The 123365-nt window shown below is 39.9% G+C and overlaps 1 protein-coding gene across 3 annotated transcripts; it reads right to left on the reverse strand.

Annotated features, from left to right (window-relative positions):
* Positions 1–259: 259 nt before the first annotated feature.
* lin9 (lin-9 DREAM MuvB core complex component) lies at positions 260–81719 on the reverse strand. Of its 3 annotated transcripts, none has more exons than XM_041252764.1 (15): positions 81673–81719; positions 80230–80262; positions 61509–61600; positions 56077–56181; positions 27504–27634; positions 26852–26977; positions 26044–26201; positions 16482–16615; positions 16151–16276; positions 4465–4566; positions 4293–4373; positions 3184–3309; positions 1838–2020; positions 1433–1530; positions 260–1065 (listed from the first exon to the last, which is right to left on the reverse strand). In XM_041252764.1, the coding sequence occupies exons 3-15, from the start codon at positions 61515–61517 to the stop codon at positions 960–962; spliced, it is 1485 nt and encodes a 494-aa protein (XP_041108698.1). In that variant the 5' UTR covers positions 61518–61600; positions 80230–80262; positions 81673–81719; the 3' UTR covers positions 260–959. The 3 variants fall into 3 exon arrangements, with proteins under 3 accessions (XP_041108698.1, XP_041108697.1, XP_041108696.1); XM_041252763.1 differs by lacking the exon at positions 81673–81719 and adding an exon at positions 81279–81365; XM_041252762.1 differs by lacking the exons at positions 80230–80262; positions 81673–81719 and adding an exon at positions 62787–62927.
* Between the last annotated feature and the right edge of the window lie 41646 nt (positions 81720–123365).

Here is a 123365-nt window from a genome sequence, read left to right on the forward strand (position 1 = left end):
ATGTAGATCTGTATCCAGCTCATCTGTGATATGTCTGCAGTTTCCTAGTAGCTGGAATCGTAGGAGAATCACAATCATGTGAATACAGTTTCTCATATGAAGCTACTGCTTTTAAAGAAATGTGTGGTTTCATAAAAATGTAGTTTAACAAATTAAGAATAAGACAAGGATAGCCAATGCATTTAAGAGAAGATTTTTTTTTTTTTTTTAGCTTCAAGTGTCTGCAGTGGGTACACAATATAATATAACATCAGCTGTCTGTTTTGATGTGTTTTTGTGTAACCGAGTGCCCCCCCCCCCCCCAAAAAAAAAAAAAAAAAAAAAAACACACAATAGGATATTTATATCAGGGACAGTGAGGATTGAACCAGATTCCTGTTCAATCTTACAAACTGATGGAGGGGGAGGGGAAGGCAAAACAAAAAACCATCAACCCCGGCCAGCATGGGGCCTAGAACCTGTGTGAAGACAGACGTCTTAAGAATTTCATATCCAGGATTTCCATTTTACTTCCACAGTAAAAGAAAGGATTAAAAAAAACAAAAAACATTGTAGTGGATTGCAGGAGAACATAAATACACCATAAGTTCACACACTTGCCTATACTGAATGTTTGCAACAGCCACTTTTACGCAATCAGATGCATCAATCATTACTATACAAGAGGACAGGCTCATTGACCCTAAACCTCCAAAACAAAAACAAACATCCATCAGAACAAAAACCCTGACTGAAGCTTTTAAAACATAAAAAACACAAAAAATAGACTCTTGCACAGTGTGCAAGACACATAAAATACCCCACATCTATGTATTAATGTCAAAGTACTTTGAATAACAGTCTAAACTATTAATGTTATAACAAAGTCCATTTGTGGATACATGGGTACTTGTAAGAGATATTTACAGTGTAGATAGTTTCAAGGTTGTTTCTACTGAAATACATTGTTAAAAAAAAAATCAATCCCTGTTGGTGTTATTGGCAGCAAAAGCATGAAGATTCCCCATCTGGCTCAAACCACTCTGAATATGCGCAACATGGATCTCTACATTATTCTGGAAGCAACTAGAAAAACAAACACATATTAAGTACCAGCAATCAAAGTGCTTTACATTAGAGGAGAGATAGCATTCAAATTCTGATGTACAAACTTAATTGTTTAATTAAACACATTAAAAAGCCAGCAGGAAATTGCCCAAATCAACACACATTTCTTGTAATATTAAAAGTTTTCGTTTTCATGTATGTTTAGGTTTCACTGATGTTATAATTTTTAGTGCTGTACTTATTCTCTAAATATGGTACACTAGCATGCATTTCTATCATGTGTTTACCTTGATATTGCACTTAGGCATTCATTACTATGGTTACTGTCTATATGGGGCTACACATGGGCATTTAAAAGCTAGAAGAAAACAAGATATGTTCCCACCTGATATTTGAAACATCAATTGAACTCTTGATGTCATTCAATGAATCCGTCAGTGACTTAAATTCAAATGAGTTCAAGTCTCCCCCTTCTGCTAAGCACTGCAGAGAAAATGTCACTACATGTAGGAATGGCAGGGTTCTTAATGATACTTTAATGAAAAGACCATACTGTATAACTATTTTACAGCTGCTTTACACTATCCTGACCATCTGTTGTGTTTGGCGACAGACAATATTATGACACGCTTGACCTTGCTAACACATTTGCTTCAATTTTACAATTGCCTTTATTTTATAAAATCACCTGGTATATCCTCTGCCCAGTCAACTGAACATACTACTTCTTGTTTTATTATTTAGAATAAAGTACCCTCAAAACGTTCCCATAAAGTCATATTTCACTTGCCTTTATCTGTAGCAACACAGCTGAAAGCCCAGAAATAAGATCCGTGAGGCTTTCATTCTGGACACAGTGTTGCCCACTTGGTAAGGTGTTTGCCTGTCTGACCATTTCTTGGGCTTCCTCTTCACATTTTCTCCGCAAATCTGTTGGCTGGTCTGCAGGTTGCATACCCTGCTCTGGAGCGATCTATTAAGACAACACAGATTTAAGAATTATTCTGCACCCTGATTTTAGAAAATGTAGAACCTATGCTCCAGATTGGAATGCTGCACTTTATATATAATTTTTTTTAAAAAGAACACATTTGTTCACTTAGACTAAAGAAACAATAGACAGTACTATAGGTATGAATTAAAATACAACAAAGTGCACTACTAAAAAAAAAAATGTAACAGGCAATAATGGTTACATGCATGGACATAACTGTAAAATTATCGTTCATAGCCTATTAACATTTGACCTGAAGCAAAGAGCTAGTGTATCTATCTGGTCCTATTGCTCGCAGTGTATGAAGGGACCTCCCCCCCCACTTAAGGAGGTGGGCTGGCTTTCACCCACTCCCCAGATGGACAAATGAACCAGGACAGCCTACATGCAATGTAATATTTTAGACAGTTCTTCCATTATTGTTTTATTTTCTGTAGAAATCAGGCTAGCATTTTTACTTCCGTTAGCTTTAAACTTTTAATCCCTAGAATTTCTATTCAGGTATACAAGTCCCAAAATCAACCCCTACCACAGCCTGCACCAGGTAAAACAAAGTTACTTTCCCTCCCCCACTCTTGCTTTGACGACAGATGCTCCAGGGTCGAGATGTAGGTACATATTTATTCCATTTAGATTTAGTTATTTAATTTCTAAGCATAAATAAAATAACCAATATTTGCATACATTTTATGTGCACCAACATTAAAAGTGATTTAGATTTTGGTCAATAATAAACATAAACAGTTGTGTATTAAATCATTACCACAATATTATTTATTTTGTTAAATCAGGTTAGATCTGCGTGCATGAATATCGCGTACAAGTCCGTTCTTAAGTGTTACTAAATATTTGAATTAAATTTCAGCAGCAGAATTGTAAAAATCAATAAGTTATAAGCACTTGCTTCTTCAACCGCCACAGCCGCAGTTTATGCGGCTTATTGAAATCAGAAATGTGGACTTTGTAATGTCGAAATGCGTGTTTTCTGCATAGACTGTACTAGGAAAGCTGTAACAGAACTCTGAACAGACAAACAGAGCCTTTGAACTGTTTCACTTAAAGCACTTTCACGTTGGACAAGTAATAATACCACCAAAAAGCTTAAAACTATTTCAGATTTCCATACTTCTGTACAATCTCACCTCATAGCAATACTGCTGAACTTCGTGCAAAACTTTGTTCAGGTCTTTGTTGAGCTGCTCCAAATCCAGGACAATGGTGGCATACCTCTTCTGAAACTCAATACCAATTGGCATTGAATAGGATTTCTGTCAAGCAGTAAAGTATGTAAGAATGTCAAAAGAATAACCCCCAGGAGTACTGGGTATGTGAAAACTTTCTGCTTTATTATACTGTGGCACAAATTATGCATTCCAGAGATTGGAAATTGCAAATATCATAGGATATTGTAATACCTTGCTTCTCTTGTATGACAAACAGTAACCATCTTTATTCTTTAATGGGAATCTTTTATTCTTTTACTTGGTTCCTGTGTTTCAATGAGAAAACCAATGCTGGGGAGCTCCCGAGTGGCGCATCCGGTAAAGGCACTCTGCGTGGAGTACAAGATGCGCCCTATAGCCTCGAGTCCAGGTTACTCCACTGCTGACCATGGATGGGAGTTTCCAGGTGACAGCGCACAATTGGCTGAGCACTGACTGGGTGGGGAGGGCTTAGGTCGGCCAATGTGTCCTCAGCTTACTGCTCACTGCGCACTAGCGACCCCTATAGACTGGCCGGGCACCAGCGGGCCTGCCTGCAAGTTGCCCAAAGCTACGTTATCCTCCAATACTGTAGCTCTGAGGTGGATGAATGGCTGCATAGAGTGAAAAGAGACTGACTGACTGCACACGTTTCAGAGTATACGTTTCCGTCGATCTCTCCTGAGTCAGCACGGGGGTAGCCTCGGTGAGCCGAAAATAAATAAATAAATAATTGGGCTTTCCAAAATTGGGAGAAAACAAGAAAATTGCAGATTCCAAATTTTTTTATACAGACACAACATACAACGCCAGCTAGTATCATTGATGTATCCTATAGCAGTTAGAAGAAAATGATCAGTTTTATAAATAAATATTGATCTGCACAGGATAAAATTAAAAAAACATGGATTATCATAACCAACCTCGAGGAGTCTAATTCTGAAGTGACAGAATCTAAAAATATTACAGCTTGCACCCATACAATACGCCCACAATGTATAAAACCAAAATGCACGTTTGCCCCTGGCTCTAAAGAGAAAAATACTAACCAGTTTTTCAGCTTCCGTGTTCATTTCTTTTAACTGCTTGATATGGTCCTTCTTGCTCATAAGGATTTTGGATAATCTTGTCTGGGAAAGAAAAGGGGGGGGGAAGAGTAACTTCAGTTTGTTATAGGAAACCAAAACTAAAAAAAAAACTAAAAAACAAATAAATACTTACGACTTGCACAAGAAATTTTACTGGAAAGCCACCCAAGGTGTCTCCTTCAGAACCACTTAGCTTACTTTTCCAAGGTGACTGTCCCAGGTAGGGATCATTATCCTAGAGAAGAAAAAAAAATTATGGTACTACATTTAGTTGTGTTTTAGCAGGGTTTCAGATTGCAACTAAAATAGTCGCAAATGTAACTCACGGATGGCCAATTTCTAAACAAAACTTGTCCAAGGGACAAAATGCTAGAAAAATCTACTTGTCCTCCTTAAACAATTACCCCCTCCCCGTTGCACAAAACACACACAAAAAAAGTAGACTAGTAGGATTTTGGTTTTATTTAACAGTGAACACAATCAATCGATTAGTGATTAACAGGGACGGGTCTAGCCTTGTAGCTTGACTGGTTCACTAAATTCACAAACGGTTTCCTGTGGTCCGACTTCACCTCAACAAATTTATAATATACTTCAAGGAAATGTTCCTTTCAGTGCAGTTTGGAACACATTTGCTAGTACATTTAAGTAACAACTAAGAGTACAACTACAATAAGCAAAAGTTGGAAGTTATTCAAATATAAAAATAGCTTCTGCCTGTTTTTTCCACTCTTTATAGGCTGCATTCAACTTCTGATGTACAGGTGTTTCAGTTTGTTGCATCACAGACACACATTCATTGCCAATTACTGCTGCTTTGTGATATTCTGATTTTCTTGACGTTCTTTCAGTTTAACTGCTGAACCCCAGATTTACAAAGAGTGTGTGTTTTTCTACCAAAATGCAAGCAATATCAGAGCTCCCCAAGCCTTTCCTCCTGATCTGCCCATCTTGCAGATGCTACTGTGCCTTTAACAATAAGGACTGATTGCGCTTCTAGCAGACTAGATCAGTTGCGCGTTGCTGGGTGAAAAATCTTGGTACCATATGATAGCTGTGCTATGTCTTGACACAACATTTAACCTATCTGAGAATTGAAGGGGTGGGTTTTCTGTGTTAAGCACTTCTAAAGGCAAAATTATTTTCAAAGCAAAAATAGTGACAATGAATGCAGAGGGTCAAAATAAGCTGGCGATCGGCTCAATCCACAGCCTAATATTATATTTGTGCCCGGCTACTTTATTAAAAATACTATGATTATTTCTGGGTATTATTCAGTCCATTTTTGTCATATTGTAACTCTAAGGTGATAGGTACATAATAGCTATACATATGTATCAACAAAAGGGCGTATTCCTTTTATCGTGATATCGTAACTATGTACCCAGGTGTTTGTGAGAGATATTGGGGGTTCATTTATAGAGGCTGTACACCTTTTAGAAGAAAGGCGTGATGGGATATCAGCTGTTGTCAGTGGACATACAAATGCTTAAGTGCAGAGGTGCTGGATTATTGCACTGCGGTTTCATGCAAGTTGGTGACCAAATGTATGCGAGTACTGTGTAAAAGAAAAAAAAAGTTAAAATAAACAATTGCATTCAAAAAATTTAGTACAGTGAAAAACTAAAATAGTTAATTAACAAAATGCCCTGAAAACTTACAGAAAACAATTAAGCAATAAGCTCAATAGTTAAGCTAAAAAGGAAGTGAAAAGGTTACTGTTTGTTAACACCAATAACTCCATGTTATCTTTCCCCAGTTAAATTGTTGATAAATAAGCACAGTAATCTACCATAATAAAAAGTAATGAAAAAGAAAATGCAGAACGTAAAGCACAACAGATACAGTCAACGAAAGACAATGCATTAAAATATAAACAACAATTTATATAATATCTATATATATATATATATCTATATATAATATATAATATATCTATATATATATATTAATAATATATATAGGATTATATCCGTTCAAATCAAAAAGACTATTTCACCAGCGGTACTGAGAATACTGTTCTGCTGCCCGGCTGTACAGAATCCCTGGGGAGAACCCTGAATATTTACAGTAGGCTCCATCAAATACGGTAGACAAACTTTTTTTTCTTTTGTTTATTTCTACAATATTTAACTTAATAGTGCTATAGATAATAGTACAGATTGTTATGCTGCATGCCGATTGATCCAGTGTTCCAAGCCGTTACAGTATCAAGCACGTCACGATTAGGAACTACTTGGAAACAAAGGCAAATCGCTGCACCTGTGCTAACCACGTATCACTGCGCCACCAAAAAAGAAAAAACCCGTCAAAATACCTACTGTCATGAAAGATACTGAAGACATCAAGGTGTCTTGTCATATCTTTCAGTTTATATTAATTTGCATTATGAATCAGTTTTCTATTTTAACCAAGACGCTGTTTTGACATTATTTGTAGTACATACTCGTCATTTTCTGTAACTTCGGTCGGATCCAGTTGTCAGATATTCATTTTTAATTTACTCCTTTTAGTTGATATCAGCTGTCATTTTGTGAAACTGATTTAACTGTGGATATTTTAATATTTTGACAGTATTTATATTACTACATGCGATGTCTTAACCACCCGACTCACGCCTTTCTTCACTCTCTTACTACCGCGCACTCACTCTTTACAGGTACAAAAAAACCCTCTAAATGAAATTAATACCACACAAATTGGGCTGTTAAATGCTGAAATGACTGGCTTTAAAAAAAAAAAAAAAAAAATACAATTTGACTTTAAATTAAATAATTAATAATCTTCATCCCAACAAAGCATCTTAAACTCTTGCACTGTTTGAGCCAATAGGAGTGAATTACCCAGCAACGTTACCTATAATATGCAGGAAGGCAGCACCTCACAGATATACAAATAAGCAAGGTTTTTAATTATTTAAAGTCTCTCTCTCTCATGCCTTATTGCTCAAGCATATCATTTCTATTATACATACTGGTCATGCTTAATGTTTTAATAGTTTCACAAATCGTGCATGTCCAATAAATAACTAATAGTCATATCTTTATTTAATATTATGTTTAAATATAAAAATATATATATGTAAATATGGTAAATGCAAACTAGGTTGGCAACACTAAAACCGAAAGAATTTTTTTTTTAATTTTTTGCCACGGAAAGTTAGTCTTGAAAATGCTTCTAAATCAGTAAACTAAAATTTTATTTAAATATATTCAACAAGTACACGCTTGACCATGAAGTGATATAAAATTACACAACAGAATTTTTTCAAATCCACCAATACCTTAGTGACTATGGTGTTTTTTTGTAACTAGATTGCTGCATTTAAAATGTCAGGTTCATGTATTAAGAAAGCAGTACAAATTATTTGCTCAGTTAGAAAAAAATGTAAACAATACCACTCAAGCAGCCATTTCTGAGTTTCTCTGTAACCAACAGAGGATCAGCTTCTTCCACAGCTAGCCAAATCAGAATAGGGGTGGGACCTAAACACTTTAAATGTTTGTGTATGTGCTAGAATGCAGTTTTCTGAAACTTTCAGAAACTCTCTACAAATATACCCAAAGTGCCTTTCTAGCATCATAACGAACATAGGGAAAATAAATAAACAACAACTACTTGTCCGACGGGCAAAGTATAACGACAAAACTTGCTGTCCGTCCTACAAATGTTGTTTTCCTGGGCGTCAGGAGATACGAACTGCCCACCCCTGTAACCAACATTTTTGGGGTTAGGCGCCATACCTAAAAAAAAAAAAAAAGCATGTGCCAATATTTACGAATGCACCATGACATCTCTAAAATAAAATTTTAAAAAAAGCCGATCGAATACAAAATGTCTGGAAGTTCAGGAGGTGCTGTATCAACACCAGCAGAAAATGAAATACAGTAATTCAAATTTCATGCAACAAGAGGGATGGCAACCAAACGTTTGAGAATACTGCAGTGTAAAAATGTACAGTTGCATTCAATTAATTTAGAACAAAACTAAATAAAAATGCACTAAGGGTAAAGAAAATTGAGAAATTTGAAAAAAAAAAAGATGATAGCAACCAACTTGCTCCAAAAAGTGGGACCAACAATTGGATTTGGGGACCAATTTGTCTGGCCGAGGAGCCGTTGGCTCCCAAGGCAAAATGCTTGTCTGGAGCGCTGTTCAGTTTACATGATACTTAATAGGGGTTTGTATCTTTGGGTTCATAACAGTATGCTATACCTCAACACATGGGTTGCGAAACATTTATTTATTTATTATGATATTATTATTTTAAAAAGTAGTTGCGACAGAGGAGAGCTTCTTGAACTTAGTGCATGCATTGAAATAGTGTTTAGCATATGACTTGGTCTCTAGACCGATCACAGAATGTAGGTTTGGTCGGCATCAGCTCTCAGTTGATGCAGTACTCCATATTTGTGTCGAGGTACCTTGCTCATGAGTCTGTTTACATGCGAGCTGCAGGTTTGATGCGGGTGGATCATTAATATTAGTAGTAGTAGTAGTAAAATGTGACTGATAACCTGCTTGGAACAGTGTGTTATATTAAGTTTAGTGTTGTTATAATATAAGCTTACGCGCAAGCTGCATCGATTACGTGTAAATAAACAATGTGTATTTTTATTTAACTTATAAAAACATCACTATGTTCTATATAATATAATTTTAAAACTACACATGAATGTTTTATTCCATTTATAGGGCCTACCTGTAAAATAGGATTTTCAAAATAGGATATGGTGACGACACCAGTAAATTATGCAAAATTAGTACCACTGCAGGTTCGAACCTTCAAAGGTCAAAATGTACCCCTCATTGCAGCCCTACTTCCAATATATAAATGCTTCCAATAGTCTCATACGAAATTCATCCGACCGCTAGAGGGAGTAAGTAGCTGACATTACCGATATTGATGCGGACCTGAAAACATCCATGCAAACTGGCTTGTGTGTTCACCGCAAACTAGGAAATACAATAAAATGATCATTTAAAGGCTGGTCTCTTTCGGGGACACTGAATGCAGTTAAGGAAATCCGCAATACCAACACAAGTGATATTCCTGTGTAAAAAAATTAAAAACTAAGTTTTGGCCACAAATTTCTGGATTTATAGTATATCTGAAATATGTAATTAGCATTTCTGATTCGATTTACACCTTTTATAGTCTACAATACACCTTTGGTCCTTGTGAAAGATGGCTGTAGGGTGACGTCAGATCATAAATAAATGCAACACATAGCAACTGCGCTTCGGCGCTCAACTTTTATCTATATTTATTAAATATAAACAAAACAAAACGGTTTAAGAGACTGGTGTAGACCCAGCACGTTTTAGCAACTGTTTTATATTCACTTAAGTTTTCCTTTCCTTCACCACTGACTTTTTCAGCCTCTCGAACAAACTCATCACTGTGCAGCCAAACTGCAGGTCTTTTTATATATTTGACTGAGGGACTAACTAGCTATTAATTATTATATTATCCCTTGGTCACATTCTGCACAGATTTACTATGTCTGCTTGACTGTCAGTTAGTTAAACAGTCTCACGAGGTGTTTAAAAAAAAAACAAACACAAAATACCATGGCAGACAGCAACTCGTTCATCCGACCAAACAATACATAAAAATACATACATAAAATATTGGCTTTTCGACTTCATAAGTATTATATAAATCATAATAATAACTTTTGTTTATCCTATAAAACAGCTTCATTAATGTTGGTGATGTTTTAAGAATTAGATTACACATGTGAATTTGGTTTAAGAAATATTATCCAATTTTCTGCAATTCAGCCTCAGTATTTAGTATAGTGTGTAAATGCATATCCGTAAATAATTTTCTAAAGTTAAAAATATGTAAATTAGGATGTTCGATTTCTTAAATAAAAAAAATAAACAAAAAATAACACTTAATATAAAATTAGCCAGAACCAAAAAGCACTCAGATTTAAATATCTACGAAACATAGGTATCAAGTTCCTGTAGATAAACTAAAATGCCATTTTTAAAACATGATTAGTTTGGTTGTTTCGTAATTGTTATTCTAATTATAAGGGCATTAAAAATGGCTCATTCACAAATCCAATAGGTACACTATTATTGGGTTAAACACATTTCTAAATGTAGCTGGTCACATCAGCCTGTACTAAGTTTTACTCCAGCACCAGTAATTGAGCCTATAAGAACAAATAAATTGAAAAAAAAGGTTAACAGTTAATAGCTGTGGTGCGCCTCTACTTACAGCTTTAAAATGTTTCTCATTCAGAGCTTTCTAAAAACAAATAATTAAGTAAAAATAAATTGTTGAAATAACTAAGACAACAGGCATGCATTCAATAGGCAGTGTTAGGTGGAGCTTTCTATTGAACAACCTGCACGCCGAGAGCGCTTCGTAACATTAGCTAACACTGAGGAGCATACTCTGTGACCATTTCAAAACGGCAGGTACAATACCAGTGCAGCAAATGTAGTGTAATTGCCCCACATATTGGATTTCTTGATTAACCTATCTGCGCAAAATTCCATTAGTTTATTTAAATTAACAGTGTAATTGTTTAACTATTTTTCCTTTTAAACAAAGTAAATCTGAAGCATCGCATGCAACATTCGAAGAGCTCAGCTGCTTGTTTGGTCGGCCTTACTTAAGCAATATTTTCTTATTTAAAAAAAGAAAAATAATGGCCATATATTATTGTGATTTTTTATTTTTTAAAAAAAGCAAAAAAACACCAAATTGGAAAATCGGCAATTATTTCTCATTTTTTTCCCGCCAATTTGGAAAGCCCAATTTTTTAATTTTCATCCAGCTCACCGCTGCCACCCCGCGATGAATCAGGAGAGACAAAAGTTGGACACACGCGTTTGCTTCTTTTCACGCTGCAGGCCTGCCATGCAGCCACCTGAGCTACAGCGTTGGAGGACCACACAGCTCTAAACAAGTTACAGGCAAGCCCGCAGGTGTCCGGCCATTCTACAGGGTTCGCTGGTGTGCGGTGAGCCAAGGTCACCCTGAACGACTTAAGCCCCACCCAGGTAGCACTCAACCAACTGTGCACTGCCCCCTGGGAACTCCTGTCCACGGTCAACAGTGGAATAGCCTGGACTAGAACCAGCGACCTTCAGGCTACAGGGTACATCCTGCACTCCAAGCAGAGTGCCTTTACCAGATACGTCACTCAGAAGCCCCCCCAAATAGCTCTGTGTTAAAGGTGAGCAACATGTACACTTATTTTTGTTATTTCTACGAGATTAGGCTTCAGTGTATCTCGGCAGAAACCTTTTTTTTTTTTCCATGGCAGAACAGGGACATTAGTTCGGTACTTTTGCAGTGTTACACTTCTATCTAACAAGAGCACATTAAAAATAAAATTATATATTTAATATAAGACTTTAGTAGTACTTCAATTGTAAGACTTTGAGGAACAGGAGCTCATGGAAATGCAGAAAGTTGCAAAACACAAACTGCTAAAGTCATTCACTAATGTATTAAGGCATTGTTGAATAAATTATTTGGAAGGTTATATATTTGATTTGCTGAATAAAAATGCTACTGGGTTGAATAATTGTTAAAAAATAAAATTACACACAATAGTAACACCTTAATTGCAAGCATAAACTGCACTGTAGCCACCTGTAAATAAAACATGCAATCACAGTAACAAGGAACAATGATCTCAATGTAGTTTTCAAAACTTACAGGACTCTTGCATGTGTTTGAATTCACTGCCGCTAAAGAGATTTTGTGCACAGTCTTCCATAAATTCATCCAAAGACAGCGCTGGTGCTGTGTTTTCTGAGTTCTCTCTTCATAACACACCGTTCAATAAGAGCTAACTTATGTTACGTAGCGCTATGGCAGAGCGCTCTGCCTACTGAACGCAGCCCAGATTTTAGGACCACAACAATGGCGCAGAGAGTCAGAACCCAAGGATTTTTAAAATGCAAACTGTTACTGATTTACTGCTGACCTGTACATCAACAAAATGTTGAACGTTAAAGCAATATTTAGTTGAAAATCATTATAGAACAGCCACAAGGATATAGTGTGCGCGGAGCATTTAGGGAGTAGCCAAATATATTGATGTTTGTTAGAGTACACACCAAACTCACTATATACTTGTGTCCATTTTAGTGTTAGAATGTTTGTCCTCCTTAAGCTATGTAGCTAAACATATAAAATAAAAAATATATATATATATACAGAGTGCCATGAAAAAGTATTTGCCCCGTCTGATTTTCTGCATTTTTGCATATTTCTGACACAATGTTATCAGATCTTCAACCAAAATCTAATATTAGATAAAAGGGACCCTGAGTGAACAAAAAACACAAAATTGATACTTATTTTAGTTATTTATTAAAGAAAGTTATGCAACACCCAATGCCCCCGTGTGAAAAAGTAATCGCCCCCTTACACTCTAAATGGTTAACGCCACCTTTAGCAGCAATAACTGCAACCAAACGCTTCCTGTAGTTATTGATCAGTCTCTCACAGTGCAGTGGAGGAATATCGGCCCACTCCTTCACGCAGAACTGCTTCAACTCAGTGACATTTGTGGGTTTGAAGCATAAACTTCTTGTTTCAGGTCCTGCGACAATATCTCAATGGGGTTTAGGTCTGGACTTTGACTAGGCCACTCCAAAAATTAATTTTTTTGTTTTTCAACCATTCTGATGTAGACTTGCTTGTTTGCTTCTGATCGTTATCTTGCTGTATGACCCAGCTGCGCTTCAGCTCACGGACGGATGGCCTGACATTCTCCTGTAGAATTCTCTGATGGCAAGTCGTCCAGGTCCTGATGCAGCAAAGCATCCCCAAATCACGACACTACCACCACCATGCTTGACCGTTGGTATGAGGTTCTTACTGTGGAATGCAGTGTTTGGTTTTCGCCAGACATAACAGGGCCCATGTTGGCCCAAAAGTTCCATTTTTGACTCATCTGTCTATAGAACATTGTTCCAGAACTCTTGAGGATCATCCAGGTGCTTTTTGGCAAAAGTGAGATGAGTATTCATGTTCTTAGTGAGCTGTGGTTTCCTCCTTGCTACTCTGCCATGAAAACCATTTTTGCCCAGTGTCTTTCTGATGGTGGAGTCATGAACACTGACCTTCGCCGAGGCAAGAGACGCCTGCAGATTCCCTGTATGTTTTTCTAGGGTTCTTCCTGGACAATTTTACACCTTGCTCTTTTTGGCAGGACGGCCACTCCTGGGAAGATTCACTACTGTCCCAAACTTTCTCCATTTGGACAATATGTGTCTGACTGTGCTTTGGTGGAGCCCAAGAGCCTTAGAAATGGCTTTTTAATCATTTCCAGACTGATAGGCATCAACAACTTTTTTTTCTGGATGTCTTCAGGAATTTTTTTTGATCATGGCACAATATGCCAAGATTTACATTGGGCAGGGCTGGCCCAAATCAGGCCTGACTGTTAACCAAAGTATTCAAACAGCTGACCATTGGGTTGAGTTAACTAGGGGGGCAATAACTTTCACACCTGAAGATTGCATGTTTGATTACCTTGCACACCAATACAAATGAAAGAAGCACCAAACTTGTGTCATTTTTTGTCTCAGACTTCCTCTATATACTACTACAACCCACAAAAAGAGAAGACCATTCAATGTGAAAAACTTTCATAGTAATTATATATATATTATATATATATATATATATATATATATATATATATATATATATATATATATATATATATATCATATATATAATATATATAATATATATATATATATAGTAAAAACAAGGAATGAAAAATTACACATCCCAAAATACCAGCTATCCAAGCTCTCCCACCGGGAAAGGGACAACTTCGAACAAACATGCAAGTACCATCCTGTTTAAACCCATCCTTTGTTGTCAACAGTGGTTTATCCACCAGTGTTTTAAGATCCCAAAACTGTGTTTAAAGTAATACTGTAAATAACACGTTTGGCCTTTTGAACACTTGTGTACTGTACCTGCTAGGGTTGGACGATAATGACATTTTCAGATGGATTACCTTCTGTAAATTATCACGATAAATAGTGATTATCAGCCGAAATAAAATATTAAATTCATGTGATTATCAAATTTATACTTGAGCAGCATGACAACCGCCAGTCTAAATCACTGGTTGTGTGCAGACGGTTTAATAAAATAAACGCCTATCTTTCCATTAAAAGTTAACTTATTTATGCAACTTTCCTATTTTTACAATATCAACGCCATGGTAACAGATATATACAAGCGAATGCTCAGCACCCTTATTTTTCTCCCTCATGCAGTTCATAGGCTGCAGTACAGTAGTCATGTCTAGTTTAAAATACAGAAGCAACAAATGCAACATGTTTAGGCTATATTACACATTTGCCATATAGTTTGTTTTTTGGTTTTCTTTTTGCAATTCCATTCAATGCATGTACAAAAATAAATTCTGTGTCAAAATGTTTAAGTCAAAAGTTCCACTTTTCTACAGTAATTTTACAGTGAGCTAGCATTTTATTTCACAATTATTGTGTTTTTATGTTAGAAAACCAGTCATGGTTTTGCCAGGGCACAACTTAATATCAAATGTGCTAAAGTTAAAAGCCTAAGCATATTGTTTAAAATCAGTACTTATCTTCTCACACAGATCATGTTTTACACCTCATGCAGACCATTCAATGCCGCTTACTGCTCAAAGCAGAACAGTTTCCTGCTTCATTGGGTCACGGACGATAATTATGATTATCGATAATTTTTCAATGTGATAATTATTGCGATTATCGATTATTGTTCCAACCCTAGTACCTGCTGTACTGAACACTCTTTCTGATGGCACACCTAGTGATAGATTTGCAATCTGCATGAACATCCTGGCGTCTTCTCAAGTGAGGGGAAAGATTGTTTTCGTTTCCAGTAATTTCCTTGCAAAACATTTTACAAATTGCATGCAATATCAACCTTGTTGCTTTTTTCATTCAGATAAAAACCGAAATGATGCCAAACTTGATTTTAAGTTTTTTGTTTATCTTTATTTTGGTCTGACACTTGTTCTTTCGAGACCTCCGCCTTTCAGTGTGAATTTAAAATGAGTATTTCTGTATGGTTTACAAGTGTTTGGCAAATACCTCTAATAAAATAGTGTATTTCTGACGCTTTGCTGTGTCAGGTCCATGAGCAAAGCGAGTAGAAGAGAACATACACAACTTAATGGTAGCAACCGTGATCTTAAATATATCATGTACATACTGGACATCATTAAATCTAAAAAAACAGAACACATATTAATGTACTTAATCTGCTTTTATAGAAGATGTTGTGGTTTAAACGTTTAACATGCTTTGTCATGGACAGTGAGTGTATTCATATCATGTAGCAGTATAGCTGATAGTGTATTGACTGATCCACACTACGCACATACTGGTGAATCATTCCCTAATAGTTAAAAGCACATTTCGATTAGTTGCGACATTAATAAGAAACAGAATTTTTTTTTTTTTAAAGCAATAAAAGTCTATGTCCCAATTGTTAATCGTGCATTATGTAGGTAAAGGTAGAAAATAGAAACCATGATGTCAATTTATAGTATTTTATTAGTTGAAGGCCAAAAAACTGCAGTCTAGGTATTGTAACAATTGAGAAGTATTACATATTGCAATGGGAGTAATCAAAGACTCCCTCAATTCCACTTTTATAAAGCGAACACAAGCAATACTTATGTCTTTACCATGGTATACAGACAGTTCTGCAAACATTAAAGGAACACAATTAAGACGCTCAAAGATTAAAGTTTCACACCAAATATATATTTTTTCCTAATACCGAAGCAAAGCAAACCTACCGTGATAGGAGACTGGGCAGACGGTGTGTAAGGCATGTGGGGTGGGGTCATGAAGGTCTGGAATCTGGAAGGTCGCTGTTTTTGTGCAAAGGCAGAGATGGGCATTGTTTCATGAGGTTCATTGCTCTGTGGAAAAGTAATACAATTATTAAAAGAAAAAAAAAAAATGAACACCTTAGCAATATTTTAAAAGTCCAATGGACAAAGCACATTTAGAGAATGTTTAAAATTTAGCTGGTCTCAAACCTTCATTCCAAAAACTTAGTAAACTACTTACCTATCCAAAGAAGAAATAAATAAATAAAATGAAAGTGAAAGTCAAGGCACTTACAAGTACTTCGTAGTCAGGAACAGTGTGTGTTCCCAGGCCATTCCTGTCAAATGTGACTCTGTAGGTAGCAGCAATGGTATCAACAGCATCTATCTGTCCAGTAAACAACCCATCATGTACACCTCTCAGTCGAGCTACAGTGGACATGAAGAATAGTTTAGTATAGTCAATACGGAAGACAATTTAGTTTTGATAGTTAAGTGTTTCACACAGCCATCTATTATTTCCTACCCTCGGCAAATTACAAGTTAATAGGGTTCTTTTTAATTCGGCCAGCTTTTCTTGCCTTTGCTTTCCTTTAAACTCTCCATACTTTGTTTCGTTTCATAGTGGCGTCTTAAATTAAAATATTTAAATCACTGCAGTACTTCTTACATACCAAGCAAATGTGGCTTTCTTGCTGCTCTACAAATAAATATTCAAACTCCTACTTTTCCTGAAACAATCTGGCTTCCTTATCGATCTTTTTTATCTTGGACATTTTGAGATTTATATTATCGTTTGAAAGGCCAGTAGGCAACAGTGTCCAACAGAAAATACGCCTTAAGCACCAAGTACGAGATAGCTCTGAGCTTCCCGCTACTTTTCTGATGGCTGATGGGATTTGGAGTTCTTACCTGTAATAACTCAACAGACTCAAGCTGGGCCGGGCCAAATTATACTGTAATGAATGAACTTTGCGGGGGGCCGGATAAAGTACCTCCAAAGGGCTGTATTCCGCCTGGAGGCCTTGAGTTTGACACCTCTGCTCTAATTTATGCAGTATTATCATGGTCAGCGCTAAACGCTTAAGGACAATCTGTACATTATTGCAGAAACCTTAAAGGGATGAAAGCAGTCAGAATTAAATTGTCAAGTTTAAAAAGCAGCAGACGCTGAGGCAATCATCCAAGGCCCTGTCCACATTAGAGCAAAAAAATTGACAACCGAGTTCAAAACTGATTTACCTGAACCCTAGCCCATCAGTGTTACACCGTCCAGATTGCCATACTAAAACCGGGTTAGTTTAATGATTAAGTTTTGTGTACTACAGGACATTAGCACATGTGACTGTACCAATGGAATATGACAAGAATAAATCCTCCCGAATTTTAATTCGGGCTTGTCATCTTTATGCTCGTCTCATACAAAACAGGGGGATTATGACAACATACTACCACAAAGCACTAAGGGATATCGGAGGATACTGTGTAACCAGACTCTAACATGGTTCACTTCCAGATTAAAGTTAAACCAGTTTACCCAACCCAGTTATGCCGACAACAGAGTTTGAGACTACCTCCTGACTAGGTTTCAAACTTGGTTGTTGAACTCAGTAATGGACTGTGTTTAGTGTGGATGCAAATCGATTTAAGCACTTTTAAAAGGTTTTGAACCTTTAACTCTATTCTAAAACGCTATTTTGGCCAGGGCCTAAATACTTCTTAAAATAGCGTATAGGCAATGATTAATGTACTGTACCTGAACTGACAGTTGGTATGGTTATGTTTATTGATTTGTATATTACTACTATAATTTATTATTACTGTACTGTATTTTATTTTGCTTATTTCACTAATTACAGTACAGTATTAGTACGTTAATTACATGTTTGTTATTTTTTATAATTCATTTAGCTGACCATCTTTATCCAAGGCAACATAGAATTACTGTATTAAATAATTAAAATACAGAATGTTATACTGTATAGTAATGTACAGTACTAGTTATTTATTTAGTTATATTGTTTCTTCTGTAATAAACCTTTAAACTACATACATTGTATATGTACATTAATCAATAAGTACTATACTAGGTTTTGATTTTTATGCTGATTTGGCGGGCATGTGCAGGTACCTGGTTATTAATACCTCTGTTATAGCATACTGTTTTTACGGTCCCAAGGCAGTATGTTGTATCAGAGTTTCACTATATATACAGTACCAGTCAAAAGTTTGAGTACACCTGCTTGAAACCAGGTTTTTCATGATTATCTATGCTTTTAACTGTATAAACTTGTCTATAAACACTTAATACTTCATTATGTGATACATGTACATATAAGCTGATAATCATATGTGAATTGAATTCAAAACATTTTTTAAATGAAAATGTAAATCTTGTCAATTTCAATGAAATGGTTACCCAAAGCAATGGGATTTCAGTCTGAAGCCCAAGTCAGTTGAAAGTCTGAAATGTGTATAACATGGTGTTAGAACACTGGCCTAAGTATAAAAGTGTCTTTCTTAGATGTTCTCCGAGTTAACTAGCATGTTACCTAATTAAGCTTTTCTCAACAATTACTGTTAACAGGTGAGGGTCCATGATTACTATAAAAATATAGGTAACATAGGCACAAGTTTGTCATTCCCGAATGTAAGGGAGCAGAAAATGGCAAAATGCGCTCAGTTAAGCAAAAAAAAAAAAAAAAGAGTAAAAAAGTCTGCAATTACTTTAAGAAATGAAGGTCAATCTTTAAGACAAATTGCAAGAACTTTGCAAGTGTCTGTAACTGCTGTGGCCAAGACCATCAAATGATTTGAAGGAACTAGCACTCATGAGGACCGAACAAGGTCAGGCAGGTCAAGGGTGACCTCAGAATCAGAGAACAAGTTCATTCGAGTCACAAGTCTGCGAAACTGGCGATTAACTGCCCCTGAAATACAAGCGCAGCTAAATGCTACTAGAAGTACAGATGTTTCAACATCAACTGTTCAGAGGCGATTGCGTGAAGCTGGCCTAACTGGAAGAATTGCTGCAAAGAAACCATTGTTAAGAGTGCAGAATAAGAGGAAGAGACTTGCCTGGGCCAAAAAACACAGAAACTGGACGTTTGAGGAGTGGAAGTAGGTCTTTGAAATATTTGGGTCCAACCGCCGAGTATTTGTAAGACACAGAGAGGGTGAGCGCACAAGTTCTGCATGTGTGGTTCCCACTGTCAAGCATAGAGGAGGCAGTGTCATGGTCTGGGGTTGCTTTGCTGGTGACAGAGCTGGTGATCTTTACCAAGTCCATGGCAAGCTCAAACAGCATGGCTACTATAGCATACTTCAGAGGCAATCCATTCCGTCAGGATTACAGCTAGTTGGGCAGTCCTTCATTCTTCAGCAAGATAATGACCCGAAACACACATCAAAGTGAAGGAAAGTGAAGGACAACTCAGTCTAATGACCTGGCCTGCCCAGTCTCCAGACCTCAATCCTATAGAACTTGTATGGGACGAACTGGACATCAGAGTCAAAGCAAAGCTACCCACAAGTGCCCTAAATCTCTGGGAAATGTTGTAGAAGAGCTGGGAAGACATGTCAGATGATTTCCTGCTGAAACTTGTTAATCGAATGCCTCGTGTTTGTGAGGCTGTTATTAAGGCAAAGGGTGGCTATTTTGAGGAATCCTAGATTTAGAGACAATTTTCAATTTTCTTGAACATTGCTTTGATACTCCTTATGTTTTGTACATTGTAACATGTGTTTTCATTTTCAAGTATTTACAGAAACATATACGACGTAAAACAGTCAATTATGAAAAAAAACCTAGTTTCCAGCACGTGTATGCAAACGTTCGACTGGTACTGTGTGTGCGTGCCACGCACGTGGTCTCAACAGTATTCACCCCCTTGGACTTTTCCATATTTTATTGTTTCTCGACATGAAATCAAAATTGATTTAAAATTAGGAGTTTTTGCCACTGATCAACACAAAAAAGTCCATAATGTCAAAGTGAAAAATAAAATTTACAAATTGTTCTAAATCAATTACAAATACAACAGAAAATAAATTATTGTATTATTATGAATTATAGTATTCACCCCCTTGAGTCAATATTTGGTAATACCTTTGGCAGCAATTACAGCCATGCATGAGTCTATTTGGTTAAGTCTCTACTGCAATTTTTGCCCATTCTTTGAAAATTGCTCAAGCTCAAGGTCAAGGCTTTGAGTATGCCACTCCAAGACATTGACCTTTTTGTTTTCAAGTCACTCCAGTGTGGCTTTGGCTTTATGTGTGGCATCATTGTCCTGCTGGAAGATGGATCTTCTCCCAAGTCCCAGGTCTCTTGCAGACTTCAGCAGGTTTTCCTCCAGGATTTTTCTGTACTTTGCTGCATTCATTTTGCCCTCTATCTTCACAAGCTTTCCAGGCCCTGACGCAGAGAAGCATCCCCATAGCATGATGCTGCCACTACAATGCTTCACGGTCAGGATGATGTGCGGTGTTAGGCTTGTGCCAAACAGTTCTTAGCGTTGAGGCCAAAATGTTCCATTTTGGTCTCACCAGACCATATAATCTTTTTCCACTTTCCCACTCAGAGTCTCCCACATGCCTTCTGGCAAACTCTAGCCGAGATTTGATGCGAGTTTTTTTCAACAATGGCTTTCTCCCATAAAGGCCAGTTTTGTGACACACCCGTGCTATTGTTGCCGTATGCACAGTGTCTCCCAGCTCAGCCATGGAAGACTAACTCCTTTAGAGTTACCATAGGATTCTTGGTGGTCTCCCTGTCTAGTGCCCTTTTCGCCGGACAGAGGACTGCCTGTTCTAGACAGATTCACAGTTGTGCCATATTCTCTCCATTTCTTAATAATGGACTTTACTGTGCTCCGGGGGGGATATTCAATGCCTTGGAAATGTTCTTATATCCTACCCCTGATTGGTGCTTTTGAAGAACCTTATTCCGGATTTGCTTTAAATGTTCCTTCGTCTTCATGATGTAGTTTTTGGTAGGAAATGTACTAACCAACTGTGGGACCTCCCAGAGACAGGGGTATTTAACCTGAAATCAAGTGAAACACCTTAACTGCACACATGTGGACTCCATTCAACTAATTATGTGACTTGTAAAGGCAATTGGTTGCACCAGAGCTTATTTAGGTGTGTCATAGCAAAGGGGGGTGAATACTTATGCAATCAATTATTTTCTGTTTTGTATTTGTAATTAATTCAGAACAATTTGTAGAGTTTATTTTTCACTTTGACATTATGGACTGTTTTTGTGTTGATCAGTGGCAAAAAACCCTAATTAAATCCATTTTGATTCCATGTTGTACAATAAAATGTGGAAAAGTCCAAGGGGGGTGAATACTTTTGAGACCCACTGTTTGTGTGTATGTATGTGTGTATATATCTATATCAATAATATTTTTTTTTTTTTTACGGCCAGCTCCATTAAAGAAATCAGTACAGTTACAGGAAATAATGTTTTCAGAAAAGTAATGTCTTCAGAAAACAAGCAGAAAATGTTCGGTTATTATCATAATCCTAGTTTTCTCTGAAATAGAAATATCAACCATCACGAATGGGTTATTCCCCTTTAAGAACTGAAGCATGTATGCCAACAAAGATTGCATGACAAAGCGAGATTGCATGACACAGCCATTTGCAAATTCTCTTACTTTTGAGTCTCGTGGCTCTACAGAGACCGCGAAGACTGATGGTTAATATTTCTATTTCTGAGAATCAGGGTTATGATAACCTAACATTCTCTTACAAATATGAAATATAAACCATCACTAATGGGCAAGTATACCCAATTTGTCATTAGGACAGGCGCAAGACTCTTCTGAGCTAATGGTGCTAGCTGTCCTAAGGCAACTAGGTTACCCACCGATCAATCCGTGGTTCAAGGAACCGCTGTCCCGAACCACTCCCTTATGAGGCTCACTACGCCAGGATGGAATCTCCAATCTGTACCATCCGGAACCTGCCTCGAAAGGAGGTCCGCGGCGGTGTTTACCACTCCTGGTAGAGGAATCACTCTGAGTGAGAGGAGGTGGGTGTGTGCCCAGAGCAGAAGTCTGGTGACCACCCTGTTGAGACTGGGCGACCTCATACCACCTTGGTGGTTGATGTAAGCCACCACTGTCGTGTTGTCCGTCCAGACAAGCACCTGTCTCCCCTTGATCTCCTCCAGAAAGAACTGAAGGGTTAGAAACACCGCTTGTAGTTCCAGAAGATTTGTGTTGGCCCCGCCAAGGGGGACGCCACACCCATTGTACACCACCGGCTGTCCACACTCTGCCCCAACCATGGTTGGAGGTGTTGGTGATCACTTCTCTCGTGACTGCTCCCAGCCTAGGTGGATTGGTTGTTTCAACCAAGAGAGAGCCAGGAGACAGTATCTGGACACCGTCACTAAGCAGCTGCAGTTCAGCACTGGGTGAGGGACCATCCTGTTGAACTGAACCTGTAGGGGCCTGTGACAGAAATACAATGAGTTATGGTTATAAATCTCCCTCTAGACCTGTGAGGGTGCTAAATAGCGAAAAGTATCTGGATGGGCTCGTCTGACAGTTCGTTTCCAAGGTCTGGAAGTCGGTCAGCCTGGATGGAAGCGAGACTGTTGCAGGAACATATTGACCCGGAAGGTAAACGAAGTAGCAGCTGCAAGCTATAGACGCAGCTGAAATCGCTTACCAAGGGATCATGCAGGGTAGCATAAAAGGGGCCAGAGAAACGCTAATCTTTTCCTTCGCTAGGGGTTTGCACTTTAAAACCGGAAGGACGAGAGAGCTGCAGTAGAGATAAAAAGAGAATATTCGTGAGTGTTGTGTTTGTTTGTCTTGTCTGTTAGTAACTGTCTATGTTTATTGAACCACCAGACAGCTAACACATATCCAGAGCGGTTGCCTTAGGCCAGCACAAGCCAGATCATCACTGCACCAATAGAGTCACAAAATAACATTGTTTACCACCCACCACTAGCATGACCACACGCACCCAGGACTGGTGACCGTGTGCCGTATTACTGTGGGGCAGAGACGTCTGTGATTGTTTGGGATTGTAACCCTGTTGTTTTCTCTGTGCAATACACATCGTTGTGTATTGCCGGGATTTATTATTTGGTCGCCAGACCCGGATTACAATTAAAACCACTTTCCTACCGGATTACAATTGTTTGTGATTCCTTTTGCACCGCATCACCTTTACACCTGTTCACAATCACCGGTCAAATTGCCACAAGGCCGCATACATAGAAGGCTCAGGGAAAGGGATTGAGAAGCTGCTGCCATCAAGCCCAGATGTTTCTAGAATGTCACCACTGGTAAAGCTCTGCCTAGCCGGAATAGGTCTAGACACGCATTTCTCATGGCTATCATCTTAGCTCAGATGCTTTCAATCTTTGTGAAAATGGAAAAGAGAATTTGCGAATGGCCGCAATGTGCTTTTGTCAGGGCAACTCGCGCTGCCTCATGCACTCTTGTGAGAGTTTGTTGGCATACATGCCTCAGTTCTTGGATTCTTAAAGGGGAATAACCCATTACTGATGGTTCATATTTCGTATATTTTTGTATTTTTGTAAAAGAATTAGTTTTCTGAAAAATGACACTTGTGTTTACATGACTTAGAATAGATAATCCAATTACAATTACGAAAATTCAACTTCAATTTCAGAAAAAGTAAAGCATTTGTGCATTACAGTTGCAAGTAGAATGGGAACAGATAAGGCTTGGTTCATTCTGCAGTACTAAAACTGGGGCAAAAATGATCAGGTATTTTAAATATAGCAATGTTTCAAATTCTTAGTGTATTCAACATATTATTCTGTACATCTCTCTTGTTCCAATTCGCCAGCGTGTCAAACTGCCCCATCCTTGCAACAGCTCATCCTTTTCTTCATATAAGCTACTGTACCTTACACACATTACTGTGCAAATTAGAGTTTCTCCGTCCCAGTCTTAGGTCTTTTGCAGACTGAAGCAGATTTTCCTCAAGGATTTGCCTGCATTTAGCTCCATCCATTTTGCCCTCTACCCTGACAAGCTTCCCAGTCCCTGCTGATGAAAAGCATCCCCATAGCATGATGCTGCCACCACCATGCTTCACAGTAGGGATGGTGTTACCTGGGTGATGTTCTGGCGCAAACACAGCTACAATACTTTGCATTTGGACCAAATAGTTCAGTTTTTGTTTCACTGGACAACAGAATGTTTTGCCACATCTTTGCAGTCTCTCCCACATGCCTTTTTGCAAGTTCCAAGCAGGATTTTACATGGGCTTTTTTCAGAAATGGCTTCATTCTTGCCACTCTTCCATGCAGGCCAGATTTGTGGAGTACCTCATCTATTGTTAACACATGGACAGTTTCTCCCATCTCAGCCATGGAACACTGTAGGTCTCTCAGAATTGTCATTGTCCTCTTGGTGGCTTCTCTGACTAATGCCCTTTTTACCCAGCTGCTCAGTTTGGGAGGACGGCCTGCTCTAAGCAGATTCTGGGTGGGGCCGTATACCTTCCACTTCTTAATGATTGACTTCACTGTGCTCCAAAGTATATTCAATGCCTTTGAAATCTTTTTATACCTATCCACTGATCTGTGCCTTTCCACAACTTTATCCCGGAGTTGTTTTTTTCATGGTAGTATCTTTGCTTTGAAAGTACTACCAAACTGTGGGACCTTACAGAGACAGGTGTATTTAATTCGAAATCATGTGAACCACTTACTGCACAAAGATGGACTCCATTTAAGTTATTGTGTGAATTCTGAAGGCAATTGATTGCACCTGAGCTTATTTAGGAGTGTCATAGCAAAGCGGGTGAATACTTATCTAATGAAGACTTTTCATGGTTTTTATTTTCAATTTATTTGTTTTTTCACCCCTCCCCCATTTTTTTCACACATTGAAGATGTTGAGTAGGTTGTATAAATCAAAGGAAAAAAAATCCCATTTAAATGCATCAAGATTTTAGGTTGTAAACAAACTGTGAAAACATCCAAGGGTGGGGGTGAATACTTCCTATAGGCAATGAATAAGTCCCCAGCATTCTGATCTGTTGAGATACACTGAAAAGCGAACGTGACATAACAAAACTGTTGTTCTCCCAACTCCCATGGTTCAGGTAGCAAGTCCCTGTGTGTTCACTGCTGTGATTATTTTCTGGCTGGAAATATTGATATAGTAGTTTTAATAATCACATGCGCAGGAATGATGTCAAAGTTTTCTCATGTGCAGTACACGGTTGGAGTAAGTTTTCAGAAAACTGTGTTTACAACACTTGATAGCAGAATTACTTTTTGGAAAACTATATTCCGAAAATCAGAATATTTTTGCAGAGGATTAGGCCAGTTTCAGGCGGATTCTCTAAAGGCTGGCCAAACTCAATTCAAGCACAAAATTTTGACTGTCCAATTAAGTACACGAGTACAGCGCCGTCTGAAACAATTAAGTTCACCTCGATGCTCTTTTGACACTAGCGGCTCTGGTGCACCTTGGTTTCATTAGGAGCTATTAAAAATTCAGGATTATTATAATTTTTGTTACAATAAAGGCAACAGATGGTTAAATGTGATTAAAACTTGTTCAGCTGTGTATTTGTTTGACATGAGCATTTGTTTGTTTGCTGTGTAGGCTTACTGTATTCAAATAACAGTTTTTCATTAAAACAACCACGTCATCATTTCAATACGATGCAATTTTATTTAAGAGCTCTTTGGAATAAGCGCAATACGCTTTTGGTTCGCCAGTATGAAACCAATTGGTTTAATAAACTGCAACTCTAACATGTACTTAATTTCAATTGAGTTCTGCACTCTGGCATCCGTCTGAAACTGGCCTTAGTTTCAAAACAGTAAAGTATTAATTCACCTGTCACTTTCGTCCCTATTACTAAAGGCAGTGGGATTTCTTCTGGAAGATCTTTGAAGTGTGACACATCTGTGACCTTTCTCTGCTGCAGTACTCTGATTTTCTGTCGTTTCTGCTTTAATGCCGATCTCTCCTCTGCAAAGAACGCTGCTGAACACCTACATGGCAGCAGAAAACACTCATAAAAAAGGAGGCAGGTTATAGATGCAGTAACATTAAGAGCTGCATAAACAGATTTTTCTAATTGAGCTCACCACAGAAATCAGCTGCTGACAATCAGGTGGTCTTTGGTGTTGATTTGGCTAATTTACTATACAACATGAAATAAGTGAACAAAACTGTTTGGTTTTGTGATGACTGATGCTTTTCTTAGACTGTGTAGACTAGCAAAGCACACAAATCCAAGCAGTTGTTTTACTCAATTTACAATTTTGGTTAAACAATTCAGACAATTTTGAGGCAAAGGAAATGCAGATGAATTTTCATCTAATGTAATATGCTCCAATGTTAACTGAATATATCAATTACTACAAAAATGTAACAAAGCACCAGGGTTCTGACCTTATTTATTTCAGCCAATTGCAAGCCTGCACACTAATGCACAGGATTACACAGTGCTCAAGTGATTTCTTGATTTAAAAAAAAAAAAAAAAAAAAAAAAACAGATTCATCACTGTTTAAGGACTCTTCACTAATTCACTGACCTAATTTGTTTTATATGAACATTATTTGTTGTATTGTAGCATATTCAGGAACTAAATAGTCAACTTGTATTACACAGTACTCTTAATACAAACAAGTCCCTTACCGTCTTGGTTTTCCCATCAACCTTCTGATTTTCCCCCATTCTACTCGGGTCAACTTTCTGGTTTTTAGGTTTGGAAATGACTCTTTCAAACAAACACAGAAGTCATTGTCCCCTTCAAATAATGGCCTGTCAACAAAACAGATTTGAATCAATAAATACACTAAGACTTTAAAACATGTACTCAGCATCTTAAAATGGACTGAATAACTTAATACTACAAAGGTGCTTAATTATATTAAGGTCCAATGCAGAAAGTTTTTTACCTTGCAAAACTAACTACTATCAAACCATTGTGGAATGAGGAAGTGTTACAAATGCAACACTGAGTTATAATTAAATGTGCATGCACATTTCTTACTGTCCAACAATTTACCAAGTCCCATGGTTGTAAAAATAAAAGATTATGCAAAATGCCTTTTTTCAATTTATACACAACACTGACTGCTTTATTCCTTAAGCATTACACAAATTTTAGTTCTTTACCTTGTCCTAGAAGACAAAATGTTCTTAACTGTATAATCAAGTTGGCTTTACCATCATTATTCATCAAGTTACACATAATTATACAAGTATTTTACATTAGTCTCCCAGAAACATGGTAGTGACCATGTAATCACCCATAAATCATTATCATATCAAGGACAACTCTTACCTGTCTATATTAGAATAAAACCACTCATAGATGCACCACTTGTGCGCTTTTGGAAGTTTGAGGAGATTCCGCAACCTAAGCCCAATCTTCTGTGATACTTTTTTATCTGGTGTAGCAGCAGTTGCAAGTTTCTAATTAAAGAAAACAAAAATAAAATTAAAAAAAAAAAGTACACAGCAAAAAAACAGGTAACCAAAAAGCATGTGGTGCCCATGAATCGACTTCTTACAGGATAGTCTACTATAGATTGTGAATATTTCAAAGTCTTAATCGTTAACATTTTGGTTTACTTAGCAGTGTTTGTGTGTGTCTAATATTTTTTATATTGTTATATATATATATACACACACACACACACACACACACACACACACACACACACACACACACCCCCTATAGGAAGTACTCACCCCCCTTGGACGTTTTCAGTTTGTTGTGTGAACCTGAAAATCCTGATGCATTAAAATGAATTTTTTTCCTTTGATTTACACAACCTACTCAACACTTTCAATGTGTAAAAAATGGGGGGAAACAAATCAGTTACAAATAAAAACCTGAAAAAAAGTCTTCATTAGATAAGTATTCACCCCCTTTGCTATGACACTCCTAAAAAAGCTCAGTTGCAACCAATTGCCTTCAGAATTCACATAGTAAGTTAAATGGAGTCCATCTGTGTGTAATTTCAGATTAAATACATCTGTCTCTAAGGTCCCACAGTTGAGTAGTGCATTCAAAGCAAAGATACTACCATGAAGACCGAGGAGCTTTCAAAACAACTCCAGGATTAAGTTGTGGAAAGGCACAGATCAGGGAACTGGTATAAAAATATTTCAAAAGTCGATCATTAAGAAGTGGAAGGCACACGGCAACACCCAGCAAGCCGTCCTCCCAAACTGAGCAGCTAGGTAAGGTGGTCATTGGTCAGAGAAGCCACCAAGAGTCCAATGACAACTCTGAAACACCTAAAGCATTCCATGGCTGAGATGGAAGAAAGTGTCTGCCAACAATAGAGGAGGTACTCCTCAAATCTGGCCTGTATGAAAGAGTGTCAACGAGGAAGCCATTTCTGAAAAAGCCCATGTAAAGTCCTGCTTGGAATTTGCAAAAAGGCAAGTGGGAGACTCTGCAAAGATGTGGCAAAAGATTCTGTGGTCCGATGAAACAAAAGTTGAACTATTTGGCTTAAATGCAAAGCATTAAGTCTGACGCAAACCCAACACAGCACATCACCCAGGTAACACCATCCCTACTGTGAAGCATGGTGGCGGCAGCATCATGCTATGGGGATGCTTTTATCAGCAGGGACTGGAAAGCTTGTCAGGGTAGAAGGCAAAATGGATTGAGCCAAATACAGGCAAATCCTTGAGGAAAACCTGCTTCAGTCTGCAAAAGACTGACGACTGGGACGCAGATTCACCTTTCAGCAGGACAATGATCCCAAGCACACAGCCAAAGTGACACTGGAGTGGCTTAAACAAGAAAGTGAATGTCCATGAGTGGCCCAGTCAAAGCCTGGACTTGAATCCGATTGAGAATCTATGAAATCTATGCTGTCCACCAACAATCCCCATCCAACTTGACAGAGCTTGAACAATTTTGCCAAGAAGAATGGGCCAATACTGCACGATCCTGGATTTGCAAACCTAGTAGAGACTAACCCCAAAAGACTCACAGCTATAACTGCTGCCAAAGGTGGTTCGACCAAAGTACTGACTCAATACTTACCTAACCAAGACGTGCAAGTTTTTTTTATTTTTCATTACCTGTCTTACAATATCTTTCCCCTTCAAAGTGTTGAGTAGGTTGTGTAAATCAAAAGGAAAAAAAAAATCCCATTAAATGCATTAAGATTTCAGGTTGTAACACAAACTGTGAAAACGGCCAAAGGGGCGAATGCTTAATATAGACACTGTGTGTGTGTATGTGTGTATATATATATATATATATATATATATATATATATATATATATATATATATATATATATATATATATATATATATATATATATATATATTACACACACACATGTATGTGTGTAATTATATATATATATATATATATGAGCATCTCTATAATTAAAAGGTAAAGTAGTAGATACAAGGTTCTACATTAATGGTGAGGCAATACCAACAGTTCCGAGAAGCCAGTGAAAAGTCTAGGGAAATGGTACAACGGTGATCTAAAGAACAGCTAAAGGACAGAGTTCGTGTGGGACAAGTTAGACAACAAGCAGTAGAAGGGTTGAAGAGCATAGACAGCACTTTACCGGGAAACAATCTCTGGTGCTTTCTGTTTGGTCTACTGCCAAGACTGCTATGGCCACTGACTCGCTACGCGGTTTCCTTGACGACAGTTGAGAAGCTGGAAGCTTTAATCAGTTCATACGTCAAGAAATGGTTGGGAGTTCCACACTGCCTCAGCAGAGTGGGACTTTATGGTAAAGGAATACTGCAGCTACCAATTTCTGCTCCAAAGTCCGACTGGAAATGACATTAGTAGATTCACGTGACAAATGCGTAAGGGAGGCAGCACCTGTGTTGAAAACTGGAAGAAAATGGATGGCAAAGAAAGCTGTGGAAGATGCTAAGGCTGCCCTTCAAAATTGGAGATATTATGGGGCAAGTTCAGCATGGAAAAGGAGGTCTTGGTCTCAGTTCAGCTCCTCCTACATGGCACAAGGCAACCCCTGCTCAATGGAGGGAGCTGGTAGTCAACGAGGTGCAAAAGCAGGAGGAGAGGGTCAGGAGTGTAAAGACCATTTCCCAGGCCAAGCAGGGAGAATGGATGAGATGGGAGAGTGTGGAACAACGCAAGATCGGCTGGCAAGACCTATGGAAAATGGAACAGAGCAGGATCAGTTTCCTCATCAGATCAGCATATGATGATGATGTTCTCCCATCATCACAGAACCTAAACCTCCGGGTGGGTGAGGAACCCTCATGTCCTTTGTGTTCATCACCTGCAACATTAAGGCACATTTTGACAGGATGTAAAGGTGGGTCTTAGCCAAGGAAGGTTTACCTGGCGCCATGACTAAGTGCTGCGACGTTTGGCCTTAGCATTGGAAAATAAGCATAACCTGACCAATAAGTTCCACCAGTTCCATCAAAGCATTACACACACGCAAGACAATATTCCTCTGTCCAGGAGAGCAACCACCAAGAAAAGGTGTTAAAACCAAGCCTCGCCCAGGACAACTGGAAGCTGCTAGAGACTGGAAGCTGCTGGCAGATGTCGGCTTATTTTTCCACCTGAGATTGCCACCACTAACCTTCAACCAGACACTGTCTTGTTTGTGGTCTGGATCAGCACGCCTTGTTCATCTGGTACAGTTAATAGTGCCATGGGAGGATGCTGTGGATGAGGCGTATGAGAGGACGAAATTTTGGTATGCTCAATTAGCTGCTGAAGCAGAACAGAGAGGATGGAGAGTCCGAGTTTATCCAGTGGAGGAGGGTTGTCGAGGGTTTGTGGCACACTGTACAGCTCGGTTTCTCGGAGATGTCGGGTTCAGTGGCCAAGAGTTGCATTGCACAGTGAATAACTTATCTGAAGCAGCAGAAAGGAGCATCAACTGGCTGTGGTTGAGACGGAAAGATTCTGGATGAGGATCTCAAGCACAATAGAAAGAAAGCAACGTTGATGTACAGGTAAGTAAGCTGGGCTGAGCTGAGTGGGGGATGGAGGGGGGGTGATGCTGGGACGCCAGAATCACTGTTGAGCACTCGAGGTGTTGCGGGCTAGTCGACGAAACACCAAGGACGGAAGGTGCCCACTTGAAGACCCCAGAGATGTACCCTACTTAGCTCACTCCAGACGGTTGTCATGCTGATGCACTGGGGAGACCGCACTGGGTTGATCCCCGGAGCCAGCATCACAGCTGTTGTGTGTGCTGATGCGCTGGGGAGGCAAAATTACCTGAGCACCTGGAGCCAGCATTACACTTCAGCAATCAACACCAGACAGAAGGATATCTACATCAGATGGAAAGCAACGCAAATAGATGGGGATCGCATTAGTTTACTGTAAAGCTATGTCTTAGTTGGTGCTTATCTTGGCGACAGCAGAGTTCAAATCAGCAAGAAGTTTAACATCTACTCATGCAATGGAAATCATTATAAACAAAAACACTGTCAATGTAAAAAAACAAGTTAGAAAAATGCAACAGCCATTTAAAGTGCTGATATCAAAACACAAAAGCCCAAGTTAGGAGAAACAATTGGGGCAACCTTGTCAAAGCATCAAGCAAATAGGCACAATTGGAAAGGTACTGGGGATTCTAACTTGGCTTCTTTATCTGATCGCTCCACTTCACATTTAAATGCTCATTCCCTTATCAGCTGGGTTTAACCAGAATAAAGATGCTAAGACATAACCAAGAACACAGACTGAAGTGTTCTTGGTTATCCATACAAGCACTACTACAGACAGAAAGACAGATGCGTCATCACAGGCGCAGATAAGTATGCTTTGGGAAGACACACTGACAACATGCAGGTAAGGCATACGTAGATCAGGGCACACATGGATAGACATTTAGCCCGTACATACAACAATACATGAAAGAGCATGAAGCAATATTTTTTATATTAAATATATATATTTTATATATACACACATATACACACATTAATCCCTCGTTATACAAGTGTAATTTGTTCCTTGAAAACTGCTCGTCAGTTGAAATCTCATATAACAAATGAAATCCATTGGTTCTCATGTTATAATCTTCAATTGGTTCCAGAGACCAAAAAAAGTCCTCAAGACCCAAAATTCCCCCTTAATAAAAGACAGAACAGTATCTAAAATTGTTAAGTAAATGTCAAATAAACAAACAATCTCTTGCGGTATTGCATGAGTCCCCCACAAACAAAGACCGGGGCTTACAGTTTTCTTTCATGCATTTATAGTGTTAGAAAACGTATGTTATAGTAAATATTAATGAAGTTGTAAAAACGCTAACAATGAATAACGGACAGTTATGAAAATGAAAATTGAGAATATTAAATATAAAACAGAAATAAAAAAAGCACTTAAGAGATAACAGAATTCAACTGACAACCGCTACACACGTGAAACAACACGAGAACGGTATAAAGGCTGCTCACAGTGCATGCTGGGAATGCTGTGACTTGCAGATGCAACATACGATCAGCCACTTTGCGAGCTCCCTTCTCTTAAGAGCAAAAATATGCCCGTTTAATGGAAAAAAGGTATTCATTTCTGTGTCTCGTATAATTGAAATCTCATAACAGTAGTTCCTATAGCGAGGGATTTATAATATATATATTTATATAGATATATATATATATATATATATATATATATATATATATATATATATATATATATATATATACACACACACACACACCCACAAACACACACGCGCACGTGAAAAATCTAACCAAAATCTAACATTAGATAAAAGGGACTGAGTGAACAAATTACATAACATTGATACTTTTTTTATTTATTAATGCCCAATGCCCCAGTGTGAAAAAGTAAATCGCCCCCTTAGACTCAATAACTGGTTACACCACCTTTAACAGCAATCTCTGCAACCAAACACTTCCTGTAGTTATTGATCTCTCACAGCACCCTGGAAGATTTTTGGCCCACTCCTTCAACTCAGTGACATTTGGTGGGTTTTCAAGCATAAACTGCTCGTTTCAGGTCCTGCCACAAAATCTCAATGGGGTTTAGGTCTGGATTTTGACTAGGCCATTGCAAAATTAAAATTTCTTGTTCTTCAACCATTCTGATGTAGACTTGCTTGTGTGTTTCGGATCATTGTCTTGCTGCATGACCCAGCTGTGCTTCAGCTTACAGATGGATGGTCTGATATTATACAGTAGAATTCTCGAATAGAGCAAAATTCATGGGGCCCGATATTAGTTTGCGCACCGCGCAGAGGGGTTTGCGTGTCGCAAATGGCCGTTGTGCCAAAATTGTGCCAAGTTGCCATTTGTGCGTCACAATCCATTCTGCGCTGTGCAAAAAGTAAAAATGTATGCATTACGCAATTTGGGGGGGAGTGGCCGACAACATGCGTGATCCTGGTATATTCGAAGGTATGCGCCAAGCACAAAACCAGGTTTGTGACGCGCAGAATAAGGATTGTAAAAGGACTGCGTTATTTAGCACTGACTACAAATAGGTAACAATGGGAAAAGTGGGTAGCATGCAGGGTGTCCGTCGTCATGTGGATGTGAATAATGCAAGGCACACCCTACAACAGCAACCCCGACATAGGTGAAGATATGCTGAAAGGGTGCACCGGACTCAGCACACATGAGGAGCTCAGCAATGAGCAAATCTATCCAGGTATTGTCTCGACTAATCTGTCCCACATGCTGTATGATGACCTGGCCAGAACAAACCTGCCTTGTCTGAGTAATTAATTGGTAGTGTCTATCTGTATGTGTATCCTGGCTACCGGGACCTTCCAGAAGGTAGCAGGTGATACAGTGGGGATAACCCAGTCAGCCGTGTCCACCACCTCGACCAGTTCATAACCACATTGCTGTGCCGTGCTGAGGAACATATTAAATTCCCCAGTACCAGAGCAAATAGTGAGGAGATAATGCAGGGTTTATATGAGGTCGCGCACCTGCCGCGTATGGTTGATGCAATTGACTGCACCCATATTGCTATCCGGGTACCTGTTCCAGTTGTCCTGTTCTATCAGGATTCCAGATGTACTCGGAATAGTGGGAAATTTTAATAGCTATTCCATGCCATCTAAACAGGGTATTCCGAATGAATCCGTCCGTTTTCTGGATACCAGTATTCCAAAAACGTGACACTGAATACCCACTTAGTATTAGGATACTATCGAAATACTAGCCCTTCTAAACACCTTATTCAGAGGGCTTTTTTTTTTTTTTCTAGACATGAGTCATCGTTTTATAAATCTATAGCATATAAGACAATGGCTTGTGTGCAAAACAAAGCCTTTTAAAAAACTGTGCACAAATGTATTAGTATTTGTATGACCCTAAACTGGTTGCCAACTATGCAATATCTTCCTTTTATTTTATTTTTTTTAAGTTTTTTAGTAGCTATAAGTCAATACCTGTGTGTGTCTGTGTGTGATTGATAGATTTTTTATATATATATAAAATGTGTGTATTTATTACATCGTGTAACAAGACGGAATATTTTTCCATCCAAATTAACATGTATTTATATTAAAGTAATACAAAAATGACTGTATTTACAGTATAATCGTAAATCTCGAAAAACTACTCACTTCTAAATCTTTTGTAGTCATTTTTGTATTACTTTAGTACAAATACATGTTAATTTGGATTCATATGTTGTTTTTTTTGACTATGTGAATGAAAAGACACAAAAGCTCCCATTTTCCCATTGGAAATAGTGATATTTTGAAATATCACTGTCCTGGTCACAAAAGCAAAGTTTGTGGGGAATAATAGCCATTTTCTATACTTTTGAGGCACAAGCAATTAGGAAATAACACTTACTACCCAGGAACAAAAATTGTGTTACATAGTGTTATCATTGTAGATTAAAACCTCAAGAGTAAGACCTAGCCAAGCAGGTAGCAGCAAGTCAATTGGACAACAAGAACAATACACAATAAAATACAATTAAAAGACACAGGCAAATCACGTTTAAAACAATAATCAAAATACACAAAAGTGTATCAACTATTTAAAGCAATTACAACTCTGTCACGAAATCATGCAGTTACTCTTAAATTGCAATAAAGATATCTGGGTCTGCAGCTTTAGTTTGGACTAGAACTCATTCCAGGACCATGGGGCATAATAAGCAAAGGATCCTTTACCAGCCTGAGTACGCACATTTGGGAATTTAAAATGCAAAAAAGAATGAGATCTGAGGCTATGGTTACTATGGGAAGCTATAAGGTATTCATTTAAATAAGTATATTCATATAATTTACATTAAATAGCCTTATATACCAGAATATACCAGTGCTTCAACTTGCGTAAAGCCAAAGTCGTCCGGCCTACCACATCGTATAATATACAATGAGGAGTATTAAATCTTGTATTTGTATTGTACCTCAATGCTGCATGAGTCCAGTTTACCTAAAGTTGATAGTGATGCAAACCTATATACTGCATCACCATAGTCAATTTGCGGCAAAAACGTACAAGCAATATGCCTCTTTTGTTTCCATAACATACAACATGTGCATGTCATAGTTTATAGCGTATTCCCATGCCCAACAGATGTGTGGAAACATGCACTCACCTCTGTTCAGCACACTACCTTCCTTCTGTTCCTTTAATACGGTCCTATTAGCATATGGTAATCCATCAGTAAATAGAAACATGAGATGCAAATGTATTCTAGGTGGACATTCAATATGCACATAACTCAATCAAATTTGAAATGGGCAAAAGTCCTAATTCGTCTGAATATGCCAATATCTGTGCGATAATTGAAATGCGCTAGTTCCAATAATTGCGCACCGCTGGCTCAAATCGTGTCAGGGTAACAGTCCACTCTCTAGTTGGGTACAATAGTACAGAACACCCCCCCCCACACACACCGGATGGGTGGATCAGTTATGTGCTTTATCACTGTATTGATATGATGGACAGCGGCAGTGTGTTTACATACACAGTTATATGTGTTCTTCACTGCTCCACAGGCATATCGGCATCCAACGTGTGCCATCAAAGTATGGAAATGTAGATTGAGAGAACGATAAAGAGGGGAGGGGGGTCCTGCCTGTTATCTTTGCTGTGTGTTGCCACACATCTATAAATTAATTGTATAAATACATCATACACCCATCTTGTGGCCCATTGCTGTATTTGGCTATTCCATAGGTTGCTGTGCATTACGGGTGAGGGGTGGGCAGCTGCAGTTAACGTTTTCCTAAAATCAGACCAGTGATATGATCAACCAATCAAAGACCTGCATTTTCTCTGCAGCAGTCCAATCATAAGTTAGCTGAGGCGGGACAAACAGTTCTGTTAACTGCAATTTCCCGCCCCGACTCCAAGTCAACCACAAGACAAAAAATATCTATATAATCGGCTTATTTTTTAACCTTATACACCTACACCTAGCCCCAAAGGGAAAAAAAAGCACTTTACAATCCAGCACAAAGGCAACCACATTAACAAATAATTTGTCAATAAGCAATGAGCAATCTGCAATGTTGTTGTCAAACCTTAAGTCCCGGTTAACTTCAGACATCGCTTCACAGTTTAGATCCCTTGCTGATTTGCGTCCGTTGCCGAAATAGGACCCGCAGACTCCAAAGAGACCGTGAAATCTTCAACTTCCATAGGTGTTTTAAATAGCCAGTGCTCCTCTCCCATGAAACACCTTAACCAGAGCTGGATAAATCAGGAAAGACTTGATCCCCTTCTGAATTAGACGTTTCCTGGCTTGTGCCATGTCCAGTTTCTGAGCTGTGACATTGCTGTAATCCGGGAAAAAGCGAAGTGAACAGCCACTGTGCTGCATGGTGGAGCTGGTGCAAGCTCCAGCGAGAATGGCCTGGTGGTCATTGTAATGCAGCCGCTTGAAAATCAAGGTGTGCGGCCTATTTCCACGGCCTTCCTTTCTGTTGTAGATGCGGTGGGCTCTTTCGATCTCAATAGTTCTGCCCTCCAAAGCCAGAACGCAGAAAATCAGATAGGGGGCAAATACTTTCACGGCACTGTGCGATTTTTTTTATATATATATTAGTAAAAAGATCCTAGCCACACTCACTGTTCGTTGCCCATTTAAAAGCAGACCCAGGAAACCAGAAATTGATTTTTACGGCACTTGGGCGCACTTTTAATAAACACCAATCAAATAAACAAAAACAGAAACAAAACCTAACTCCATTTTGAAGCTCTAACTATACATCAACAGATCCCTGACTAACACGCAGGACGGCTAAGCCGTTTACCTGTTACCAAAAACAAAACTCTTGCAGGTTTCACCAAGCACTTCATCCTGACTGCTCGGAAGCAGACCACACCTTCTGCCTCCCTCCACTCAGCAGCCCTGAACAGACTGGCTGTATCCTTTAAATACCCTGCACCTTGCTCCAATTTACAATTACCACCAGGTACAGGGGATTAACTAAATCAATGAATAATAAAACCATTAGCCCATTCACCCAAATGTGCATTCTCACGTGTGTGTGTGTATGTGTATATAGATAGATAGATAGATAGATAGATAGATAGATAGATAGATAGATAGATAGATAGATAGATACACACACAATGAAGATGATGAACAAGACCAATAATGGCAACGAGTGCAAGAGATAATGAATTGAAGGCATTGTAGATCCAGGGCTGGGATGGAGCTTTTTTTAGGTTGTGCATTCTAAATATTTTTTGTTGCAGATGTGACTTTTGAGGTGATAAGGGAACAGTCACAATCACCTTGATGTTGTACAAAGAGCATTTCAATGTAAAGTGGAGCAATGAAAAAAGTCAAGTTAGAAGCAACAATTGTGTGACTACTGTGCCCCAGCACCTTTCCAATTGTGCCCATTTGCTTGATGCTTGACAAGGTTTCCCCAACTGCTTCTCCTAACTTGGACTTTTTGTGTTTGATATCACCACTTTAAAACAACTGTTGCATTTTTCTAACTTGTTTTTTTACATGGACAATGCTTTTGTTAGCTATAACTTATTTTTTTACTTAATCAAATAATGTATAAAGCGGAAAGATATCCGAGAATGTGTGCGGTAAATAGACAGACGAGTAATAAGTAGATTAATAAGAGAAATGACAAAAGATTTAAAAAGTAAAATAACGGTAGAAGGGATTTTTGGAATATATTGAAAGTGTAAATATTGTATTTTTAGTTGCAAATGTACATCCATCAGTGGTGAAAAGAGTCTATTTTGGTAGGTAATGATATATTGATAGTTATGTAGGTACAAAACAATGTTATGAACAGTTAAAAAGGTACATATGCATGTCACTGCTAAAGGGTAGAAAGGGTAGTTATTCTCCTTGTTCTAGAGGTGTTATGAACTTTGGCCAATGTAATGCATAAGGTAAGTTCTTTGTCTTTCTTGGCCATGGTTTATCTTCAATTAGTGCATCATTTGCATGCACCCATTTTCCAGTAGCACCCACAGTAAGAAGAGACAAACACAAAAAACAAGCTGTCCAGTGGCCACGCCCCCCCTGCTCGCGCCACAGTTCTGACCAAAGTCTCAGCTGTCAGTCTCATGCACAGGAACACCCAGAGTGTAAGTGTAGCGAGCCAATTATATATGGAGCGGAGCGTTGTATTTCCTTGAGCAGATGTTTCCGGCACGCTCCTTTACAGCACCGAGAAGAACTGAGTATGGTTTTATTTTTCTTAAACATGTTTGGCCAAGGACCTCCAGTGGGCGGATCTAGGAGACGAAAGTAAACTAAGTGAGCTCCTGTTGAGACTGAGCTAATTCCTGCTTTTTCGTGGTAATTTTTTAATTATAACAACGCACAACGTATCTCAACGAAAAAGAAATGAATAAGAACAAACCCACGAAAGACAAAATAAATTCAACACAAAGTTCGCCTTCCAGGTGGCAAAGTTTGAACAGGAGCCTGTCACCCTCACCATGAGGCCACCATCATAGCAGCTCGTCACAATCAAGAGAAGACAGTGCACTGGTTCTTACAGAGCTAACAATAATTAGGTGAGAAATGTCATCATTTGATAAAATGGAAAGCTCAATAAATGCTATTAAAAGCACAGCGGCAAAAAATGACAAAAGGATGAGCAAGGTGGAACACAGACTAAGAACACGAGGAGAACTTCATCCTGCATGACAAAGCCACGACTTATTTAATGATACAAAATAAGGCTATGCATGATAAAATTGAGGATCTTGATAACCGAGGCCATAGAAACAACATACATATATTTGGGGTGCCAGACAATGCCAAAGGGAAAGAGACTATGCTCTTTATTGAACAAACGCTGAGAGAACTCTTGGAAATGGAAGAAGTAACTCCAATTGAAATCGAAAGAGCACACAGAACACTAGCATCCAAGCCAAACTGCCCTAATGCACCTCCTTGTGCTCTCGTACTGCACCTGCTGAACTTTCAAACCAAGCAACTTATTCTTCGCCGGGCTCATGAGAGGAGAACTGAACTTCATGGATAAACATATCTCAAATCTACCCAGATATTTCAGCCAAACTACTACAAAAAAGAAAACGGCGGTATTAAGAAAGCACTCGTAGCTAAAGGGATACGATACTCTTCTATACCTGGCACGGCTGCGAGTAACACACAACGGGCAGACAAAAAACTTCAACACCCCAGCAGAGGACGAAACTTTCCTTGGAACCCTAGGAATCACCCCACCTGACAGATCAGATGGCAGACAGAGTGAGAGAGACATGGCAGCAATGTGGGAAACTGTAATGCCAAGGAGGAGCGAGATGCAGAGCGGTCTACTGTAAGAAAATACTAATCACACTATGTGGACAATATTCCAGGATGACATTTATTATTTTTTATTCTTATTATTAAACAAGAATAATAACTAAAAAAAATATCACCACAAACACTGTGGCACAACAAACTCGCATTGACTCAGTGATTGATGTGAATATTCTTAGGTAAGTACAGACTTTAACCCTCTACTTTTGGTTGTGGAGATAACGCTGGCATGCATCTCTCTTCAATGCAAATATTATAACTAGGTGCACTTATAGTATTATTTTCATTCTGTTTTTGTTTAAAAGTCTCTGTGTGTATACATGTCTATGTATATGTGTGTATATATGAATATACAGTACCTATAAAGTCTACAACCCCTTGAACTTTTTTCACATTTTGTTGTATCAGTGCATCAGTTGCATGCATTTAAATGAGGATTTTTTTCCCCATTTATCTACACATACTCCACACAGTTAAGGAGAAAAAAGTTTTTATTGAAATTCTACATTAATACAAAACTGAAAAGATCATAATTGGATAAGTCTCTACCCCGAGTTAATACTTGGTGGAAGCACCTTTGGTAGCAATTACAGCTCCGAGTCTGTTGGGACAGGTCTCCACCAATTTTGCACACCTAGATTTAGCAATATTTGACCATTCTTCTTTACAAAACTGTTCAAGCTCTGTCAAGTTCCTCGGGGAGCGCTGATGGACAGCAATCTTCAAAGTTATGCCACAAATTTTCGATTGGATTTAGGTCGGGGCTCTGACTGGGCCACTCAAGGACATTTACCTTTTTGTTCCTTAGCCACTCCAGTGTAGCTTTGGCTTTGTGCTTTTGGTCGTTGTCATGCTGAAAGGTGAACTTCCGTCCCAGTTTTCTTGCAGAGGACAGCAGGTTTTCCTCAAGGACTTCTCTACTTTGCTCCATTCTTTTTCCATTCTATCCTGACAAGAGAAACATCCCCATAACATGATGCTGCCACAACCATTCTTCACAGTAGGGATGGTTTTCTGGGTGATGCACTGTGTTGTGTTTGCGCCAAACATGACGCTTTGCATTTAGACCAAAACGTTCCATTTTCTTTGCCACATGGCTACAGAATCTCCTGCGTGCATCATTCGCATGCACCCATTTTCCAGTAGCATCCACAGCAAAAAGAGACACGCACAAAAAACACACTTTGAGTACTGGCTTCCTTCTTGCCACCCTACCATACAGGCCAGATTTGTGGAGTGCTTTGGATATTGCAAAGTACACCTATCCCCTGATCTGTGCATTTCAACAACTTTCTTTTGAAGCTCCTTGGTGCTCATAGTTGAGTTGTTGCTTTGAAATGCACTACCCAGCAGAAGGAACCTACGGGAACTGCTGAATTTATCCTGACATCATGTGAATCACCACAATGTAACACAGGTGGAGGCCACTTAACTTGGTGTGTGATTTTGAAGGCAAATTGGTTACACCCGAGCTAATTTAGGATTGCTATTACAAGAGGGGTGGGCACTTATCCAACCAAACTATTTCAGTTTTTATTTTTAATTAATTTTCTACAAATTTCTACAATATTTTTTTCACTTGGAAGTTGTGGGTAGGATGTGTACATAAATTTAAAAATGTATATTTTAATGCATTTTAATTCCAGGCTATAAGGCAACAAAAAGGTGAAAAACTTGAAAGGGGGTGTAGACTATTATATATATATGTGTGTGTGTGTGTGTGTGTGTGTGTGTGTGTGTGTGTGTAATCATCCTATTTAAAACACAAAAAAAGAAGAAGAGATTAGTAAAACAAAAAGAATTGGAAAAATTGCCAAGATAGAATCAAAACACAAAGCTAAAAGAGATGAAAACATATATATTCAACTGCAGCAAAAGGGAAACTTAACTCACTCCTTACTTAAAGCTAAGGGCTCTGCAAGATTCACACGCAATAAATACTATACTGTGGGCAATAGACAGAGTAGACTGCTTGCCCTGCAGCTCAAAAAGGATACAGTAGAACGATGCATACCAAAGTTTAAAAATTCCAAAGGCAAAACTATCTCAGACCCACAGAAGATAAATAGATTCTGTATTTTATGAAAAACTGAGAAACCCAAAAAATGTACTCCAAACAATTCTGATCAAATTAACCTCCCAACACTAACAGAACAAGATATTTTAGATTCACCTATTACATCTATAGAAATACAAAATGCCACTAAAAAAAAAAGAAAAATAGGAAAACCCCAGGTCCAGATGGATTTCCGAATGCGTTTGATAAAGCTTTTAGCCAAGAAATAACTTCATTATTAAAAGGAGTCATAGATTACACTATACATACTAACAAAATCCCCAGACACATGGAATGATGCTACTATAACTAATTAAAAAACCTGGCAAAAATGTGCTGGACTGTGCGTCATATAGACCGATTTCCCTAATTAATCGATTAAAAAATTAACAATTTCTGGTAAAAGCATTGAAATGATAATTACAAAGCTCACCAAACCAGACCAAACAGGTTTTATTACAGGTAGACACTCAACACCAAGCGATTATTAAATATATTGAATTATTCCAAAATTCACCTGACTTCGCCTTTGTATCCCTTGATGCTGAAAAAGCATTCGACAGAGTTGACTGGAACTTAACATCTGCACTTCACAAATTTGGGTTTGGGGACCAGTTTATAAAATGGATACAAATCATATGCAAGTCCTAGAACTTTGATACACAACAATAACACGTCTCGCTCATTTCCACTCCAAAGGGGCACGTGGCAGGGCTGTCCTCTTTCCCCTTATTTGCCCTTAGTATAGAACCCCTGGCAGAGGCAATAATATCTTCTAAAAACATTCAAGGTTTACAGATCGGCACAACAGATCTGATGATATAATTCTCTATATAACGGTAGCCTTGATCTCCACTCCAAATATTTTAAAAATAACTGAGGAATATGGCACGACATGGGGTTACCGGATATATATGAACAAAACAGTAGCTACGATGGCTTTCGGGTCTATACCTACTAGCATTAGAGAGAACTTTCCTTTTCAATAGACTTCCAGTATTCGATATCTAGGTGTCAATATAACACCTAATTATGATCAATTGTATACAACTAACTTTCTTGCAATAGGTAAAATTCGTGAAGACATAGACCGATTGATACCACTGGCTCTCATTAGCTGGTCGCATAGTTTCAGTGAAAATTAACATCCTTCCACGTCTTTTATATTTATTCTCAATGCTCCCAGTTAAAATTCCAGTTAAAGTCCCAACTCAGCTTGATCGAATAACCACCAAATTTCTGGCAAAACAAAAGCCCCTATCAGTTTTCAAACAATTACAGTTAACAAATCTGGAGGACTTGGACTTCCTAACTTAAAACTTTAATTGGGCTGCACAACTCTATTATATGGCTGCCTGGATTAGACACCCTGAGGAAGTTTTATGGCAAGAAATTGAAAACATATACTGTCAGTCAACACCACTAAATTACCATTTATAAACAACCCACAATCAGTAGGTAGATTTAAAGATAACCCCATCATAATGCACCCACTTAGAATCTGGCGTGTAAAACGTCAATATAAAATTTTGTGGAATTCTCTCCATTCACCTATATTCCACAATCCAGGCTTTCTCCCAGCCTCAACATCTCAGGGATTTAAGGAATGGGAAGATAGAGGAATCTGCAGAATCTCTTAATTATTTAGAGGTCCAACCCTAAAATAATTTGAGGAAATACAGGCAGAATTTAACACTGTTAAAGTTAACTTTTTTGGATATATTTGCAGGTTAGACAATTTATAACTAAGAATGGGTTGATCCAGAAAATGCAGGAGCCCATGACTCCTATCGATGAGCTACTTTATCGAACAAAAAAGTACAAAGGAATTACTTCTAATCTTTATTACACCATATTAAAATGCAACCTGTGAATACGTGTAACCGCAGGACTGACTGGGTGGCTGATCTGCACAGGCCAATATCATAAGAAACCAGGGAGAATATGGAAAACAGCCAACTCAGTCACTACCTGTAATAGAACTAGGAGTTTCAATTTAAATTAAATTGCTTTTTGTTTGTTTGTTTTTTTAACTCTTCATAAACTTAATAAAATAAACAAAGAAATCTCCTCTATGTTGGAGACAATGTGGGCAGGCAGGCACACTGTCTCATATTTTGAGACTGCCCAAAGATACAGCCATTCTGGATTCAAACACAGCAAATACAGAAAATTACTCAAATTACTATCCCTCTGGACCCCTTGTACTTTCTTATTTGACTTGTCCCTCCTAATACTTTCAGTTTAGGCACTAATAAACTGATTAGTTACCTACTGGCTGCAGCTAGAAAACACATAACAAAACGCTGGAAATCTGACCTGGTGCCCTCAACAGCCATGTGGTTAGGGTTAAGTGGTGAATTAGCCGACATGGAGATAATTACAGCTATACTACAAAATAGACAAGAAAAATATCTGGCTACGTGGTCACAATTTTTACAATATTGCACCGAAATGATGAAACAACCTTATGGCTGAAATGACCGTAAACTAATAACCTGGTTACATGTTTCCTGATTACACCGTGTAACAATTATTATTATTATTTTTTTGTTCCTGGGTCATAAGTGTTATTTCCTAATTGCTTATGCCTCAAAAGTATAGAAAATGGCTATTATTCCCCACAAACTTTGCTTTTGTGACCAGGAATCAAAATATCACTATTTCCAATGGGAAAACGGGCAAATGTGTGTCTCTTCGTTCACATAAAGTCAGAAAAAAACAACATATGGATCCAAATTAACATGTATTTATACTAAAGCAATACAAAAATGACTACAAAAGATTTAGAAGACAGTAGTATACTGTATTTACAGTATAATCTTTAATCTCAAAAAACTACTTGCTTCTAAATCTTTTGTAGTCATTTTTGTATTACTTTAGTATAAATACATGTTAATTTGGATTTATATGTTGTTTTTTTCTGACTATGTGAACGAAGAGACACACATTTTCCCATTGGAAATAGTGATATTTTGAAATATCACTGTCCTGGTCACAAAAGCAAAGCTTGTGGGGAATAATAGCCATTTTCTATACTTTTGAGGCATAAGCAATTAGGAAATAACACTTACTACCCAGGAACAAAAATTGTGTTACATAGTGTTATATATTGCCTGCTTGGTTAAGTTTTAGAATGGCTAAGAACATACTTTGAATAACTTGGTATTTACCAAGATATAATGTATACTGGATCGCTATATATATGCTTTGTCATAACTTTAGAACTGTACTCATGTAAAATAATCAACGTTAAAACTTCTGTACTGATGTGTTGTGTTGCTTGTCAATAAAAACAAAGTTTAAAAAAAAAAAAAAAATATATATATATATATATATATATATATATATATATATATATATATATATATATATATATACATACACACACACACACACACACACACACATACACACACACTAAAAAAAAAAAAAAAAAATTAAATATTAAAAAAAATATTAAAAAAGTGACAAATACAGATGCAGTCACTTTACAGTATTTTCCATCATGCCTGTGCATGGTAACAACTCATTTTCCAGTTTCAAACCACAATTAGGCACTTTTATGTTTTGCAGTCTTGAGAATTGCATTTTTTAAAAAGCTTTTTTTTTTTTTTTTTTTTTATATATTTAATATGATTGACGATTCACTTTATTAATTATGATTGATATACGACTGATGTATCTACTATAGATACTAAGGAGAGCAAAACAAATACAAAACAAGGGAACCACACTAATTTGACATAATAGGAGATTTATTTTGCCATTGGTGCTTGAGCCCCAGAGTACTCACGAAATCCAACTGATTATCGTTCACCAATACTACATTAGTATAAGTGTGTTTTTAAAAAAAGTAATTTCAGCTTTCAATCACTTAAAATATGTGGACGATAATGTAAACACCAATCCACAGACAGCAAATCTAGCTTTAAAACATGTTACTTCAAAACACGTTACTGTTTATAGAGAAAAAATCAACTTTACTATGAATATTGTGTTATGTTTTAAGCAACATACAATGACAGTGTTCATTATGGTAATTGTTCATTACTTTTAGTAACTCGTGACCTATTCTTTGACCTCGTTAGTACAACCGGCCCCCTTTGCCAATGATATCTTTAGTCAGGGGCGTGACCAAGTAAAATCTCCACATTTTTGTAAAATGACTTTATATTTCCTTCTAAAGATGCAATGTGTTTCAGTAAATTAAAATTATGCACTTCGCATCCCATGCAGAGGGAGAACACAAACGTAGAACACCATTAAGTGGGGTTGGCATTGCAAGGGAGATGACGGGAGGTTTTCCAGTTCCAATCGAGTGACAGTTTTCTAAGCATTATTTGCGAATGCTTATTCTCCATTGCTACACCCCATTAGAAAATTGACTGTTGCTTTTTTTTTATTCATCATTTAAATTATAAAATCACAATTTACAAGATTAAATACGCTACTATATCTCCTGGGCGCTGCCAATAGGGTCACACGACCGCGATACTCTATGCCGATTGGCCTAGTGTATATGTCGGATTTTGCTAAATTAGAAGCCTGGTGTATATATATAATTATATAATAAAATGAAGAGTTTAGATTAAATATATATTCCCAAATGTGGAGCTGCATTTGTGCCACGTAAAAATGTGAGAAACGTCAGTGTGCAGTTATTGTTCTTATACAGTTCTACGGTTATGCACCATACAGCGCTGTGAACATGGTTTATATTCTGCACTCTTAAATTAAGGCTTGTTCATACACTAGTACAGGTTGATCTGTCAGCCCCATCAACTCATACGTGTTCGTGGGTTGCTTTGAGCTCCCTATGAGATATCTGGATACAAATGTGCTCTGTATAAAGCTAATTTGATACAAATCATATGCAAAGTTTGAAATGTACCATTTTTTTCAGTACCAAACAATAACAACAAGAAAGCGTCTTCAAATTCAATTAGATAACTTCTCGAGCACTTTGTCTGCATTTCTCTTTATGGTCATAGGTGGGGGATTTTTTTTTTTTTTTTATTTGGGTCAAGGTATGAGATTAGTAAGGACAATTAAATGTTATTCCTTTCTGAATGTACATTGCATCTTTTCATCTGCAATTGGCAACACAATGGGGGGAAAAACAGCTAGTTATACATATTTTTTTAAACCATTTTGTCTGGAGCGGGGGAATGGAATGAAAGAGAGCCGAGTGGAGCAAAGAAAGAGTGGAGGAGAGCAGAGGATATTATGAGCGGTATTGTCACCGATTCGCTCACATTCCCTGAACACAACACAGATGCTTGCCATTAAAACATTGTCTAACACAGGATTTGCACATCACAGGAGAGTAGAAGTGAGTAAAACTCTGTATCGCTTACATGAGAAGTAGGTAAACGATATTGCCCAAATTAAAAGTGGGTAAATGGCATTTACCTGTATAGACCCTCGACTGCACCTTTGAGTAAAATTCCAAAGAAAAGTTTAAAAAAAGTACCTGGTACTGCAAGGCAGATCTCCCACCGTATACCAACCAGGCCTGAAAAATTATTTTATTTCTTAGCAGACACTGTGTCACAAAGACGGCTGTAGTGGGTGACGTCAGACCAGAAACAGGGACCAACACAGAACAGACACAGGCAGGGAGTTTGGTGAAGCTGAGCGCTTGGTTGCGCTCAGCATTTAATAATTAAAACAGACAGAAAATAAAAGGTTTCAAAGACAAACAAAACACAGGACACAGCACTGGCAGCCAAAACAAAGAGACAAACAAAAATGGACTACACAGACAAACACAGTGAGCTGTTATTATGCTTACTATTATTACCTCTGCCTCCAATCCCGTTCTCCACTAACCGAACACAAAACATATAAAACAGAAATACACACAGGGGCGGGGGGCAACATTTCCACATATCTCCTCCCGTTGTGCATAGCACACATGGCCTCAATGGCCACCTCCCCCCTTAATCCCATAAATCTCGCACCGAGCCAAGAACAGGGACTTTAAGGGGTTCATGGGCGGCAATGTTGCCAGTAGCCAGGCTGCTCCTCTCTCCTCCTGCTGTAACACTGGCAGCGGAAATGCTGCCAATGGTGAGCCTGTCAGCAGAAGTGGTGACAGCTCCCAGGCCAACTCCTTCAGCTGGGGCAATTCCAGCAGTGGAAAGGCTGCTGGGGTTGGGGGTCTCCAGAACTCCCCCAAGATCTCCAGCAGGGAAACTGCTGCTGGGGTTGGTGGTCTCCAGACCTCCTCCTCCATGTTCACAACCAGCAGCTCCCTAGCTGACAGCGGAAAGGCTGTCAGCTTACCAATTGGTAGCAAAGCCATTAAAGGCTTCCGGGCTGGCTCCTCCAGCCCCAGCACATTCCCAGAGCTGGTGGCAAAGCTGTTCCAGCGACCACAGGCGAAGCGGAGCAGCAGGAAACCTTGGGCGGAGAGAGGCAGGCATCACCGAGCGATGACGTGAAGGGAGTCATGACAAGCTGGGGTACGGGTTTGGGCCGTATTCGCGGCCACTGCGGCCGGGCGGTTGATGGACAGCAATTTTCAAGTTATGGCACAAATTTTCGATTGTATTTAGGTCGGGTCTCTGACTGGGCCACTCAAGGACATTTACCTTTTTGTTCCTTAGCCACTCCAGTGTAGCTATGGCTGTGTGCTTTGGGTCATTGTCATGCTGAAAGATTAACTGTCCCAGTTTCAGCTTTCTTACAGAGGGCAGCAGATTTTCCTCAAGGACTTCTCTGCTCCATTCATTTTCCCTTCTATCCTGACAAGTACCCCAATATCTGCCGATGAGAAACATTCCCATAACATGATGCTGCCATCACCATGCTTCACAGCTGGGTGATGCGCTGTGTTGGGTTTGTGCCAAACATAACGTTTTGCATTTAGGCCAAAAAGTTCCATTTTAGTTTTGTCCATTTTAGTTTTGTCAGACCACAAAACTTTTTACCACATGGGATGTTTTTCTGAATGAATCTGAATGTTTTTCTTTTGCATACTTCAAGGTGGGCTTTCTTGAGTAATGGCTTCTATCCTGCCATCCTACCATACAAGCCATATTTGTGGAGTGCTTGGTATATTGTTGTCACATGCATAATTTAACCAGTCTTGGCCAGAAAAGCCTGTCTTGCCAGCCTCTCTGTTCAGTCTCCTCCTTGCTCGGTCAACCAGTTTGGAGGGAAGGCCTGATCTAGGCAGGGTCTTGGTGGTGCCATACACCTTCCACTTGTAAATAATCGTCTTGACTGTTCTCCAAGGGATATTGAAGGCCTTTGATATTGATGGAGGCCTCTTAACTTGGTGTGTGATTTTGAAGGCGATTGGTTACACCTGAGCTTATTTAGGATTGCTATTACAAGGGGGTGGACACTTATCCAACCAAGCCATTTCAGTTTTTATTTAATTAATTTTCTACAAATTTCTAGGAATTTTTTCACTTGGAAGTTGTGGGGTAGGATGTGTAGATAAATGGAAATTATATGTATTTTATACAGGCTGGAAGGCAACAAAAGGTACATTCTGAAAGGGGGTGTAGACTTTCTATAGGCATTGTATATAGCAGTGGCCAACCTATGTTCCTGGAGAGCCTCAATCCTGCACGTTTTATAGGTAGTTCTAAATCAACCGCTAAATACCTGGAACAGTGATTCTTTTAACAATTAAGCCCAATCATTAAGTCAATTCCATAATTAACAGGCTGGAGTAAAACAAAAACCAGGACACCCCGAGGCTCTCCAGGACCAGGTTTGGACACCTGTCAAACTAACTTACACACATAGCTATCTAACATCACTGTTTAATAATATGAACGCAGAGGTTTTTTTGTTTGTTTTTTAAATCTTGGTTGATATCGCTTATTCTGCTATTACATCTTAGTTAAATTTCTTCGATATTGTACAGCATCTAAAAAAAATGAAGTGGAAAGGCAGTGTTCGAGCATGCATAGTTATGAACAAAACAGTTAATACAACACGTTGCAAGAACCTTTTAAATGTAGCGGTACCGTGCTGGAATTAGCTTTCATTTTCAAAATAGCTTGATTGTGGTTGTAACCATATCATTTTTTTAATCATTCTTTATAGGTGTGTATAATTTGTTAGTTAGTGAAATCGCACTCAACAACTGAAGACAGATAAAAGTATAATTTTGGAACCACTTAATATGCCCTGTTGAAACATAACCTGGTTAACCATACTGATGGCGTATCAAATGCTTTGATGACATGTATGGTTGCATTCTTGTAGAACTAAGAATAAAACAAAATACATTTTACAAGGAATTACCTTAGTTCCAGTACTTGAGCACAAGGTGGCTTCAATAAATACTTTCCAATTTAAATATAGGCCTACTATGTGACAGTATTTAAAAAAAAAAGTAGGTACATGTTTGTTTAAATGATATATTAAAAATTTAGTTAAATAAACCGCTGCATAAGACCATTTTGCGACCTACTTTCCAGGCAGGTAGCAAATCCTCATTGAGTAGGCTACATTTCTTTTTTACTACGATACAGGTCAAAGTTATAATAAGCAGTGTTCAACAGCAAGTGGCGATAAAGGTTAACGCTACATTATATACTTCTTTGTACAGAAGTGTTTATACTAGTGTAAATGCAAATGTTAACTGTAGTGACACTTGTAAAACAAAATGTATAAATTGCTGTCAAGCACACAATATTATGGTAGTCTTTGTATTCATTTTCTTAAGTAAATGCAACAAGTAAACAACTTCATTTTTGTCATATACACAGAGTGTACAAAACATTAGGAACACCTTTCTAATATTGAGTTGCATCTTGAGTTTTGCCCTCAGAACAGCCTCAGTTCGTCGGGACATAGACTCTACAAGGTGTCGAAAGCGTTCCACAGGGATGCTGGTCCATGTTGACTCCAATGCGTCCCACAGTTGTGTCAAGTTGGCTGGTAGTGGATCTCTACCCCGAATAGCTCGTTCCGTCTCATCCCACAGATGCTCAATTGGACTGAGATCTGGCGACTGGGCAGGCCACTGCAGTAAGTTGAATTCACTGTCATGTTCGTGGAACCATTTCTGGGCAAGCCTAGCCTTATGGCATGGGGCATTATTCTGCTGAAAAAATCCATTAGCAGATGGATACTCTGCTGATGAAGGGATGCACCTGATTGGCAATGATGTTCGGATATCCAGTGGCATGCAAACGTTGCTCCACTTATCAAATCAAGGGACCTAATGTGTGCCATGAAAACACACCTCCACCAGCCTACAATGTTGGCACGAGGCATGATGGATGCATGTACTCATGTGGTTTTCTTCAGGGGTGGTACTGGTGAGTCTAAATACAATTAGACATTCCAAATTGAGAAAAAACAGGGTAAAATGAATTGGCGACTACTAAATTAAATTCAAATGTAGTTTAAAAATGCATTATATAGAACAGTAAATGTTTTTATCATTTCAATAAAAATACATGTTTATTTACACGTAATTGGTGCTGCTGGGGAGTAAGCTTGCATTGCAGCAGCACGAACTGCGGCAGACTTAGGCAAAGCACTTCTAGTCCAACTGGAAGATGACGAAGAAGTTATGATTGTAAAATGACCCCAGAGATTGGATGTGCCTCCATGATTCAGCAACAGTCGTTTGCATTCAACTTTTTTTTTTTTTTTTTGAGGGGTTTCCAAGACATTTCTTTCAATACAGCTTATGCTATACAACGCTTTGCTGTCGAGATGGTGAAATGAAGAAATTTGCCTCTGGTTAATGCAAGCTAGAGGGGAGGTGGGACAGACTGTACTCAGTTTTTCTAAACTGAAAATGATTAGTGTTAACGTATATTTGGTATGTTTCAAACATTTCATTGTTTCTTACACTGTCTTGTACACTAGGTATTCAGTACATATTTTATACATATTTTACTGAAGCACTACTTCCCATGCTCCATGCTTTGGCATACCCTGTTTCATACATAACAGCGGCACCATATCGAGTTGCTACGTATAATGATTTGGTAGTGGATTTTAATTAGGGCTTCTGTTCTGTTTTTAATTATTTTGAGTTACATAAATCTTTCAGGGTTTTCATTTTTGATATACTGTATGAAATTAGGGTTTTCGGTTACTTTCCAAAATGCTTCAGCATTTTTCTTTCCTTGTCAAAATATGTATAATTAGTAACTCGACAGTACTTGCCCACTTAAGTTGTACCTTCTTTCCTTTGCCGTCTTCCACAATGAAATCCCTATGATCAAGGGCACATTCTTCTGGGGTTTTTGTGTGTAGGCATTCTTATACGTCTCGCCACAATTCTGTTTTAAATCCTCTGTACTTTAACTGTAATACAGCTTTAAATCCCGCTAACAAGCCTCCATTCCCGATTGTAATCTTGCTTTAAATCTCGCAAGCGGAGTCTCCAATAGAAATGAAGGAATGTGCTGTCACTCAGTAGTTAGGCCGGGTTTAAAATATTCAGAATGAATCAATGATAAACACAAGTCAGGAAGGCAGGACATTAATCCGCAGCACTGGGAAATGTATTTGTTTTTGTATAGGTATTTTTATTTATTTTTTTTATTTTTTTTAAATGGGAAAAGTCAAAGTGAATTAATAATTTCCAGTTTTTCCCTAGTAGGGAGTTCTAAAATGCACTGCCGGTCATACAAGAGTTTTTTTTTTTTTTTTTCGGTCTTCTGCATGCACTTGATTTATTATGAGCACAGTGTACAAACAAGCTGAAAGATGTATGCCTGTACCGGATATATGCATGTAATGAATGCTAACTAAAAACAAATAATTACCGTAAATATATAAAACAAATACATATTTCTTTAGTCATAGGGAAAGGTTTTGAATAAAAAAATAACAGGGAGAAACAACCACAACAACATATCATAAAAAAGGGCGAGAGACAGATTAATAAATAATGTCCAGGTAAATAGGTTGTAGGGTTGGAAGGAGTGAGTGTGTGTAATGCTTCAGTGTATGACACTCCTTGAAGCATGGAGCAACACACAAGCTTGGCGGCACCTGTTCGCTGTCACTTGATGTTGATGGTAAACATTCTTCACTTGTGTCTTCACTGACACACTCACCGACATCCGAATCAGTGGAAGAATTGTATGCATTTGAATTTAAATCGGAATCTGAATTCAGTATTATTACTAATACTTCTATTTAGCTATTTAGTCACGTTGATAGTTATGTGTTTGGAGAAAGTCTGGTGAGGCATTCAAAGAAAAGAACACAACACCTACTGTCAAGCATGGAGGTGGTAATATCCTTCTATGGGGCTGTTTTTCCTCTAATTGAACAGGAAATTTTGTTCCAATACATGGTAAAACTGATTCACTAGCATACCAGAAGACACTGCCCAATTGTCTGAAACCCTCTGCTACAAAAGCGGAAATGGTTTAAATATAGGCCTACTATGTTTAAAGCGGAAATGGACATTCCAAAGCACACATCAAAATCTACTCCGAACGCAGGGCTTGAACTTCATTTGTGTGTGCTGGGAGGGGGTGATTTCCCCCCCAGTGGGGGGGACAACGAATATATAGAGAGGATATGTGTTCAAAAAATAAATAAATAAATACAAATTCTTAGCTTTCAAACAATCACACCCCTTTCAGTCTAGCTGCTACAATAGACTCAAAACGAAACCTAAGCTGCAAACTCTGTCACAGGAGAGGCTTAACTTTAGCCGATCGTAGTTCCGGCTAGAAGTACCACATACACACACTGAATACGGCTTGGAAAAACCCAGAGTCTGTACTAGATGTGCATAAACATTGGTGCGCTTGCGCCCCAAAATTAATGGGGCGGAGTTAAGAGTTAAAGCAAAAGTCACCACTTACAAAACACCTAGGCAGACTTAATATCGTTTCTTTTTTTTCAAAACTGTTTACTTTCAGCTCAGACAAATACCCTAATCGTCTAAAAGGGCATATTGCTAAAGGTCCCTCAACTAGCTATTCAACTATTCATTTAATTTTCCTTGTCAGGGTATAAACACTTGAGATGGAATTTTTGGAGTTTTGCACAAAAAAAAAAAAAAAAAAAAGTTTTATAACTTTTTCCTCAACAAAAGTAAAACCTTTGCTACAAAAGATTGACAACAACTGTGTGTGTATATGAATAGCAATTGATTAGCCAGGGTTAGAAACCAACAAAATTATGGTATTAGTCCTAAGGACTAGTACCTTTTGAAACATGCTAGTCCTTCTGTGAAGTTTCTCAGTTGAAACCCACAGCAAAAGAAACGTCACTATTACAAACACATTAAATAAAAAAAAGTATTAAGTGGACATTGAGTAAATGTTTTTGGTTTCTTTTAAACCACTCGATCATTCATCCTTGACCATGACACGATTGAGTGACTGACAGAAGCATATGCACTTAATTACCAAATTAGTGAGAGGTGATTGGACACTGGACATGTAGTGTTTTCAGTTGTTGAATTGCAAGCTTGAATAAAACCAATAAAGAAAAAAAAAAACAACTATATGACATGTCTGTCAAGAGAGCAGCGCCTTTGTGCAATAGGTATGTTGGTGGCTGGACTAGGGCAGTGTATGGTGGCTCGCCGTCTTGGGTGCTCACAGCCAACAATATCAAATCTGGTGACGAACGTGGAGACCAAGTGTCAGACAGATCATTTTGCAGCATCTTCGTGATGTCAACTGTTAATCGGCACAATAAAGTCACTGCACCTGCTCAAACAGTGTGTCATTTTTTGATCACATCTAATGAATTTTATCCAAATATAAAAAGTGATAAGTTTTTTCTGATGCTGAAATATAAAAAAAAAGTACAGTTTTGGTATGGCACCATCAAGACCCTACCTAGATCAGGCCGTCCCCCCAAACCGGATAACCGAGCAAGAAGGAGACTGAACAGAGGCTACCAATAGGCCAATGGCAACTTTGCAAGAGCTACAGGCTTTTATGGCCAAGACTGATCAAAGTGTGCACGTGACAACAATATCCCCAAGCACTCCACAAATCTGGCCTGATAGGGTGGCAAGAAGGAAGCCATTACTCAAAGCCCACTTTGTGTCCCATTTGAAATATGCAAAAACACTCAGGAGATTCTGTAGCCATGTGGCAAAAAGTTTTGTGGTCTGACGAAACTAAAATTGAACTTTTTGGCCTAAATGCAAAGCGCTGGGTTTGGCGCAAACCAAACAGCACATCACCCAAAGAACACCATCCCTACTGTGAAGCATGGTGGTGGCACCATCATATTATAGGGATGTTTCTCATAGGCAGGGACTGGGGCACTTGTCAGTATAAAAGAGAAAATGAATGGAGCAAAGTACAGAGAAGTCCTTGAGGAAAGCCTGCTGCCCTACGCAAGAAAGCTGAAACTGGGATGGAAGTTCACCTATCAGCATGACAACAACACAAAGCTCACAGCCAATCTACACTGGAGAAACAAAAAGGTAAATGTTCTTGAGTGGCATAGTCAGAGGCCTGACCTAAATCCAATTAATTTGTGGCATGACTTGAAGCTTGCTGTCCATCAACACACCTCAAGGAACATGACAGAGCTTGAACAGTTTTGTAAAGAATGGTCAAATACTGCCAAAGGTGTGCAAATCCCAATAGACTCACAGCTGTAATTGCTGCAAAAGGTGCTTCCACCAAGTATTAACTCAGGGGGGTGGAGACTTATCCAATTATGATGTTTTGTATTTAATATATAATTAATATATAATTTTTCTCTCTATAAAAACTTTTTTGCCCTTAAGTGTGGAGTATGGTGTGTAGATAAGTGGGAAAAAATCCTCATTTAAATGCATGAAACTGAGGCAGTGACGCAAAAAATGTGAAAATAGTTCAAGGGGAGGGGGGGTGGGGGCGACCTTCTATAGATGCACTGTGTAATTTATTTATTTATTTTATATATACAATCTTGTGAACGCACTCGCCCACAGGACTACTGAGACACAGACGAGCTAGTCCTCAGTTTTAATTCGGGTGAACGGGAAAGTGTTATTTTAATTACCCGGAGTGGACCACAAGGTACTGGGTAATAAAAGAAGTAGGCCCTATTTAGCTTGTAATAAATTTAAATATATATTGTATATATATGTTTTGCATAAACCACATCCCTAAAACCAAAAGCAAGTTCAGCAACTCAGACCTGGGGCACCATTGTAACTCTCTGACTTCTTCTTGGAGATCTTGAATTTATCGGTTTGTCATCCTCCTCATAAAACAAGCGACTTCTTTTGGAGCTTCTGGTTGGCTGGAAAACAAGATAACAGAGTCAGTAACATAAGCTTTTTCAATATTTTTGAACTGCTACAACTATAAAGTTTTTTACTCAATCCCTTGGTGTCTGTAATATAGCAAGTCCTGGTGGTCGTTCACATTCCAAGATTAATTCTCAAACTGAACGCAGTAGGGATTCAAGAAAACACATGTACATGGATTAGGGAGTGGTTAACATGTAGAGAACAAAGTAATGATTAGAGGAGAAACCTCAGAATGGAGTGTGGTAACCAGTGGAGTACCACAGGGATCAGTATTAGGTCCTCTGCTATTCCTAATCTACATTAATGATTTAGATTCTGGTATAGTAAGCAAACTTGTTAAATTTGCAGACGACACAAAAGTAGGAGGAGTGGCAAACACTGCTGCAGCAGCAAAGGTCATTCAAAATGATCTGGACAAGATTCAGAACTGGGCAGACACATGGCAAATTACATTTAATAGAGAAAAGTGTAAGGTACTGCATGCAGGAAATAAAAATGTGCATTATAAATATCATATGGGAGATACTGAAATTGGAGAAGGTATTTATGAAAAAGACCTAGGAGTTTTTGTTGACTCAGAAATGTCTTCATCTAGACAATGTGGGGAAGCTATAAAAAAGGCCAACAAGATGCTCGGATACATTGTGAAAAGTGTTGAATTTAAATCAAGGGAAGTAATGTTAAAACTGTACAATGCATTAGTAAGACCTCATCTTGAATATTGTGTGCAGTTCTGGTCACCTCGCTATAAAAAAAGATATTGCTGCTCTAGAAAGAGTGCAAAGAAGAGCGACCAGAATTATTCCGGGCTTAAAAGGCATGTCCTATGCAGACAGGCTAAAAGAATTGAATCTGTTCAGTCTTGAACAAAGAAGACTACGTGGCGACCTAATTCAAGCATTCAAAATTCTAAAAGGCACTGATAATGTCGACCCAAGGGACTTTTTTGACCTGAAAAAAGAAACAAGGACCAGGGGTCACAAATGGAGATTAGACAAAGGGGCATTCAGAACAGAAAATAGAATGCACTTTTTTTACACAGAGAATCGGGAGGGTCTGGAATCAACTCCCCAGTAATGTTGTTGAAGCTGACACCCTGGGATCCTTCAAGAAGCTGCTTGATGAGATTTTGGGATCAATAAGCTACTAACAACCAAACGAGCAACATGGGCAGAATGGCCTCTTCTTGTTTTAAACTTTATGTTCTTAACATGGTCCATGGTACAAAAAAGTCCATCATGTCAATGTGAAAAAAAATCTACAAATTGTTCTAAATGAATTACAAATACAAAACAGAAAATAATTAATTGCACAAGTATTCACCCCCTTTAGTCCATATTTGGTAGAGGCACCTTTGGCAGCAATTACAGTCATGAGTCAATTTGGATAAGTCTCTACCAGCTCTGCACATCTGGACAGTGCAATTTTTGCCCATTCTTCTCTGCAAAATTGCTCAAGCTCCATTAAGATGAACGGGGACCTTTGGTGAACAGCAATTTTCAATTCTTTCCACATATTCTCAATTGGACTGAGGTCCAGGCTTTGACTGGGCCACTCCAGGACAGTGACCTTTTTGTTTTTAAGCCACTCCAGTGTGGCTTTGGCTGTATGTTTGGGGTCATTGTCCTGCTGGAAGATGAACTTCTCCTAAGTCCCAGGTTTCCTACTGACTTCAGCAGGTTTTCCTCCAGGATTTCTCTATTTTGCTTCACCCATTTTGCCCTTTATCTTCACAAGCTTTCCAGACCTACACAGAGAAGCCTCTCCATAGCATGATGCTGCCAACACCATGCTTCACAGTAGGGATGGTGTTCTCAGGATGAAGTGCAGCGTTAGGCTTGCGCCAAACATAGCGCTTAGCTTTGAGGCCAAAAGCTCTATTTTGGTCTCATCAGACCATAGACTCTTCTTCCACTTGGTCTCAGAGGCTCCCACATGCCTTCTGGCAAACTCCAGCCGAGAGTTGATGTGGGTTTTGATAAAGGCCATTTTTGTGAAGCACCCGAGCTATTGTTGCCGTAGAAGACTAACTCCTTTAGAGTTGCCATAGGCCTCTTGGTGGCCTCCCTGACTAGTGTCCTTCTCGCCCAGTTTTTGAGGACGGCCTGTTCTAGACAGACTCACAGTTGTGCCATATTCTCGTCATTTCTTAATAATGGACTTTACTGTGCTCCGAGGGACATTCAATGCCTTGGAAATGAGCTTATACCCTACCAGATTGGTGCTTTTGAAGAACCTTATTCCGGATTTGCTTTGAATGTTCCTTCGTCTTCGCGATGTAGTTTTTGTTAGGAAATGTACTAACCAACTGTGGGACCTCCCAGAGACAGGGGTATTTAACCTGAAATCATGTGAAACACCTTAACTGCACACAGGTGGACTCCATTCAACTAATTATGTGTCTTCTAAAGACAATTGGTTGCACCAGAGCTTATTTAGGTGTGTCATAGCAAAGGGGGTGAATACTTATGCAATCAATTATTTTCTGTTTTATATTTGTAATTAATTTAGAACAATTTGTACAGTTTATTTTTCACTTTGACACTATGGACTTTTTTTGTGTTAAAATCAGTGGCAAAAACTGATTCCATGTTGTAACACAACAAAATGTGGAAAAGTCCAATGGTGGGGTGAATACTTTTCAGAGACACTGTAGATACATACAGATTGGTCAAAGTATTAACAATTGCCTAGTACACTTAATTTTAAGCTGGGACGGATTACTATTTTTTTTTTTGTAGTGTAAAACGCAGCTGTCCTAAAGTCCAGCCATCCTAAAAGAGGCCTGCTCCAGAAAGGTGCCCTGCGACGGCTCTGGTCTGTTTTTTGCTCTACCGTGAGCACATTGGGAATATAACGTGCTTTTAGAGCTGAACATAGCGCTTTTTATATGTTTCACGGCACTACCAATTATACAATTTGAATTATAAACCTTCATGCTTGTGGAAGCTTAATTTAAACAGTATAGGCTTTATTTTTCAAAGTAAACAAATAAAAATATCACCTGGCTGTCTGTACCAATTTTTAGGGGGTGAACAACATCACAAGTGTTGTGATGCGAATATAAGCATTAGGCTTCAGGTCCAAAGCAATTTACTTTTAAATAAAAAAGACTTGTTACTAGAAGGAATTTTATTTATTTTTTTATTATTATATCAATATATGCAGAATAAACTTGAGTTCTGGGTCGAACGCACACAACTGAAAGTCACATGTTTATTTTTAAACTAAACGAATGAGGTTTGATTTTGTTGAACAGCAAAATTAAGTTTTTTCATGGGCAAGTAAACACATATGGCTAACACTGTTATACAAAGTCGTCAGACCGATGTGTAGATGTGTATAATAAAACACCAATTTCTTTAAATCCCCTGGAGAGATTGTGGAAGTGGAAATTTAAAGAAACAGTTAGGAGTCTAAGTTTTAGATGCTTTGCTCCATTTCTGAAATGTCTTCACGCAAGGGGCGGTCAATATGACCTCATCGGGCATGCATTACAGTTCAGTGGCTATGCACGCACATATGGGGACAAAGCCAGTTTAGGTCTGTGCTCAATGTAAACTGGTGACTCAAATGACAATTTTAAATCTTATAGACTAAGCCAGCTTGGGTCCAAGCTGCAGGTGTAAACAAGTATCAAGCATTCAGTTTAAGTAATTGTGGTTGCCCTGTACATTCCCAACAATCTTCACTAACTTATCTGTTACTTGTCTGTTTAAACATTGCGTTATCTAACAGCATATTTTGTATGTGGATAATCATGCAAAATTACTACAGGCACAAATTACGTGGGTCTGTTAAGGTTATTTTTTAATCTTGGTCATAAAGGACCATCAACACTTAAGAATGTAAATATATTGCAGCTTTTGTTTTATCTGCACCACAAAGCAAGACAGATGAGTGCAGTGGTTCCCAACCCCAGTCCCGGGGACCCCATGTGTATGCGGATTTTCATCCCAACTTAGCTCTCCATTACTTAACTAGACCCTTTGCTTAATTACTCCTTTAAAAGACCAAATAAAAAAAATAAATAAATAGTGTGGTTCGGATTACCCGACTGACAAGGTACACGCCGTCCGTGTGTATTGTATTATTTAAAATCTACGGTTAAAATGTCTTACTTAATCTTGAATACTAGCATATTTTATTTCTCACCAATACTTGAATCGTTTTATGTTCCTGACACATTTTTTTCCTTGTACTGCATCTGCGTGTGCTCTCTGACTAAAAACAGTAGCCTATTGAAACTGACGTGGCAACTGGTTTAAAAGGGACATTGCATTTTATTTTATTTTTAAAGAATGTTATCATATAACACGTCGATTCAGTTATGACATTTCTAAAATAAACTAAGAATAAGTACAATAGCTGACCTTGTTTTTTTCCTTTCAAAACTGACAAACTAAACACTATCCAACAATGAAAAACGGCACACAACAGGCACCGCCTCCCTCAGATTTGCTGAAAATATTTGTGAAAGCTTATACTACAAAGTGAAAGTTATTTATATCAGTGTTTACAAATACACCGCACACCTGTTTTTACTAGGCTATAAAAAGCCTTCCATTCTTTATTTTATTTCATACCTTTTGTCAAGTTAATTTTTTATTTGTGACCTGCTATTTTGTCTGATTTTAAGGTCTTATTTCTGTGATGTCTGTATAGTCTTCATATTTTTATTGTAAATAAAAAAAAAAACTTTGGGATACTAGATTGTGTGTAAAAAGGGCACAAGTGTAAGGCTAACTATCTATTTTTGCTTTTGTTTTTATTTGCACCCTGCAGTTTCATTTATTTATTTGATTTTTTTATGGTTTCAGCAATCATTTATTCGACTGGACGTATTCTATTAGTGCGTAGGCTATATTGTGGTCATTTTGAGGACTTATTTAAAAAGAACTGAAGAGTTACGTTGTTATATTGTACTGTGACTGACTGCCGTGTCGAATGACAGTGTGCAGTGGCACTGGAGAAATCTTTAATGTGGGGGTGCTGAAAGTCTTTGAACAAAACTGTAACCCCTGTATATGATGGAAGCCATGCAAAGCCAGGGGGTGCTACCACAATTGCAGGTCAAATTAAGCAAAGTATCAGTTCAATGGAGGGTCTAGTTAAGTAACTGAGAGCTTGGTTGGATTGAAAACCAGCAGACAGTGGACACCTTTAGCACATCCAACAATGCAGATGGAGGTTTCAACCAGGAACTAAATAGGTTGTAAAAACTACTTGTTTTCCAGTGCACATAAGGCAGCACAGACATCCTGTGAAACAAACATAAAAAAGTGTAGCTACAGTGAGGGAAAATTAGATTTCTTACTGTTTCCATAGACGAAAAGGAATTCCTTCCCTTTGTGTTTGGGGTCTTTGGCAAGTTGTGTTTTTCATTCCATGTACTTGTTAAACTTCCCTCTGTAACAAATACAAAATCAGTTTGGAGACCTATAAAGCATGTTCATCAATCACACAAAAAATACCACTACATACTATCACTACCCTATTTTGTAAATGCAGGGTTTTCAATTAGTTTTAAGCAGTGTCACTTATAAAAGCTAGTAAGGGGCACCGATCCCACGGTGGTGCATAACGCCAAGGGGTGGGACAGCGTGTCCCATTGGGAAATTATGGAAATAAGGGTGCATTCTGGAACATTTGTTGCACGATTTAAGCTTGTGCTAGACTAGTAGTGGTCTGCTTGTAGTGGCCGACAAAGTACTCCATTAGTGCAATAAGGAGCTTTATTTCAGCACTGCTCACAGAGAGGCAAGCTCAAGAATTTATTTTGGATCACCAAGGCCCATGCAATACAAGACTGTCTGAAAATGTGTGTGGAATTGGTGACTGCACCTTTAGCTGGAATATGGGAAAAAGCAGGCTGCAGCATCAATGCTCAGCGTTAGTCAAGTCCTAATCTGACAGCATTTAACAGCTCATGTATTTCAGTAAAAACAAGTTTAAAATTTCAGCATGTTTCTTCTGCTATTTGATATAAAATAACACAGCATGCACATTATGCTTACGACAATCTGAGCGCCAAATTGAGTTAATGGAAGTTTTGTTTAATGCAGTCAAGCTGCAGTACATTTAATTCCCCATTTTTTTGGTCAGCAGTACACTTTCCAATTACAGTTGCAATTATTTCTATGCATTCTGTTTTCACTTTTCTGGCGAGTTTGAAAAAAACTGTTCTCCTGCAAAATCTGACCCTGCTTTAGTACAAAACTCACACTACATTATTGTTTCACTACGGTAACATCTTAAATGATCAGCTCATCATCTAATTATGGAATCGGCTGCGCAATTAAATAATCCTTAAGGCAGCAGGCATGATGGGAGATCAACTGAACTATCAGCTGATATACAGATACTTAAGTGCAGAGGTGCTGGATTATTACACTCAGGTTTTATGAGTTATGGTGACCAAACATGAGTACTTTTGTGTAAAAATAATGGTCAAAGTAAACAGCTGCACTCAAAAAATGTATAACAGAAAACAGAAATAGACATGCATTACCAAAATGCCCTAAAAACTTGAGAATAATTTAAAATGAAGCAATAAAGCTCAATAATTAAGCTAAAAATTAAGTAAAAAGATTACCTTTGTGAACTCCTGATACAAGTTATCTTTCCCCAGTCAAATCATAGAGCGCCTGAATAAGCACAGCAATTTATCATAACAAAAAACAGTAATGAAAAAGAAAATAGAATATAAAAAGTGCAACCAGATAGTCAACGAAAGCAACACTATTCAAATTTTGTCTTATTATATATTTAAAAGGTAAGAAGCAAGTTTATTTATTCTGTTAAACGTGCTCCCGGCTATAATGTTCTGCCACCCGGCTGTACAGAATTCCTCGGAAGAACCCTGTATTCCATAATGCCTTTCTTAGGTGTAAAGCCTCTACAGCAGGGGTGTCAAACTAATTTCGTTTGGCGGGCCTAATCAGATACCCTGGCGCAGGCCGGGTGACAGTTATAAAATATAAAGACGAACCCAAAACCTTTGCATGAGCAACACAAAATGGTCATGTTGCTGCGATTGCTGTCAATCGCAGAACACGTGGGCGAGACAGCAGTATGTCAGCTGGTTCGAGTAGATGGCACCAGTGATACCAGAACAAGGTTCAGTAGTGACAAGTGTCATCGTGTCTTTATCTGTGAAGAGAAAGGTGGAACAAGAGTGCCGCGTGTTTCAAGAGAAATGGGGAATTTCGTATTTGAGGGCATGAATGGAAAGCCAATGTGCTTAATTTGTAATCAACACGTGTCTGTTGTGAACAACATTAAAAGACACTATGAAGCAAACTATGGCAAGAAATATGACATACAGGAACGGTACGTGAAAATAAATACTCTGAATTAGCATAGTCATTGAAAAAGCAGCAGTTGATGTTTACTAATGCGTGTAGCATAAAGTGATGCTACTGTTAAGGCAAGCCATATGATTGCTCACAAAATAGCTGTTTCTTCAGAACCATTTTCTAATGGAGTTTTTGATGAAATGCTGCTGAAATGTCTTGAGAAGCAGGAAGCTTTCTCCGTCATGTGTATCAACAAATCAAAATGTTATTCTCAACTTAACTCGATACTCAAGATACTGATGCACTGGTTCAAGCAAAGGTTCCAGGTACCAGGAGCAGCAGTAGCAGTCACTAATGTTCTTTGTCTATCTTTTTGCTGAATGCTGATTAGTATTTATATTTAGCTTTTTTATGTGCTGGGACAAACATGAATTTTCATTTTTGGATATTCGTTCAAGATTTACATATTTGTTTGGATATTCGTTTTAAAAACGTTAATCAAAGTCATTATATGTAGCACTGTATTAAAAGTAGAAAAATATTCCAGAAGAATGGCCTTACTTTACCGTGGAGAATTAACTACAAAACAAAGAAAGCAATACAGTAGTTAAATAGTGTGTGTATTTCAAGTAAACACACTTAATAATCACTGCCCTTGTTGGGTCTTGGCAATAAAAGTAGTCAGATACGTTTTTATATAGTAATAACATTGTTTTTTAACTTGAATAAACATTTCAAATAAAACACATGTTAAAAAGACAGCATTGTATAAACAATACTTACTCACCTGTATCATAATACTGCAGACAGAAAGAGACCTCATTGTAGCGGCAGTAAGAGCACCCACCCCCCACCCCGACAGCAACAGCAGTGAGGGACAGCGAGCAGTGGCTCCAGCAGAGTAAATCTTGCTGCTGGCTTCTGCAACATTATAAAACCTCAGAGAAAATAATTTGACAGACAGACATTTGTTGTTTGCCTTTGAATACATGTGAAAAAACGTTACTTTTTATATTTGTTCCAGCACTAATGTGTTTTTTTGTTTTGTTTTTTTAACCTGTATTCTAGTGAATAAAAAAAAAAAATAATTTAAAAAAAAAAAAAAAAAAAAAAAAACAATATTATTCCGTGGGCCGGATGAAATCGCTCTGGGGGCCAGATCCAGCAGTGGGCCGTATGTTTGAAACCCCTGCTCTACAGGGTTCTCCCCAGGAATTCTGTACAGCCGGACGGCAGAACACTGCCTTTTATCTTAAATATATAATACAACAAAGAATTTGAATAACATGTGGTCTTTCATTGACTATCTTGTTGCCCTTTTTATATTCTACATTTTCTTGTTCAATACTGTTCATTATGATAAATTATCATGCTTATTTAGGAACTATGATTTGACTGTGGAAAGAACGTAGGGTTACTGGAGTTGACAAAGAAACATTTTCACTTTCTTTTTAGCTTAATTGTGCTTATTGCTTCATTTAAGTTGGTTTTCCTTATGTTAAGTTTTCATGCATTATCAAAATGCCCTTTATTTTTATTTTTCGCTGTTCTGCATTTTTTTTTTAATACAACTGTTTATTTCAACCATTTGTTTTACACAACAGTACATGCACAAGTTTGGTCACCATCATAACTGTTGCATGAAACCGGAGAATAATAATCCAGCACCTCCATATTTCGGCTGACCAGTTCAGTTCATATCCCAGCAAACCTTCTTAAAGGCGTACAGCCTCTATACATGAACCCACAATATCTCAAGCACCTGCGTACACATTTTTACAATATCATGATAGGCATATTTTTTTGGTGCATGTGTAGCTGTAATGTACTATATATCACCTTACAGTACAAGAATGACAAAATGGACTGAATGATAATACCTGAATATAAATCGTAATATTTTTTTCATAAAGAAGTAGCCAGCGCATACAAGATAAGGCAGTGAACTGGTATATTTTGAAAACCCTGGAAATGTATTTAACTTTAACAGATGAAAGTGAGGAGTGTAAAAAAAAAATAAATAAATAAAAAAAAAGCTGAAGTGGCAGAAAGATGGGCTCCACTGCCATGTTGGATTTTTCACTCAGGAAAACAAATTGAATGAATTCAAGAATCAGACTACACCTGAAATTAGAATGTATACCCGTGACAGAAATACACTGAACCTTAGTTGTAAATCTCCCTCCTGACCTGTGAGGGTACTAAGCGAGGACAGAGTTTTGACGGGCTGGCTTGACAGTTCTTTCCCCAGGTCGAGAAATCAGTCTGAAAAAAGGTGAGACTCAGTTGCAAGAACATATTGACCTGGAAAGGAAACAATGTAACAGCCGCAGATTGTAAATGTAGCTGCATTCATTTTCCAACAGGTCATGCCCGACAGCATACAAGGAGGACGGAAAATCTTAATCTCTCCCTTTGCATTGGTTTGTAGTGAGTTAAAACAAGGACAATAAAATTGCTATTGAAAACCGTGGATAGTAACTTTTGTCTTGTACGTTACCAGACAATTAACACAGCTCCGGAGCTGTCGCCATGTGTTGTGTGGGTGGGATTATAAACTTAAGTAATACATGCTGCTGTATTACTTACCGCCATTATTATTTACAGTTTGTTTTGCCATGAGGCATTGGACTTAAATAAAAACAAACCTTTTCAACTGGACTACAACTGTCTGTCTGTTTTTTAAATCATCTGTACCGGCACACAATCAACCAATTTGCCACAATACCACATAAGTGAACTTTAACTGCTGGTTTCACAAACACAGAGATGCCAATAGCAGAGTGAACAAAAACACCCCTGCGAAGCAAAATTTGGTAAATGTCAAAAAACAAACAAAAAAACAAACAAACGGTAAAATAGGGTCTGTGAAACTTGATGCAAGTACCCAGTCAAATAAAGTTGAGGTAATATATTTAGGTTTCAAGGGCAAAGTATTTTTTCTTAGCTATGCACAATGGCTGAAAAACATTGCACAGCATATCTTATTCTAACGTTCTTGTTCATTTGGATCTCAAATGCAACTTTTTTACAGTCACTCCCTTGCAATTGTTAAAAAAGGTCAAAAAAGAAGCATGTACACTTTCAATTGTTCATTTCCATTTGTGTGGCACCTTCCTTTCCCTCCTGTTTTTGAGCTTTATTATTATAACCTACAAAAGCCACACAATCTCAGTGCGGGCACACACGCAAAGCAAGAGCTCTTGAACTTGAGTTAATCATCCACTAGTTTGTGCTTATTTGCAATGCTAAGCATTTAATATTTGTTTATTCTAAGCACAAAGTTGACATTTTCTGCTTCACTTTATATTACCATGGAAATCAATGCAATGGTAACAATCAATGCAAACACTAATTGCCTGTCACGTAAATTTAATTTAAAAAAAAGTTTAAAATAAGGGTCTGTTTACAACTATCTAAAAAAAAAGTTTAAAATGACCTTGTTTTTTCACCATCTGCAAGAATCAAATGTCTTGCAACTGCTTGTTTTTCAAAAGATGCTTGTTTAAATAAAGGGTGTACTTTATAACTCGCTGGATCACCATGTTTGTCTTCAACATCATCTCACAAAGAAAATGTATACGACAGACTGTAGTTACTGCAACAAATATTTATTACGTGTAAATGTTTTCTGCAGAGAATATGGCTTTCCAAGGCCTCGATCCATGCTCACATACTGGTAAGCAGGTACTCATGCGCACCAATAAAAAAACATATGGACTTTATTGTTGTACAAGACGCAAGAATACAGGAAAGCATTTATAATAAAAGGCAGAGACAATGCTCGCTGCACATAATACATATACACACACGTGCAGCGAGCATCGTCTTTCCCTTTTAATATAAATGCTTTTTATAATTCAATTTTTTAAAATATTTTATATATATCTATCTATCTCGGTTCCCGCAGGCAGGTGCATCACACAGGTAGAGGCAAGGCACACAGACAGAGGGCAGACGCGAACCCGGGACCTCTCACACTAAAGCATAGCGTCGACACCGCTGTACAAGAGCCCTGCTGCTGCCTTCCCCAGTGCACACTACACACAAAAATATAAAATATATTTATATATATATAATATATATAAAATTGATACAAATTATAATATTATATATATAATATACTATATATATATAATATATATATTATATATTATATATATATATATTATTAATAATATATATATAATATATTATATATATATATATATATATATATATTTACACACACATACACAGTGCCTTGCAAAAGTATTCAGACCCCTGACCAATTCTCTCATATTACTGAATTACAAATGGTACATTGAAATTTCATTCAGTTCGATATTTTATTTTAAAACACTGAAACTCAAAATCAATTATTGTAAGGTGACATTGGTTTGATGTTGGGAAATATCTTGCTTGCATAAGTATTCAACCCCTGTGCTGCGGAAGCTCCCAGTTTGCACCAATGAAAGAAATTGCCCTAACGAGGACACAATTACCTTACCATTGGCCTCCACCTGTGAACCATTAAAGTTGCTGTCACATTTTATGGATAAAAACCCCACTGTTGAAGGATCATTGGTAAGGCTGTGAATCAGAAGGAAAATGAAGACCAAAGAGCATTCTATAGAAGTTAGAGATAAATTAATACAAATGCATAGATTAGGGAAAGAGTACAAAATAATATCCAAGTGTTTGGATATCCCAGTGAGCACAGTTGGATCAATAATCAGGAAGTGGAAGCTGCATCACACCACCCAGGGCACTGCCAAGAAAAGGCCGTCCCTCAAAACTCAAACAAGAAGGAGACTTATGAGAGAAGCCACAGAGAGGCCAACAATCACTTTGAAGGAGCTACAGAGTTCAGGGGCTGGGAGTGGAGTAATGGTGCACCAGTCAACCATATCAAGAGCTCTGCATAACACTGGCCTGTATGGGAGGATGGCAAGAAAGAAGCAGTTACTCAAAAAGTACCATCTGAAAGTGCGTCTGGAGTTTGCCAGAAAGCATGAGAGTGACCCAGCTGCGATGTGGGAAAAGGTTTTGTGGTCAGATGAGACCAAGATAGAGCTTTTTGGCCAAAACTCAAAGCGCTATGTGTGGCACAAACCTAACACTGCCCATGCCTCAAGACACACCATCCCTACAGTGAAGTATGGTGGTGGCAGCATCATGCTGTGGGGATGCTTCTCATCAGCAGGGACTGGGCATCTTGTTACAATTGAAGGAAGAATGGATGGAGCAAAATACAGGAAAATACTGCAAGAGAATCTGCTTCAGTCCGCTAAAAAACTGAAGCTTGGGAGGAAATTCACCTTTCAGCAGGACAATGATCCCAAGCACAAGGCCAAAGCGACATTGGAGTGGCTCAAGAACAAAAAGGTGAATGTCCTACAGTGGCCCAGTCAAAGTCCTGATCTCAATCCCATTGAGAATCTGTGGCACTATTTGAAAATTGCGGTCCACAAGCGTCATCCAACCAACCTGAACAACCTGGAGAAAATCTGCCAAGAAGAATGGGCCAAAATCACTCCAACACTGTGTGCAAAGCTGGTACATACTTACCCCAAAAGATTTAAAGCTGTTATTGCAGCGAAAGGTGGCTCTACCAAATATTAATGTGGTGTGGGGGTTGAATACTTATGCAAGCAAGATATTTCAGTTTTTTATTTTTCTTAAATATTTCCCGACATAAAACCAATGTCACCTTACAATAATTGATTCTGAGTTTGTGTTTAAAAATAATATCAAACAGAACAAAATTTCAAATGTACCATTTGTAATTCATTAATATGAGAGAATTGGTCAGGGGGCTGAATACTTTTGCAAGGCACTATATATATCTATATATAGACACACACTACCAGTCAAAAGTTTGAGTACACTTACTGAAAACTAGGTTTTTTCATAACTGACAATGTTTTGCGTCGTATACGTTTCTGTAAATACTTAAACATGTTACAATATACAAAACAAAATATAAGGAGTATCAAAAACAATATTCAAGAATTTAAAAACATCTTTAAATCCTGTATTTCTCAATATAGCCACCCTTTGCCTTAATAACAGCCTCACAAACACAAGGCATTCGGTTAACAAGTTTCAGCAGGAAATCACCCGACATGTATTCCCAGCTCTTCTGCAGCAATTCCCAGAGATGTAGGGCACTTGTGGGTAGCTTTGCTTTGACTCTTCTGTCCAGTTCGTCCCATACAAGTTCTATGGGATTGAGGTCTGGAGACTAGGCAGGCAAGGTCATTAGATTGAGTTGTCCTTCACTTTCCTCCTTCGCCAGATAGTTCTTGCACAACTTTGAAGTGCGTTTCAGGTTGTTATCTTGCTGAAGAATGAAGGACTGCCCAACTAGTCATAATCCTGACGGAATGACATGCCTCTGAAGTATACTATGATAGCCATGCTGGTTGAGCTTGACATGGACTTGGTAAAGATCACCAACTCTGTCACCAGCAAAGCAACCCCAGACCATGACACTGCCTCCTCCATGCTTGACAGTGGGAACCACATATGCAGAACGCGCTCACCCTCTCTGCCTACAAATACTCGGCGGATGGACCCAAATATTTCAAATTTGACTCATCCGTCCATAAAACCGATTTCCACTCCTCAAACATCCAGTTTCTGTGTTTTTTGGCCCAGGCAAGTCTCTTCCTCTTATTCTGCACTCTTAACAATGGTTTCTTTGCAGCAATTCTTCCAGTTAGGCCAGCTTCACACAATCTCCTCTGAACAGTTGATGTTGAAACATCTGTACTTCTAGTAGCATTTAGCTGTGCTTGTATTTCAGGGAGAGTTAATTGCCGGTTTCGCAGACTTGTGACTCGAATGAACTTGTTCTCTGATTCTGAGGTCACCCTTGACCTGCCTGACCTTGTTCAGTCCTCATGAGTGCCAGTTTCTTCAAATCGTTTGATGGTCTTGGCCACAGCAGTTACAGACACTTGCAAAGTTCTTGTGATTTGTCTTAAAGATTGACCTTCATTTCTTAAATTACAGACTGTCTTTTTTCTTTGCTTAACTGAGCGCATTTTGCCATTTTCTGCTCCCTTACATTCAGGAATGACACACTTGTGCCTATGCTACCTATATTTATAGTAATCATGGACCCTCACCCGTTAACAATAACTAGTGACAAAAGGTTAATTAGGTAACATGCTAGTTAACTCAGAGAACATCTAACAAAGACACTTTTATACTTAGGTCATTGAACACATTTCAGACTTAACTGACTTGGGCTTCAGATCACCTTGCTTTGGGTGACCATTTCATTGAAATTGACAAGATTTACATTTTCATATGCAATTCACTTATGATTATCAGCTTATATGAGTACACAACATATAATGACGTATTAAGTGTTTATAGTCAAGTTTATACAGTTAAAAGCATATATAATCATGAAACACCTGGTTTCAAGCAAGTGTACCTCAAACTTTTAACTGGTACTGTATATATAATACATGCGCCTCTACACAGTTATCCCCAATAGTGACGGTTTACAAGCACTAAGGGGGAATTCACACTTAGCCGATATTCCGTTTCCCGGTACGGTTTGTTCGAGTTCGGAATGTTTGCCCTTAAGTGTGAAAGCTCCAAACGATTAAAACGAACCGTCCCGAGACCACATGAAGGTCAGTGGTCTCAGTACGGTTGCATCCATTCTGGAGATAGTTTACTTATTTTTGCTTCAGTGTGAAAGAAAAATGGTCCAGGCTTTGACTGGGCCACTCAAGGACATTAACCTTTTTGGTTTTTAAGCCACTCCGTGGGGCTTTGGCTGTATGTTTGGGGTCATTGTCCTGCTGGAAGATGAATCTTCTAAGACCCAGCTCTCTTGCAGACTTCAGCAGGTTTTCCTCCAGGATTTCTCTGCTGCATCCATTTTTCAGAAAAGCATCCTCACAGCACAATGCTGCCACCACCATGCTTCACGGTAGGGATGGTGCTCGCAGGATGATGTGCGGCGTTAGGTTTGCGTCAAACAGAGCGCTTAGCATTGAGGCCAAAAGGCTATTTTGCTCTCATCAGACCATAGAATCTTCTTCCACTTGGTCTCAGTGTCTCCCATATGCCTTCTGGCAAACTCTAGCCAAGATCTGACATGGGTTTCTATTTTTCAACAATGGCTTTCTTTTTGCCACTCTCCCATAAAAGGCCAGTTTTTGAAGCACCCGGGCTATTGTTGCCATAAGCAGTGTCTCCCACCTCAGCCATGGAAGACTGTAACTCCTTTAGAGTTGCCATAGGCCTCTTGGTGGCCTCCCTGACAGTGCCCTTCTCTCCCGGATACTCAGTTTTTGAGGACGGCCTGTTCTAGACAGTTTCACAGTTGTGCCATATTCTCTCCATTTCTTAATTGACTTTACTGTGCTCCGGGGGATAGTCAATGCCTTGGAAATGTTCTTATATCCTACCCCCGATTGGTGCTTTTGAAGAACCTTATTCAAGATTTGCTTTAAATGTTCCTTCATCTTCATGATGTAGTTTTTGTTAGGAAATGTACTAACCAACTGTGGGACCTCCCAGAGACAGGGGTATTTAACCTGAAATCAAGTGAAACACCTTAACTGCACACAGGTGGACTCCATTCAACTAATTATGTGACTTGTAAAGACAATTGGTTGCACCAGAGCTTATTTAGGTGTGTCATAGCAAAGGGGGGTGAATACTTATGCAATCAATTATTTTCTGTTTTATATCTGTAATTAATTTAGAACAGTTTGTAGATTTTATTTTTCACTTTGACGTCATGGACTGATGTTGATCAGTGGCAAAAACTCCTATTAAATCCATTCTGATTCCATGTTGTAACAATAAAAGTCCAAGGGGGGTGAACACTTTTGAAAGCCACTGTAACAATCATAATACATTTCAGGTGGCAGGGCATAAAATAAGCACCCGCTAACCTGCCAATTGCAGGTAAATTCCGTCTGTGGCGGGTACGTCTTGCAATCTTACTAGCCACACCAGTAGTGTGGTAGTAGCAGGTAGTGGCCACTGCTTTAAATTTTTTTTTCCCCCTATGGAAATTGTGTCCCGTTGTTAATCGAACATTCAAAACTAAGCGCGAAATATTTTATGCACCGATGCTTCTCTAAGCCACTGATGCACCACCGCTAATTGCATCAGGGCCAACGTCATTGGAGCGGCACACCGGTGTAGCCTCTGGGGAAAAATAAATCTCACGGCAAAACAGAAGCACACTACAAAATTACTACTAGACAAAATATTAAAAGTGTGGAGACATTTCGCAGGGGTTAGTAAGCCTGCTTAAAAGAGGAAACAGGTAGATGAGGAGGAGCAGAAAACAGAGGGGTGAAAAAAGAAAAGTGCCCAAAAATAATAAATGGAAAGTGGATGACATCAGCAGGCAAAGTCAGAATTGGCTCATTTTAGACAGCGCAGATCAAACCATGTTCTGCTCAGAATGCCGATTATATACCATAGAGAAAAATCGAAAAAATAATTTTGTAAATCGGGACAAACAAATTTAAACTAGAGAAAAAGACCATGAAGTGTCAAGGTGCCACCAACACAGCATGGGGATCTTTACAGCAAAGGCAGTCCCCTCCTCAGAATCTACAGCAGTGAGAGCTTTAACGTCACTGAAAGCCACCAACGTTGAAAAATTAAAAATAAAGTTCAAGAATGTATGTGCCATCTGAAAGCAGAGAGACCTTGCTCAGACTTTATCTGGATGTGCGACTAAGTAGGCATTTGAATTTTAGAACTGAAAAAAAAACTCATACCTTTAGCTTGCAGCTGCTGCATTATTATCCGATTAATGTTTTGATTTGTTGTTAATTATTCTCATGCGTACACGGTCGCACAGTTGAGTAAGAAGGGAGGAGTTTGAGCGAGAGAGACAGAGAGAGATTGAGATCCAGAAAGACAGTAATTATACATACTTCTGTTTTGTTTGCTGCCTTTTCTTTTATATTTGTATTTTAAATATGCGCCGTAGCTCTTAAACAAATTTCTTTGCCTGTGTGTCTGTCTTCCAGGTCTGTCAGCAGGGGTTGACGTCATCGCTACACATTATCCAAAGCGGTGCGTTCAGTCTGTAATGAGACATTTCACTAACACCCATCTAAGATTGACTGGTGGTAGCGAATGTGAGCATGAACAGCCGAGTGCGAGCCTGTCCCTCTCTCCCCTTTTCTCTCTTGCTTTCTGTCTGTGTGCTGCTGGACTTTCAGGACCCCGCTAGTCCGATTAGCGTGCAGACACAAAGCGAGTGCCTCCGCTACAATACTACTAATTATTATTATTACTTCCATTAAATATAACCCATTATATATATATATATATATATATATATATATATATATATATATATATATATATATATATATATATATATATAAATTACACACACACAGTATATATAAACACACACAACTGGTAGAAATGCAAGTTGAAATTGTGAATATGGGCGACTGTAAAAAAGCTTATTTTAAATTACTATTAATTAATAGTAATTACTTTGATTTCTATAGATTAGATGAACAGAAAGGGCTAAAATATAGGGAACACCTATAGGAATGCCATGTATGCACGAACCTTTATGCACTACATTACGGAGGTAGAGAGGAGGCAGCTGCAGGAAAAGATGGAGTAATTTAATATGGATTTCTTGTTTTATATTTTAGATTCAATCACCAGATTGCTGAAGATGTCCGGGGTGTGCAGAAGAGCAAAGCTCAAAGGATTTACAGCACTGCTACAGCAAGTGGTGTTGTGAAATTCACCTGTTTCCAGCACGATGCTCTAACTCACCTGAGCAATTTGTCTCAGACACTGCAAAAGACAACAATTACCGTGGCAGAGGTTCACAGTGCACTGTCATCCACCCAGGCCATGATTCAAAAATACAAATCCAGGCCTGGCCCCATGTTGAAAGTTGCCATGGCCAGCACTTGGTTTGAGGGTATCAGTTTGTCAAACTGTGACACCGAAACTTGTTAGACGGGCTAACAAGCAGCATGGATAACCGCTTCAAGAATGTAGGCCAGGGTTCGACATTAACCATGGCCCGGTAGTTATGAAGCACCACAGGCCCAACTGGACCGGTTAAATTTAACTAGTATACTATATATAGTGCATATGCCTTCCGCTTCATGAATCAAGGAAAATGGGCCAGCGTGTCAAAAAGCTGAAAATTAACTTACAAACCATTTTTTAAAAACATAACAAACTAATCCTATTATGACATTACTATCATTATGACAGAGAAAAAAAAGTAACATTTAGCCTTGTTTGGCGTCAGTTTCCCAGACTTGCAGATAAAACAGCAGCTTTATTTATTGTAAATGCAACATTTCGTTTACATCATATCCAGTTTCACAGTAAGATGTCCCGATGGATACCCAGATACGCGGTCCAATTGTCTAACTTATTTGGGATTTGATGTGTTCGGGTAAAAAATGCCATTCAGAATCTTTAGACTCACTGGTATCACTCAGCAAGATTGGCACCGACTTGGGAGAGGCTACACAAGCAACAACGCTCTATATAGGATTGCTATTATTTTGTATTATGAATATTGTTTTAATAGGGTTTATAATTAGGATTAGGGGTGGGAATTTCGAAAAGTTTCCTATTTGAATACACAGGGTGCAACCTTCTCGTGTATTCGATTACCCGAACTCTGGTCCCTTAGTACGCTACCAAGAGTAAAAGTCAAATGTATGTGCACAAACAGACAGCATAACAGTGTAAGCCAGTAAAGTTTAGCCGGGTTCATAAAGTGTTCAAACAATGTCCAAGATGAGATTTCTTCCCTCTGTACCCCATTTCCTTAGGGACACGTTTTTTCTTTTGTTTACCGAATTAAAATACACAGAACTCCATGAGCAGCAACAGCACAGCGTGTATCACTTCCAATTAAAGCAATAGTAGCATAATATTGTGCAAACCAAATAAGTTTTGCTGTACTGTATTCAGAATAAAACACCTATCATATAGCAACCTAAATATTCTACATCTGTTTAATTCTAACAAGTAATATTTATAAAATAATCTTACTGTAAATATTGTAACCCAGCCAAAACAGAATACACATTCCAACATTACAATAGTTTAACATTAATTATAACTAGCCATCAAGTACTGGCATCAGATGAATCTAAGTCAAGTTACTTTGTTTATTCAAACCTGTAAATAATTCAAAACAAGGATGCATGGTTGTACTTTTAATGGTCAGTGCAAATGCTGCCGTTACTCCATCCATTCACAGAAAGTCAACAGTAGATGTTTTACATTGAACAGCAGTCCAGAGTTACAAAAAAACTCCTTTCCCACTCCAAGTATCTTATCTTTTCTTATAGTTACTGAGTTGTTGTGCTTAACATTTAGTGTGTCTTTACATTCATCTTAACATTAAAATTACCTTTCTAATTTCAATGTTACCCAAGTTTGGATTACCGTACTTCTTACAGCACTTGCTATATACATGTTTAATGGCTGAAGTAACATATTGAAAGGCTTTGTTTAGCCACTTTCTTTTGAGACGTGGGTCATGCTTTGGTTAGCATACACAGTTAGAAACATACTGAAAATAAAAATCATCATAAAATATAAATATATTGGGCCAGATAAAATTGCTTCCGGGCCATTAAAAACACTAGCTCGGTGGCCCGAGGGGCCAGTAGTTAAAAATCTAAACTTAGTGCCCTGTAGGCACTGGAGTCTTGTGCCACAAAAGTGGTAGACTTCAGAACTGGGCCAAATCCAGCAAGCATTGCAGATTTTGGTGATTCAGAGATTGAAAGCCTTGTGGAGCACTTCAGGCCAATATTGACCTCCTCTGGGGTCAATGTAGATGAGATCTCTGATCAATAGACTGTTTTAAAGTCCAGGATCTACCAGCAAGCAACAGTCACACCAGGGGGTCTGGAGAAGCTTTCCTGGCCTGAGGTGCACTGGATGCACAGGGATCAGTGCTCCTCCCTGCTGGACCTGGTGGATCTCATCTGTGCCTGCCAGCTTCCACAGCTGAACGCAAACAAGGCTTCAACATAATGAAGCGAGTGAAAAGTGATTGGCGGTCGAATCTGAAGTGTGATACTCTCAGACTTGCTCATGGTTCAACTTGTAGCTCCACAGACAAAAGAGTTTGACCCAAACCCAGCAATTGCGCTGTGGCATATTGCTAGCCTTAGGTGCAGACCAGAATTCATGGATGGCAGAAAGTGTACTAATGAAATCAACATGGAAACACAAGATGGACAAGAGAAGATTATCTGCCTTGGAGATGAGTCTGAAGAGGAGATTGCATGATTTAATGTAGCAAATGGCAATGTTACAGTTTAGGGGGCCATTAGATATTAGTCCTACAGTGGAAACATGGTGTATTTTATTTTATTATGAAAAATATTGTTTCTACTTTTAATATTTATTTTGTTAGTTTTTAGTTATTATACTTCTTCTGAATGACCTAGTCAGACTAAAATGTAAATATCATTATCTAATTAAAACTTCAAAGCTACAAAATGACAAAAATAATTAACACAGCCCTGTACATGGTGTACCAGAAGACATTTATTTTTTTCCTGAATTATACTTGCTGAAGTTGTTGGTGCACCCAATAGTTTGTCCTTTTTGATTTTGTGAACAGTAACATTTTACAAGTTCACAAAACTTATTTGCACAGATAACAGACATTGTTCTAATAAATGTTGCTTTTTTTAAACCATTTTTTGTTCCATTATTGAATATATCAAAACACACCACAACGCATGTAAAGGTGTTTTCAGTAAATGGTCAAAAATTATTTTGGCTAGTAAAAAGTCTCAGTGGCTGGTGAATTTTTCCAACCACTAGCCAAAATGGCTGGTTCACCAAAAAGTTAATTTTAGGCCCCGAGGCAGTCATTCACTCACACATGTTAAAAATCCACACTATCCACGCAATCAATTAACACCAAACATTTTACAACTATCATAGAATTTGATTTTTACAATTAGAGTACAAGGGCATCAAATTGCATTCCTCATTTGGCTCTGACTGGTTTGGTGGAGCCCAAGCCTTAGAAATGGCTTTGTAACACTTTCCAGTCTGGGAGGCATCAAAAACTTTTTTCCCCACAATCAAATTTCTTTTGATTGTGGCATGATGTGCCTCTAGAACCTGTGTGCTGACAACTTCACTTTGATGGTAAGGGACAAAGTTTGTCAGATTTATATTGGGCAGTGCGGGGCCCCTGATTGTTAACCAAAGTATTCAAACAGCTGACCCTAATTATCCCTTTAATTGGGTTGAGTTAACTAGGGGGGAAATAACTTTCACACATGAAGAATGCATGTTTGAATACCCTGCACACCAAACAAATGAAAGCACCACCAAACTTTGGTGTCATTTCTCTCAGACTCCCTCTGTATACTACTACAACCCACAAAAAGATCTGACCAAACTCAATGTGAAAAAACTCAGAAAATCAGGACAGGGGGGGAAATACTTTTTCACTGCACTGTAGATGTCCAGTGTGTCTTTCAAAAGAAAGCAATCAATGAATCTATGACTGCAATCAAGTTATTCATTTAACAAATTTACAACTATTAGAATATATACATTGTCACACCTTTAGATACATTTAATTACATTTAATTATTCAGATATTTAACAATTCAGAAACATAAAAACAGTTTAGCATTAATCATAATAGTTCTAATTACACATTCGAATGACTAATACGCGTTTAAGGATTCTTAATAACAAGTTCTTAATAACATTATAGGAAAGCCGTACATGGATCTTCTCCACAATCACTAAGATTTATGGGTGTGGAGAGGGGCACTTTCCCTACTCGGGGTGGCAATCTAGTTGACCTCCTTCTGCAACGAGAGGCATATTGGATACTTACAAGCGCTAGACCCATTTTGACTTGGAGCTGGATTTGTGTCTCCTAACTTGAATCGCAATGACTTATTTTGTTATGTGATATCCGATGGAGCATACTAACAATGATACTGGAAAGGAACAATTCTACTGTTTATCATCTGGGTAAGGTGCTAAATGATTGGTGTTGCTTATTAAGAAATGCGTATTAGACATTCGAATGTATAATAGTAGAACTATTACGATCAGTGTTCAATTGGTTTTTATATTTGAGCCTGAATTGTTAAATGTATCAAAAGGTATGACAATGTATAGATTCTAATAATCATTGTACATTTGTTAAATGAATAACTTGATTGCAGTCAGACTCATTGATTGCTTTCTTTTGAAAGACACACTGGACAACTATATTCCAAATGTTACTCATTTTTGGATAAAATGAGTAATGCAATTTGATGCACTTGTACTCCAATTGTAAAAATAATCAAATTCTACGATAGTTGTAAAATGTTTGGAGTGAATTGACTGCTATCCCCCACAAATAGTAGTGTTAATTTTTAACATGTGTGATGAATGACCACCTGAAATGTATTATGATTGTTATTCATGCTATTTAGAGGGAGGTGGCTCCTTCCTTGTTCAGAATCTCTATTGTGCTCTGAGGAAGACCTACGGGTCGAAACATGTAAGCCACTGTTGTGGTTTTTAATATGCTTAAATAAAGACTATTGCTTTTATTGTGAATTCCTCTGCACTGTGAACTTAATTGTAACAGCAGCTGCTGTCTTCATTTCTCCTTCGATGGGATTTTTTCCCTGGGAAGAGACACACACATCTTAATTTTTCACCAGCTCCTTTCATTAAATTATTTTCACCATCTTTCTGCAATGTTAACTGCAGAACTGCACCAACTGTTTAATTCAAAGTACTTGTTTGTGGACCAATGAAATAGCAACTTGCCAACACAGCTGTCTGCAAGCACCAATGGAGTACGTAATGTAAAAACAAACGTTAAACTGTGCCTTAGTTTCAAGGTCTTTTTTGTTTATGTAAAAATAAAAATACTAAACCTCACCAACTGTCACAACTGTGTTAATAGCTTAAATTAAAAGATAAAAAACAAATATGGGAACACCAACACCCCCTCCCATGCACTATACACTTGCTACATACATGTTTAATGGCTGAAGTAACATATATTGAAAGGCTTCATTTAGCCACTTTCTGGGTGCTTTCTGGTTAGCAAACACAGTTAGAAACATACTGAAAATAAAATAGCACCAGGGGACTGAATAAAAGCGGAAAAACAATCAGCGGAGATTTTTCATCACTGCTTTAATAAGCATCCCAGATTTAAGGTAAACAGATATTGATATTGTCTCAAAGTTAAATTTCACTCAGGAAATGACTGGAACAAAGCCATTAACAGGACATAAGCACAGGCCACAGTAATGTTATCTGCCTAGCACTCATCAGTTAGTTACAGTACATGTATTCAAAATATTTAGAAAGAACTAGATTACAAGATTGAATCCCACTCCTAAATAAAACATAAGACTTGTTTTTTTAAAGAAAATAAAGCAGTTCGTCTTTTTTTCTTAAATGCCTGTTCAACCAATCCGAAAATAACTAATGAAAATAAAGCAACTATGGCCAACATTTTTCAAGATATAGCTAAAATAATTGTGAAATTAAGTTAGAAGGCCTCCAAAGGGCACCAAGTATTTGTATGGTGGTACTCCACGCGCAAAAGTCCTGTAATATGAGATGCAATTACACTACAGTAGTCTGTAAAACATTAGTAAAGCACTACCAAATTCATTGTTAACTATTTAAAAGTTTACAATACAGTAGTTAAAGAAACAAAACCTGTTTTATAACACTGTCAATGTCCCTTACCTTTCAGGCTGACGAGCGCTTTTGCAGAAGTGCCTGAAATCAAACAAACAAAAAAAGTGTTTTATGCGTCTTTGCAATTGGTACTAAATTAGTACACAGCTGTGGACGATCCTGACATAATACCGTATAGCTAGTCCGCAACTTACTACGTACCTCCGTACTAAATCTACAAGTTGGCTGCAATTGACCCGGGGTGTCCAAAGTCGGCCCTTCCAGTCTTTGTTCCTACCCAGTTCTAAATTGTTTACTTGAACCAACTAAACCTTCCCAGACCCTGAATGTATTTACCTATTAAACCCTAGTGGAATGGCCCTCTGGAACCTTAGTCTAGACATTAAAAATAGATAACTTCGAGACAATATCTTAAATAATAATACAAAATAAATCCTAACATTTTACTGAACCCCAAATTCCAGATATACTCTTAATAAAAATACAGGCTAATTATCTTCAGGACAAGCACTCGGGACTAACTTCCGTGAAGTCATGGATTAATTAATCACACAAAATGTACGGCAATTAACAATCTTACACCGACAGAGTCAGCTAGAGGTAGGTAAACAGTATCCAAACCGATGTTTTGTTTTTGTTTTTTAAGTGGTTTAGGTAAACATTTCCAGTCAAATGACTGACAGTACAATTTTGGGTTATTTAGCAAACAAAGGTTTGTATTAACCGGCATATTAATTGTGCACTTAAAATATGTTAATATGCGCATCCGTTTTCACGATTACCCGGAGGTAATGAATTACGAGCCGTCTGGATAAGATTTAACTGTCATCTGTGATAGCATTGTTATTTTTTTTAATTCTGTGCCCATATTTCTTTATAATAACATATTTACATTTTGTATATTACAATATCTTACTGCATTTTTTATACTAACAACTAAACAACACACATTCCATTAAAAAAAAAATACTGTTCTCGTGAATATTTAATTTCAAGGGCGGCTTTAAGAAACACGATAATTTCGTCGTCTCCTATTTATGACTTAAAACGTTATCTACTATTTCTTATATTTAAAATCCTGTGTTTTGTTCACTTACTCTCATCCAGCAGCTGCTCCAGCTCCGCCATCTTGAATGAGCCGCGCCGCTTTTTCAAAGGCTGTTGGTCGCAATGAATTGTGGGACAAAGACTGCAGAAGAGGGCTGTTCGAATGGTGACGGAGAATGTTGTTGTTATTATTTTTACCCGAATTTTGTATTTGTTTTCGAGACACCTATTAATTGTATTACGTTTTTCTGTGTGGTAGAATCATATTCTCTACAGTAACTAGAAATCACAAGGATCGCAGAAGAAAAGTAAACATTTCAGTCCAAGTTTAATAGTAAAAGTAGTAGCTGAATACCAGAACTAGAATGAGAACGATAGCTTTTTTAAATAGTTTGATAAGCAGGTTTGCAGAAAAACTAAACACCTGCAATATTAATCACGTACCTTTAAATGTGTTAAATCTTAGACATTGCAGACTCTTCACTCTGAATAAGTGCTTCAACCACTAAAGCCAGATGTGTATGAGCCAAAAGTTTGGTGGTGATTCTGAAAATTAGCACATGGGGGCACTAAGAGTGGCACAATATAATTCCACATATAATAACCATGTAGATTAAAAAAATAACAAACCTACAATGGCATTACCTGAAGCAAAATTCTAAGTGAAAAAAAACCCACAATGATGTAACTTCCTGCATTTTAGGAAATTCTGAGGTGCCTTAAACTGCCCTACTTTAGTATATACCTGGACACATGTATTTATTTTAAATGAATAACAATAAATACAAGGTTTTATATATATATATATATATATATATATATATATATATATATATATATATATATATATATATATATATACACACAGAAGCTGTATGAACAGACAAAGAGGGTCTGCTTTACAATATATGAATTATAAGAATGTGGTGTTATATGCCCTTTTTGTCTTTATTTATTTTTATTTTTGATTGATTGGACCATGCATGTAGAAAAATATTTAAAAGAGCCAACATCTGCAGAAGCATACAAAGTAGCCAAAAAAAAAACAGAAACGCACAACTGCAAAACTAATCCCGTGTAGGGTTCCCACCTCGGATTTACAAAAAACCAGGACATATTTATTTATTTACTTTTGTATGAAAAGACTAACTCATATACTCTGATGACAGTGTCCCAGGAAGTCTTACAGATTTCCCAGGACAGCTGCCTCAAAAAGACAACAATCCAGACAAAGTCAGAACGGGTGGCAACCCTAATCCCGCGGCTGGCTTTTCAAAGTAGCCCAATTCCAGGGGAAAACCATGGACATGGTAACCTTGTCCCATACCCTACTGTTAAGGCAGTTTTTTTTTAATATTTATATGCTATTGTTAAAATTTATGAGAGTAAACAGCGCTCTCACAGTTTAATAATATGTGCACTTAGTTTGTATTCACAATTTACAACAATATAGAAAGTTAATTCTAGCAAGCAATTAGCAAATATTAAAAGCTTTTATTTAGTATTGTTTTGTTTAAACAATTTATGTAGACACCGTTCCAGATGAAGATGAAATGCAGCCTACAATTTCTTATTTCAGTTAAAAATACGATCTGATTGAAGGAAATTGTGGTCATGTTACAAGATTCATAAATGTACTGTTCACTATTTATACAATTTTCAACAAACAAACCATCCACATTTAAATGGATTCTGTGCAAGAATTCTATCACTACTCATATCAAACAGTAAATCCCAGTGGTTTTGAAATATTATATTTATTATTTTCATCCGGTTGCTATTGCAATAAGCTATTTTTGATGATTTGTTTTACAGTAGAGATAGCAAGCACAAGAAATTCAAAAGTTTACACCTTATTGATACTGACACTGACGATCTACAACAATAGACGCAGGAGACTGCAAATTGATTTCATGTTGTTGATGCTTGGTTTGGACAGACAACTACATTATGTTGTAGCAGACTCGGTAAACCAGCACTGTTTCTTTAAAGCTAGCATGTAAAAAGGCTAGCGCTTAGCTTGCTTGGTGACTGTGAGCATTGTTAGAAGGCTGCTGGGTGCTGCAAAGACTTTTATTGCTAAGCTGCTGGTTGCTATCTGCTATTGGAGTGATGAAGATGTCTGTATGCAAGACGTAACCTGGAAGCACTTGAAGGACATACAGCTAGACTTGAACAAATTTTGTAAGAGTAGTCTTACTATTAATGTAAAGAAATGTAAATTCTGTAAATCTGAGATTATGTTTTTGGGACATGTTTTATACCATTGGTGTACATGCAGTTACTGCAAAGACTGAGGCAATAGAACATTACTCAGTACCAATCTAACCTAACTACAATGGTTCTTAGGTATGATAGGTTGGTACCCTCATTTTTTCCCTGTTTTTTTCTATCATTGCAGAGCCTTTAAAAACAAAGGTACAAAGTGGAGGTGGACTTCCGAATGTCAGGAAGGGTTTGAACAACTGAAACAACATTTAATGTCACCCCCAGTACTAGGTCACCCGAATACAGATTTACCTTTAGATGTCTACACTGATGCAAGTGGTTTTGGTCTAGAAGCTATTGTGGTTCAACGCATATCTCCTGACAGGAAGAGGTTTTAGCTTATGCCAGTTGAGCACTAACTCCACCAGGGAAAAATTATACCACCACTTGGCAGGAATGATTAGCAGCTGTGTGGGTTCTGGATAAATATGGGCAATATCTTGAAAACAAACCATTTAAAGTGGTTACTGATCAGTAAGCTATGTTGTGGGTTTTTAATACCACAAACCTTAACTCTCGACACATACGGTGGGCTTTACGCCTACAGGAATTTAATTTCACTGTAGAGTTTTGGAAGAGTAAATTAAACAAAGCCCGAGATGCTCTGTCACGTGCTCCATTAGTGAGTACAGAAATAGTTCTCTTAGCAGTGCACGTGGCACAAACAAGGCTGGAAAAAAGTATACCTCATTCCCTTATACAAATGAAGATGTTTGGAAAACACAAAGGGAAGGCCCTGAAGCACAAGCAATTTACTAGACCCTTCTCAAAAAAAGTGAAGGTGGTGATATGTTGTCTGAACAAGAGTAAAGGGTCTTTAGTATCAAATTTCAGTATCAAATTTATATACCAAAGAAATTACGATCTGATGTATTATATGCCTACCATGACAACCCTTTAAGTGGGCACTTAGGCCAGTTCAAAACTCTGCACTGTATTCTACAAACTGCCCATTGGCCAGGGATATCGAACGATGTTGCTGTCAGGCAGTAAAACCTGAAAACATCATGGGAAATGATTGGAAACCTTATGGGACCTTTGCCCAACAGCTCAAACAACAACACAAACAACTGCTTCTTGTTATAGACTACTACACCCAATGGGTCAGCTTTTCCTGTTCAGACAGTCAAAAGCTGTAATCATTGCTTAAGGCCTTATAAAGGACATATTTACGCGATGGGATACACCCGCATATCCTTTATCAGAGCGTGGTCCACAGTTTATCTCTGAGATTTTGACTGCTGTTTGTAAGCAGTGGAATTTAATGAAAAAACTTACTACTGCTTATCATCCACTGACAAATTTCTCAGAGCATATTAATAGGATATTAAAGGCCAAGAAGGCATCCTATGTGCAGGATTGACATTCTAAATGAGATTGCTACCTAGCTGAATTCTGATATGCTATCAACTCAACAAAGCATGAATCTACTGATTCTGCTGAGCTCAATCTGGACAGACCATTGAGGGGATTGATTGATCAAGCCTTTTCAGGAGCTGGTATACCACCTGTTATGCCTGCTTATGACACTTTACAATTGGTTCATGGCTCGTAAGACAATGTACAAAGAAATGTCACAAAAGCTAAAGCTTGACAAAAGAAGCATTACGACAAGTGTCAGAAAACTGTCAGTTACAAACTTCAAGACAGAACATGGGTGTGTAACCATGTTTTATCTGATGCTTTCAAGATGTTCACTGCAAAATTGGCACCTCACTGGAAAGGCCCATATCATATTGTAAAAAAACCAGGTCCAGTAAATTATCTAGTTTCTCTGGAAGAAACTGGACAAAATGCACAAACTATCCATATTTGCAACCTTAAACACTAATATCCTACTGCTCTATAACATGATTCCCTGCTAAAAATATTTAAGGAGGATGATGAAACATCCAAGTTTGCTGGCTTTACGGAGAAGGATTTAGCTGCAATGAGAGTATCGGGGAGAAACACGACAGGTTTCAGTCCTGATAAAATAATTAAGCACTCCTTAACCACAATCCTCCGTGCACGGAACTGTGCTCCTTTCATGGGATCGTGGTGCATGTTCTCAATCACGGAGTAGTTGATCTCCCATGGTGCCATTTTCTTGCTCATATAAATAATAGGGTTACTGCCCCGTCAACTTGCTGGGACAGGACTGCCCCCAGACCAATCTGAGAGGCATCAGTCTGAAAGATAAACTCCTTACTGAAATCTGGTGAAATAAGCGCTGGGGCCTGGCATAGCCTCCTCTTAATCATATCAAAGGCCCCCTGACACTCCCCTGTCCATATAACTATTTTTGGAGACGTTTTCCTGGTTAGTTCTACAAAGGGGTTAATTATGGTGGCCTACTTGGGGATAAAATGGCGGTAATAGCCTGCTAACCCCAATAGTGACCTCACCTGCGGCTTGGTCCTCAGGATCGCAGTCTCCACTAGAGCCTGGACTTTAGAAGCGATCGGCTTTACCTGCCCATTACCCATAATGAAGCCAAGATATTGGGTTTCTTGTTTGCTGAATGCACACTTGCCCAGATTAGCCATCAGCCCTACCTCCCTTAGTGATTGAAGGAAGGCCGAAAGTCTAATAATGTGCTCTCTCCAGGTGGAGCTAAAAATCACCACGTCATCGATGTATGCTGCGGCATACTGCTGATAGGGCACTAGGACCTGGTCCATCAGCCTCTGAAAAGTGGCCAGGGCTCCATGCAACCCAAAGGGCGTGGTCTGGAAATGGAACAAGCCATCTGGGGTAGGAAAGCAGTTTTCTCTTGCAAACTCTGGGTCAGTAGAATTTGCCAGTATCCCTTCGTCAGATCCAAAGTCGAAATTAACCGTGCTCCTCCCAGTCGGTCGAGGAGCTCATCCACCTGGGGCATGGGATATGCATCAAACTTGGAGATGGCATTAACCTTTCTGAAATCCACGCAGAACCGAGTGGAGCCGTCCTTCTTAGGCACCATCGCTATTGGGCTGCTCCACTCACTTCGGGAAGGCTCAATGACTCCAAGTTCAAGCATATCCGCCACCTCCTGGCCGACTGCACCCCTGCGGCTCTCCGGGATTCGATACGGTCTCTCTCTGACCGTGACACCTGCTGGAGTAATAATAGCATGTTTAATCATATTAGTTCTGCCAGACAGGTCAGAAAAAACATCACAAAATTGTTTCACTAACTCGCAGCGTTCACGTTTCTGATCAGGAAGTAATTGTTCCCCCATCGGAATGTTAACTGTAGAGGGTGGGTTGACAGAGGGACCAAAATCCTCTTCTATACTGTCATTAGCTATAAACAGGGCCTCTCTTTCATTGTAGGGTTTTGATAAATTGATATGATAAATTTCAAATTTGTTGCAGTGATTGGGTTGTCTAATTTCGTAGTTTACTTTACCAATTGCCCACATCACTTCATATGGCCCCTGCCACTTAGCATACAGTTTAGATTCTGATGTAGGAATTAGCAACAGTATCTCCTGGCCAAAAAGTCGGAATTCGTGCTTGTTTAATGTACTGGTGCTCTTGGCGATGCTGAGCCTATTTTATGTTCTCATGTGCCAAATGACCAAACAATTGCAGGATCTCAACATAATTACATATTTCACTACATTTTTTTAAATCTTTATTTTGCTCTTCCCATCCCTCTTTTACAATTGTTTTGCAACTGCTAATGGACTAGTGGACCTCAGTGGTACTGCCTCTGGATATCTGGTCGTGTAGTCCACCACTACTAAAATATGCATATATCCAGAGTCAGACTGGTTCAATGGGCCCAGGTGGCAAAATGGTTGGTAAGGGGAACAGGTGTAGCGGTGATGCGGTGCAGGAGTGATGAACAGACAACAGTGATTCAGTGAACAAGTGTTTATTTTTGCTGTTTCCAGGTCTGGCGACCGTCAAATAATAAATCCCCGGCAGTACACAACAATGTGTAAAGTGCAGGGATGGTGAAGAACACAGTATAATCTCACACACAAACAAAGGCATGGTTACCAGTCCTGGGTGATATTCAAACGTGCAGGTGCTCTGTGCAGTGGTGCTCCGGATAGTGCTTTACGTGGCGACAGCTCCGGAGGTGTGCGTTAACTCTCTAGTGGTGCGAAAAAGACAGACAATTATAAACAAACAAAGACAACACACAACACGTAATACACTCTGAGAGCTTCTCTCACAGTCCTTCTCTCCTCACATTACCCAAACAAAGGAAAAGATCAGCGTTACCCTGGCCCCTATATGTAATCCCGCATGATATCTAGGTAAATGGTTGCAGCTGCCTTATTACTTGCAGCTGCCTCTCGTTTACCTTTCAAATCAATACGGTCTTTCAACAGAGTCTCGCTTCTTTCCAGACTGACCAACTTCCCTGACCCGGAAACGAACTGTCAGGCCAGCCCTTCCAGATACTTCTCCTCTCGTTCTTTAGCGCCCTCACAGGTCGAGAGGAAGATTCATCACCAGAACTCATGTTTCCGTCACATATCCCACCACTCAGAGTGGAGCCGAAGGAACACTCGGCTAAATCTACCTTCCCCATTACTCCCCCCTCCCGGGAAAATAATCCGCATTTTGGTGGCCTTTCCCCGCACGATGTACCATGTGGTACATGAAGGGCTGCAATGCCAGATACCACCGAGTTATCCGGGCATTGCTGTCCTTCATTGTGCTTAACCATGTGAGTGGGACGTGGTCTGTGACCAGATCAAATGAGTGTCCCAGCAGGTAGTATCATAAAGAGTGAGTAGCCCATTTAATGGCCAAACACTCTTTTTCGACTACGGAGTAGTTGCGTTCCCGAGGTATCATTTTTTTACTCAGGTACAATATCGGGTGCTCTACTCCAGCTACTTTTTGGGACAAGACCGCACCCAAACCTACATCCGAAGCGTCGGTGTGGAGGATGAATCTCTTGGTGAAATCCGGTGTGATAAGAGCGGGGGCCTGGCAAAGTGTACGCTTAATAGTGTCAAACGCCCCCTGACACTCAGCTGACCATTTAATTAAATTTGGAGCACTCTTTTTTGTGAGGTCGACTAACGGGTTAACCACTGTGGCGTACTCGGGGATGAAGCGGCGGGAATAACCGACTAAGCCCAGTAGTGTCCTCACCTGAGTCTTGGTTTTGAGGATCGCTGCATCAACCAAAGCCTGGATTTTGGTGACTACAGGTCTCACCCTTCCATTCCCTATTAAAAATCCCAAATATTGAGTCTCTGTTTTGGCAAGTTAGCTGTCAGCCGGGCTGCCCTTAGAGACTGAAGAATGGCTGCAACCCTAGCCAAATGCTCTCGCCAGGTGGAGCTGTAAATAACCACGTCATCAATATACCCTGCTGCATATTCATGATGTGGGTGTAAAACCTGGTCCATCAGTCTCTGAAAGGCAGCGGGCACACCATGTAGCCCAAACGGCATGGTTTTAAAGTGGAACAGCCCTTCTGGTGTTGAAAATGAGGTTTTCTCTCTGGAGCTGCGGGTTAAAGGGATTTGCCAGTATCCTTTCATCAGGTCCAGAGTGGAAATAAACCTCGCTTTTCCCAGATAATGTCATATTCAACTAAGTTTGTCCTGCCGGATACATCAGAAAAAACATCGCTGAACTCCTCAATAAGTTTCTGAAGCTCTCTTTGCTGATCCGGAACCAATTGTTCCCCCATTGCAATCGTTCTGGTGCTCGGGGTCTCTGGACAGGGGCCTAAATCATCCACAATATTGCCTGGGGTGATAAATAAGACCTCCCTTGCATGCCAGGGCTTTAACAAATTAACATGGTAAATTTCACGTTCATTTCGGCGATCGGGCTGTCTAATTTCATAATTTACCTTCCCTATAGCCGAATCACCTCATACGGCCCCTGCCATTTAGCACACAGTTTCGATTCGGATGAGGGAAGTAGCAGGATTATCTTGTTCCCTGGTCGAAAGGTTCGAATCCGTGCATTTTTGTTGTAATGCTGCTGTTGTCGGTGCTGAGCCGATCTGAGGTTGTCTTGGGCCAAACGACCGACCAAATCCAGGCGATCTTGTAGTAGGAGCACATACTTCACTACATTTCTAGACAAGCCTTTGTGCTCCTCCCACCCCTCTCTCAGCAGGTCGAGAATGCCGTGAGGCTGCCGGCCGTACAGGAGCTCAAAGGGGGAGAAACCCGTTGAACTCTGTGGCACTTCTCTTACTGCAAAAAGTAGGTAGGGAAGAAGCGATGCCCAATGTTTCTGCTCCTGTGTTACGAATCGCCTCAGCATCGACTTTAAAGTCTGATTAAAGCGTTCAACCAAACTGTCCGATTGTGGATGATAAATGGACATCCTGATGGGACGTATTTTCAATATTTTGTACACCTGCTTTAACATATTGGACAAAAAAATTGGTTCCGTTATCAGTCAAAATCTCCTTGGTGGCTATTGCAGCTGCACTAGTGGATCTCAATGGAACTGCCTCCGGGTATCGCGTTGCATAATCCACCACTACTAATATATGCGAGTACCCAGAGTCAGAAGGTAGCAAAGGGCCCATTATGTCCTTTGCAATGCGCTCAAAAGGAGTGGAAATAATGGGTAGTGGGACCAAAAGGGCAGGGCGCACTCGACCCGGCGCTACTCGCTGGCAGTCTGGGCATGTGGCTACATATCTCGACACATCAGTATAAAGACCGAGCCAACAGAATTAAGCCAGTATCCCTCTTCTTCTCAGCGCCCCGCAAAAGGAATATCATGCGCCAGCCTCATGACCTCGGTCCGACAAGACAGGGGAACCAATAATTGTGTTACAGGCTGTCCTGTGCCCGCGGTTAGGTTTACCCTATACAGTAATCACCCCTTGATACTGAAATGTGGCTATACTAGCGCCCCAGTGCCATCAACATCCTTACCGTCAATGGACCGGACCTGCCCCCAAGCGTGCACTAGTGATGGGTCGTTATGTTGGCCCCACACTATGTGTTCTGGCCCCTTAGTTGGTTTGAGTTCATTCAAGTCAACTCCATTTGGCCACTAGATGGCGCTGTTTACTGATAAGGTCTGTTGATTGCTTAAGTTCCTATTTCCTGTAAAGAAGAATCCTTGTTAGCAACGGTGAAAGTCGCACTGTGGAGCTGCAGATATCATCGAATTTATTTGTAGAAGCATTGTATGTAAGTAAAATCAATAATAACATACTCACCTTTCAATTCATGATGATATTTTATATGGATGATCGTTTGCGTGATAGATTTATGTATTTTCTTGATAGTTGCATGGTCGGAGATATCTGTTCTATGTAATTGATCTTGCCATGTTTGGGGAATTATTTTGCATACGGCAGCATATTTCTGAGTTTATGGTAATATTATACCATACCTAAAAATACATGCTGTGCTATTAGTGAGAATTAAGCATAGTATCCAGCATACCCATACTTACGGTTGTTTTCTGTATTTTCTTTCAGTTTTACTCAGTTCCTAACACTGTACCTACAAACTGGTGGCAATAAAACATCATTCAATACTACAGTTACTGGAAAGAGTTTATCTATCTGTTAAGCTTAAGAAGGGGACTCTTTTGCGGGGGGAGAATAGAAAAAAGACATTATCAACGCTGACTGCACCCTCCGGTGGACTAGATATCCAGTCTGCTCTACTCCTCTGTACACATCCAATTGAAGATGTCAGCTTCAGAACATATGAGCCTTGCAACCAGGTCAGAGTGTTCACGTTCATCTAAGTCATCAAGACACTCCAGCAAATCTGCAGCAAGCTTGGCTGCATTAGAAGCTCGCGCCAAGGCTGAAGCAGCACTAGCAAGAGCATCATATACACAGAGAGAAATAGAAGTGAAAGTGAAGAAGGCCCAGCTTAAAGTGGAGGAGACCCGCCTGGAAGCCACATTAGAGGCTCTTCAGCAGGAGAAAGAGGCAGAGGCCGCCTTAGCTGAGGCAAATGTATTTGAGACAGCGATGGATGCAGCTGATGTGGCACAGCTGTCTGGGGTTGACGACAACAAACAAGGCTCATCCTACCATTCTCTCGAGAGGGCTGAGAAGTACGTACAAGACCAGCAAGACTACATGAACTACCATCAGCCATCAGCAAACAAGGAAGTCTCACAGCCAGACGTCAAGGTTGAATCGCCTCCCCCAGTTGATCACCTGCAACCACGACTACATCCTCTCTCTCGTGCCCCCACTCATACTGGTGTGCCAGCCACCTCAAGACACCCAACGACTCATCTTATCAGAGAGCATGTGGTGAACGTGCCTAACCCCACCTACAGGCTCCACACCTCACAGTCTCCCAGGTGCTGCGCAGATGACGGACAGCCACCTGGTGTAGAACGTCATGAGTCCAGTAGACCCATTCTGATCGTGCCAATGTTGCAGATCTGGTGAAGTTCCTAGCACGCCGCGACCTCCTCACAGCTGGACTCACCAAGTTCAACGACAAGCCAGAGAACTACTGGGCTTGGAACTCGACCTACTAATCAAGTGGCTTGGGCCAGAATCAGCTGAGCATGTGAGAAGAATGAGGTCCGTCCATGTCAGTCATCCTGCTGCAGCCCTCAGTGTGGACTGGCAACGGCTAGAGGAGTGCTATGGGTCTGCTGAAGCTATGAAGACAGCCCTCTTCAACAAGCTTGAACGCTTCCCGAAGATCTCCAATAAAGACCCCCAACATCTGAGAGAGCTGGGTGACCTTCTCCTCGAGTTGGAGGCAGCCAAAGCTGAAGGTTACTTACCCGGCCTGTCCTACCTGGACACTGCAAGAGGAAACAAGCCTATTCTGGAGAAGCTCCCCTTCAGCATGCAGGAGAAGTGGATGTCACAGGGGACCAGATACAAACAGGTGCATGGTGTCAGCTTCCCACCCTTCTCGTTCTTCTCCGGTTTAATTCGTGCAGAAGCAAAAATGAGGAACGACCCAAGCTTCATCACATCCACTTCCAGTGCAGCGCCGCCTAAAGGAGAGAAATTCTCAAAGAGAACGGCGAGAGCCCCTATCACAATGCACAAGACAGAAGTGGACAACGCCATCCAGAAAGATGAATCCAAGAAGGAGGACCCTAACAAACAATGCCCTATCCACAAAAAGCCGCACCCCCTGTGAAAGTGTAGAGGCTTTAGGGAGAAACCCCTAGACGAGAGAAAAACCTACCTTAGAGAGAACTCTATATGCTTTAGGTGTGTCTCCTCAACAGGAGAACTGTAAAGCTGTCATCCAGTGCTCTGAGTGCAAAAGCGACAAGCATATTGCAGCTCTTCACGCCGGTCCTGCCTCTTGGTCTCACAAAGATGCCGTCAGCTCCTCCACACAGCATGGTGGGAAGGAAGACAATGGGCCCCTGCATGCTCCCTTCGCACAGCGCCTAGCCCTCGGCTGGGTGATAGTGGGAGATGTCTGTCTCGGAGGGGCACACAAGCCTTCACCAGTTAACGCCTTCAAGACAAACATTCTGGAGAACAGACGCTCCTGCTTCATGAGTCCTTGTCTCAGCAGCTTCCATGTTAATGAGAACTTCAGCCACACATACCAGCCTTGAAGTTCTGGCACCATGTCCCTGAAGCAGAGATGCACGCCAGCTGACGCGGCAAGCCTCATGGGTGAATCTGTCTTCTGCTACACTAAGGATGATGACAAAACAGCTCCCTCAATGGAGAATCTCGCCTTCCTGAAGATGATGGAGAAAGAGTTCCATCAGGACGCATCAAACAGCTGGGTTGCTCCGCTCCCTTTCCGTAGCCCACGGCAACGTCTCCCCAAAAACCGCGATCAGGCCAGCAATCGCCTCGCCTCACTCACACGCACGCTCAAGAAACGTCCAGAGATGAAGGACCACTTCATTGAGTTCATGTGCAAAATCTTTGAGAATGGGCACGCTGAAATCGCTCTACCCCTACAAGCAGAAGAAGAGTGCTGGTATCTTCCGATCTTCGGGGTGTATCATCCACAAAAACCCGGAGAGATAAGAGTGGTATTCGACTCCAGCACCCAGCACCATGCACTTACTGGTCCCAACATGAACAACAGCCTGCTTGGGGTACTGCTACTGTTCAGAAAGGAACCAGTGGCTGTGACAGCAGATGTGCAGCAGATGTTCCATTGCTTCGTTGTTCGTGAAGACCATCGGAACTACGTGCGATTCCTCTGGTATCGCAACAACGACCTGGATGACGAAGTTGTGGAGTACAGGATGCGGGTTTACGTTTTCGGTAATAGCCCGTCCCCAGCAGTGGCCATGTATGGCTTCAGGAGAGCCGCCTTAGAGGGCGAGAGGGATTACGGAGCAGAGGCAAGGCACTTATACAAGGTATCCCTCCCCACAGAGAAGGAAGCCATCACTCTTCTTCAGAACACTCAAGAGATTTTGGCCCTCTCCAACTTACGCCTGCACAAGATCGCCTCTAATAAGGCAGAGGTCATGAGAGCCTTTCCTCCAGACGACCTAGTTAAGGGGCTGAAGGACCTGGATCTGAGTGTCGACTTCCCTCCCATGCAGAGAAGTCTCGGGGTGAGCTGGGACATCACAGAGGATGTCTTCACGTTTCAGGTGTCTTCAGCAGAGAAACCATACACTAGACGTGGAGTCTTGTCGACGATCAACAGCCTGTTTGACCGGCTTGGATTTGCCGCCCCGGTAAGCACTAGAGGAAGGTCTCTACTCAGAGAGCTCACCATGGAGGCTTGTGACTGGGATGTTGTTGGCTTCATCTTTGGTAAGGCTAAGCTCACTCCACGTCCTGAGATCACCGTTCCAAGACTCGAGTTGTGCGCTGCTGTTCTAGCTGTGGAAATAGCAGAAGCAATCGTCGATGAGATTGACATCCAACTCGATGTTGTCACATTCTACTCTGATAGTAAAGTGGTCCTTGGTTACATTCACAACGACGCCAGACGATTCTACATATATGTGAATAACAGGGTGCAACGTATCAGGAGATCTACCAGCCCACAGCAGTGGAAGCACGTCCCTACAGACCAAAACCCTGCTGATCATGCCTCAAGATCAGTCCTAGCAGGCAGCCTGACTCATAGCACATGGTTGACTGGACCAGCTTTCTTGTTCAGGTCAGCAGAGCCAGAAACCCTTCACACACCTTTCGACTTGGTTGATCCCAGATCTGACTACGAGATCCGCCCCCAAGTTGCTTGTCACGCCACCAATGTCTCCAGCAACAAGTTAGACCCCAAGCGCTTTGCAAGCTGGCAAGCACTGACACACGCAACAGCAAGGCTTGTGCATGTTGCTCACTCCTTCAAGGTAGGCAGCAGCTGCAAAGGATGACACATCTGCAAAAAACCCTTCTCCACCGAAGACCTGGATCAAGCCAAGAATATCATAATCCGCAGTCTGCAACACAACGCCTTTCAAGAGGAATTGGAATGCATCAGAGAAGGTAAAGCCATTCCTAAGCAGAGCCCACTCTTCAGTCTGTGCCCCTACATTGATGATTCAGGCCTACTGAGGATTGGAGGACGCCTGTCCCAAGCAAGCCTAGGTAAAGATGAAATCAACCCTCTCATCCTGCTTGGACGGAGCCACATCGCGACTCTACTCATCCATCACCACCACGAGCAGGTCCACCATCAAGGGCGCCACGTCACTGAGGGTTCCTTGAGAGCAGCTGGTCTGTGGATCATCGGTGGAAAATGACGCGTCAGCAGCATACTCTATCAATGTGTCATCTGCCGAAGACTACGTAGGAGGATAGCGACTCAGAAGATGTCTGACTTACCTGTGGATTGCCTCAGCACTGACCCTCCCTTCTCTTTTGTTGGGTTAGATATATTTGGGCCATGGATGGTTACAGCACGTCGCACCAGGGGTGGACTAGCAAGCAGTAAGTGCTGGGCTGTGCTGTTCACATGTATGAGCACCAGGGCCATACACATTGAAGTCATTGAGTCGATGGATTCCTCAAGTTTCATAAATGCTCTGCGACGGTTCCTTTCCATCAGAGGATCAGCCAAACAAATCAGGTCCGACTGTGGTACAAACTTTATCAGGGCCTGCAGAGAGCTGAAGATGGAGGCCGTTCAGAGTGACAAGGAGGTCCAAGAGTACCTGAGTGACAAAGGGTGTACTTGGGTCTTCAACCCACCACACTCATCTCATATGGGAGGCAGCTGGGAGAGAATGATTGGCATTAAGAGGCGCATCCTGGATTCCATGCTGCTGAAGGTGGGTCCATCCAGGCTTACTCACAAAGTCCTGACTACTTTCATGGCGGAAGTCTCAGCCATCGTGAATGCTCATCCATTGGTTCCTGTGTCCACGGATCCAGACTCCCCCCTCATCTTGACGCCAGCGACACTCCTCACCCAAAAGGTTGCTGTAGTTTCTCCTCCCCAAGGTGAATTCAACGAGAAAGACCTCTTCAGCCGGCAGTGGAGGCAAGTTCAAAGCCTTAGTTCATTTTTTAAGTCAATTCAATTTGGCCACTAGGTGGCGCTGTTTATTGATAAGGTCTGTTGTTTGCTTAAGTTCCTATTTCCTGTAAAGAAGAATCCTTGTTAGCAATGGTGAAAGTCGCTCTGTGGAGCTGCAGATATCATCAAACTCCATCCTTCTTGCAATTATTTGTAGAAGCATTGTCTGTAAGTAAAATCAATAATAACATACTCACCTTTCAATTCATGATGACATTTTATATGGATGATCATTTGCGTGATAGATTTACGTATTTTATTGATAGTTGCATCGTCGGAGATTTCTGTTCTATGTAATTGATCTTACCACGTTTGGGGAATTATTTTGCATACGGCAACATATTTTAGTTTATGATAATATTATACCACACCTAAAAATACATGCTGTGCTATTAGTTAGAATTAAGCATAGTATTCAGCATACCCATACTTACGGTTGTTTTCTGTATTTTATTTCAGTTTTACTCAGTTACCTACGCTGTACCTACAAACTGGTGGCAATAAATACTCCAGTTACTGGAAAGAGTTTATCTATCTGTTAAGCTTAAGAAGGGGACTCTTTTGCGAGGGCAGAATACTATGTCCGCGCTTGAGTACCACAGGTCCGGTACATCGAGAGGGGCTGGACTAGCCTCTGCCCTAGTCGGTCCAGTAACCTCGCTCTCTCGGTCACACTGCGTTCCCACTCCCTTTGACTGGCGTTTGTTACCATTACAGCACTCTCCCACCAGACCCCAGCCGTGTCTCAAAGACGCTCCCTCCCATTTCGCGGTCCGTTTCTCCTTATTTGTTTTTCTAGGACGGAAAAGAGGGGAAAACATTTCAGGATGAAAACGGAACACATCACCAATTCGTTCTCTTTTTTTTTCTGCCACATTTACGTGTGTGGCTGAGACTGCCATTATTTGCATTAATTGTTTAAAGTTTGGCCAGTCTCGGCCCAGAATAACTGGGTGCGGCAACCTTTCCGCCACCCCGACTACAAGGTGACGTTTTATCGGTCCTACCGATAAATATACTTTTAGTGTGGGGTATGCCGCCGTGTCTTCATGGATACAGGAGATGGCCACCTGACCTTGTGGCTGCCACGACACACCGCCCAGGAGACCTGTCCAAATCAAGGTTTGCTCACACCATGTGTCCACTAACGCGTGGGTTTTCACATTTCCCAAAACAACGTCAATCAGACAAGGCCCCTCCCGACCATTTTCCCCACGCTTACCCGCATCAGGTGCCCAATTGCACGCGACCACGTCACACTCCATGGCAGCGGGGCATGACCTGGCCAGATGTCCCGGCTGGTTTCACCTGAAACAGATAGGAGGGACAGAGGGGGCATAGGTCAGAAATCTGTCCCGCTGCTGGTATGGCAACGGGGCAGGGGCAGCACCTCTACCCCAGCTGGGGGCCAACCTTGGTCTCCATGGGGGGAAGGCAAGGGGGCCCAATGGGGTTGGTGCTCTAGGAGGTCTGGGTCCCGGGAACGAGGGGGGTGGTGGTATTGGAGGAGAGGGAGGGAGAGGTTGGCTGCTCCGAAGTACAGGGGCGGACAGGATTCCGACCCGGGCAGAAGTCAGGGAGTCCTAGAAGTCTTCCGCCAGTTTGACAGCCTCCTCCAGGGTGTCAGGGTTGTGGCGCCGTATCCACGCCTGGGTTTCGGCGCCGATCACATGGCAGAACTGCTCTATCACAATGGCTTCCCCCATCTGCTGGACAGTCTTCTTCCCGGGGGTCAGCCAATGCACCATGTGGTCGCACAACCGCTCTGCAACCACCCTGGGGCGTGTCTCCGGGGCCCTCCGATACTCCCTAAACCATGCCCGGTGGGTCTCGGTAGTGATGTTTAGGCGGTGGAGGATAGCCTGCTTGACCAGGTCATAATCGGTGGCATGATGGTCACTCAGGGCTTGGTAGGCTGCCTGAGCCTCCTTGATCAGGCAGGGTCCCAATTGGCTGGCCCAGAACTCCCGCGGCCAAGCCGCTGCGGTAGCCAGTCGCTCGAACGCCACCAAATACGCCTCCGGGTCATCCTCTGCCGACATCTTCATCGCCCATGCCTTCGGGGGCGACATCACCGGTGTTGTGGTCGGGGTCGTTGCTGCAGCAACAGCCAGCCCTACCCGTTCAATGTGGGCCGTGTAGCGCTCCTCCCTCCTTCTCTCCTCTGGAAGGAAAAGATCAGCGTTACCCTGGCCCCTATATGTAATCCCGCATGATATCTAGGTAAACGGTTGCAGCTGCCTTATTACTTGCAGCTGCCTCTCGTTTACCCAAATCAATACGGTCTTACAACAGAGTCGCGCTTCTTTCCAGGCTGACTCACTTCCCTGACCCGGAAACGAGCTGTCAGGCCAGCCCTTCCAGATACTTCTCCTCTCGTTCTTTAGCGCCCTCACAGGTCGGGAGGAAGATTCATCACCAGAACTCATGTTTACGTCACAACATCGCTCCCACATCCGTCATCAGAAGGCTACACTGCCTCTGCCTCCATTCACATATATATAAAGTTTTTTTGGATGCTTCTCATTCTTGGATTGCTTCGCGCCCCCTTGTTGAGAACCACTGGGTAAATGTGATGGAATAATCACCATACACCTTACACCAGCTGCACATGCACAGTTCACCCTGAGTTGCCTTGATCACAAGTTCTTGAAGACCCTGATGAACGCGAACCAAAGACCACTGAACGACAAGCCTAGCCTCCCCCCACCCAAACCAAGCAGCATCAACAACAGTGAAATGTGCCAATCTGCATAAATAGCATAGAACGGCTATAGGGCTGATATTGGGTTTACTGTAAATAAAAAGCTAAAGTAAAATTATCTCAATATTTGGATATATGAGGAAGGGACATGTGTACACATCTGCAGTGAAATTAGTTATTTTTTTGGAATTTGGAAGTTTTTTTTTTTTTAATACTGGTGCCACTCTGCATAAATAGCATATAATGAAAAACTTCACTGTTTGAAACAGGGAAATTATCCATGCAAGTTAATTGTCTGATAGCTTGACCAGCTTTCAGAACTGTCTGATAGCTTGACTGGAGTGAAAGATATTGGCTGTAGACAGAAACAGAAAGACATCGAAGAGTAAGTTAACACTCTTAGCTAGATAGCCTAGAGGGAGCTATGTCTTGTAGGCTATGTGTATATCTTGATTTTTGCTTTTGCAACTAAATAGATAAATTAACTAGACATAGCGAGAGTTGGAGAATAATTTAGTAGTTTAATATCCAAGTTTAAAACTAAAATTTTATTGAAGCTAAATAAATTAAACCCTGAAAAACGCTACGTGTATCTGCCTGTTTACATTGGTTGCCTGTTTACCCCAGGTTGTGCAGGACCCTCGGCCACACTAGGGGATATAAGAGAGATACAGGCAGCCCCAGGCGATGCGGAGCAACAGGCAGCCCCAGGCAATGCAGATGTGGCATCCTTGGGCGGTGCAAGGTAGGCAAAATGCAAACTTTGCCACAATCTGACAACAAAAGATTGCATAGATTCTTGCTCAGTCAAAGGTAAAGGCCCTGAATGATGATGCTGAAGTGTGTCACATTTAACGCTTTTAGCTCCACCCTACCCCCTACTCCCTCGCTCACCCAAGTGCACACTCTGTGACATCGGTAAAACGTCATGCAAAGTGTACATTTGCCAAAGGGTGTAGGGTGCAAGGGAATGATCTGGGACTCAGCCTTATAATGCCTCCGGGAGGCACTATCGATTACAACACCGGCACTGAAGAGCTATAGGGCGTGGATTGAAAGTCAAGGACAAGGTAGTAATTGGAGATCAGAAGAAGTTAAGGAATTGTAACTTTACAATTCTAGGAATGTCAGCTACTAAACAGCTACTGAGTACTGCAGTAGAACTTGGGGGCATAGACCCTGCACAAATTCAGTTAATGTGATCAGGGCACCTTTCGAGAATGCAGAGGAAACTCAAAGCGAACAACAGACTGTTCAATTAGTAAACGTGAACCGCCACTCACAACTGACCAATGACATGCTTGCTGTCAGCCAAAGCGCGTGCTTCAAATTTCTGTTTAAGATTGGGCTATTTACTTGCATTCATGAAAGGGTCAACCTTGAACTCTTCTGATTGGACAATGCACACAGCTTTTACACTTTACAGTACGAATGGATGGGCAACGTGACGTAACACTGAGTGAGAGACATGAAGTATGGCCTGACAGAGGTAGGGGGAAAGGAAAAAATCATTTTAAAAAATTGCTATTTTTTGGTCTAAACGACAGAAAACTGTTGATGAACCATCTGAAGACAACAAGTTAGCAGCTACCACCAGCAGTCCTGCGCCATTCAAATGGTAATTAGTCAGGATTTGTGAGATTAAATAAAATGGTTTGCTTTGATTTGAATACAAAATGTTAGTTAACAAAAATGAACAACCATAAGTACGAATTAAATTATATATAGTTATTTTTATTTATTATCATAATGTGAACTTGCACATGATAAAAGTTCAAGTAATTTTCTTTGTACTTCCTTTTTTGTTTTTAATCAGAAGTGTTCTAAACTGAATAATTTTTTTAACTATTTTGCACAATGGTGCATTTGGTCTAATGTTAAAAAAAAGATTGTTCTTTATTTTTTGAAAATGAAATGTCAATGCACAAATAAGAAATCAGGTTTCCAGTTGCACCACTGTGATTACTCACCTTAAAGTTACCATTTCCATCCCCTCCCGAAATAAAATCCTGGCTACGCCCCTGCTGCCAGGGTTTATTATTTAAAAATAAAAATCTATATTTTTATGTTTATTGTAAATGGGTAGAGAATATGTAAGTGCGCAGTTTATTTCATGTTTTTCAAGCCACGAATCGCCTCTGGGTAGAGCCTGCATCGTGAGGGCTCTATCGCTATTGCCATGAAAACGACCTGTTGACTGACAGGTTTGAAAGTTGTATTCATTATTGAGTTATTTTGAGGGAACACCCTATTTTTGCATTACTAATATTGTTGGGTTTAAATGTATTAATTATAGATATATCTATATATATATATATATATATATATATATATATATATATATATATATATAATATATATACATATTTTTCATTTGACACACACACAAAAAAAAAAAAAAACTATATAGTATAATATTGTGAAGGTGATCTTTAAACAGTATTTCTAAGTAGATGGCTTTTCAACTTAAATAAACATATATTTAAAACATGGTTAAATTATAAAGTCTAATAATATAACAGTTCGCTATCACTCTAAACTCCCGCAACCACTCTCTCCTCTCCAAAGTTCTCGTCTCATCACATCAGTCACTATATCTCATCCACCACGACCAGCAAGCCACGCCTCCAAAGGCAGCGTGCTCATTATTATGGACGAGCAGCAGGCAATTTCAGGGTGGACTTGGGCGATATAAAGTAGTTGACGAGCCAGACAAATGCATTAATCGTATTAATGGTGAAATGTAAGTGTCAAGCAGTGTCTCCCTATGAATCAAGTTAATTCGTGTGTAAATATTAAGTCATTTTTATCGTGAGACTGCTCAGACTGACACAAGCAGCAAGCTTTTCTGTAGAGAAGAGGAAAGTGCTCTTTGGAACTCCTTATTTCCCAGAACCGCCCGCGCGAGCGAGGACGGAAGAAACGGCCGAGTTTACCGTCGTTTACAAATGTTTTAGTATTGCTTTATTATGAATAGCAACTTTAAGCATAACAATATTTAAAAGAGTAGAATATCTTACACATACAAACAAATCTGTCAACCCCCTCCCGAGTTTCCAACATTGCACTTCGGACGCTGTAGCTACACTTTTCAAGCGCCAACTAATGACGACGCCTTTCCATGGCCGTGAGTGATGACGCGATCATTTTTGCGCCCCCTACGCCCTACTTCCCTTCAAAGTGACCGCTTCCAGAAGCGATTACTTTGAAGGGAGTAGGGCGTAGGGGGCGAGGATTTGGTTTGGAACACTGCCCTTGTTGCTAGAATCTTTGTTGGTACTTTGTTGGTGTGTCGCTCATGTAAAATGTGACTAGTAACCGTGGAATATTTCATATTAATACCACAAACACAGTTTGCTAAAAAGGAGAAAAGACAAGAGTCCCAGAACAAAAAGACAAAAGCTGATAAACAAGTCGAAAATAAGAAACGTGTGGAAGCATTAGAAAAAAAAAAATCTTTAAACCAATCGAAAACTTTGAGACTGAAGATGCTGATGCTGGTTGCAGTGGAACCAGTATTGGAAATTCTGCACCAACAACAGAAATAGAAACTAGAGTTGAAGAAAAAAACGATGATGACACGGATGATCCAGGAAAATTAGAAACAACTACCGCCTCTGATTTTCAACGTAATGCGAATTCATTTAAAATAATACTCTGAGTGAAACTTTCCAAACACCTGGGTAACACTCAGATTATTATTATTATTATTATTATTATTATTATTATTATTATTATTATTATATTATTATTAACTTTGCCTATTTCAGTGGCAAGTAGCGAGCAGAGTTTTTCTAACTAGTTGAAGTTGATAAAAAAAAAACCTACTTACGATCAACTATGGGAGATTAAAGGCTTTCTTGGCTAGCTGCCCTATCTGTTAAAATCAATGTCGTTCGCAAAGTCGGTCTATCCAGAGCCATTGCCGCTGTTGCTGCGACAAAGGCTCGAATTTTTTTTTTCTTACTTCTTACGAATTTGTGATAAAATGAATAAATTGTCATGCTAAACATATTCAAAGTTTTTTTTGTTGTTGTTGTTTTTGTTATTATTATTATACTTCGCTGTTAGTCTTCATTTTCGTTAAAATACTGACATGGGCCACAAAATCAAAATTTACTGTAATGTGTAACAAATCAGTACTCCCACAGAAATCTATCCCTAGAGCATTGCGCATGCGTCAAATGAGATTGTCTCACAGACACGTCAGATTCTTCTTTTAATCGTGGCTGAAGTAAAATACGAGTGATGTACACGCACAGAAGTTGTCGGCTGCATTTTGCAATAATTGATTGCTTTGTGATGTATATAATGAGTTATGGTTTGTTTTCATTAAAAACGTTTTTGTTGTGCGCAGCTATAACAATCAGAACTTGAAAGTAAATAATCACGAAAGTTTTCACGAATGTGAGAATTTAATGTGGCTTGTGCTGTTATGTCTGGAATAAACATGAGTCGTGTAAATTATATTAAAATGCATAATGTATTAGCTATAACGTTGTTGTTTACAAATAACTATATATTTATTTTATATACAGTACACACACGAGATTAATATTGGGTGTGTATGCAATAAGAAACACAGATGCCAAATTAAACTGCATAAAATAGCATAGTCTATGGCTGTATTGGTATCCTGTGCATTTCAGGCAGTGGGGCTCCTAGCAATGACAAACTTGCACAGTATGTCTACCTGTGCCCCATTATCACACACAAATGGTTTGATTGATATTGGGTGTATTTACAGTGAGAAACACAGGGGATACCAAATAGACAGCTGATAATAGCATAGTCTAAAGCTGTATTATTTGGTATTCCCCCATGCATTTCAGGCAGTGATGCTCTCTGAACAATGCAATTCACATAGTATCTTTGTTTTAACTCCAGAAACACATAAACATGCTTTGAATGGCGATACATTTATTCCCAAAAATAAGACAGGATCAGAGTGCTGCCTGTGTCTCAGAAAGCCATTCTGGTAACATGATGTGATAGCTAGCGTGACGACGTTTATATTCCTGTAACATACTGTGTATACAGGGTTTTTCTGTGTTCTGTTGTAGCAACAGCACTTTACATGGACAATAAAATAATACGTATGATCATTTCCATAAGAACTCGATGCAACAAAGAGGTAATGAAAACCACTTCAACTTATTTTTTAACTGAATTTGTGAAGTGCTATGCAACTGAATTACAGTGGACCCTTGTAGAGCTAATTAGTAAGTCAAGGTGTGGTACCTGAAAAAACGTCCCCCGATCTCCATGATGTCAAGCAGGTGTGCTTTGTTTGTAACTGAACATGCCTACTAGTAACATGAAGGTTGCTTTTTATAAACTAAGGCCATTATTAGATAGGTAGGAATCACCAGTTGTTTTTATTTGTTCTTCCCAATTTGAAATGCCCAGTTGTATTTCAACTTGGCCCACTTCTGCCACCACCGCGCTGACTCTGGAGAGACGAGGACGACACACGAGTCCTCTGAAACGTGCCGTCAGCTGTCAGCATCTTTTCACACTGCAGACCCGCCATGCAGCCACCTCAGAGCTACAGCATCGGAGGACCATGCAGCTCCGGGCAACTTACTGGCAGGCCCACAGGTGCCCGGTCAGTCTGGTGATCCCCATACTATGGGCCGCATCCTGCACTCCACGCGGAGCGCCTTTACTAGATGCGTCACTCTGGAGTCCCCTTGTTTTACTTTTCATAGGCTTTCTTTAGACTGATGTCTCAAAAATGATCCAAAATGTAGTGCTGAGAATTATAGCTGGTTGACTTCATATTTCAAAATATTGCTCGCTATTTCAACTAATCATGTAGCACTAACAGTAAGACGGGAAGCTTGCAAACTAAAGGTTATAGGCTCAAATCATACATTTTTAAATTTATATAAAAAATTAATTTGCAGTCAAACAAATAAATAATTTTATATCAGTGATAAAGACGTCACAATAAGTGCGCTCACTAACATATTTCCATGTTGACAAAGCAGGTTAATTGTCATTAAACTCGGATATCCTGTAATATAGATATGCGTGAATGAACGTGCCTGGGGTCTTCAAAAATATGTGGTGAGAAAAAAGAGAATGGCATTTTTACCTTACTTTGACATGGGTCTGTTAAATATTACTCCACAGGTTGTGTTTCCTCAGTTTAGTTGTGCAGTGTTAGTAAAACAGTCTGTCCCACCAATGCAGTTATATTTCAAATATGATAGACTATCAAGGCAGATTTATACAGCAGAGTAATAAAATTCATTGCCTAACAAAAACAATTACTACATTATTTGACAAAAAATGATTTTTACTTCTAGTAGGCACAGAACTTTTTTGGGGGGAAAAAAAGTTTCTATTATATATATATATATATATATATATAATACACAGTGCAGTGAAAAAGTACTTGCCCCCTGTCTGAATTTTTCAATTTTTGCACATTTTTCACATTGAATTTGGTCAGGTCTTTTTGTGGGTTGTAGTAGTATATAGAGGGATTCTGGTGCTTCTTTCATTTGTTTGGTGTACAAGGTAATCAAACATCCAATCTTCAGGTGTGAAAAAGTTATTTCCCCCCTAGTTAACTTAACCCATTTAAAGGGATAATTAGGGTCAGCTGTTTGAATACTTTGGTTAACAATCAGGCCTGATTTGGGCCAACCCTGCCCAATATAAATCTGACTAACTTTGGCCCTTACCATGAGAGTGAAGTTGTCAGCCAAAATCTCTCCAAGAGCAATGTATACAATCGTCCAAGAAGTCACAAAGAACCCTAGAACATCATCCAGGGATCAGCAGGCCTCTCTCACCTTGGTTAAGGGCAGCGTTCATGACTCCCCCATCAGGACGACACTGGGTAAAAATGGAATTCACAGCAGAGTAGCAAGGTGGAAACCACTGCTCACTAAGAAGAACATGAATACTCGTCTCTAGTTTGCCAAAAAGCACCTGGATGATCCTCATGAGTTGTTCTATGACAGATGAATCAAAAGTGGAACGTTTTTTGCCAACATGGACCCTGTTATGTCTGGTAAAAACCAAACCCTGCATTCCACAATAAGAACCTCATACCAACGGTCAAGCATGGCGGTGGTAGCATCATGATTTGGGGATGCTTTGCTGCATCAGGACCTGGACGACTTGCCATCATTGACGAAACCATGAGTTCTCCTCTCTATCAAAGAATTCCACAGATGAATGTCAGGCCATCCGTCCGTGAGCTGAAGATGAAGCACAGCTGGGTCATGCAGCAAGACAATGATCTTAAACAAACAAGCAAGTCTACATCAGAATGGTTGAAGAACAAGAAATTTAAAGTTTTGGAATGGCCTAGTCAAAGTCCAGACCTAAACCCCATTGAGATGTTGTGCCAGGACCTGAAACGAGCAGTTTATGCTCGAAAACCCACAAATATCACTGAGTTGAAGCAGTTCAGCATGAAGGAGTGGGCAAAATTCCTCCACGGCGCTGTGAGAGACTGATCAATAACTACAGGAAGCGTTTGGTTGCAGTTATTGCTGCTAAAAGTGGTGTAACCAGTTATTGAGTCTAAGGGGGTGATTACTTTTTCACAGAGAGGCATTGGGTGTTAACTTTCTTTAATAAATAAATGAAATAAGTATCAACATTTTGTGTTATTTGTTTACTCAGGGATCCTTTTATCTAATATTAGATTTTGGTTGAAGATCTGATAACATTCCGTGTCAGAAATATGCAGAAAATCAGACGGGGCAAATACTTTTTCACGGCACTGTGTGTGTGTGTGATATATATATATATATATATATATATATATATATATATATATATATATATCTATATATATATATATATATATATATATATATATATATATATATATATATAGTAAGGGAAAAGGGTGAGGGCCCTTTAAAAAAAGACTCAAGTAAACTGTACACTGGTATTAATTGGCTCTGTCATTGTTGAGGGTGAGACCCCAGCCTCAACAGATGCTTCATTACAAATCGTTGTGTTGGGCCACTGCTCCTTCCTGCTTTGTGCTTTCATGCGATTTGATTGGCTCTTGTAATGCTGAAATTTGCATATTTCTCAATTAGCTTTACAAAAGCCAAGCAAATCGCGTGAAAGCACAAAGCGGGCGGAGCTCATTTGCTTACAAACTCCAGATTTAGCTGGCCAGTTAAATATTTTGCTAAATGTTACATTTAGTTAAGAGATTTAAGATTTAGTTAAATATTTAGCTAAATGTTAAATCTTGTAATTTTATTTATAAATTATATCTGAATGTGCACATTTAAAAATATTTTTATTTTTAGGAAAACACAAAAGGTTTTAAACAATCTGCAATTGCAATGCGATGTATGCTGTTACACAGTAAAGGTAAACACAGCGCATTAACTGGACAGGGGTGTCTAGCCTGGACTACGTGCAGTCACACGACTGGTCAGCGCGTAGCTATGTGCACTGAGGTACTAAACACCTGCCTATTGAGCACCGTGCGCACAGAGTACTGTAAGCACTGCGTGCAACGTGTACCGTACAGCACAGTGCGCGCTACTGTAAGCACTGCGTGCACCGTGTATCGTGCAGCACAGTGCGCACTACTGTAAGCACTGTGTGCACCGTGTGCTCTTGCATGAGCTCTGCAGCAGTGGGTACCACCGTGCCCACCAGGTACCGTGCACTGTGTGCACCATGTGTCCCGAGCGCCGTGCTTTAGGAACAATTCAGTAATTGATAATTGAATATTTATCTGGGTTGATTAGTTCTCTTACTAACAATATTTAAATTGACGTGTTCCAAAGATCAAGGATTTACTATGAACACACATTCACGCGCAGTAAGCAGGCTGTGATGTAATAGCTTGCTCTCACACACACACACGCCCACATCCAAGCACACAGCCTCAAATGAGAGGATGCAGACAATCTTAGAATATATCACATTAAGCTTATTAATGGTATTTAGATTAGTATATGTATATAGTGTATGGCAAGTTTACTTATAAAGAAATTCTTCATACAACAACATGAGGTAGATTACTTATAGTTACTTCATCAGGTTTCACTAAAAGTTATTTCATACACAAAGTGTGCAAACTAAATAATTAACAGTTCAATTCTATGTTCCATGAAAGGAATATGCAACTGGAATTATACTCAACAGTTCATTGAAGTTTAGACTTTTGGTCTGCTGGCTTGGAAACTCAATCTGTTGAAGGGTCCAGTACAAAACTCTCCTCTCCACAACAAAGTCTTCAGTCCGACTTTGGCTCAAACTTGGCAACAAAGCTTGCAGTTCTCAATAGAATCAACAAACAGCTGCAACAAAGTCTTCAGTCCTCGGTATAGGATCTACAACAGAGCCCGTCCGCTCTATCCTCTTTGTTGAATCTTTTAGTTCCACCGGCAGCAGGGCACAGTTATTTTGGATACTGTGGTTTTAGGTGTACAGCAGACCCAGACTGGTTTGTCTAATAACAGTCGTTGTAAGTTTTATGGCAGTCTTCTAGCCGGGCCTTAGTCTCGTTGCTTGTGGTAGTTGACTTACTGGCAGCTTGCTTCATCGTCTTGGGTCCATTTCAAGTTTCATTTTTATTCCGTTTTTAGGCTGAGTCCCGGAGTTGCAGATTTGCTTGGCAGAGTGACAGCACCTTGTTTAGCATTCGATGTGGAGTGCAAAATGTTCAATTCAGAAAGAAGACATCCACTTAGTCGTAAAAAGAACAGTTTATTGATTGCGAAAGATATGCCTGATGGCACATGAACAATTGGCAAACAGTTATGCCCGACATGAACATGATAACCAACAGATACATAATACATTCACATTACAGTTTGGCCCATGGCCTTATCCATTGGAGCTCGATGGCTGCCCCTATGCTGGCCGAGCTGAGATGAATGCAATACAGTGATTAATTGTAACCACCTTCCCCCAAAATAAATAAGACCGCAGCCAATTGTTTGCATAGTTAACCATCACCTGTGTTTGAGGAACATGGGTAATGTCCATTGATAATGTGTAAAATTAATTATACAACCGATCAATAGCCCAGACTAACAAATGCAGGATAGAATGATATCTTAGAAATGATTATTACTTTCGCTTCTGCCTGGTTCAAGGAGTTTAACGCTGCCCAATACTGATAGGTATAATATGTATATGTTATGAATGTGAAGTTAGCGGCAGGACAAGTGGCACTCGGGCAACCTTCCCCCCTCCCAGAAGAACAAGCCACCCCCGACCATGCAGATCTAAACCACTCAGCGCTTAGGTAAGGAAAAACCCACTACTCGCCAGAAATAGGGGAAAACCTTAGGGAATCCATGGCAGAGGGTTACCCTTCCTCCGGGTTCTAAAATAATGATTCCAATAATCCAGTTAGACACATAACATTTGTTGTGCTGATAATAAGTCTGAGACATTCTTCCTAATGTAGAGTTCATATGCACCAGAAGTCCATCTCCCCATAGCCTTGATTAGGTGAGGAGCGATGTTCCTCGAAGCAGCAGAAGTTGCGACACCGATCCTGAACAAATGTCCAGAGTAGTTGTCGGGAGGAAGCCCAACACGAAGGAGACACCGACGAAGGTGGTCGCAGAACCAGTTCCTGGACACGACTATCCCCGCCAGGGTGAGTAACAAGGGATCCTGGTTTCTGGCCGTTGGACGCAGTGAAAGATTGCTGGAAAGAGCAGAAACAGGACAAATAATACAATGTGTTTTGGATAAATAAACATGCACACCTTTCTTTTCTCGGCCTGATTTTGAATGTTTTAAAAGTAAGGAGTATGTGACCTGAGATTGGCGATGAAGATCTCCTATGCAGAGGTCCAAGGATAGGTCGAATGACTGGCTCCTGCACGTGATCTCGCCACATCGTAGGAATCCATAGAAGGCCGAAGCGAACATTGCTTCCAAGAGGGCATCTTTGTAAGGAGAAAAGCAGCCTGAGCGTAGAATGTTGATTATGGATTCCAGGACATCCTTAGTGATCGGCAACTTGGAGGATGAAGGTTTGGAAGCAGTTTGTTGAATACCATGGAGCAGCATTTGTATCCAAGGAAGATGAAATGGGGGAGGGATAGTGATTCTGAGCAAGCAAGAGTGAAACTGTAGTCTTGACAAGTATCGGCAGATGGTGGAAAGGGAGAGATTGTGATTTAAAAAACAGTAGGTGGTGAATTCTATAATGGAAGATTCGGAAGTGAAGCATGAATGTGACATGGAGAAATATTTGGTGTAAGACTGCCACCCTGTGTTATAAACAGCTCTGATGTTTTGTGAGACTGACTGATTCATGAGAATGACTGTGGATTCAGATATATGGATATTGGGAGATGCTTGATTTAGTACAGTATGAGGTCCTTGAACTCTGGACATGGATGCGGTAGGAAGTCTCCTGAAAACAGCATAGAATTTCTGGTAATTAAAAATGAGTGAGTCAGCGATTATATTTTTTGAACCTAGGACATGTTTTGCCTGGATTCTAAAGTTCCCCAGCACTGAAACCCAAATGAGTTTTCTCATAAGTTTCATGATTGTAGGGGAAGATGATCTGTCTTTATTAATGATAGCTACTGTGGCGAGGTTGTCGAAATTAAATTTTATGACCTTTTTTGATTATTTAAGCCCCCAGGTTATGGCTGCAACAATAATAGGATACAATTCAAACAATGCTAAAGATTGCTCTGTGGAAGGTAGAGACCAGAATCACTTGAAAACTGCAATACCACCGAAGCCCCACGAGGGGGCAGCATCGGTATAGAGACCAAGAGAGCCTGCAGAAGTAGGCAAGTCATTGTAAAATAGGGAAATGTCGTTCCAGTTGGAGAGGAGGAAGGACAATAGTTTGATATCTGCCTGACACCGTGCATTGATGTTGACGTGGTGTTGCAGTTCGACTACGGAAGATGCTAGTTTTAACAGAAAAGAAACAAATGAACATCCTTGTAGGATGATTCTTGTAGCAAAATTAAGATGACCCAGTAGAGAGAGTTGTTCACATTTAGTACAAGATTTTTTAAAACGTCTGAAATATGACGTAATTTGTCTTGGGGAAGATGTGCCTCCATTTTCTTGGAGTCCAGTTCAATCCCAAGAAATTCCAGGCAGGTGGTAGGTCTCGAGGTCTGACAGAGGAACGCCAAATTTGGAAAATGTGGTTCTTAAAATACTAATAGAACGAGCAGGGGGCTGATCCTTAAACTCTGCTAACAGAAAATCGTCTAATAGATGGAGTACGAATGGCAATTTGAAATTATTAAGTAGATGAATGGACATGACTTTGAATGCATCTACGATCAGTGCTGGAGTCGTTACTGATAAAAAGTAATGTATTAGTCGTTATTCGTTTCTTGAGAAAAAAAGTAATTGCATGGTATTGCATATTAGTTCATTTAAAAATAGTGCGCTATATTACTTGTTATATTACCCACTACATTCCTTCCTTTTGCCCTGCGAAACAATTGTGACTAATCTCTATAGACTGGTACTGAGTTTTTTAAATGTATGCCAGACAAATAAACTGTAAGGCCATGGGTTTCTCGGGTCAGTAACGTAGACAACTGCAAATGAATCAGGCTGGGCGATATTATCTTGCTTTCACTCAAGCTTTATTAATCAGTGACTTCATTACAAAGGCTCAGCAATAATAAAACAGCACTTAGTCATTTACTTTAACTGAGATAGCCTTTTCAATATATATGAATGCAGACATTAAAATAGTGACACTTCTCTAACTCACCCATATCAGGCAACAAAAAATAAAGAAAAGCAGAAATCCTGGCAGAGGCTTATGGTCACTAATGTCTGTATTAAAACTACATGAACTTTGAACAAAAAAAATGTTTTTGAATCCAGGACCAAGTGCTAAAAAGGAAGATAACATTAGGTTATTATCATAGCCCTGGTTCCCTGAAATAGAAATGTAACCATGTGGCAAAGTGCCCTGCCCCTGTGTGTATTTGTGTGTTAATGTCGGTGTATAGTTATTGGTACACGGGATATAAATGGGTCTGTGTAACACGAGTGTTTAAAATGTATATTTGTATTTAGGCACGAGGATTGCACAGCACTTCATGTGCAAGTAAAATGTAATATGTGAGCACGGGGAATTGCACTTTATTAATTCACGTGCAGTTGTACTGTGACTCTAATTGAATGATTGATTAGCAATCGAGTCTCGGTACAGCTGCATAAAAGCAGCATGTTTTCACTCACTCGGGGTTGTGTGTTCGGTGAGTGGAGAACGAGATTGGAGACGGAGGTTAAAATAATAATAATGATAGTTAATAGTTAGAACTGTCTTGACTCATTGTGTTTGTCTGTTAGTCCATTGTTTGTTTAGTGTTAGTCCGTTTTGTTTCATCTCTTTGTTTTGGCTACCAGTGCCGTGTCCTGTGTTTTGTTTGTCTTGCAACCTTTTATTTTCTGTTTTTTTATTAAACTGCACAACAGTGCAATTCACATTTCACCTGGCAGTACTGAGTGTTTTTTCCGGTTCTGATGTCACCATACACGCCATCCTGTTACATATGGTTTGTTCAAAAATACAGTAGAACAATTTTGATGCACTTTGTCAAACAAAATACATGCGGCCATAGAGTAATTCACTGCTTGTCTATTTCAGGAAGAGTAACCCAGGAAGTGTAACAAAGTGAATTATTAATCTTCGTATCCATAATATACTGCCACATCCTTGGTTTTTACCAATAGAATCAAATGGGGAAAATGATTTACTTTAAAATTAGGGCTGTTCTAATTAACAGATTAATCAACTAAAGAGTTGATCGCATAATGGGTTAACTTTGTTTCCCTGAAAATTCTGAGACTTACCAAAGCTGTCACGGAGTGACAGACAACATCATCACACCGGTCTTTGCCCCTCCTGGAAGAGACTAGGCTCTGTGAAGATGATTGAAGAGCACCATCAATTTTTTTCTTCTTCAGTCTGCTGCGTGTAATGTACGCAGCGACCCAAGATTGTAATGGAGACATTACAGGGAACCACAGTTATGATAATAACCTAACTTTCTCTTTTAAGTACAAAACTTATCCATTACATAATGGGTAATTATACTCAAGCCGTCGGAAAGTGCATCACTTGCAGAACGACTTAAATCTGACAGGGTCAGACGGTAAGACTGCCACAATATATATTGTTTATTTATTATTGCAAATATCAGTGACAGATGCACCCTGGAACAACACCCAGGAGGTAGACATACCTCTTGTGAAGTGACCAGTGACCTTCACAAGAGGGGGCAAGTTGGCGTGTTTATAAGCAATCTTGACTGTCTCCGCAATCCATCCAGACAGCCTGTTCAGACAGGGCTTTACCATGGGCCTTAGCTCCACAGCAGATGAACAGCTGATTGCCTCCAACTTTTTATTCTATCAACATAATATGCTAATGACCTAACAAGGTAAAGCGCATGGAGCTTACGCTCCCTATCCGACTGGAAAAGAGGGGGATGGAAAGCCTTCAGCTCCACTGATGGAAGGTAGAAATACATCTGGGCAAGAAAGCGTGACCTTGGTCCTAGACTCAGCGAAAAACAGACAAGCGTTCGCCACAGAAATCTTTTCCAGGCACATCTGTAGCACTGCTATTGGTGGGAAGGAGTACAGTAGAGCCCTCCTACTGCCACCTCTGCCCTCTAGAAACTCTCCTAATGAAGCTCACAACCTTGGGATGGAGTCTACACTCTGCGGCACGGGGGACCACCATCGAGAGGATGTCTGCCGCCCAGTTGATTACTCCCAGCAGGTGAACTGCCCGGAGTGAGTGAAGGTTAATTTGTTCCCACAGCACTCTGGGTGCCTGCAAACACCCTGGTGGTTTACGGAGGACACCATAGACGTATTGTCCATCCGGACAAGCATGTGTCTCCCCCGGACCAGCTCCAAATTTCTGCAGACAGATATACTGCCTGCAGTTCCAAAATATTGATGTGGAGACCGTCCCACAGGGGCTGCTATACACCTGCACGCCTCGGCCCTCCCCCAGTCCGAGCTGAATGCGTCTGTGGTGATGACCTCTCTCCTGGTGACACTGCCCAGTGCTACACCTTGGTATAGATGGGTCGCCTGTCTCCACCAAGACAGAATTCCTGAAGACATGGTCGTGGTTCAACACCGGCTGACAAACCACACAGTTGAGCCAAACCTGCAGATGGCTCATATGCAGAAGACCCAATTGGAGGGTATTAGATGCTGCTGCCATCAAGCCCAGAAGCCTCTGGAAAGTCACTTCTGGTAGTGCTCTGCCGAGCTGAAACAGCTCTAGGCAGACGGTTACGCTCTTCACAGCCAACACAAGCCCAGAGTTCAGATGCACCTCCAGATAGGGGTGGGCGTTACCTGGCTCTTTGCAAAGTTCATTTTCAAAGCCAACTGATGCAGATGGCTGGTGACGAGCTCTGTGTGTTTCTGCACTTGTACTGGAGACCCTGCGCAAATTAGTCAGTTGTCCAGATAGATGAGAACTCTGCTGCCTCAGGTCTCAACAGGGCCAATAGACACTGAACAAAAATATAAAAACGCAACATGCAACAATTTTAAAGATTTCACTGAGTTACTGTTCATATAAGGAAATCAGTCAATTGAAATAAATTCATTAGGCCCTAATCTGTGGATTTCACATGACTGGGAATACAGATATGCATCTGTTGGTCACAGATACCTTTAAAAACAAAAAAAAAAAAAAAAGGTAGGGGAGTGGATCAGAAAACCAGTCAGTATCTGGTGTCACCACCATTTGCCTCATGCAGTGCAACACATCTCCTTCGCATAGAGTTGATCAGGCTGTCGATTGTGGCCTGTGGAATGTTGTCCCACTCCTCTTCAATGGCTGTGTGAAGTGGCTGTATATTGGCGGGAACTGGAACACGCTGTCGTACACGTTGATCCGCACCATCCCAAACATGCTCAAAGGGTGCAAACGTAATACCGATCTACAAAAAGGGAAACAAAACTGAACCAGGTAACTACAGACCAGTAAGCCTGACTTCTATTATATGCAAACTTATGGAAACTATTATTAGATCCAAAATGGAAAATTACCTTTATGGTAACAGGGTCCTGGGAGACAGTCAACATGGTTTTAGGAAAGGGAGATCGTGTCTAACTAACTTGCTTGATTTTTTTGAGGCTGCAACAACGATAATGGATAATTGCAAAGCAAATGACATGGTTTATTTGAATTTCCAAAAAAGCTTTTGACAAAGTCCCGCACAAAAGATTCATTCTCAAACGGAACGCAGTTGGAATGTACATGGATTAATGAGTGGTTAACATGTAGAAAACAGAAAGTACTGATTAGAGGAAAAACCTCAGAATGGAGTGTGGTAACCAGTGGTGTACCACAGGGATCAGTATTAGGTCCTCTGCTATTCCTAATCTACATTAATGATTTAGATTCTGGTATAGTAAGCAAACTTGTTAAATTTGCAGACGACACAAAAGTAGGAGGAGTGGCAAACACTGTTGTAGCAGCAAAGGTCATTCAAAATGATCTAGACAAGATTCAGAACTGGGCAGACACATGGCAAATGACATTTAATAGAGAAAAGTGTAAGGTACTGCACGCAGGAAATAAAAATGTCCATTATAAATATCATATGGGAGATACTGAAATTGGAGAAGGAATCTATGAAAAAGACCTAGGAGTTTTTGTTGACTCAGAAATGTCTTCATCTAGACAATGTGGGGAAGCTATAAAAAAGGCTAACAAGATGCTTGGATACATTGTGAAAAGTGTTGAATTTAAATCAAGGGAAGTAATGTTAAAACTGTACAATGCATTAGTAAGACCTCATCTTGAATATTGTGTGCAGTTCTGGTCACCTCGCTATAAAAAAGATATTTCTGCTCTAGAAAGAGTGCAAAGAAGAGCGACCAGAATTATTCCGGGCTTAAAAGGCATGTCATATGCAGACAGGCTAAAAGAATTGAATCTGTTCAGTCTTGAACAAAGAAGACTACGTGGCGACCTAATTCAAGCATTCAAAATTCTAAAAGGTATTGACAGTGTCGACCCAAGGGACTTTTTCAGCCTGAAAAAAGAAACAAGGACCAGGGGTCACAAATGGAGATTAGACAAAGGGGCATTCAGAACAGAAAATAAGAGGCACTTTTTACACAGAGAATTGTGAGGGTCTGGAATCAACTCCCCAGTAATGTTGTTGAAGCTGACACCCTGGGATCCTTCAAGAAGTTGCTTGATGAGATTCTGGGATCAATAAGCTACTAACAACCAAACGAGCAAGATGGGCCGAATGGCCTCCTCTCGTTTGTAAACTTTCTTATGTTCTTATGTGACATGTCTGGTGAGTATGCAGGCCATGGAAGAACTGGGACATTTTCAGCTTCCAGGAATTGTGTGCAGATCCTTGCGACATGGGGCTGTGCATTATCATGCTGAAACATGAGGTGATGGCAGCGGATGAATGGCACGACAATGGGCCTCAGGATCTCGTCATGGTATCTCCAGTCAAATTGCCATCGATATAATGCAGTTGTGTTCATTGTCCATAGCTTATACCTGCCCATACCATAACCCCACCGCCACCATGGGGCACTCTGTTCACAACGTTGATATCAGCAAACCGCTCGCCCACACGACACCATACATGCTGTCTGCCCTCTGCCCGGTACAGTTGAAACCGGGATTCATCCGTGAAGAGCACACTTCTCCAGCGTGCCAGTGTCCATCGAAGGTGAGCAGTTGCCCACTGAAGTCGGTTACGACACCGAACTGCAGTCAGGTCAAGACCCTGGTGAGGACGACGAGCACGCAGATGAGCTTCCCTGAGACGGTTTCTGACAGTTTGTGCAGAAATCCTTCGGTTGTGCAAACCCACAGTTTCATCAGCTGTCCGGGTGGCTGATCTCAGACGATCCCGCAGGTGAAGAAGCCGGATGTGGAGGTCCAGGGCTGGCATGATTACCGTGGTCTGCGGTTGTGAGGCCGGTTGGACGTACTGTCAAATTCTCTAAAACGACGTTGGAAGTGGTTTATGGTAGAAAAATGAAAATTCAATTCTCTGGCAACAGCTCTGGTGGACATTCCTGCAGTCAGCATGCCAATTGCATGCTCCCTCAAAACTTGAGACATCTGTGGCATTGTGTTGTGTGACAAAACTGCACATTTAGAGTGGCCTTTTATTGTCCCCAACACAAGGTGCACCTGTGTAATGATCATGCTGTTTATTCAGCTTCTTGATATGCCACACCAGTCAGGTGGATGGATTATCTTGGCAAAGGAGAAATGCTCACTAACAGGGATGTAAACAAATTTGTGCACAAAATTTGAGAGAAATAAGCTTTTTGTGTGTATGGAAAATTTCTGGGATTTCAGCTCATGAAACATGGGACCAACACTTTACATGTTGCGTTTATATTTTTGTTCAGTGTAGCTTCCTTGTATTTTGTAAAAAAGGCAAACCTCAGGTACTTCCTGTGCGCTGGTTTTACTGGGATGTTGAAATAGCCATCTTTAGGTCCACTGTGGTGAATGAGTCGCCTGGCTTGATGGACTGTAACAGCTGTTGCAAAGTCAGCATTTTGAACCAGCTCCGACTCAGATACAGGTTCACCTGTCTGAGATCGAGGATTGGTCTGAGGCTGCCATTCCATTTTGGCACCAGAAAATATGTGGAATAAAACCCCCTGTTCTTATAGAGAGGGTCTATTATGCAAATAGCCTGATTTTGCAGGGAGAAGGGAGACTTGTGTCTGTACATTGCACTTGAAAGCACACTTGCTCCTGTGAGAAACAGTAGGGTGAGGTCTCTGGGTGGGTCCACTTGATGTGGAAGCCACCTGTTGCACCGGTTTCTTCTGAAACTGGGGCTTCGGATGCGACTGTGTTGCGTGGCTTGCTTGGTGGGTGAACGTGAGCAGCGAACTTTCTTCCTTGTCCACTTGGGGGGGCTTAAGGGGACCAGGAGAAGGAAAATTAGGAATGAGCATAACACCTCGATCCCACTTGTAAGACTAGGGGCGATAAATCAGTTACTGCTAGTGGCACGTTAGCAGGGATGTTCACCGGCAAGTCAGCCAATGGTTAAACTTCTAGTAAGTACAAACACACCACCAGAAGTGGCCTGCACCAAAACAGTAACCTCGGTCTCTTAGGATCGGAGGCGACAGGTCGGAGTTAGTTTGTAGCAAGTCAGCAGGGATGCCCACCTGCAAAACAACCACTGGCTAACTTCTATTCTGAGCATGAAATTATAAGTAGCCTGCTTGAATCAAGCCTTTGTAATAGTGCTGCTGGATAGCCACACTAGAACAGTAACAAGCTGCTAAGTAGGAACGCCCACAGAAGCTGCTCGGACAGTTTCAATACTTACCTTTCTGTAAGAAAATGAAAACATATACACAACTGGTAGAAATACAAAGCAAAAACCAAACGGTTCACAATAAAATTATATATCAACAATAATAAACTTTTTATTAATATTTATTTTAAACTAACTGGAGCAAGTCAGTCAATAGGTGCTAAGGCCCCGGGGAAGGAAAAGCTACTCGAGCCGCAGGCTTCCCGTGGCGCACTAGGCCAAGGTGGGACTTAACCAGCACAGACAACACGAAACAAGAAAAAGCATGAGATAAACAATTTTTCCAGTGATTCAGTAATAAAATTTCAGCACTTAAAAGTCTTTGGTGTAAAAGTTTTCAGTTTTGGGTGTCTTAAAGGGGAAACACCCATTTGTAATGGTTAATATTCCCTACTTGAAAAAGAACTAGATCCGTGTGTGCTGCTGCCTGTGTTGGAGAGTAGGTGCAAATGAGCCAGTCGTCCAGATAATTTAGCACTCTGATTCCCTTGAGTCTTAGTGAAAGTGCGAGGGGTTCGTGAGAGGCTGAACAGCAGAAAACAGAACTCGTACACTTTTCCCTGGAAGGTGAAGCGCAGGTATTTTATGTGGTCTGGTAGTATGGCGTCGTGGAAGTAGGCATCTTCAGGTCCACCATGGTGAACCAGTCGCCTGTCCTGACTGTGCACAAGAGTTGCAGTGTGGACAGTATCTTGAACTTTCTGCACCTCTGGAACAGATTGAGCTGTCTCATGTCGGAGACCGCCATTGCGTTTGGACACCAGGAAGTAGATAGTAAAAACCAGTCTCCAGTTCGAGGGGGTCTACCACTTGGATAGCCTCCTCAGTAACAGGGTCGTCACCTCTTGGGACACCACCAGGGCATCGTGAGGGCTTTTGACCGTGGTCATGACCACTCCCATGAAAGGAGGAGGGCCCTGTTTGAACTGGAGCCGTTAGCTGAACTGAAATTAAGCTGAGCACCCAGATGTCGTTGGTGCATGATCGCCAATGTGCCAGGTGGTCCTGAGAGGAGCCCTGGGCTTGTGGCACAGCAGGCTTTGCCTGTGCCTTCTAAGCCTGCAGAGGGTGGCGATACTGGCAGCGATGTACCCTGTTGGACAGGACGCCTCAATGCTGGGGTCTAGGGAGCCACTGGATGCCATTGTGTGTGAACGGGAAGCCTGCGGCTCGAGTAGCTTTTCCTTCCCCGGGGCCTTAGCACCTATTGACTGACTTGCTCCAGTTAGTTTAAAATAAATATTAATAAAAAGTTTATTATTGTTGATATATAATTTTATTGTGAACCGTTTGGTTTTTGCTTTGTATTTCTACCAGTTGTGTATATGTTTTCATTTTCTTACAGAAAGGTAAGTATTGAAACTGTCCGAGCAGCTTCTGTGGGCGTTCCTACTTAGCAGCTTGTTACTGTTCTAGTGTGGCTATCCAGCAGCACTATTACAAAGGCTTGATTCAAGCAGGCTACTTATAATTTCATGCTCAGAATGTAAAAAAATATTGCTGCTCTAGAAAGAGTGCAAAGAAGAGCGACCAGAATTATTCCGGGCTTAAAAGGCATGTCATATGCAGACAGGCTAAAATAATTGAATCTGTTCAGTCTTGAACAAAGAAGACTACGTGGCGACCTAATTCAAGCATTCAAAATTCTAAAAGGTATTGACAGTGTCGACCCAAGGGACTTTTTCAGCCTGAAAAAAGAAACAAGGACCAGGGGTCACAAATGGAGTTTAGAAAAAGGGGCATTCAGAACAGAAAATAGGAGACACTTTTTTACACAGAGAATTGTGAGGGTCTGGAATCAACTCCCCAGTAATGTTGTTGAAGCTGACACCCTGGGATCCTTCAAGAAGCTGCTTGATGAGATTTTGGGATCAATAAGCTACTAACAACCAAACGAGCAAGATGGGCCGAATGGCCTCCTCTCGTTTGTAAACTTTCTTATGTTCTTATGAAAGTCGGCAGGTCTGCAGACTTTCTTTGACAGCAGACAAACCAGCTCCTTGGTGTACTCTCTGACCTGCTGCGACCTCTTCAAGACCTCGTCACTTGGGCAGCTGCAGGAGGTCATCTGATCTGTCACTAGGCGCAGCTCATCCAGCGTGCGCTGGGAGAGCTGTGGTTCACCTACAGTGCCTGCAGCAGTGTGGCCTGCTACGCCACAGGGGTGATTGTAATGCTATCCATGTGTGTGGAGAAGGTCTCTGCTGAATAAGCCTTCTTCAGCATGGTCTCAGTGACCGTGCACTGCTTCGGGCTGGACATGTCCTTAGCCAGGACTAGCAAATGTGGAGTCTGAACTAAAGCGATGATCGATAGCTCCACCAGGGGGGAAGTGGTCAAGATCCAGCTTCTCCGCCTTGTGTACCTTGTACAATAGGTCAGCTGACCACAGAACAGCTGGGACTGTCGCAGGGTGACTCCACGAGGACTGGACCTCATGCAGAAAGTCCGGGTGGACAGGCAGACTCGCACTGCTCAGACCAGGGCACCTGTAGCGCTGTGGTGGCACACTTTAACAGGGCTGTGAGCTCACCAGAAAAGGGAAACTGAAAAAGTTTCCAACTTGGTGTCCTCAGTCTGAGGCCTGTGTTCCAGTTCCTGCTCCATGTCCTCATTAAGCTCCTCTGAGGCTGCAAGAGACACAGAGTCATCTTGCTGCAGACATTTATGTCCTCAACCTGCAGTTCCATCAGTGGAACCAGAGCTGGGGGGGCAGAAGGAGCAGTGTACATATCTAACAGGCTCGTCAACAAAGACTGCTGCATAGAGATCTCCTGCCACATTTAGTCTATCTGCTCTTTGAAATCTTCAGTGGTGCCCGAGAAAGCTTCTCCTCCTTTATCTTGTGCGAAGGTGGTGAGGACAAAGATGAAGAGCAGCCTCTACCCATGGAACACCGCCTGTGAGAGGCATGGAGAGCCTCTCCGCTCCACAGAGGAAGAGTGCGACCTTTGAGTCGGGGTGAGAGTCTGAGGGCTCCTTTATCAGGCACGCCTGCCACCTCTCAACCAAGCATCTCGTGAGGGCAGAGCAGAACTCGCAAAAAGAGTTCTGCACAACTTGAGACGCAAGCTTAAGAATTAAAAAAATTAAAAGATTAATTCCGCAAGGAAACATACAATCTAATTATAAGTTTAAAAAACAACCCCCCCCCCCCCCCCCCCCCACAAAAAAAAAAAAAAACAGCAGCTTTCTATAAATTTGTAATTTGAAAATAATTTGACTTTTGCTGAAAAGAGAATTTCACTGTTCAACCGTCTTCACGGAGCCTAGTCTCTTCCAGGAGTGGCGGAGACTGGCGTGATGACGTTGCTGGTCACTGCGTGACAGCTTTGGGAACTCTCACAATTTTCAGGTAAACAAAGTTAACCTGTTATGTAATGGACACATTTTGCACTTGAAAGGGAACTGTGATGCTCTGGCCTATGGGGGTTATCAGGTCCTTAAATGTTTTATTAGGGTAATAAGACAGAAAGGTGATGTTTGTTATATTTACCAAAAAAACAGGTTTAAAAAAGACCAAATTCCCACTGGGCTTTTTTAAATTATTTTTTTATTTTTTAGATTATTGATTTAAGTACACAGCTAAGTTGTCCTGGGTAAGGGCATCTGCTAAGAAATAAATAATAATAATAATAATAATATGCAGGACAGCCGCTATATGATCGTTAACTATTAAAAATGTGCATATTTTAATCTACCGATTAACCAATCAAATTAACCAATAAATTAACCTATCAAATTTTAAAATCTAGTAACAGCCCTATTTTAAAACATTTGCAAAAATACATAGAAATCTGCTGCACAGCAATAAAGCCAACATTCTTTGGTTTTTCGCTAGGACAGCAGACAGGTTATATATGCAGCCATTCAAAAAACACAATTACAAAAATTATTAAGACAGCAATCCCTTATTAAAACAAAATTCTCCACCATAGCTCTGCTGTGGGAGCTTTTGTAATTAATAAGCAAATTTAGGTGACATTTCTGTGATCCCAAAGGTTATTAACTGATAAACAGAAGTCCATCAAGGTTTTGCCTAAAGCTAATTAGGAAGTTATTATAACAGGCTTCAGACAATTTTCTCGCTGGTTAAATACAACAATGATCCTACAGAACTCAACCTGTCATAGTTTTCCAACGACACACAGGATCACTGCAATACTACAGGGTGCTAATTTGTCTGCTGGTAAACATGGCCGAGATACATAATGGGTTTATTTTTTTCCACAGCAATTCTCAAGGACCCTTACAAAATAAAGCACACTGGGACCGGACAAAATGTGACGGATGAAAGCTTATTAGAGGCCCCACAGGTGACTCAATAATTAGAACACTGACGTGCAACAATATTGTTAAAAACAGAGCCATAACTAGGGGTGGGTGAGCAGGCTGCCACCCAGGGCACAAAGCCTTGGGGGGCAGGAAAATGACTTGTATGCATTGTCACTCAAGTAATATTTTGTTCTGCAGGCCTGAATGTTTTCACTTGTTAGCGCTTTCCTAGCATAGTCTGAAGATCGCATGCGCCTCTGCACTGGAAAAGGGAATGCGTCACTTCCTTAGCATTAGCAATGGTCTTAACGACCACAAACCTGGTTCTACACAAACCAACACCATGGCGTCGCCAGTTCGTTATTATTATGATGGCATATCTGTGTCGTTCACTTCCCCTGCAGTGTGCATTGCTTATTTATTTATTCACTCCTGCAGCCTTCAGGACCAGCACTACTATAAATGTAATGAAATGTAAAGGCATATTTTATAACACGTACGAAGCACCTACGTAACAAAGGTAAACCAAATCATTACAATAGGATAGACAACAGGTAAGAAATTAATTAATGCAAATACATAAACAGCCCTTAAAATTCATCATCCGGAACTACAAGATGTTAAATGTGGTACTAGTATTTATTTATTGTAATAAAATTCAGAACAAATGACCCCACCCCTTCACCACCCCCTTTGCTATTTTTTAAAAGCGCCATCAAAGTTTATTTGATAATTAGGTAGCTCTTACAATGCGTTAAAATATGTATGTATAAAGAAACACAAAATCTAGTTATTTTTAATGACCTTATTTTTTTTGTTTAAAATGGCATACAAACCTTCATGGCTCTTGCTAAATTCTAAATTGTTTTGAATCTTTAGAGAAACAGAATAATTTTCTTTATATAGAAGGAAATGCGAGTTTGTCTTTCTTAATATGCTTACGCCATTATGTTATTGCATCTGTGTTTGTGTTGAGATTAATTTCAATCCATGCTTTAATTTCAAGTTTTAGTCTGATCAGAAAAAATAAAACAAACAATTTAAATCGTCCTTATTATAAGTACATAGCTTGATCTCTGCCTTAATTTTTACCGTGGTGTCAAAAACTAAACTCCAGCCCTAACTAACAAAAAATGCTCTGATTGAATATAAATCGCAATGGCAGGAAGTATAATCTTGCAGTTAACAT

Source organism: Polyodon spathula, chromosome 6, assembly GCF_017654505.1.
Source record: "Polyodon spathula isolate WHYD16114869_AA chromosome 6, ASM1765450v1, whole genome shotgun sequence".
NCBI classification, from domain to species: domain Eukaryota; kingdom Metazoa; phylum Chordata; class Actinopteri; order Acipenseriformes; family Polyodontidae; genus Polyodon; species Polyodon spathula.

Bases quoted from the DNA above. Each gene is read 5' to 3' on its own strand.
- lin9 (XM_041252763.1), bottom strand. From the start codon at position 81,309: ATGGCGGAGCTGGAGCAGCTGCTGGATGAGA. The intron at 61,601-80,229 runs GTAAGGGACATT...TATTTGTTACAG, and splicing joins AGCGCTCGTCAGCCTGAAAG to AGGGAAGTTTAACAAGTACA. The intron at 3,310-4,292 runs GTTAGTATTTTT...ACTGCTTGACAG, and splicing joins ACACGGAAGCTGAAAAACTG to AAATCCTATTCAATGCCAAT.